Here is a 143,580-nt window from a genome sequence, read left to right on the forward strand (position 1 = left end):
GTATGCAGAGCTGGAAAGGGGTCCTCCTCTTTCACGCCGTTCTTTCTTTCGACACGAGGATGCGTCCACCGAAGCCGGCGCAGATGCTCGCTTCATTAGGCGGCCGCCGTAAATCAGAGCAGGGGAAGATGGAGAGAAGAAAGAATGAACGAACGGAGTGCACTGAGCGCGTCACAAAAGGCGAGCAGCCAGTAGAAAGCCTCGCTCGCCGCCCACGACATCCTTTGGGGCCGCCGTGAGCTGCCGGGCACTCGATTTCGCGCGCGATGCAAGATCCGTCAAACGGCCTGCGGGCGGCCGGACGGGGCCCTCTCTCACTCTCAGCGAGGTTGATGCAAGAGCACGAGAGAGCAAGAGAGAGAGAGAGAAGCCGGGGCCCGGGTACTCTTAAAGAAACAAAAGCAAAAATAAATCGCACCGCGTTTGCTCTTCTTCGTTATCTAGTCCCCTTCGCTTCGCGGAGCATCTGCGCGGGACTGAAGGATCACGAGAGGGGGAACAGCGCAGACGCCCAAGCGGAACTGGTCCCGTCGTTGTCGTCTTCTTCGCGAGGAGGAGGGGCAGACGGCGGCGCGCAACTTTCGGAATGCGCTTCGGAAGTACACACGCACACACTGAAGCGCGCGCCCGCCGTCTGAGCGGCGAGCAACGTCACGGTGACGTCACGCGCGCCTTTGGACCGGGATGACGATGTCGCTGGAGTGTTTGGCGCGCTGCACGCGCGTAGAGGGAGAGCGCGTGGCGATGCTCTCTTTCCACCGGCGTCGAAGAAAAACAGGAGCCGTCGCTTATAAACGCACTTGCGGAGCAAATGGATCACTAGGGCGTTGGTAAGGAAGCCCACGCGGCAGTGTGCGCGCAGGAGATTGCGGTGGACGACGGTCGTAGGTTGGGACGGGACAGCGTGCGGCAGCAGCGAGTTCTCCCCTACATCGGCGATAGCGGCGCGTTCGCGAGACGCTCGACGACGCCGCCTTCTCTTCGTCGGCCCTAGCGGCTGCTCCGAAGCATCCTCGCCGGACGCACCGCGCCGAAGTTGTTCAGTGGTGCCTCGCTCCTCGCCGGCATGGGAATCGTGCCGTGGCTAACGCTCGTCTGCGCGCTCCTAGGAGGTGAGTGGTCTCGGCGTTCCCTCCTTCCCTCTTCGCGTAGGACCAGTGTTCCAGCGGCAATTTAATAATAGTTGAACCGCTTGCTCTGACGTCCAAGCAACAGGTGTAGGTCACGCATTAATGTGTCCGCCCTACCTTCCTTTTGTTTTCGGAAAAGAGAGACGGGCTGTAGAGTCCGGTTAGTCGGGAGTCACCCACGGGTGATGTGGGCGTTTATCTCCGGGGTCAGAGTGTACGCACGGCGTTTTCGAGAAAACACTTCCTGCGAGAGCAATTCTCTCGCTCGCTTTCCGGAAGGCTTCTGAGAGCACTCGGCGCCCCCGCCGTGGTCGTTCGATGACACGGTGCGGATCTCTCGGGCGTTGTACCTTTAGCGCACTGATGGTGGCGCCGTGGTGCTTTTTCAGCAACTCTTCATCAGCTGTATGTTTCGTGTGGTTTCTAAGCATAGTTTAAGTGACTCCGACTTCGTCCAGTGCGAAGAGGTTACTGTAATGAGCCCGGTGGTGCATTTTATTTGACGCAGGTAGTTATGTTTCAAGAAAATGAAGCCGCAACATGAAGAGGGCGATCGTGTCAGGCTGTCTTTCCAGTTTTAAGTTGTTCTGCATGAAAAGCGAGTAAGAGGAAAGAAATTTTCGACACGGTGGTGTGTAAAAAGCTATGGTGCTTACTTTTTATGCCTTAAACCAATAAATCGTTGCTTCCATCTCCGTCAAAAAATAAAGCAACGAATAATAAGTGGGGTGTATCCTTGGGTGCGAAACGGTACCAGGTGTTCGCACCTCATGAAAAGGTCAGCTCGCAAAGCGAACTATGGTATGGTTTCCGTGGTTGTACACGCCACTTGAAGGCAATATTCCGGGAATGTATTTATCAAATGTGATCTGTTTGACGGTGTATCGCTGAGAACGGCCACTGCCGTGTATCCTCTACACTAGTGGTTTTTAGCGGTGTGCTGGGATGTGTAGTATGCCGTCGACGTGATCGTGTACCCACCCTTTCCGCGACGCTGTCATGGTTGGTCCGTAATTGGTCAATCAATCAATAAGTTAATTAATCAATTCTTGGGCAGTGTTTTAAAAAAAAAACAGTGGACGGGTTTTCTGCTCAACCATTTGAACAGTACAGAACCGCATTAAGGTAATCTCAAGAAAAGACACGGCGCAGATAGCAGGAGTCATGAGTCCAGGGGGGCTCGGGTAGTGGTTATTACTCAAAAACAAAAAGTAAACTTGTGATCTGTTCGTAAAACAACTCCGGGATGGTGGCTGTAGGAGAGGAAGGGCATTGTATTTGAAAACAAACTGATTGGAAATTTGCGTTGTATAGTTTCGGTATTACGAGCGCAAACTGTTTTATAGTATAGCAACGTGTCAGATTTCTGGGTATGTGTTTTTTAGACGTCAAAATGAGGTACACTGGTCATTACGTTAGTTATTAATGTGAAATGTTCCGCAAGTATTATGATAGTACAATAACTTGTTGCATTATCTAATGGGAGGCTAAAGCGGCGTAAATAGCTACACGTGCCCGTAAGGATGTCCAGTATCCATATACAGTATCCTCATACGTGAAGGTTGTGATGTTTGCAGTGTTTGCAAGTTTGCAGTGTCTTTTCGGATCTTGCCGGGATCCTTGTTCCAGACTTCACAAACAACCGCAGCGAGTCCCATTTTTTTTTTTTTTTGCGTTCTCGTTCCTAAGATACCACGACCAACGCTACAAAACGGACGCTAAAGGTCATGGGCCAGTTCGCCTGTTTATGTTGAGTGGCATGCCTGCAGTGTTCGCCAATATTGCACAAATCTCCCCTCGGGATGTTCTGGACTCTGACATGACTGCGAAACATCTGAGGAGTCATCATAAACTTTTATTCGAGGTCGTTCGTTGTGCCCAGTATCAGTTTAATGCGTTTGATACTGTTTTTCTAATCGCTGACCAAGAAATGAAGGTCTTCAAGAAAGAGCCGAAACGATTCCTGCAAAATAATTGCAGGAGCACAATTAACCCGTCTGGTGTATCTATCCCGAGCTATCGGGATCCCCTTGAACGCATTCGGCCGGTAAAACGTGTAGTAAGGGCGATCGTAGTTCATTACATTGACTTGTCACGTATTTTCTTCTTTTTTTTTTCGAGCATTTCTCAAAAACTGCATAGAAAACACGCTCGGAGTTGATTAACCAAAGAGATTAGATGACATGGCAGATGGATGTGACTGGATGTTTCTTCCTATCATCGTCTTCGATTCGGGTCTCAAGACCGTAGGGAATTAAAATGTCCTTAGCGTTTTTCGTCGATTTTTTTTTTACGCTATGACGAACTATACTTTAGCCTTCGTGATTACTTGTAGTTGCCCAACGCGCACTCTCGCATGCTCTGCGTCGTGTGATGTAGAGCAGTTAGTCCTTTCTTGTATCCACGCAAACAAAACTGCTCCCAGTCCCGATGTACCGATTTCGCAACAAAGCCATGGCACGAGTGCGGTTTTTCGCATAAGTGTGTTTAAAAATTGATTTCAACTCAGTCCTTCGTCCACGGCCTCTTCCGCCGCGATGCTACGCTGTTGTGTTGCCTAGCTGTGGCCGGGAGTGGCATTTGCAAGTGACCACTCCTACTTAATTGCTATGGCAGACTCTCGTGCTTGTGAGAACTGCCGGTGCGACGAAACAAAAGAGCACCTACTAATAATAATAATAATTGGTTTTTGGGGAAATGAAATGGCGCAGTATCTGTCTCATACATCGTTGGACACCTGAACCGCACCGTAAGGGAAGGGATAAAGGAGGGAGTGAAAGAAGAAAGGAACAAATAGGTGCCGTAGTGGAGGGCTCCGGAATAATAATAATATTTGGTTTTGGGGGAAAGGAAATGGCGCAGTATCTGTCTCATATATCGTTGGACACCTGAACCGCGCCGTAAGGGAAGGGTAAAGGAGGGAGTGAAAGAAGAAAGGAAGAAATAGGTGCCGTAGTGGAGGGCTCCGGAATAATAATAATATTTGGTTTTGGGGGGAAAGGAAATGGCGCAGTATCTGTCTCATATATCGTTGGACACCTGAACCGCACCGTAAGGGAATGGATAAAGGAGGGATTGAAAGAAGAAAGGAAGAAATAGGTGCCGTAGTGGAGGGCTCCGGAATAATAATAATATTTGGTTTTGGGGGGAAAGGAAATGGCGCAGTATCTGTCTCATATATCGTTGGACACCTGAACCGTGTCGTAAGGGAAGGGATAAAGGAGGGAGTGAAAGAAGAAAGGAAGAAAGAGGTGCCGTATTGGAGGACTCCGGAATAATTTCGACCACCTGGGGATCTTTAACGTGCACTGACATCGCACAGCACACGGGCGCCTTAGCGTTTTTCCTCCGTGAAAACGCAGCCTCCGCGGTCGGGTTCGAACCCGGGAACTCCGCATCAGTAGTCGAGCGCCCTAAAAGGAGTGCTCCGGAATAATTTCGACCACCTGGGGATCTTTAACGTGCGCTGACATCGCACAGCACACGGGCGCCTTGCTCTCTGTGACTGTCCTCGGTATGAGCGTGAGCATGTCCTCCTGGCTGCAACACACGACCGCTTAGATCCTCGTCCGCTTACAGAAGCCAAGATTCGGGATGCTTGGACTAAGCCTTCATCGCAGAAGAGAGCTGTGAAGGCGCTTCTCAAGTTCTTGAAGGACACAGGATTTTGTTCAAGGCTATAAACTTTCAGTGTGTGCCCTGTGTACCCAGTTAGTAATGACCTAAGGACACGTGAAAAACTGATCTCCCTTTCCTCTCACGCCCCGCCGCGGTGGCTCAGTGGTTAGGGCGCTCGACTACTGATCCGCAGTTCCCGGGTTCGAACCCGACCGCGGCGGCTGCGTTTTTATGGAGGAAAAACGCTAAGGCGCCCGTGTGCTGTGCGATGTCAGTGCACGTTAAAGATCCCCAGGTGGTCGAAATTATTCCGGAGCCCTCCACTACGGCACCTCTTCTTCCTTTCTTCTTTCACTTCCTCCCTTTTCCCTTTCCTTACGGCGCGGTTCAGGTGTCCAAAGTTATATGAGACAGATACTGCGCCATTTCCTTTCCCCAAAAAACCAATTATTATTAATTATTATTTCTTCTCTCCTTTTTCTATCTCTCCCTCCGTTCCCCTTCCCCCGTGTAAGGTAGCATACTGGGCGTCGCCTCCCTGCTTTTCCTTTCATCTTTCTCTCTCTCTCTCTCTGTCGCCGTGTTGCACTGAAAAAGAAAATAACTTAAATCATTGTTTTAATTGGTCGCAAAACAACCTATCAGAACTTGTAACGGTGGTGTAAACACAGAGTGAAAATAAACGCGCTTGTCTTCTCACGTCGCTTAATGGGAAAACAGGGCTCTCCCTTTCTCGCCGGCTCAGTGGCCCCCGGACCGAGTCCAAATCACAACATGAAAACGCGGCAACGTTTAAGCTAATCTTACCTCATTAGTCTGCCAAGCGACGCAAGAAAACCCGTAAGGAAAGGACAAGAGCAAAATAAACGTACAGCTCGAAAACGACTCTTAATTGCCTTCGCACGCGGCCAGGGCTTGCAGTGCGCTCCACCAATGACGGGTCCGTTCCGGCGCCTCGGAATATATATAGCGTCTTGCAACTCTCACTTCGCACACATTACCGCGTTCGCTCGTTCGCGTCTGGGATTACTTCGATTATTTGCTGTTTTTGTTGTTACTGCGTGGCTTGTCACGCAACAGGCTGAAGAAACACGGTTCGGCAGTGCATTTGTAACAGCTTGCGAGTGTTTTTTTTTTCTCTTTACGCTGTCCGCGACTCCGGTTCGTCTGCTTCGTCTGTCTGTACGATCTCGCCCCCTAGGGGGCAACAGCGCGTGCCATTAAGGCTAAGCCTAAGCGATATGGCGGCGGCCCGGGACAGTCGCTGAGGGTCACTGTAAACACCGGTTGGTTCCCAGATGGAACCGAGTATTGACGGTCGGCGTTGAAGTTTGCGGGGAAGAAAAAAAAATCTGAACAAGAAAGCGAAACAAAATGCACTGCTGCAGGAGGAAGGAAAGGAAGGGGAGTGGTGGTGACGGTGAAGGAATAGTTGGAAGGGGGGTTATGGAGAGAAGTAGAGGGCGCTAGTAATTATCAGCGACGTTCATCTGGCGCTCTTTCAACGGCACGTATCGAACGCACGCACACGAGACCGCGGAGGCAACATTCCATCTACTACACCGCGGTGAGCGAGTCGCAATTAGCCGCCGCCCCGTCTAGCGCGTGCTAGGCGTGGTGTGGAGGCCTCTGCGGTCGCCACGGCCGCCGGTCCGGCTTGAGCTGTGGCGGCCGAGGTCGCGCTCTACGACGAACAACCACGCGGGCTCTGCTGTTGCTGCTGCTGCTGCTTTCGCGCGCGCGCGCGCTATTTCGGGCGCCTCAACAATAACACTGGCTGTTTCTATAACCCGAGCATGCCGCCTAGCCGCTCACAGCAGCCATAGCTGCAGGCCGCTCACGAACGGAGACAGGAATCCCGCAGAGCTGTGCCCGTGTGTCTGTCTGTGTGTGTTTCGTGCGAGTGTTTGTGGGGGCACCGGCGTCACACGGCGGCGATGCTGCCGCACGGGGAGTCAGCGAGCTCTTTGGTATACGGCCCCCCGTCGTTGCATGCCGCGAAGAAACGTGATTCGGTAGGAAGGACCGGAAACAGGGGGCTCGCTTTGTTTTCCAGCTACTGTGGCGGCTCCCTTCTCCTCACCTAACATCCGGTGAAGAACGGGAAACAGCCGAACAGCGCTGCGCTGTTTTTCCGCCGATCGAGCCTTTTTTTTTTTTTGTAGCTTAATAATCTCGGTGCCGCACCTTCCTTTCGGCGCCGTCAAGGAATGAAAGGCTTGGTGATCCGTTCTCGCGCGGGACAGTACAAATATCGCACCTTTCTTCATTTCAGTTTATCTCCGCCGCCGAGTTAACGGTACGACCGAACGTGAAAAGTCGCTTCCGGACCGAGGTGCGGATTCCGTGTATCGCATACACCTGGCTACGTAAAAAGCAAGAAAGGCATCGTCAGGAGGCAATTATCGCCGTTAATCTGGAAGACAAGCGTACGACATTCAGTACTCAGTAGCTTTTTTTGCTACTGCCATGACTTACCGTACTTCTGTCCCAGCTTCCTTCCCTACTGACCGCCACAGACTGGCGTGAGGGGAGGCTGCGATACGCTTTCTTTAAGAAAACGGCAACAAAACATTTAGTTCGCAGGAAGCAGCAAACTTAAATGGCGTGCGCAGCCTATAAACACGATAGAGCCGCCAACCAGTAGCGTCACGTGACAGTCAGTTCTAGCGTCAGGCGCGCCCGCGTCCTGTGCGGCATCACGTAATGTGCGCAAATCTTGCAGCAGCCCGCATCGTGCCAGACTGGGAACCAAGGCTCCGAGACTGCGAGTTTCGACTTAATAACTCTCCTCGAGGACCAACGGCATCTTAGTTGTAACTAGTAAGCAAAAAGGCGGCGCAGCTTGTAGTGCGTGTGGGCAACACATTCAAGTTAGGTCAGCCCAGGCGCCAGCGTGGAACAAGCCAGTGCGAGGAGAGGAACGCTTAATGAGCCGACTCTCAATTAATGCACTTTCATTCCGCGCAGCCGCACGCTCGGATAGAACGGGGAGAGGGAGAGAAAGCAGAGAACCATTGTGCGCGCTTGTTGAGGGACACGAGCCTCGCATCCGCCCACCGCAATGTCCAACGCGCCTGCTCGTAATTAGCGGCCGCATTAAAACGACTCGGCGTGTGGTCGTCGTGTGTGTCTACACCGCGACCGACTGCAGAGATGCGGAACAGACAGACAATGGCGTCCCCCGACGCCGTTAGCAGACGACGACCTTCGTGCCGTTCGAAAGAGAATTCTTTCTCATTTTGATTTTTCTTCTCTTCGTTCGAGGTTCGGCATTATGCCGAGGCGCGGGTCGCTTGCGGTGCCCCGCAGATTTCTTCTCGAGACCGGCGAATAAGACGGCGTGTCGTGAGGCGCGCCGACTGTCGTCCCACTGGCCTGAAAGCAAAAACGCGACAGCGAAGCGGCCCCGTCACCCGTGACAAGCGCGCCGCGCACAAAAGACGGATCGCGGCGCGGACCTTGAAGTCTCGAAAGTTGAGGGCTCGACTATTGCTGAAATTTTGGCTCGCAGCGCTCGGCGCTGCACACGAGTCGTCACTGTCCGTATGGTGCACTGGCCTGTTCTAATGAGCTGCATGCACCGTCCTCCGGTGCTCGAACTGGCAGCCGGGTTGTGGTCTGGGATGTAAACCTGTTTTGTTTTCTGAGAGGGTGCGGGGCGAGGGGCGGGTCTTTAAGGACAAAAATTTTCGCCTTTTGCTTGTTCCTGAATGCCGCGAACTGAAGTCGTTCCAGTGCTGTTCTTGGCATACAGACGCCAGAGAATAGTGTCAAAGGTTTGGTTTATGGTTTATCGGGGTTTAACGTCCCAAAGCGACTCAGGCTATGAGGAAACGCCGTAGTGAAAGGCTCCGGAAATTTTGACCACCTGGGGTTCTTTAACGTGCACTGACATCGCACAGCACACGGCCCTCTAGAATTTCGCCTCCATCGAAATTCGACCGCCACGGCCCGGATCGAACCCGCATCTTTCAGGTCAGTAGCCGAGCACCATAACCACTGAGTCACCGCGGCGGGTTGATAGTGTCACAGGGGTTCAATGCTGTCACTATTACGACCGTTACTGAACTGTCTACTAGGGAAAATAAAACAAAAAACAAGCCGTCCTATACTGTGAGAGCGGACTCTCGAAAGATATGAAGGATTCAAGCACTCGTTTAAACATTGTTACTGCGTGAAAACGATGAATGTGGAGGCTTTTCATGGTATTAATCAGCCCTTAAGAAGAGCGGCATGATTACCCGATGTCGGTGCAATCCTTACTCGTAGAATATCGCCCTCTCTATTTGGGGAGAAACCGTCATTAAAAGGCGCTAGGTTTAAGCGTCCGTGCGGCATTGGGCCCTGAGTCCCGAAAAATATATTTACTACATGCTCACTTCATATCAGGATCTCATGGGCAAACTTTGTTTACTAAACGCTTTAAAAGCGAAAGTTACACTTTTGTGAGGCCAAAATAAAAAGCGTGTATTGGAGAGCGTCGGTCTCTGCAGTGAGATACGAACACAAGAAATTAAAAGAAAGTGGTGCATACAGTTGTCTTGCTTAAATTGAGACACACTGTGACGCAACGGATGAATCGATTGATGCAAAAGAGTTGTAGAATGTTGGGAGGCTACTTCCTACTACACTTGTATATGTGGTATGACTTCAGTTGAGGATGATGACTTTGAAGGCCTCGTAAATCGACCCACTGACCAGCATAGATTGCAGTGAAGCCTGAAAGAATACACAGTGGACTGTCTGCGGCTGCCTCCGCACTCACTAAGTACAACGTTCAAAACCAGGCAAAGATGGAACATGTCCCCGTTAATACTATTAGTTCGCATGTACCTTGTTTAGCATCAGCTCTTAGGTAACAAAGTTCAGGAGGCCGAAATCATTCCTGCGCTATCCACTGCGCCGCATGCCTCAGAGCTCACATGTTGCTCCGGCTTGTGAAAAACTATTACTGTAGCAGACAGGACATCAAGAAACTCGCATTGAACCCTCGCCTTCTCCCCTCTCCAAACTTATCTTGTTATACTTTTCGATAGATATTCCTACACGTTCGAGAAAGTCAATGGTGCGCCATATCAATATGAGTTGATGCAGCGTTTCCGGTCATTGTATTCAAACAAGTTTTGTTTTTAACTGGGTATTCAGACTGACCCGCAAAACTTCAAAACTAATATATTCAAAACTAATATATGGGATGATGGTGTGGGGAACCACAACAAAGGGCAATTACAATAAGCTCATAATACTGCAGAAAAAGATATTACGTTGTTATGAAAATTATTATGGACGTTACCAGCTACTACAAACTTCTCCTTTGTTCTTAAAATATAAAATGCTGAGGACTGACCAGCTATACTACTATAAACTACTTCAGTTCGTACAACTCCGGAAGCTGCACATTTGTGACAGGGAAGAAAACTCCACTTATCCTTTCCGACACAATAAAAGACGCATACCAAAAACTAGAACCAATTACGGTAAACAAACAGTTCCTTATCAAATGGCTTCGATTCTTAATAAACTTGAAGGTAACTTGAATTTCGCATCTAATATTAGCACATTCAAAAAGCACATTAAAGATGTCCTAATAATATCAGGTGTTTTGTACGGGGAGTGACGAGTACATATGACATGCATACTCAGGATGTATCCTTCTTTTGTACTATGGTTTTTCACTTTATTTTTGTAATAAGTGTCCTTCAATGTATTGTCTACTGAACAAAATTTCTGTATAATATCCTTGCATTTTTTTTGTACTTATCATATTGTGTTAATGTTGTGGTTATAATAGCATAATTTACCCACATTTGTTTTAATTATGTGACTTACCTTCTTGTTATGCTCAAATTTGTATTGCACTTCCGTCGACTGCAGAGGGACAGAGGCCTCGTCAGGCGCCACAGCCTTTAGCCTCTGCCCCTGCAGCAGATGCTGTAACTGCTCTGCTGAAATAAATCTTTCTTTCCTTCTTTAAAAAATAAAAACAAAAGACAACTAAGAACTATACTAAGGTGGCCTTCAGAAAGACTCGGTCCCTAATCCTGGACAGGTTTCCTCGGATCCTTCAAGCTTCTCAGACGTCCAATCAGAGCAAGCTGGCTTATAGTACACACCAGTGGCGCCTGTCGGTTTTCCGCCCGTTCGAACCAAAGGGCAACCGCGACGCAGCCTTTGGTGCTGGGCGCGAGGGGAACCCCGAAGGCGCCAGTGTTGGCGCGGGTGTGGTTGCCGAGGAGTACGATTATCGCTCAGCGGCAGGGGTGTTCGCACGTTGCGTGGGCGGCCGGGACGTCCGGTATCCTGCCCCTCTCTCGCCGGGATCAAAGAACGGCGCGGTCAAAACTTCCGCTCCGCCAATCTGTCTGCGGCTCCCGCAGGCTGCCTCAAGCAGCTCGCGCAATGCAGCTTCGGCGGATCTCCTCTCGCCCCGCCGCGGTGGCTCAGTGGTTAGGGCTCTCGACTACTGGTCCGGAGTTCCCGGGTTCGAACCCGACCGCGGCGGCTGCGTTTTTATGGAGGCAAAACGCTAAGGCGCCCGTGTGCTGTGCGATGTCAGTGCACGTTAAACATCCCCAGGTGGTCGAAATTATTCCGGAGCCCTCCACTACGGACCTATTTGTTCCTCTCTTCTTTCACTCTTTCCTTTATCCCTTCCCTTAAGGCGCGGTTCAGGTGTCCTACGATATATGAGACAGATACTGCGCCATTTCCTTTCCACCAAAAACCAATTATTATTATTATTATTATTATTATTATTATTATTATTATTATTATTATTGTTATTATTATTATTATTATTATTATTATTATTATTATTATTATTATTATTATTATTATTATTATTATTATTATTGTTATTATTATTATTATTATTATTATTATTATTATTATTATTATTATTATTATTATTATTATTATTATCTCCTCTCCGACGTCCATTGCGCTAACTCCCGTTTTAAGCAGTCGAGAAAAGAAGGGCGCGCAGTGCTGAGTCATTTTCCAGACAATCATGAGAATCGGCGCGGAGTTCGAAGAGTGAGGGGCGGGCTCGATGGGACCGGGACTCGTGATCTTTGTTCGATCAACTATTGCTCCGTGTTTAATCGGGTTCGGTTCTCTCGCGACAATACCTGTTCTCCAGACAAAATTTGACGCGATGTGGCTAATAATAATAATAATAATAATAATAATAATAATAATAATAATAATAATAATAATAATAATAATTGGTTTTTTGGGGAAAGGAAATGGCGCAGTATTTGTCTCATATATCGTTGGACACCTGAACCGCGCCGTAAGGGAAGGGATAAAGGAGGGAGTGAGAGAAGAAGGGAAGAAGGAGGTGCCGTAGTGGAGGGCTCCGGAATAATTTCGACCACCTGGGGATCTTTAACGTGCACTGACATCGCACAGCACACGGGCGCCTTAGCGTTTTTCCTCCATTAAAACGCAGGAAAAATTGAATTGCGTGGCATTTTCTCGGTACCGAGTCAGCGGGATTGGCGGATAAAGCACTCATGTTCCTTCATGCTTACAGTTTTTACACTGACCTGATTTGTCCCAAAGCGCCGACATATTTCTTTTTTCCCCTGCTAGGTAAAGACCACATTGCTCTACCTCTTTTTATTCTTTTACGCTCCCCCCCCCCCCTCATCCCTCTCCCCCAGTGCAGGTTAGCGAACCGGAACATTCTTCATGTTGACCTCCCTGCCTTTCCTCTACCGCTTTTCTCTCTCTCTCTCCCACGCTAACCAGTGCGCCATATAATTTTTGTAGGCTACCGAACATCTAAGCGAAATAATAATAATAATAATAATAATAATAATAATAATAATAATAATAATAATAATAATAATAATTGGTTTTTGGTGGAAAGGAAATGGCTCAGTATCTGTCTCATATATCATTGGACACCTGAACCGCGCCGTAAGGGAAGGGATAAAGGAGGGAGTGAAAGAAGAGAGGAACAAATAGGTCCGTAGTGGAGGGCTCCGGAATAATTTCGACCACCTGGGGATCTTTAACGTGCACTGACATCGCACAGCACACGGGCGCCTTAGCGTTTTTTCTAAGCGAAATCGGGGATGCTGTTTCCATCCACGAGGCCTGCCTATGTCGCGGCGTGTAGAGTTCTTCCATTTGTCACGCTGCGAATTGCACGCAGACTGAGCGGAGATGTGCAACACCGTTGATTGCCACCGCCGAGACGAGAAAATGAGCGACCGGAAATTACGTCACCGCAAATCAGCCGGGCCCATCGGACTGTCCGCGCCGTTTCTTGCGCATCGATCACAAAGTTGCCCTTCGCAGAAGCCGCTTCGCAATCCATCCCGGGTCGTTAGACTGCTCCCAGATGGGCCTCTGGAATGCGATTGCTGCAATATACGATGTGCCGAAAGAATCGCGCCGTAGCGAGAGGCTCCGTTGAATGCCTTTTAACTGCTATTTGCGCACCGTACACTTCCGGTTAGCATAGCCCCGAGGTATACAGTTGACGACAGCCGGGAATGATTGCGAGTAACCTGAGGGGAGGCGGCGCTCGGGTAGAGAGATTTAGGCGAAGCCTTTTCTGCACTTGTCATAAGTTATAACCGAGCCGCTGTTTGTCACACATCGGTCTGCCTGTCTCCTTTAAGCCGTGACGCCGCTGTAAACGCCGCAAGATGTCTAATGATATGACAACCGCCACGTTCATGCTGGGGGTAGGACGCCTTAACGAGGACACTTATAACGCTTGACGCAGTTGCACACCGGGTAATAAGTACAGCAGTCACGAGCTCTGAGGGTCTATAGTGAACCTTAACTGGTCTTCACTAGGCCTTCATTTAACTTTCTATCTCGCATTCCTTCCCCCTTTCTCAACTTATGCCTCATGGCACACTTCTTGAATAAAAAAAATCATGGAGTACGGCAAAAGAATCTCCGTTCCCCCCCCCCCCCCCCTTCTTCTCTTTGCGAAGATGATTATTGCTGCTTTGGTTAGCGGCAGTCTTCTCTGTGGCGTTTTCCTCCTCGTCAGCATCTCCGCCAAAAGAACGCGATGACTCTCGGCTTTGGAGCTGCATGCGTACACAGCTCTCCGCGTACGCGGCGATCCTGGCGAGGTGGCCAAGCGAGGCTTTTCCGCCGGCGCGTACAGAGCGAGGCCGATGCCAAATGGAGAAACGGGTAGTGCACCACCCACGGTTTGCCATTGAAGAGGAGGGAACGCCCTCGAACTGCGCGCGCTAGGCGCCAACAAAATAGAGAGAGAGAGAGAACGGAGTGCGCGTGCCAGCTTCCTCGTGTGTTATCGCCTCGCGCCATTAATCAGGCCCCCGATTGGACTCTTCTGAATGCGCTTGCGTGCCCTTAACCCCCACCGCCGGCCCGTGGGACCCCCCGTTCCAATGGCGCACTGATATAGCGTCGCTCACTGAACGGTCGACGCACATTCAAGGTCGACGCAAAGCGGACGAAGTTTGTCAGCGGACCTCGCTCTCGGGAGCCCGGTTTCCGGCTGCCAGATGGTGAGAGAAGACACGTCGTTTGTCAGGGACAGGGACACTGGCGCTGACTGGGACCATCACCCCACGCTCGTGTCTGACGCCGGAGACGTCCGCTCGCGTTTCAGTGAAGTGACATCTCACGTTGAGAAATGTGGCAGTATACATTCGTTATGTCCGAAGTCTGTGCGCTGCGCGCTTTAGAGAGTGAGGGGGGAAATACTTCTGGCTGTCTTAAAGCTCTCCACTGTTTTCAAGCGCAAGCGTCTGAACGGGAGCGCCATATCAAATGAATCGGTGGCTACTTCGGAGGAACTTGTCAAACTCATCCTATGATTAAATAATTAAGATTTTAGAAGAAAAAAAACGCAGCAGTATGGAAATGTGTACTGATCAAAGTTGCACGAAGCGCCGGAATATTTCGTTCAAAAAGGAGCAGCGTTTAATCGAGGCAGCCTTAGTTTGTACACGGCTGCCAGCAGGGAAATCGAAATTTATTCGTTAAACCGGAAAATTCTAAATACAGGCGTTCGTTAAACTCGGCTTTCCGTGCGCAACACGCGGTGAAAGTATCGCGATCGTCTCTTTTACTTATTCATGCCTATTGCGCGCCGTTGCTGCGTCCAAAATAATCGTGGCTGGTTCTGCCCAACATCTGTGCTAATAAAATCATGCCATCCGGCTCGAGGCCCCCAAATTCAGCCCCCCAATACACGCACCAGTAACGGTTATGTTTGTCCGGACGGATCGCCGGTCACGATAACGAACGCCTCACAAATCAAGCCTCTGACCAGCCAGCAGCGAATACAAGTTGGAGCCTGATTTAAGTAGTCGAGAATAGCTTAATTCTCTCATCATCATCATCATCATCATCAGCAGCAGCAGCAGCAGCCTGACTACACCCACTACAGGGCAAAATCCTCTGCCATGTATTTCCAATTAACCCTGTCATTTCCCAGCTGCGCCCACCCTATGCCAGCAAACTTCTTGATCTCATCCGCCCACCTAATTTTCTGCCGCCCCTGCTACGCTTACTGTCTCTTGGAATCCACTCCGACACCCTTAGGGACCAGCTGTGGTCTTGCCTTCGCATTACATGCCCGGCCCCAAGCCCATTTCCTCAATTCTCTACTACACTGCATATTTTTGGTGGGATGGTGGTGGAGCAGGCTTGGCACAGAAACCGGGCCCCGATTTGTGTACAGTGCGAAAGAATAAGAACCCGTTGCTTCCATAAGTGCTGCATTCCGCTGGGGCGTGAGCTCAAAAAATGGAACACAAAAGAAAATTAAAAGAAGGACGCTTCTGCCGATGGCCCCGATATCGGATCCGGTCCCTGAACTGCTTCTCGCCGCCGCTGGCACGCGTGGTCCCGAAAAGAGAGCGAACGCGGGCCCCTGACACTGAGATACCTAGTGGCTTTAGTTCCGTGCATAGGGGAACTTGCGCTGAAGTTTGCGGTGCCGATTGCAGCGCCATAACACACCCCCTAGCGAGAAGAGCAAGCAGTTTTGGGTAGTACTATTATTAGTTTTCCGCGCTACCTTCAGGCGCTTATTGGCGTGAGCCTCCGCGCTCTGTCGAAGGCGCACGTGCCGTGCGTCAGCTATCTGGGCTACGCCGAGAGAAGCTAGGCAATGAATGCTGTCAGCCAAACGCGGGTATCTAATCGCGGAGAATGTGTTCTCGCGTTTGCAGCGGCCCAAGCGGCTGACAAAAGCAGTTTTGAGTCACCGAATGGAACAATTGCAGCGCCACCTTGGCAGCGCAGTGTCCCCGCGCCTTCGTATACGGTGCACAAATTAGCTGTATACTTCGGTGACGCCCGTCGCCACGTAACTCAACACCGGACGTCGCTCAGCACCTCCTCCTGCTGACGTTTTAACGACCACGAGGGTCCTGCCATATCAGATGGCACACGTCGTATCGCATATCACCCTTGCATTAGCTGCTCACTAGCTGTGCACTAAGACTTAAGGCGCTGAGTGCCAACTGCGGCAGAGACGTATTCTTCACCGGTTGCCCGTAGAAGCTGACGTACTACATCGAGGGGACCTTTTTGTTCTGTCTACTGTTAATTATCCGTCCCCTTCATTTCCCGCGGTCCTTCCAAGCACCAAGCTTCCAAGCTCACCATAAGATTATTGATACTAGTTTATTTATAAAGCTACTTAAGTTTAATTTAATATACAACAGCAAATATGGAGGAGAATAAAAAATATGCGCGGCATCTCTCATGGGCCGGAAGATGGAACATTACAAGCAAGACAGTTATAAACGGCGTGCGACTAAGTAACGTACCTAACTAATTGCGCTGCCATCCTCGATCGGTTGCAGCTCTGTGATGCAAACCGGCGCGCTTCCTAGAAGTAATGACTTCGACGAAAAGATCGCCGCTCACCTTAAGTTCGCTACGCGGATCTAATTACGGCCGGTCGTGCGTTTTCACACACACACACACACACACACACACACACACACACACACACACACACACACACACACACACACACACACACACACACACACACACACACACACACACACACACACACACACACACACACACACACACACACACGCACGCACGCGCACACACACACACACACACACACACACACACACACACACACGCACGCACGCACGCACGCACACACGCACGCACACACACACACACACACACACACACACACACACACATATATATATATATATATATATATATATATATATATATATATATATATATATATATATATATATATGCGCACAAGGGCTGTACTCGTTCTGCCAGTATGTGTGGTGTACTGCGTCTCGTGTAGCCGGTGCCGCCTACGCGCCTTCTTCTCGATTAACAGGTTGGCTCGCTTATTAATTCGCTAACTGCATTGACCCCCATCGCTACGGATCATGGCCTGCCTGCAGGGTCCGTGAAGGAAGTGGAGACAGCCTGCGAACGGGTGCTGGGCCGGTTTAAGCACACAGACACTGACTCGGTGTCTTTCCGGGGCCTCTTGATTTCTTTGACCCGGGATTCTATTTCCATTATATTTGGTTTTCATCTTTTTATTCCTTTGTCGTTGCCTGTAGCGAAACCGTGCCCCCCCCCCCCCCTTCCTTATCGCTAGGATTGTCCACTCGGCAAAGCAGAGAGCAAGCACAGAATGGAGTCGAGATTAAAGAATTGTTGTATTATACCGCCCCATGCTATTTCCGTGCTGTACCAAAGCATGAAGCCAACCACGGCACTCACGAATGTTGCGGCGCTTTCTCGCTGAATAGGGAGATGACTCGCTTTCCCAGTGCTTTCGCGCAGTGCACGGTAGAGCGCCCTCTATCGGGGAGTGCAGTCTCGCGCGCGTGCGTCTGTATATATGCATGAGGCTAAACGCGAGAGCGTGATTCTGACTCTCGAGGTCGCGGCGCCCTATTTGCAAAGATGGAGGGAGCGATGCGTCGCAGCTTCGAGCATCCGAGAGCTCGCGCTGGAGACTTCTGGCGAGACGCTGTGCAAGAGGCACACAATCGCTTCTGTACGGTTGGGGACGCTTTGAGTATTGTTTTTTTTTCTTTTTAAATGCTGCACAGTACGATTACGAGAACTAAATGCGGCGGAGACGTTACGTCGAAGGTATACGCTGATGTGAATAAAAGACACGACTCGCTCCATTCGGCTGGAAGATCGAAAGAAGACGGCAAAAGTTTATCTTTGTGTAATGAAAGAAAACAGAGCAATGAATGTCCGCTGCCATGGACACGTAACGTATATCGGCTGCACACGGGCGCCTTAGCGTTTTGCCTCCATAAAAACGCTAAGGCGCCCGTGTGCTGTGCGATATCAGTGCAGGTGGTCGAAATTATTCCGGAGTCCTCCACTGCGGCACCTCTTTCTTCCTTTCTTCTTTCACTCCCTCCTTTATCCCTTCCCCTACGGCGCGGTTCAGGTGTCCAACGATATATGAGACAGATACCGCGCCATTTCGTTTCCCCAAAAAACCAACCAATTCACCGCATAGTGCTCGGTGTGGAGAATAAGTCCGCTCAGATTCATTCGTTTCTCGTGCCTAGCCTCCTTTAAAGGCGTAAGTAGAGCGGAAATGCGCTGCATATAAACTCTGTTTACCAATACAAAAATGTGTAAATGAAAAAAAAAAGGTTTTTCCTCCTCCTCCTCCTCCTATCTGAAATTATAAAGCGTTGCGGGAGGTAGAGCTGCCGTCATTGAATCAGGGGTTAGATTTACAGAGTTCATGATACGTAATGATGCCTTGTAATTGACCGGCGGTGTCTAACGCTTTAGGTGCTGTGGAATATAAGCTGTGACGTCAGGCTTAGTATACTCGTCGATGTGAAACGGAAGTTCATTCGGTGCTCTGACGAGAGTACGCGCTCAGCCCTGCTCCATCGCGAGGCGGAAATTGAGAAAGCGCCGATATATTTCGGGTGAATGCAGCCACCACGCTACGCACACGGCTGAAAGCATGCTGCAGATAAGATCGCCTGTAGCTGTCGACGATGCAGCAGAGACAAGGAGGGCGGTTACGCTCGACTGTCGCCCAGACGCGCAAGCCTGCCGCTCGGGATGACCTCGTTTATTAAGCAACGATTAGCCGACGAGAAGCCGCGTTCAGCGCATCGGGACAAATCGTGGCGCGGTCGACGACACGATTTGCCCACTTCCGCCTTCCGCTTGCGTGCTCTGGGACGCTAAACCAGTTGCAGGGCCAGGGACCCGCTTGAGTGACATTTGAACTCGAAGAAGAAAAGTCGGGGCCCGACTCGAGCGGCGGAGTCGTGAGTGAAGGGGAGCAAGGCGCGCCACCCTCTGCCCTTGCTTCCGCATGAAGAGTGACCTTCAATCCGTGTTCACTATTAAGGAGTGCCGCCGCGGTGGCTAAGTGGTTACGGCGTTCGGCTGTTGACCCGAAAGACGCGGGTTCGATCCCGGCCGGCCCCGGCGGTCGCATTTCGATGCAGGCGAAATGCTAAAGGTCCGTGTACTGTGCGTTGTCAGTGTACGGTAACGAACCACAGGTGGTCGAAATCATGTGGAGCCCTTCACTACGGCGTCCCTCATAGCCTGGGTCTCTTTGGGACATTAAACCCCCATAAGCCATGAACACATATAAACGAGTGTTGAGGAAATACTGCCGTTACGATTTGTTTTTTTTTTTTGTCATGTGAGAAGTTCTCTTCAATCAAAGAGTGTTGAAGGAGTGTTGTCGGAGTATCCTCACATTTTTTTTTTCCTAGTAGTGTCCCTCAGTAAGCTAATATTAAAAAAACTTTCAAGAAGTTGTGCCCCGAATTTTTAATCTTGCTTTGAAGAGTGGCCCCGCCGCGGTGGCTCAGTGGTTAGGGCGCTCGACTACTGATCCGGAGTTCCCGGGTTCGAACCCGACCGCGGCGGCTGCGTTTTTATGGAGGAAAAACGCCAAGGCGCCCGTGTGCTGTGCGATGTCAGTGCACGTTAAAGATCCCCATGTGGTCGAAATTATTCCGGAGCCCTCCACTACGGCACCCCTTTCTTCCTTTCTTCTTTCATCCTTTCCTTTATCTCTTCCCTTACGGCGCGGTTCAGGTGTCCAACGATATATGAGACAGATACTGCGCCATTTCCTTTCCCCCCAAAACCAATTATTATTATTATTATTTGAAGAGTGTCTCTATATAAGGGCGTATTAAAGGGTTTTTAGTCGCCATTTGCCAGTAAGCACTAACCTGGGGGCATCAAGGCGTTACAGCTATTCAAGAGTTTTTGTCTCTCTGGTTTGAGCCACATTGATGTCTTCATGTAGGATATAAACATCTGGAAAAGAATCTACACACCCCTACCCATTTTTCTAATGCAGAAACGTCGTTGACGCAACTAGTGGACAGTACTTCTCATTTTTTTTAAAGAGTGGTTTCAACAGAACTCGGCATCTTCTGCCGGAGCTGGCTACTCCTTCTCTCGTTGCATAATGAGTAGTAAAAGAAAAAATTAAGACTACATAGAAGAAAATGGCATCAAACTTCCGAAAGGAATAATGGGTCCGCATTTAGTCCTTAGGCATTTACGATGTCTCCGCGCACAATGCGCATGCCAACGACGTCGCAGACAGGGCGCATGCAGTCCTGTCTATAAATACGCGTAGATTATATCAAGTTCATAAGGTAGAATATGATACTCATACGAAAAGCCATTCAATGTCACACTCGGTTTTCGATAACTGTACACACACACACACACACACACACACACACACACACACACACACACACACACACACACACACACACACACACACACACACACACACACACACACACACACACACACACACACACACACACACACACACACACACACACACACACACACACACACACACACACACACACACACACACACACACACACACACACACACACACACACACACACACACACACACACACACACACACACACACACACACACACACACACACACACACACACACACACACACACACACACACACACACACACACACACACACACACACACACACACACACACACACACACACACACACACACACACACACACACACACACACACACACACACACACACACACACACACACACACACACACACACACACACACACACACACACACACACACACACACACACACACACACACACACACACACACACACACACACACACACACACACACACACACACACACACACACACACACACACACACACACACACACACACACACACACACACACACACACACACACACACACACACACACACACACACACACACACACACACACACACACACACACACACACACACACACACACACACACACACACACACACACACACACACACACACACACACACACACACACACACACACACACACACACACACACACACACACACACACACACACACACATGAAGATCAACCGTTGCCCAAACAAACTGTTGTATTGGGCGCCCAACGTCCCGAAGGGGCACGTAGGCTATAGGACTAACGCCGTAGTGGAAGGCTCTGAGTCAGTTTCAACCACCGGGGGTTGCTCACCATGCGCTGACATCGCACCCCACACGGCCGGTTTTTCTTTTTCTTTTCTTCGATGACGGTGGCGATGGCCGCATTTCGACCTAGGTGTTCGAAATTCACCCAGAGCCTTCAACTACTGAGTCCCTCTTAGCGCATGCCTCGCTTCGGGACGTTAAACCGCACATATAGGTATTCCATAAAACCAACTAAATTCATTGTGATTCAGCTCATGTTGTGTGCCCTACATCCATGAATCCATGAGCCAGGCATCCATGAGCCAGGCATCCATGAGCCAGGCATCCATGAGCCAGGCAACGTCCATGAGCCAGGCAACAGGGTGATGAAAAGCACGCACGAGCATGCGGCGCTTGCTTTCAGAGCTGACTCGACCCACGGAAGCCCAGAAAACGTGAGCTGTGACGTGAGTTAGGTGTCCGACCCAGACTTGCCCTTGCGCCCAGTGGTGTGACAGTGGCTGCAAATAGAGTGGGCGCGGCAGCCGTAGTACAGAAGGCGCCACGGAGTCAAAGCAGGGCGTCGAGAAATGGCTGTCACTGCGAAGCTGGCGGCACCGGCGCTTGTATTTAACCGTGACAGCCGCAGCTCAAGGTTCCTGGCAAAGCACTCTGCGCCCGAATTTTTTTTTCTGGTACTTGGTTCCGCATAATGCCTTGCCCGCCTTTTCCTGTGTTCCTTCTAAACTTAGACGGACAAGTTCTAAGTGCTACTTGTTATTGTTGGACTCACGTGGCACTGCATGCACTTCTCGGCCAGCTTTACCGGGATCGTTTGGAAAGAAGGGCGAAAACATAAACAAGAGTAGGTAAAGATATGTCAAGGCCTTAGAGCTACTTTCTATTTAAGACTGTAGGTAAGAAAACATGCTAAATTTCAGTGCTGCCTCAGAACACAGATTCAACTGAAAGAGATTTTCTTTTCTTTGTCTGCTTTGCGGCCGAACGACTGAGTTCATGTTATCCGTAAACGTTGCCATGTCTTTGAGCTTTCCGCATGAGAGCAGTTCAGAAGCGTCGGTTTGAAAAAGGTGGTAAATATGGAGTACTCGAGGCGTCTTCGGCCATGTACTGCAAGCGTCGTACCTCTTGCACTGTTTTGCTTGAGTTCATGCATTTTTTTCCTTGATTTCTCTCTTTTTTGCTGTTATTGCAGCCAATACCGTCCTCCCTCCCCTACGCTCTCCCTCTTTCCGCCTTTAAGACACAATACATCCAATACTTCCGTGAGCATTATCGCACACACAGTCATCACCGTATTTAGATAGACAGACAGAGGAAAGAAAAAGCAGGGAGAGGTCGACAGGCCTCACTAGTTTGTCTATTATACCCTGCACTTGTGGAGGGGGTAAGGGGGGGGGGGGGTGGCGAAGTAAATGAAAGAAGAAATGTGGAATGTGTTCGTGTCGTCCTTTGGTCTATAAAATTAAACGACAACCACGTTCTGTCTACAGACTGGCGCTGTCATTCCTGTGGCTCTTAGATATCCGAAGAGCCTTTTAATGGCGCTCCTAGCTGACCAAGAACCATTAAAGAACCGTTTAATTTGGCATGGTTTTGATCCCAAGGAAAGGGTCCCCCCCCCCCCCCCCCACACACACACACACACACACACCTTAAGACGCCAGCTGTCGCTATAGAGTTCGCGCGAATTTCGCGATTCGTCATCCGAGTCTAGCTCTCTCTTTGTGTCTGGCGGCTATAGTGTGGTATTACCCTTTCCCGAGCCTCTCTCAAAGAGCGCCGCGGTGCGGCAGCTGCTGCGCGAAGAAAGAGCCTTGCTCGTCTTCGTCATTCTCATTTTCGTCCCCCAGCACGACGGGCTCCTTCTTCCTAGACAGAGAAAGAGTGAGCGAGAGAACTATGGGAAGGAAGCCGGACTAGTGGATCGTTTCGTTCCAATCCAACGCCTCTGCGCTCCAGTCGCCGCCGACACCGCATGGGAACGCATACGGCGCTCACACGCACTCTGCGGCAGCCTCCTTTACAACGTAAACACGCCGCACCGGAAGTTGATCGCCCTCCTCGGCGGCGTCATTTTCGTTTCCCCCATTCTTTCGCGGAAGAGGCGCTCGCCTCGTTCCCTCTGTTCGCCCCTGGCGCCTCAAAACTGTGCAGCGCAGGAGACGCTACAGCCGACGACAGCTACGCACGTGATGGGAGGAGTTTCGCAAGTTTTACGCAGTCGAGAAAAGTCAGTGAATTGACCGTCGCCTTGTCTCGCGACAGCAGCTCACCAGGGTGCGAAAGAATCTGCAGATACGGCTGCGTAGCGAATTTGCCTTCCTATACTCAAATACTGGGTTTCTATGAATGCTTTTCGTCATCATCATCAATAAGTGCACTGCATGATTGGCTCCATGATGACTGGTTTAGTTCGCAAGGAAGGGCCAGTCATGGCGGCGGCATTCGGGTGCCTGCTGTTCGGTGGTGGGGGTGGGATCTGAATCAGCAGCATGCTTCCATAGTGCTGCGGGCATTTTCTCCCCCACACCCTCTCTTCCTCTGCCGTTTCATTTCTTCTCCTCTCTTTCAATCAGCGTCTGGCCCCCGTCGGGCGCCACAACTACTTTCCCCCCCACTCCCCTCAGTACCATACTCCCTCGCGCCGCCCCGAACATCAAGCAGCGGAGCCGACCGCAGGGGAGAGACCGCGAAATGCGTCGGTGTGGAGCGTCCCATCCCAGGAGGGGTCGTCGTTCGCGGCGAAAGGCGCAGCGCAGCTTCGCGAGCACGTGCGCCTGCCTCGGCGCTCTCTGTTGCTCTCCTGCCCCGCCGGCGGCCAGCACGCACGCACTGTTTGTTGACGGGCTCAGTGCGCGCGCCTCTTTGCCAAGGGCGTGGGTCGGCCGCTGCTGCCCGTGGTGCTGCCGTCGCGCAGACCCTGCGCAGGCAGCCTGCCCATCTAAATGCACGCTGGAAGAAGACATGCGAGGCGCCATTTTTGGTTCATGGCTCTGCAGGCGTGTAGGAGACCGATCGGTTAAGCGGAGAGTACACGATGCTATGTACTCGCCATGATCGATGTATTTCTTATGCCGCGGACGGTATAGTCTGAGAGGTGAGTGATTAGTCTTTAATAGACTGGGGCGGCAAGGAAGGTCTAGTTGAGATGGGTGAGGTTATTCGTATGACGGATACGACGTCGATCGCTTAGCGTTACCGGCACACTTGCGCGCCGCGGTGCAGTCTCGAGAACCTGATATCTCTGTATAGCAACACCCTTCAAGCGGAGTTTAAGCAGCAGGTTACTTTTGGATGATTAAGGCATAATGGTGGAGGGAAAGTGTCATTAGGCAGCCGAGAAAAAACTAAATGCGCTGACCGAAAAGCCAGACTCGGGAGCCGAGTGATACACAGTCTAAGGAAAACGGAGAAGACAGTGTGACCGACTGATTTCCCTCTAAATGTACGCATGCGCAACTGTGGGGACGCACGGCGCACCTGAACAATGGAAGCCTTCTGAAGCATGCCCAACAATTCTGGAGAAATGCATTTTTGAGCGGGAAACCGTTGACGAACGCTGTTTTTTTTTCATATAATGTAAAATTTCACTGTAACAATCAATATATGCGCAGATCACCTGACGGCAGTCTTGAACTTTTTTTTCTATTAACGTTTTTGCTATCGCCAAAAGCGTTCCCCATTGGTTGTCTATGGCAGTCTTAACTGTTCGATGCGATCGATGCGAACACTTGATTAGAAAGATTTTGCTACATATCAGAAGAGCGAACCATTACCTTCAATATTTCCGTAACAGTATCTTATAATTTTCCAATTTTGAAAATGTTTGTTCGAGAATCTTGCACGTGCTTACACGGAGGGGCTATAGTAAGCTTCGCATTACTTGTAGCGCAGAACGTGGACAGCCGTCGAAAGGAGAACACGCGAGAGACGTGAGCGCTATCAGAAGTATTAGATACTGGGTCGATTCCTTAGAATGAAACAAGTGAAGCGGGTACCCACCGGTGATACAATGGGCGCAAGCTTTCCCCTGCCTGGTGCTCTGCTTCTTTGGGGTGAAATGCTTGGTAAATGGGTCTCTGACCCCGCCTTGTGCAATGAAAACTACCTTGTGCCATGGCGCTCTTTGGCCGAAGCTGCCCTTGCGCCATAAAAATCCATCATCATCATCATCATCATCAGAACGAACCACCTATCCAGGCAGCAAGTACTTCTAACAGCGCTCGTGTGTGTATCGTTCTCCCCTTTGCTCTTCTTGATGTGCAAGTATTTCAAGAGAATCTTCAGGTTTACCGTCGGGAGGTTTTAATTTGGCTCGTCGTACGAACAATCTTTCTCTTTCTTTTGCCCTTCAGAATAAAATTAGGGCGCAGAACTCTCGTCAGCTGGCGTTGAAGGGGTGACGAGAAGTCCCTCCGTGTCGATGGCTTAACCTGCAGTGTCTTGGACGTACGCACGGCCGCGTTGCGGCGCGCGAGCGAGGCCCGCATACCCACATCGTTTCCCACGATCCGTGACGGCGTCCGCAGCGCCGCTCCCTCCGTGGCCGCCGCACGCCCGCACAATATCTCTCCGCACCTCGCAACCCCCTCCTCACCGTTCAACCCTTCCTTTCTGCGCTAGTGTTGGTGCCTTGTCGCGGCCGCTTTGGTCGAACCGCTCGCACCCGATGGGTGGGCTGGAAGGGGTTGGGGGGGGGGGGGGGGCAGTCTGGCGAACGCGCCAGAGAAAGTCCGGGCCCGGCCCAGCCATCTAGGTTGTAGTGGTGGTGCAGCAGTCGCTGTTGTACGCGCGGCCTCGTTGTGCACGAGGTGGGGCGGCAGGCCTTCGCAGAAAGCGCCCCGGGCGCTCCGGGCTTCGGATGCCTGCGGCGCGCCGAGTCAAGCGCCTCGGCCTGCCCTCTTGTTTTGCGCGAAAGTAGTCGTGTCGTTAACCTGATGTCACTAAAACTGTGTGACATTAGGTAGCTGGACAGCAACACTGCGAAAGGGGTCACGGTAGTTCCGTAAACGCACAGGTATTCGAGTCGCAAATGGAGCCGCCGGGTCACTCTCGCTATTTCGCGTTGCGGTTGAGAAAGAGCACAAAGGGAGCGAACAATTGCTGCTACATCCCCTACGGGACAGGTTGATTCGATAGAGGCCAACATGTGAGGCTTGGGGCAAGCGACAGTGTATGTACAGTCTTCGTCAAAAGTACACGGCCCAAGGGGTCCCCTTCTGAGCCCTACAGCGCGGCTCCTCATGCATACTGAGGGACCCCAATCACACGAAAGCGGCAGGAACTTAAGCCCTCAACGCTCCGGAGCTTAGGACTGTCAGATACGCGGCTTTGGAAGCAAACCCTTTGGCCTGTATATTTTTGACGAAGACTGTACACTGTACGAGCCCTAAGCCAACGTAGTCCTAGCCACATAGTATACACAGCTGTTAAAAAATATGCGTTTGTTGTGCTAACGGTAACGCGTTGCCTCCTCTCGTAAAACAAAACAGCAACTGCGTGTGCCGCATTGCGAAATGGACGGAAAGACGTACCTTTCTTGAAAAACCAATCAAGGCCCTTTTTTTTTCTTTAAGTGCAATTCCACTCAGCCGTAGGCTATAAAATTCTAAACAAACTTTCGTACAGGAAGCGACGGAAGGGTTTCATTCCAGGAACTTGTCTTCGGCGTCGCGAATCTTTCTGGTTCGCGTCCGGACATGAGTCATGGACTCAGATACTGCTCTGTTTCACTTGTGCATGAGCTTCAATTACTGCCTCTTGGAAGGCGTCGCGAGTTTACTTGTGTGTTTGACCATAACTGAGATTATGCAGAGTATACTTGTGCTAGGTGTAGCCGCACTGTGTTTTCTCGTTACTTCTTTTTTCTTTTATCCTTCGGACATCCCCTCCTCCTCCTCCTCCTCCTCCTCCTCCTCCTCCTCCTCGTCGGTTGACAAGTCCGGCATTCCAGCTCGAACGCTCTTGGCGAGTTCGATTCGACACGGGCCTTCGCTCACACGTACCGTGTTGGCAGAGCGTTGCCGACTCTTTCTCCGCGATGCGCGAGCGCCTCGGTAGGCATGCGTTTGGGCGTCGGCGCAATCTGATCGCCGGTGGACGGCGTAATTGGTATCATTATGCGCCCGCTGCGAAGCAGCGACAACTGCGCGGAAGGTGTTCGGAACGTCGTGCACAACAGCAGCAGGGATACTGGACAGCTGGACGACGACAACGACGAGGCAGAGTCGTCCTTTCTGGCATGTAGATGGCTTTCGTCCACGTCATCGACGTCTTCGTGTTTGTTAATAATAAGCCGCGCGGAAAGCTGCACGCCCGTTTAGGGCGCTTGTTACAAGGAAGTCAGCGAAGGTTCTGAGTTGTAAATCAATAGAGAGCGCATGACATCACTCTTGTTTTAGGGATACATTTACTGATACCAGTTGAGAAGCTGACCGCAGGGGTGGTCTAGTTGTTGAGCATCCGCTTCGCATGCGGGAGAAGCGGGGCTCGATCCCCAATGCCGCCGGGTAACCACCGGTGATAGAATGGGTACAAGCTTTTACCTGGGTGGTGGGTGGCTTACCTGCGGTGAAATGCTTCGAAAATGGGTCTTTGACCCCACCTTGAGTAAAAGGGGAAAAAAAAAACCCTTGTGCCATGGCGCTCGTCGGCCACAGATGGCCTTGCGCCATAAAAATCTATAATCATCATCAGTTAAGAAGCTCCAATTCAAGAGCCGTCTGTCAGGCGTGGTCGGCTTTCGAGAGCTGATCGATAGCTAGCAGGGGGCTGGGCTGCACGTGTCCTGTTAACTTTCAGCAGTTCTGAACAGTTCACCTAAATTTCACGGGCGGCGCAAGAATCTACTGGTCTTGAATTTTCGATGCATAAACGAGATCGGTTCTGAGTCACGAGTTCCACGGTAAATTTCGCTCCTGCTTTGGTGAGATAAGTGTGAGTTACCTTTGAAGGTGTTGGATGGCGAGACATGAGCTACAGAGTAAATTTCGTCACCAGTATATGGCTACAGAAGTGTGAGATATCCACTGATCAGATCGCGTCATCCCACAACTCGCGAACTTACATCAGCGCTGCCCGCCGGGCGAATCGCGAAGCCCACACACACTACGTAGTAAGAAGCTGCGCATACATCGTCGACCATGGTTGGGGGCGTGCGGGGAGGGACCCACAGTCACCCTCCTCGAGGCCGGCAGAACCCTCCGACGTGGCGCAACAGCGTCGTCTTCATATGGAGGCGACATCGGCGGCACTCGGACAGTCCTCGCTTCGAGGAGCAGCTCTCCGCGCTCGGAGAAGCCCAAATCTGCCGCGATTCGCCGGAGGAAGGAGCCGCCCGAGCAGACACAATGTCAGGGTCACACTCGGCGTGATGCTGCAACTTTGCGGGGGTAGCACACACTCGCAACTCCAGAGTGCGCGTGATGCACTCGAAGCCACGTATTAAGCTCCCGGTAAAGAAAGAGAAAAATTAGAAGCTGCGGGTTTCTTGCGCACGCGTTTGGACTCGCAGAGTCGGCTGACTCACAGCCATCAGCGCGTTCGGTGTCGTCTGTTTCCGTTCTTAAATAGCACGAAAAAAAAAACAGCCCATGGGACCACAGCCCTGCAGGACGTCAGGTTTGCTTGTCGGCGGGAGGCGTGGAAAGTTAGGCAACAAAGACAAATGCCCAGTAGTGGGCCGGTGTATATTGCAGCCGATGATCTCACCTCGATGTAGCCGGTGGTGTGTGGTAATTGTCTTCAAGGCTTCGCAAATAAAGGCAAGGACCACGATCCACACAACATGTCGAGAGGTTTCTAGGGTTATTAATTGCTCGGCACCGGATACACGTGCAAACTAGAAGCCACGCCCCCAAGATGATGGTTTGTTCTCGCCCGCAGTGCAAACAGTGCGGTAACGTCTCGTGTCAGGCGGTAACGTCTCGTGTCAGGCTTAGGACAACAATCACTGTGAGCCAGACTGGGCTAGCTGCGTTGACGAAGCGTATACGCTTCGCACTATTAGGCGTGTTGTGGACAAACCTTCAAGAAAAGACACACTGTATACTTAATTTTTCATCTCGTCATGTCTTGTATCGCTTACATCAATTTGTTATTTTCGTTGATAAGAATTTTAGGATTCGATGAGGTATGAGCTCTGGAGAGTGCAGGTCATGAAGTTGGGGCATAGCCGGCATCTTATCCACCAATGACACCGTTGCTTCGACTGGATTGATGGCTTTCTCTGAAATAATTATTTTCTTGTTATTCTTGTTACATTACAGTTACTTCCTTTTTGCAAATATGCTACTGTCAGAGCGCGCTCCTTCGTAGCAAAGTAAGCACATGCTACTACATGCATAACTAGCGAAAGTAACGTTTTAGGTGGAAACGGCAGCCGTGTAAGTTATCTGGAGTGTCAGTACTTGGGCGGGACACTTCATGTAGCAGAGAAGGCGGCAAGTCGCTCGAGTAGCAAGCGCTTTAAATGTCTGCGTCGGCTGGCCCAGCAGTTCTCGAGGTTAAATGGTACATACTGAGCCATTTATGGTCGCCTGAAGTTCGCTTCTTTACCAGCAACCTTTTCGCGTGACGTCTGTTCCTCGCTCTGGTCCAGGCACCCCACGTGCATTTCGAGTTGGGTGTAATGCGTGGGGCTTTGGAATCCCGCCAGCTGTGAACAAATGAAGCCGTCTGATGTACAGGCGTTGCGGCGCCCCTCTGCCCCGAAGAGCGACCTCCGCCTTTCAGCACATGCTCTCGAGGATAGCGTCGCAGGAGATTTACGGCGAGGGGGGCTGCCACCTTCAACTGTGCTACCAGGGTTGAAGGCTTAAATGCGAGCACCGCGCAGGCGGAGCCCGGTACTCGTGTATTCTAACGCTTCTACAAATAGGTGCTCCCCAATCTATAATAGAGTTTCTGCTGACACTCTAATAAGCTCTAAAGGATCTTCTACTTTTTTTTTTTACAACGGCAGCTTCGCGAACCCGACCGCGGCGGCTGCGTTTTTATGGAGGTTTAAAAACGCTAAGGCGCCCGTGTGTTGTGCGATGTCAGTGCACGTTAGAGATCCCCAGGTGGTCGAAATTATGCCGGAGCCCTCCACTACGGCACCTATTTCTCTTTATCTTTCACTCCCTCCTTCATCCCTTCCCTTACGGCGCGGTTCAGGTGTCCAACGATATATGAGACAGATACTGCGCCATTTCCTTTCCCCCCCAAAAAAAACCAATTATTAAACCAATTATTCGCGAAGCAGGCTTTCTGGAGCTGGAAGCATCTTAGTTGCTGGCGTCGAAAACCGAAATCTCTGTGTCCTTATAATAATGGTCTATAGACAGTCTATAGACTTCTTATAGCCTCTGTTGCCTTCCTGCAGATATTTCTTTTTGTCTATTCGTAGTCTATGGGTTGTCTATAGAGAAAAATCTCTAAAGGTGTATGGCCATAAATATATAGATTGTCTGTATACTGTCTATAGAATTTGTATTGCCTATACACTGTTCTCTAGGCTTTGTCCACGGAGAGTCTATAGACTTTAGACAGAAGCCTGTGCACAGTCTATAGACTGTGTAAAGAATTTGCTTAAGGGTGGCCTCTTCATAATCACGTGCCAACCCTTCCGATGAGTATACATGTGGGCGTGCACGCGGTGACACTGCGACAGCGACACCACGCGACCATCTGCGTGCCACTGCCGAAGGGATTTGCTGTAGCACGACAATAATCGTGCAGAGAGGGTGGATCTGCACAGAGCAAGAGACAGAGCTGCTGTTGTCGCCTTGTTTGTAGAGTGCCACGGAAGAATTATGGTCTTTGATGCTTCAGCGTGTCGGTTCGAATCAACCCCGCCCCTCTCTCTCCTTCTTCTCTGCAGCACTGCAGGCGAGCCCGTCTTCATCCTCCCGAAGCGAGGAGGTGTACTTGGGATGTCCTGCGCCCCGATCGCCCGAGAACGGCCTCAGCTTCATCTTCAACCGGGGCCGCCTGGTGCGCTACCGGTGCCACCCGGGCTTCACGCTGAGGGGTCACAGCCAAGCGGTCTGCCACCACAACAGCTGGAACAGGCCTGCGCCCCTCTGCCTCGCCAAGAACGGTATACGTTCGCTGACTGTTTATGATTGGGATCTGTTACTGAACATGCCAATCTCGCTGCTTAACTCACATGTCCGGTACTTGAGTACGATAATAATGTTGAGGGTGTTTGGCGTTCCGCGAACGAGGTAACGATGCTCGGAGATAGAGCTCGTCGTGGGTGGAAAGGAGGGGTGTCCAGGATGGTGGGCCATCATGGAAGTCATGCAGCGTACACGCCAAAGTGTCAACGTGCTGGAAAATTTAGAGCTAGAGAACTTTTCGCATCTCAACGTCGTGAACCAAAGCCGCTGCAAACAAAGAAAAGCAATTTTTATATCGGCTCGTTGTGTGGGTTTCTTAGAGAAACTCGCTTGCTCGCCTTCTAACGCTGTCCAACATCCCCAGCGACTTTTCCAAGCGTGCGTCTTACTGTTCATTTGTCGAATAAAAATTACAAAAAGCAAAGCGAAGCAGAGGGAAATGCAGATTCGGTGATACGAATTTCGAGCACACCATGAAGATTGAGAATTTCTTTAGGGTTTCACGAGTATAAATAAGGGGGAGGGGGCTACAGGTTTGCCGTATTTCTGACAAAGAGAAAAATAAGACTTTCAGGCCTCTGCTCGATTGTCCTAGAGGTGCACTGTCTTAATGCTTTTAAGCATGAAATGCTTTTAGCTCACACTTTCGGCAAACTAAGCCGCACATGGTCCGAACCGAAAGGAGAACATGACGCGAAATTCTAAAAAGGACGTGAACTCGAACATATCCGAAACACTCTGAACTTTTCCTAGATCCGTATGAGAGAGAGCAGGAAAGAACCGACCACGCCGTTATCCCAGAGCGAAATTCTAACTGCCGGCAGCGCAAACAGGTCAGTTTAATTTACCGCTGCTTTACATAACTTGGGCCATCGCCGCTTTTTTTTGTATTTGTTTCTTCTAAAGTCACGAAGGCAGTACGCAGAGAGGGAAAACACATCATTCAAACTATGACTGGCATGTAAAAATAAAATTTTTAAATATATACATTAATTAGTGAAGAATGGTGTTCCTCATGGGGGCTTCATTTCCCGCCAGATACACTTCTCTGGAAAACGAAGTACTTTCAATGAAATTCCCTTTGTCTGCGCACTCATTCACATCTGCATGGCAAATATACATTCTAGTTTTACACAAACTGTGGAGGCCTACGAGCATAAACATATCAAACGGTAAACATCTTTCACTTTCTACTGGCAGAAACCTGACACGTAAAGTCTTATGGGGAGTTCTTTCTTGAGGGCACGCTGGAAATTATCGTAGTGATAGATGGGATCTCAGCACTAAATGGAAACACGTCCTGCGGGTTCCGGTTTTCTTTTTTTGCACTGTAATCAGTTATAGTTGTGCACCGAACAGATATAGTTTTTGTTCAAGCCATTTTTTTAATGGGGGGGGGGGGGGGGGTGGGGGAGGGGTATTGTTATGTAGCTTAAAGAAGCCTATTTTCACGGAAGGTCTTACAGGCTTCCTTTTAACTCGCTATATAGTACGTTGGTTCCTGGACCACCGCAATTAACAGACCTATGCACTGGAGTAGGCACACATTGTCAACGAAATTCCGCATACAACTATTTTTTCGTCTCAGGTCACAACCAATGCAATGAGAAACTGGCACACTGCATTCGGAAAGAAAACCACTTCGCGAAAGTTGCTGGTCACACTGCGACTCATAACATCGCAAGCGATGACAATAAATTATGCCAACGCTGGTGGCAATCGTGCCTGAATGGCCGTACAGAAAAAATGGGCGGCGGTTTAGTTCTGGTTAAACCTGGAGTGACGCGATAGCTACAGCTGGCCGAGTGGAACTTGGTCACGTGACCAACCACGTGACGAACCACGTGATCAGCCACGGCGCCGCGCCGCCAGCAGCTGCTCCGCACCACGTGACCAACCACGTGACAGGGTGGCGGCGCAGCCACAGGGTGGTGCGCCGCCACGCTGAAGGCTCCAAATGCTACCGTAACGTATCTATGGCTACAAAAGTCATTGATCTCATCAGGTAAAAAATCATAATACGATTTAATGCCTGATAAGCAAGTGTGAAAGACCTACTCTCCAATGACGTACAGAACGGAACAAGTTGGTGCTACTCATCCGCTCATAACTTGGATTCCTTATCAAAATAGCGAGAACTTTATGCATATTTTGCACAGGACATAAGCAACACTTCAAGTGTATATGACTTCATGCTTGTCTTTAACGTCGCTTTAACAGCTGCACGTTCAACAAACTTTGCTGCCGAATGGTATCTAATAGGGACACTCTATTTTGTTTCCTTGCAATAGGGACAAGACGCGGTACGATGCTCTCGCACCACGGTGATGGCAAGCTAGAGCACAACCACGCCGGTCGGCAGCCCTTCGAATGGGACTCCATGTACAAGGAGGACAAGCTGCCGCTCATCAACGGCCAGTGGAGGAAGCCGCATCACAGGGCCAGCCACGTCTTCTCGGTGAGCGGATCCTCGAAGGAAGCGACCGAGAGGACGGCCACCGAGCAGCAGCTCATCGACGACGAGGTCAAGATCGCCGAGATGAGGCATCACCAGGAACAAGACGTGCGAAGGAACAGGCATGAAGACGACACCCGTCGAGGCTCCAGAGAACAGGACCCGCTGGAGTCGGCCGGAAGCGAGGACAACGAAGTGCCGACGCCGTCACCTGACTCCGTGGAAGCCGCGAAGCACGGCTCTTCGCACCACACCGTGGCGACGTCCCACTCAGCCGATGCCGAGAGCCTTCCACATTTGAAGAAGTATTACAAGTGGAGGGAGGACAGCCCCAAAGATCATAGCACGAAGTACTCCGCGTCGCGGCTGGCGCATGGTCGCCGCTCCTCGGGAGAAGGTGCCTCACCAACTGCGTCCAGGGACGACCGCGTCGATGATAACGAGGACGGCGTCAAGACGACCGTCGAATCTCCGGCGTCGGACACTGAGTCGGGAGTCACGGAGGCTGCTCCTAGGGAAGCTTGGAGGAAGCAGTCGGACATATCGGACTACTGGAGGAGTCTCTCTGGCGGCTACAGCTCGGAGAGGAGGGCGCGGGAACGTGGACACACGACCTCTCGCGGCTCCGACGGAGAGGAGACGACGACCCACAAGACAGTCAGCCGCGCTTTTAAGAGGAGTTACCTTCACTCCGAAGACGATTACGACGTCGATGATGAGGACAACGATGACGACGAAGACGACGAGCCCATTGCCGACGACCGACGCGACACCACTCAGTACAGGTCGACGCACAGGGGCGACCTGAGCCCTTACGACGGCGAGGACTCCGAGGAGGACCGACGCCGTGAGGAGGATAGACGCCGTGAGGAAGAGCGACGTCGTGAAGAACTGCGCCGCGAAGAAGAAAGACGCCGGGAGGAGGAACGTAATCGTAACAGATTTCCTCCTCGCACCGTGACTTTCGAACGGGGAGAGGAGCCCCTCGCACGGGGACCTAAGGGCGACCGGGAAACGTACGACCACGACGCTGGCTCCTCTGACGGTCAACGTCGTTCCCAGTCCTCAGCGGTTGATTACTTCGGCCGCCCTGTGCAGGTCCTCACTGGTGAAAAGGCCCACCAACAGGACGCTCTCCTGCGGCGGCAGTACGAGCAGGCCCAACAGCACAGACGTGCTCAGGTGTCCAGGCTGGAAGAATTCAGAGGCCGAGAGGAGTCGACGGTTCGATTCGACCCTCCTCCCTCCAACCCCCCGCCGGTGACTTCGCGACCGATCGACTACTTCGGCAGGCCTGTGCAGGTCCACACCGGTGAGAAGGCTGCTCAAGCAGAGGCCCTGCTTAAGAGGCAGTACGAGATGGTCCAGCAAAGAATGCGTGACAACCAGCGTGATTTCCAGGAGGCCCGCAAGCGTCCCGATGACGAGTACTTCCCGAGGCAAACCCTCAGCGAAGACGATCGTAGGGGTGACATTCGACCCCCCAGGGGAGATACATCACCGCTGTACCCTACTCCGCAGCCTCCAAGGCACCTGGCCACGTCGAGGCCCATTGACTACTTCGGACGCCCAGTCCAGGTTCTGACTGGAGACAAGGCCGCCCAGGCCGAAGCCATGCTGCGGAGACAGTACGAGGAGTACCAAGCGCGGCTGAACAGGAGGCCCGGTGAGGAATACGCCGAAGGGAGGCCGGTAGAGTTCGACCGCAGGCCCGTACAGCCCGGTCCGTCCACATCTCCACCGTTCGACCACTTCGGCCGGCCCGTGCAGGTCCTTTCGGGAGAGAAGGCGGGCCAGCAGACCGAACTTCTGAGACAGCAGTACGAGTTGGCCCAGCGGACCGGTTCCCTGCAGGCAGCGAGGCAAAGGCCCACGGAAGATGTGCGTCACCCTCAGGCTCACGAGCACAGACACAGGCATCACCACGGCCAGGAGCAGCACCACCACCAACATCATCGCCAACATCACTCTGAGTGGCGGGAGCATGGCACCGAGGGAACGAGCGGCGCGCTCAGGCTCAGCCGTGAGGACCTGGAGCTGATGAGCCGACTGTCGCCAGAGCTGCGCGCGAGTTTCCTGAGGGACCTGCGCCAAGCACGTGTCAAGGAGGAGACAGACCCCGAAAGGGCCAACCAGTTCCTCAGCCGGTACAGGGACCTCTACCGCAGGCCGGCCTCACACCACACCAAGTGTGAGTGTGCACTTGCCTGTCCCCCCACGTATACTGGCGTTACGTAATCTTATTGCCATTTCAGGACTAGCTTGCTCAGTTTTTGTGCGCCATGTCCAACATTCTTGGTGAGAAGTCTCGAACAGTGAAAAATTGTAAGATAGTGTTATGGAAATATTGAAGATAAGGGTAAGTTCTGATATGTAGCAAAATCTTTCTTTCAGTGTTAATTTTCACCGCTCGCATCGAACAGTTAAGACTGCCATAGAAAACCAATGAGGAACGATTTTGACGGTAGCAAAAACGTTCATAGAAACAAAAATGCAGAACTGCCGTCTGGTGATCTGCGGATATATTGATTGTTACAGTGAAATCTTACATTACGTGAAAAAATTGCGTTCATAAACGGTTTAATAATAATAATAATAATAATTGGTTTTTGGGGGAAAGGAAATGGCGCAGTATCTGTCTCATATATCGTTGGACACCTGAACCGCGCCTTAAGGGAAGGGATGAAGGAGGGAGTGAAAGAAGAAAGGAAGAAGTAGGGGCCGTAGGGGAGGGCTCCGGAATAATTTCGACCACTTGGGGATCTTTAACGTGCACTGACATCGCACAGCACACGGGCGCCTTAGCGTTTTTCCTCCATAAAAACGCAGCCGCCGCGGTCGCGTTCGTACCCGGGAACTCCGGATCAGTAGTCCCGCTCAAAAATGCTTTTTCCCAGAATTGGTGGGCATGTCGATCCCTGTAGGTGCGTTTTTATTTAGCAAGTGCAACAAAAAAATGTGAGTTTAATACAAGTAATAAACAAACATTCCACACCGTCACTACAAATGACAGACAAGAGTAGAGAAATGAGGAGCTGGTTATAAGCATACATACAAAGGGAGCCAAAATTCACAGAAACCAAGGAAAGAATAAGGGAATGCGTCTACTTATTGCTTAAATTTGTGGTGTTATTCATTTCGAATTAATAGTGTAATCATTTTATGGCTCGAAGCTAACTCATTAGAATTTAGAAGAAAAAACAAACACATGCCGCCGGTAGGATCCGAACTCACGGCATCCAACAGAGAGTGATGCGTTTCGAACGAAAATACACAGAGTGCAAGGCACGTACGCGTCGTTTGTATACTGTGCGATTCGATCGATTGGAAAATGGAAATGTTGATGTTTTTAAGGAAAATGAAGGAACTGTTGTTAAGCATTCTGGCCGGTCACCTGAACCGCACGGTTAAATTAGGGACGTAGGAGGGCATGAAGGATGACAGAGCGAATGGGGTGCCATAGCGGAGGACTCCGGATTAGTTTAGATCACTCGGGTTCTTTAATGCGCACTGACGTCGCACGGTACACTGACGGTTTTCCTTCTCTTTAGTCAGTTGAGGATTGGGGTTTAGTTTTTAAGCGAGAACTGAACAAGCTTTCGGTAAACACATCGGCTTGGTCGAAACTATCACCGCCAAATACAAAGACGTAAAGAAAGTGCTAGCTGCAGCGCCAAAAGCTTTACCGTTTCGATTTGACAGGAATAGCAGACGCGGTGAACGCACCGCCCAAAAGTGATCAGTCTTATTTGCGACCGCGCTAATGTCTTGAGGAGGAGGAGAAACATTTATTCAGAGCATAAAAACTGGGTGGGTTCAGTACGAGAACCCATTGGTCGCCATCATAATCCGGCCCCTCTCAACCTAATGTCTTGAAAAATTCTCAGAGTTTGTACACAAGTGCGTCACTCCTGATCATTGGATACACTAGAGTCACTAAATAAAGACTTAGAGTACCGTCACTGCAGCACGGCGGTAAGCAGGGGCGGCCATTTTGTTGTTTATCATTGTTGCCAGATTGCCGCTTCGGCGACCTCGCCGCTAACTTTGGCCCGGCCATTTTGTAAACAACGCTGTTAGCCACCCTGCGCTGCGGCGGGGATCGTAGCCGTACGGCATGGAGCCGCTCAGATGCAAACGGTACAGCTGTTGCCTTCAGTTTATGCTTTCGTCGTGCTGAGGTGAAATGCTGCGAGGCGCGGAATCCCTGGTCACTGAGTCGGTCACCGGCAGCACTCGCAGCGTCGCAGCACTAGGACTACCACAGCTGCCCGACTGAAAACGCATAAGCCACAAAATGGCAGCCCCCATGAACCGTCGCAGTGTAAACAAATATCACGTGATGCAAACTGACCAATGATCGTGGCGGCGGCACAGAGCAATAGAAGAAAATAGTGCCGATACTCTAAGTCTTTATTTAGTGACTCTAGGATACACGGAAGCGAAAACCACATTCGTGGTTATACGTGAGCCAGCGGCAGCTTCAGTTCCAAGGTCAATGACATTTCCCGCTCAGTGTAAAAAAAAAAAAAGATTAGTCATTCTTGCCATGAAAGACCGCGCAGACGCGTGCAGGACAAACAAGAGCATTATGAGATCGAGTTCCCGCAGAGAGTTTAGAATATGAGACGTTACCAAACGGGCTGATGAACGCGGCGTTCGCATAGAGATTCAGCTGTATACAGTAGCGTCTTATTATCCTCTTCTGCGACTGCGAAACTTGATGCTCACAGCAGGATCTTCTTGTTCGTCATCATCTCGCTTATCGACCCCGACTACGTATTCGCTTACCTTCGGTAGCCGAGGGGCAAACGAGAGAAAACATTTCGTGAGCGCTTGCTTGACAAGGCCCCCCCTTACTGGCAGCGAAAGCCTGCACCCTATCACAGCGGGCGCGGACGCGCTGAAAGACTCCGCCTTGTTCGAGCAGCGCGAGGCTTCGGAAACCGCGTTGCCATCTGTCGGCGCAGGCCTCGCGTAAAGTGACGCGCCGATATGCGTTTGAGTCTTAATTGCGTTGATACATGTTCTGGCGACACCAAAGGTTGAACACAATTCCTAGTTCTGCTGAGCTAAAGGGTCAAATGTTCTTTCAGTGCGGTTTGTTTTTAATGAGTGATAATAATATTAATAATAATAATAATTGTTTTTTTGGGGGGGGAAGGAAATGGCGCAGTATCTGTCTCATATATCGTTGGACACCTGAACCGCGCCGTAAGGGCAGGGATAAAGGAGGGAGTGAAAGAAAGGAAGAAGAGGTGCCGTAGTGGAGGGCTCCGGAATAATTTCTACCACCTGGGGATCTTTAACGTGCACTGACATCGCACAGCACACGGGCGCCTTAGTGTTTTGCCGCCATAAAAACGCAGCCGCCGCGGTCGGGTTCGAACCCGGGAACTCCGGACCAGTAGGCGAGCGCCATAACCACAACGAAATGGAATTTAGCGTAGATGATTTAGATGGGTGGGCTTTCGACAGACGTCACCAGCCAGAGTAATCACGTCCGCTTCGTGATTCGCCGAGCAGTCGGAAAATGAAAGCCTGGAAGACGCAACTAGTTGATCGTGAGTCAGGCTGCGAATACTGAAGCTGCATGTAGAGTCGCCGAATAATTCAGTAGAGCTGCGCAGTTACGAATCTGTTCGCTCGCTCTGCGGAGTCGCAAGAAATAAAAGATTGTTTTTTTTGTGTCATTCATCTGTTTTCCTCATGACAGGAACCCTCAGAGTTAAGATGTCTTGGCAGAGAATACCATTACTGCTGTTCGTCATCGGGCAGCAACCGGGGAGCTGGCATCGAGGCACCCGCTCAGTGTGCATCTGTTTTGTGTTTTGAGCTTAGCAGATGCCTATTCAGGTCGCACGCGGCGCAGGTGGCAACTGACCCTCCGTGTGGGGCTTTTTTGTACTCAGACTGAACGCAACTTCGCGATGCAAGTCTTGGACGGGGGAAGGACGTGGACTGTCGGTATTTTATCGACACTTATTCGATATTATATACCATTATATATCGATATTTTATCGGAATAATGACCTCAATGCATATGTTGTGTAAATGCAGTCCCTTCCTTTTTTTAGCAGGCAGGGAGGAGGGCGAGTCAGAGTGCGAAGTTACATGTTACGACTCATGCGTATACCAGGCATCGATTCCGCTGAGTGGAAAAGAATTTTCTTGAGCAGCGCTTGCCGTAAATAATGTACCATTTTGCTGTGTTTACATCCCGTGTGTGAGGTCAAGGCAGGTTTTTTTTTTTTAAATAATATACGAATCACGTTAGAGCGCTTTGGTAGACGCCCTTCTTCCGTGCACATCCTGTGCTGCGCGCTTCGGTTCACTGTGCATGGTTTCCAACTTGGCCAATTATCGACCGTTCTACTTTCGAGTTACGATGCGATGCTTCCGGAGGAGCGTTCATTCAAACGAGCATGATCAGAGAGTGTAGGAAATATCAGTAAGAAGGACCGGTCGTCCCTCCTGTAGAAGCGTGCCTCCTGTAGTCGGATTGAGCTAAAGAACGAGCCGACAGATGCCCGTCAGAGGAGATCCTCCAACCAATGACGTCATGTGTACTGTGGGATGCTGCTAACGGCCGTAAGGGGGGGGGGGGGGTGACAATGACGTCACGACAATAGGTCGACGCCATTGGTTGGAAGGTCTCCTTTGACGAGCACGTGCCGCATCGTATTTGAGTTGTATCCTGCTATTGTCTAGTGCACAATCGTTTTAGCTCAACGACGCGGTCTCTTTATCATGAGCTGTAGCACTTACATGCCTAAGGGCCGTTTTAGGGCACGTATAGCGCGAGGTGTCTCGCGCAAGTTAATGCATCGTCGTTACATAAGTTCTGATCGACGTGGTGCAGACAGTGTAAGTGCTCTCTTCAAGGGTAATTTATTTAATGTTAACGGCAAAGATATGCATGCAGTCTCCACAGAGAAAGGGGCGCCATGATGGTGCATTAGCCAAGTTGTTCAGCTGCTCAGCTGAACGTAGCGGGAACGAATCCCGGCCGCGGTATTCGATGGAGGCGAGATTGTATCTCTTATACTCCGAGAGTAGCATTTGCACTCTGGATCTCAAAAAGCAAGACATACAATACCATAGCGTACCATACCATACCTTAGGCTGCCATACCAGAACACCGTACACGACTGTACAGAGGTCGTGGGCTCGGATCCCATTGGCGGCATGTGCTTGTTTTTTCCTATGTCTTCTTATCAATTCTTTCAGTCATAAATTGATTACGCCATTAATTTTCCATCATTCATCGACACCGCAAATTATATAAAAATAAAACATTCCCCCATGCTTTGCTTGGTTTCGATGACTGTTGACTTCCTCAATATGCATGCCATAGAGAGAGAGAGAGAGAGAGAGAGAAACCCTTTAATAGAAAGGCAGAGAAAAATTTAGCCGACGTGTAAAAATCGCTGGCATGCTAATCTGCGTGGGAAGCTTAACATAACATTCAATACCGTACCATACCGTACACCATCGTATCGTCCCATTCCAAAGCAATACCTTACAATGTCTTACCGCACCATACCTCATCATTGCCGGAAGGGAAAAGGGTATTAAAGAGAGGTGTGCATTTTTTTGTTCTTATTTCCTACCCGCAGCCCTGTCGACGGAGGACGACGCCACTGCAGCCATCGACGACGACGAGGACGACTACGATGACGAAGAGGACATGCAGGGCGACCAGGCCCCCGAGGACAGCATCCCGCTGACCACAGTGAGCACCGAGGACACGTCTTCCGAGTCGTCCGAGGGCAAGAGGAACTCGACCAAGCACTCGTCGAACAAGGCCACCTACGACCAGAGCTGCTTGCAGGACCGCCGGCTGGGCCGCACCTTCCACGGCGCGCCCAAGGTGAAGCACGGCTACGTGTTCAAGTACGAGCGCAAGGTGCTGAGCAAGCCGCCGCACAGCCACTACGTGCTGGCGCGCTACAAGTGCCTGCTGGGCTACCGGCTCAAGTACGCAAAGTCGGACGCGCTCTACTGCCGCCAGCGCCAGTGGATAGGCGAACACCCCGTGTGCGTCAGGGACGAGAGCTAAGGCAAACGCCCCCCCCCCCCCCCCCCCCTGCCTCTGCACAGCTTGCTTTCCTCACCCGGACACGACACGAGTGCCGCGCGTCACGATGCGACGCGGTCGAATTCTAGGATGTCTTTCTTTATGGCAGGTGTGTCTTTAACTGCTGCCGTGACGCAGTTTTTTCTTCGCGGAATCCTCTGCACCGGATTGTTTGCCTATTACATTCGACAGGAACAGGAATTCGGGAATTGAACACGTCGTGTCGGATCGAACCGATTGAACTGAATCGAATTGAATGGAGTTCAACCGAGATTGACGAATTGAATCCGACTAAACAGAATCCAAAACCATGCCAGCTAAAATGTATCTTATGATAGTAATTGAACACTTCGTGTCGGATCGAATTGATTGAACTGAATCGAATTGAATTGAATGCAACCAAGATTGACGAATTGAGTCCTCCTGAACAGAATTCAAAATCACGCGAGGTAAAATATATCGTACGATACTCTCGTCGGAGCAGAGGAACACATCATGCCGCGAAAGACTTACCTGCTGCATATTTCGTTGTGCGCGGGAAAAGATACACAGACTATTTCTTTTTATTTTTCTGACGTTGTCGCGTCTGCGGGAAGCAAGAAATCTTGTCACAACGAAGCGAGAAAGCAAGCATCCTTTTCTTTTTAAATTATTTTGCTGCTGTCGTTGCAGCTGACATCATTCTTTTGTGCATGCCCTAAATGTTAGGTGTAAAACTCCTGTGAGAAGGATGCAATTTTTTTTCTTTTTATGTTTACGGTATCCACAATTTCATTGTAGGTTGCTTTATTGTGGCAAGGCTTCACTGCACCGTTCAATGCGGTGCTCATTCTATCGTAACTCTAGTGAGCGCCCGGGCGATTTTTTTTTTCATTTCCCGCTTACCGAACTCGGGCTTCTTTGTTGAGCGATTTGGAGCCGCTATGCGTGCCGGCCACGTTTCTGAGTTACCGCTGGCTCACACACAGAGAACTGACGATGACATAAAGCTATGCAAAGAAGGAGAAAAAATCCGATGAATAAGATTCCTGATTCCACTTGTCAGTCAAGACGCGTGAAAACGATAACGCACCTTTATTTTGCTAAATGTAGCTGGAGCATATTGAAGGTACGTACTATGTTCAAAACAGCGGAATTCAAGACTATGTCTGGTCAGTCTATGCCAGAAAGAGGCCTAGAGACAAGTCACGTGCCAAAGGACATTTAAGAGGTAGGAGCTAAGATAATAAGAAATGTGCTTTTTTTATGCTTGTCTTTCAGCGTTTCATAATCTTTTTACGAATTTACGTGGCCATATTTAGCGAGCGTGCGAGCACCACCTGTGCCAGAGAATGGCTTTAGAAACTTAGCTCCTTTTATACTTATCGAGATAAGCGAGTACAATTGTTGTTTTTAAACAGATAATTTGGCAACTGAGAGGCCTTAATATGAAGTCGTGCATGTCAGAAAACTTCTTTGAGACCTAATAACGACTGCAGATTCTGCGGAAAGCCAGCTGGTGCCTTGGTACAAAAAACAATCATGTGTACAAACTTTCGAGGCTGTTCTTTTATCCTGCTGCAGTTTAAAAGAAAAAAAGTGTTTAGAGCGTATACAAGAAGGAGAGTTGCTGTGACGACACGAGAACAATACTTTACAGAGCTATTGTGACGCTGGTGCTGTTAGTCTTGTTTTTTTACTATCTTTTTTTATGTGTTGACCATTAGCGATGCGCAAACTGCCACCGAGAGAGCATCTTACAACCCTACAAACTCTATGCTTGTGTGCGTGTGTGTGTGCTTTTTTACGCGGATTGCATACTAGGAGAGTCTATAGAAGAGAATGGAAGACGTGCCGTTGAACAAACGCCGAACACGAGATTGTGCATTACGTGTGACCTGCGCCATTCCTCATCTCTATGCAGTTACATTTGTTCTAGTGCCTTGTGTGATGGTCTCCTATCCAGTTGCTCTCATTCTCACGCATACTCGGCCATTGCATGCTTTATAGGATGTATGTTCGTTCTATATAGCCTGTGTTCATAGACTTCGCCATTGTTTCATTAGTGCAATAGTGTCCTTATTTATGCGGAGTCCTCGTCTTCCATGTATATAAACAAGTCGCTGAGTCACTTCTTGAACATGTGTTTCTTCATTTTTTGTTTGTTAATGTGCTGCCATTCTGACGAGCTTTACAGCCACCTGTTTCACTCTTTATTCTTCGAATTGAAAGTGCCTGTCGTGACATTGTATAAACGTGCCAACCGTCGCAAGAATTTGTATTTATTTACACGCAAGATATGTATAAAATGTCTCGCGAAGCCATGCGAGAAAATAAAAAAAAAGCTTGTAGTTCTTTAAGACAGCGAAGCCTCTTGGTCTGAGTCTCTTCCATCAGCGCAAATGTAAGCTGGGACTAACGTGGACGCAAGGGCCTAAAGATATTTGTACTGTCTTCGATGCTTCGAAGCTTTCCCGCCTCGTATCAAGTCGTTCTGCTTAGCAATTTAAACATTCCACTAATCGTGCTGTATGCGTAGCTCCGATCAGACTAAAAAAAAAAAAACACACAAGATGCTTAGAAAAAGTAGAAAACGTTTTCGACGCCGCCATTTGCGTCTGTGAAAATCCACAAACACGCGCGCGAATTTCAAATATATTAGGTAGTAGGTCGGTATTATGCAGACACTTACACCCCTCGTCAAAACTCTTCGGGCCACACGGTCTCCATTTGAGCAGCATAATGGAATGCTCACTGCCCCCTTAAAACACAAAGGGCCTTGCAAGGCTGAGATAAAGGTTGTCTTCGTCTTACAGCTTGACGAGTGCCTTGAATGAACAAGACATTTTCATAACGTCTGTACATGCGCCATTGAGTCTAGAGCTTGGACAGTACAGGCGAATATAATCTGTGCAGCAAGGAGCTCAACAAAAACATAGTGAGCCATCAATTGTCGACCTCTATCTACTGCTCCCTCTCACTGGCCCGCAGAAAAGTTGAAGCTCGCGCACAGAGTTGATGCAAAGTCGTTCCCTTCAGCCCGGAAAAGAACAAGCACTGAACAACAAGACGGCTAGAAGATGCCTCCTTATTGGGTGGCAGCACTTTTCAGTAGACAGCCGTATCATAAGAACTCAGCAGAGATGAGTTTCATCAAACGTTTCCTACTAGTTAAAAGGCCGCTCGCTAATCAACACATGCAGGAAGTCAGAGTGAATGACGAGCAAGATACAAATGATGCCGTGTTTTTCCGGTTTTGCGCGTTTATTATCGTCTTTCTGTCGCCTTTCAAATTAACAAGCATCTCCGAGGTAAGCACGGCAAATCACTCCCAGCGGTCGACTTGCCGCTGCCGAAAACAAGCCGTCGGGAAAAAAGCGAAGACACTCCTGGCGAGGCTAAACTTGGTGTTCCGTTCGCTGCGTTCGGCGCCGTTCATAGAAAGCATTGCTGCTCCAGGAATGGCGATAGTAGCGTGGGGTCCGGTGGGCTCGCTGGGCATGGCTCGCAAGATAATTGCCCGGGTTTGTCCTGGTAGAATCCCTGCTCGCAGAGGAAGCACTGTCCCACGTCCTGAGACCAGTACATCCCCGGAGGGCACTCCACTGTTGAAGGAAAAGTTAAAAAAAAAACGAAAAAGAAAAGACATGAGAGCAATATTCCTATGAAAAGGCCTGTGGTCAGGTTACGCAACTAAAGCTGCACTAGCAATAGCTGGTTATCGGTGTTTTATGTGAAAAAAACCAAAGAGGCCATCAGTATAGGCTAAATGAATGAATGAATGAAAAGACTGGGCACAGTGAGAACGTGACAACAAAAGGCCTTTCATTGACACCTTGTTTCGCCTTTTATCGCACCGTTTATTCTCATACAATAGGCCATACTGACCGAATAGAGGATACTGTTCTTAAATATCGCACTGAACCCCAACTCTCGAGTTCCTGTTTGCCCGAACACACGCTGAAGCCAGTTTGCATAGTATTCCGCCCTCTCTAGGAAAGAGGAGAACAGGCATACTTGCAAAGGAGCTGTTTGCAACAGGGTTTCTTTTTTATATGCCTACGTTTACGGGTTACTTTTTGACGCTTGCCTGTAGTCCCTCCTAACATGGCGACTGAGCCCAGGGCTGAAAACTCCCTTAACTAACGCTCTGCTGTGGCGATGGAGAGAGCTGGAAACAACACGGGCGCTGTGTTTGTACCCGTGCTTACCTGTGGCTGGAAAGATCCTTGGGTTTCCTCTGCGTCATCGGGTCGTTACATCCATCGCCTCGACGCGATGGCTCGCCGCGTGACACGGAATTTTGTGAGGCCACATGTGCCTTTAGCGTAAAAGCAAAATATTCCAAACTGCAGAGTTGCAGTTACATCAAGAACACAACTACGGGCGGGACACCTTTAACATATACGTATAAGGTCTCTCATAACGCCAGCTATCTTACAACGTTTTCTTCTTGCGGTGCTATAAAGCCCGGATGAAGTGTGAAATGCTAACATGGCTTTTAGGAAACAGAGGCGCAGATGGTATATATGTTGCAGGATATATGTGAGATGGCTTCAGCGACTTCCAAAAATGGGCTCACCGCATATGTCGGTCGCCCCGTTGAATTCGCTAAAGTACTCGGACCCCGGCAGGCAACTCTTCGTCGTGGTATGATTGTACGCTGCAGGAGAACGATGAGGGGAGGGTGGGGGGGGGGGGGGGGGGGTAGAAGGGCAACGTGAGCATATTAGTAGGAAGCGACTAGTTATCGATCTCATTTCAAACCATATAACAGCGCTTTCCAAGCTATGCAGAGCGGCCGTACATACGTTTCTCGCCGAGTCCAAGCAACAAGCTGCTTTAAGAAGGATGATTTAACTAAGCGCAGTTACGACGTAGCCAGCGGTGGCAGGTCGGCCTACTCGTCATCAGATTCTTGGCAGTAGACAAGTGCTCGTCATTCGCGTACAAAGGTTTCGCCAGTGTATCACTTTGATATGCCGGTGTCTTTATCCGCACCTCACGAAGTCATCACAGGCGAAATCGAGTCCGGCCTTCTGTGCATCAACACTGCGTTGTTACAGACCCACATGTGTCTAATCACATGGATGTTCAACAGCGTCTTAAGTTGTTTCTCGGCCCACAAACCATGCTTCAGAGAAGCAATTTGCGATGCACTCCGCCATCAGTCCCATGTACACGGTTTTAATTATTTACACCGTGGTGAACAAGGATATCCGTATCGCAACGTCGCCACCTGATGTGTCAGTTATTATCAGCATGCGCTGTATGTAGCCGCAGCTTGGAAATCTTGAGCGCGTGAACCAAGCACTTTTAATTCGATGACGAGAAAAGCGCTGCCACCCTATAGTCAGAGAAGGGACCGCCAGGTCCGTCGTGACTCCGTTTCTTTTTTTCGCTACGTCATTGGAGAGCTCAACAAGCCACTCGGCGAGAAAATCATGCATCGCCCTAATGAACCTTAAGCTTGATTGCACCCTTTCGTATAACAACAAAAAAGTGACGCATTATCCAGAGCTTAGCGTTCGGCCTGCGTACCTCCCGAAGTGTTACAGTTTGCTAGACTTGTCGATGACTAAGGACAACCGCCGGTCGCAGCGTCCATCCTCGTGCACGAAAGCACGTTAACGTGAAAGTTCGCGGTGCCTTCCACCAGTCCAGTAGTCGCCTTTGAAGGCATGCGCTTTTGACGGCGCCATTTGATAAAGCTGCGCCGTTTTGTCGATAGTGTCTCGCCTCTCCTATTTTTATTTTTAGGTGCTCGCATTCTTTCCGAGGGCGAGTGAAAGGGGCTTTTGGAAGCGCTCTTCAAACCGCGCGCTTACCTAATGCGCGGGTTTTTCGACTGCGGGGCCGAGGTAAACGAATTACACCGCCTCAGTTGTTAGTAACTGCGGCACGCACGCACGCACGCACGCACGCACGCACGCACGCACGCACGCACACACACACACACACACACACACACACACACACACACACACACACACACACACACACACACACACACACACACACACACACACACACACACACACACACACACACACACACACACACGTGCGCGCGCCCGTCTCGTTTAGGAGTATTGATATTAACGAGGGTTTTTGCGTTGTCACTGCATACACACACACGCAGAAGCAAATCATTCATAGGCCAAAAAGTAAAATGAAGGAGAGCGACAGAAAAGTAGCAAATGTATATAACCACCGTCCTAGAGACAGGAGGGACGACTGTCGCTTTCCGCCCCTAATAGCACTAATGAAAGATTGTTTTCTGGCAAGCTCACACTACCTCGGCCCTCCCTTCTTCACCCGTTTGCCACGCGACCTGCACAATTGGCAAGCGGTTGTCGGACGACTCGCCCAGCTTCGCCCCTTTAAGCATCTCTAAGTGGTTTATTGCCGTCTCGTTAACCGCGCGCGGATTTACTGCGTGCCCCAGCCTCCGGAGCAGCAGCGCGCTCGGGACGTGACTCGCTTCCGGCACCGAAACGGCAGCCGGCCGTCGTCCACCGGAGCGCGCCGGCCGCGCGGCAGGGTTCGGCCGTGACCGTGAGACATTAGGCACAGTGGCGGCGCAGCCTCTGCTGCTGCTGCTGCTTCTGCGGCTACGGCGGCGCGACTCGGGCCACCGCTGATCTACGGTGGGGCACGATCCGGCGGCTGGCTCCGGCGATAGATAATCTCCTAAATGAACTACCCGGATGACCGGTTCCGCTTCCGACGCCGTAGTAATTGCTTACCCCGTGTGGGGCCCGCAGTCGGGAGGACAGAACCTCTTTTTCTGTTGTCGTCGTTGTTTTTATTTGTTTGTTTTTGTTTTCGTGGTTTTTCAAGGAAGTAACGCTCGAGTGCGCAACCGGTTGCTTCCGGACGCCGGTGAGAGGAAGGTGGGAGAGAGATAGAAAACCAAGAGGGAGGAGCGCGGAAACAAACCAGCAAAGAAAAGAAGGGAACGCCGAGAGACAGCATGCTGAGGTGTCCCTCAAAGGGCACGCTTGTGAATTGGGTCGCACGAGCCGTTTTACCGACAGCCAGCATAAACAAAGTCGTCAAGAATTCACAAGCAAAAGCCCGGTGACGTCCCTTGTTACTTTATTTTTCCAAGCCAGAGACGGCGCGCTCAGTGCGATGGTACTCGGAAGGGGCAGCTCGCAGTGTAGTACGCGATGTTATCGCGAATGAGGAATCTGAAACATGCAGGAAAAGATTCCCGCTTACCCACTCCCCCTCTCCTTCGGCATTTCTCCTCAATGACAGTAGGTGTAAATGAGAGCCAGCTCTGCTGCCCTCCTCAGTTTTGCTGCTCTGATGGCCGACATTCCGCCTTGGCGTCTACTGCGGCTGAAGGGGGAGGCGGAGTAGGTCATTGCAAGATGGGGCCACGGTTGTCTGTGCAGTACGAATACCAGGGCAGCTGGCATAGTGGAAATTCTAATTTGTCCACTTTGCTATGAGCGGTTAAGTGATCTGTAAAAGGCGATCAGGCGCCAAACACATTGCCAGAAAAGGTGTTTCGTTCGCTTTAACTTATAAGGTCTGACACATCTTAATATTGCGACAGTTTGTTTGTATGTATGCATCTTTTGAAAACCTAAAGCAACTACCTCACTCTGCTCCGCCGCTGCAGCTGCCGCACAGCACTTTGGACTTGGCTCAGATGCCTGGTTAATTTGCGCACAATTAATTCTGCGTTGCTAACAGAAACCGTCGTTAAAATAACTTGCGCCCGTTGCTGGAGCGTTATTCGAGCGTCAATTTATTCCCAGCGGAAAGCAAACGCTGAATGCCCTAACAGCTTCGGTATCGATTTCGGCGGCCACTGCAGGAGTACACAGATCCTGCTGGACAAATGAATATTTCACAGGGCAAACAAGGAAGTACTCTGTAAAAGCTGACCTATGAATATGTGGAGACAAGAAAAGAGAGCTTTGTCGTGCAACATGTTCTTTTCAGAGCACAGTGCATCCTTCATAAAAATATCTGCAAACAGTCGACCGAGCTGTTAAAACATTTCAAAGCAATAGGTTGAATTTCGATGGAGGCGAAATTCTAGAGGCCCGTGTAGTGTGCGATGTCAGTGCACGTTAAAGAACCCCAGGTGGTCGAAATTTCTGGAGACCTTCACTACGGCGTCCCTCATAGCCTCAGTCGCTTTGGGTCGTTAAACCCCGTAAGCCAACCATATATGTGCACTCTACAGACTGTTAGACTAAATCATATTAAGACGTTTCAATAATCACTTTATGATTTACATCAGTATAAGAAGAAAGCGGTAGCTTTTTGTCTGCAGAAATCACGTACAGAATGACAGGAAAATCATGGGAGTGCAGTCGACTAGGCGTTTACCGACAATAAGACTGTCTTGGCCATTTTCCCTGTGTGATGGCGCCGCCAACAATCGCTCTGCATCGGCTCGAGGGGGGGAGGGGGGGGGGGGGGGGGGGCGTATCGCCTGCGGCTGTGGCTTCGAGACGGTATAATCAGATCCCACCGCCGTCTTTACCGAGATCCGTGACGAACTGGTTAAGAACACAGCCGCGGTAGCGCACGCAGAGTGCGTATAAATTACACTGGGTCGATTCAAGGAGCGGCCCGCCCAAAGCAGAGAAGCCGGGGTCGCCTTCGAGGCTCTAAGGTCGTCGAGCGAAGGCGTTCCGAACAGAGGTGCCAGTTGCCCTTGCCAAAGGTAGACACTATATTTAATGTCGGTGGTTCTGTTTCAGGCCTTGTGCAGCACAGCTCTTTGATCATACCAGTTTCAGAACTCCACAGGGGGCTATTGTATAAAAAAAATCCGGCGCTCTTACTAGAGACAAAACCAGATATTAACAGACTGTCGCGCCACCTGTGCCTTTCGGAATAACTGCTTAGAGCACGTCAAAACATGGTTTTAGTATTTAGTAGAGAGAGGACAGATGCAGGTCGCGACCAACAGCTGACCGCCCAGCTCAGAGGTGGCGCCTCAGTCTGCTAACTGTCGAGACACTGGCCGCCAGTCATGCCCGGGTTTTGATACGGAGCTCCGTAACTGGTAGGACTAAATAAATTCTGCGCAATTCGTCTATGTTGCACCAGTGATTTTCACCAAAAATGCGCCTGAACAGCGAGAGCAACAACCAGGCAGTGGTCTCCATGATACGGCGAACCATAAGGAACTGCTCGCCTGCGTTGCACAGTAGAGCTCTCTCATGCGCCGAGCGGTGTCACCACATTCAGATTTCTGGCACATCTTGTGTTTTTTATAGCTTGCAGGTACGAGTAAAGACCCGACTATGCGCTACTGAGCATATCTTTCCGGAAACAAGGCAGGGTACACAAAACAATGGGCTGGGTAGCTGGAGACTAATAGAGGCTAACTCAAGAATGCTCTGTCTACGCGTAAGCACGTGCTTTCTTCAGGATCCCGAATCTTGGAAGGCGAAAGTGCTCTTTGGAAGGCATACGGACTGTGGGCCGGAGCTTCTTTTTGGAGACGCTTAACCCTGAGCAGTAATGGCTCTGCACAATATTATAAGACGAATAGCTTGAGAAAAGCGCAGAAGTAGGACGTCCAGAAAGGGGTCGCTGCTGACTGCGAAACCAAGTAACTTCCGTCAGCGTCAGAGCTCGTCTTACATCAGTGCCGTTGAAAATAAGCACTGCCGTTGCAAGCAAAGAAAAAATTAATCAAGCTATTAAGCTGTGCGTCAGCGGCAACACTGCCACGCTTATATGTTACAACGTCCCGGTTTCCACAACGTTAAGTACTGCCTGTACCTATAAACGAGTCGAAGAAACGGGCTCAGCTGTTCGGCGCTTAATGGTTAGCCTAATGGCTCGCCACCGACTACGTCTCATACAAATCGCGCGGCTACTCCCAAGGTTGCCGCGGCGGCGAGAGGCGAGGGCAGGGCAGCTCGCTAGCTATGGTGACCGCCGCCACCCAAGCAACGAGGCCTTCGGGCTGGAAGAAAGTTCAGGAGATAAGGGCCGAACGAGGCTAATGGATCACGTAGGGGATCGTGCATAACGGCTTGTTTGGGATCTCGTATAGGCTATCCTGTACGGGCCAGGTGGAGGAAGGGACGCTGCCGGTCCAGCAACAAGGGCGCAAGACTACGAGCAATGTTTGTGAGCTGCGGATATTTTGTGCGCCCTTCTTTGTGCCGTTCATTGTTTCAAACTGCGCAAGGAGTCAAGGTGGATGGATGTCGCGGGCGATAAGCGCCAGGAAGACAGCTCTCCGAAACAAAGGCAGAGGGTGAAGGATGGGCTCTCGGGACAATGGAGCGCTGCGGACATAGTTGTTGGCTTGCTTCATGAACGGCCCTCAAGAGAGAGAGAGAGAGAGAGAGAGAGAGATTGAAACCCTCGTACTTTGCTACAGTGTAGGCTTCGAGTGGAGGAGAGATATAAAGGTAAAGAGGAGGAGGTAGAGGAGGGAGCAGGCACGCATCGATTCCAGCAGCATAAAACCAACCACCTGTAGCCACCCGATTCTTGGCCGATCCCCCCGTGTAGGTATGTGCCATCTTTTGATAGGCTAACAACAACAACAACAACAACAACAACAACAACAACAACAACAACAACAACAACGGGATGTGAGCGACTGTAGAGGCAAGGCGTTGATGAATGCCGTACATTAGCAGGTTCAGTTTAAGTGCGCCTTGCAATGCTGTAACAAAGAATCGAAGGGTAATGATTTTCCTGTACACGCCAGAAATGTAGAGATAAAGTAAAAAAAAAAGTATAAGAACTACAGATTGGGCTAGTTGGTGATGCATAGTGGTGGTTCGACAGCGCAACCACACACAGACCAAGTAGGAGACGAGACACACAAACCGTCTCGTCTCCTACTTGGTCTGTGTGTGCTGTTGCGCTGTCGAACCACCACTAAAAAAAAGTAGGGGCTTCGAAATTTTTGAATAGCCCGAGGTGTTGAAGCAGCGTGACTGGGGTCTACCGCTTCGTAGGTGGTCCGCAAAAATGTACGTGCCCTCCAATTCACGTAGGTCACTGCCCGCTTGCCACCGGACTACTAGTGCCTGCAGGTGCAGCAGGACCAACGAGCTCATCTCGCTGAACAGTTGCTGTAGAATGTGCTCACCCTGACAGTTGGGTATCCAGGGCCTTGGTTCCCAGACGCCGTCAAGGTCGCAGTTGTAGAAGAGAGACACGTTACTGGGGAGCGCGTAGCCGTCGTCGCAGTTCGGCTCACACGTGACACCCTTCAACCAGTCCGCGCAGCCCGTGCTGCCGTGCTCGATGTCGGCCGGGTAGCGGCATTCCTTGCCTGCAGCAGCCGCAGCGTGCGCCGTGCGAAGCCGTGCAAACGCGGGCGCTGTCACACTCTGCGGCATGCTCGCATGCGGCAACGTGCCGTTTCGATCGCATTAGGAGCATGCCTATCGGAAATGAGTGAAGCGCGACAAAGCGAACACGCCATTTGGTACGTGGCGAAGCAACAAACGTGTGAGAGGGATGAGTTCATTAGCGTGCGATGTACTCGAAAGTACAGGAGAGGTAAGTACACACACACACACACACACACACACACACACACACACACACACACACACACACATATATATATATATATATATATATATATATATATATATATATATATATATATATATATATATATATATATATATATATATATATATATATATATATATATATATATATATTTTCTGAGCAGTTGTCCTCCTCACGCACAATATAACTCTAATGCTTTTCTTCAAGTCCAATGCACAGGTAAAATCAAGTTTCAACAACAAATACGAAATAAATGTTTCCTGCGAGTATATCCTGCGCAGCAGCAGTAATGTGCAGAAAAAAAAAAACTCTGTACGAATGGCGATTTGTGTTAAAACGTGTGAGGATTAATGCGCGTTACTGGCGTGATTTTGTTCGTTAGGCATGTAACATTTAAACGTCTACATGTTCCGATGGCTACCTTATAGTGCTATTACATTTCATCGGTTGTCGATATCGAAAAGAGGGTAAAAACAATGCAAACCAAGAATGCAGCAGGTAGGGACAAAATGGAAATAAATTTTACTTAAATGCGCTGAAACCCCTGCAAAGCGCTCAGCGCTGAATAGATGTAGCATGTGTTGGATTTGAGTAGGTTATTTAGTCAGTCTTAATTCTCCTCAAAAGAACAACCTCACAACGAAACCAGCTTCGCTTTCATTTTGCTTAGTTTTAGAGGAGTCATATGTATACCTAGAAAAAATCACGATGCTCACTGAGAATCACTCACAAATTTTTGGCTAACCTATGGGCTCACTCAAATGCAGACTCACACATGCCCGGGCTGAATCATACTCATGAACTCACTAATTTATTCTCGCAAATCACTTGGACTCACTCCGACTCACTACTCAACTGGGACCAGCCACTCGTCACGACTCAATATCAATCAAGACCCATCTGGGCTCACTCGCTCATTTCGAATCACGATTAATTTGGGCTCATTCATTCATTTCGGTCGACTCGGTCAAAGCTTCCGACACATCCCCACGCACCACATTACCGCACTCGTGTAAAACAACAAAGATGAAGGGACAAAAACCACGCTTTCCCCGCCTCCGCGGAATCCTCGACTTCGGTCGTCCACAGACGTTGGCAAGCCACCTTGGCTTCAAGCGCGGCAACAAAAATTTCCTCCCTTCTGTTGTCAGCAAACATGGGGAAAACAAAAAACAAACTAAGCGCACAACGTCGACGCAAAAACAGAGCGTGATCTGAGCCTGAGCTTAGACTCACGACTCACATCATGGTCTGAGCGTGAGAGAACCCGAGAGAGTCGACTTTAGAGCGAGTCCGCCGACCTATGGTCGTAAGTGTGACGCCGTCGCAAAAGCTGCATAATGTAGTTCGCAGTTATTACCATCTCTACTGAAACATCAACCATAACCTTTTATTTTTAGTCAACAGTAACTCTTTGCCGCAATTTTATCACCACTTACCGAGCATTATTTACTAGTTGAACGTAACAAACTCCAGGTGATTGATGTGAGCCATTTTTTTTGACGATTTTTGCGCTTTGAAAACAGCGGTCAGTATGACGGCGGTGTCAGCCTAGTGCTACTGCACTTTAGACCTTGTCTTTTTAGAACCAGCAGCCGCAGAATTCGCACTTTGACCTTTCTATTTAAACTTACAACCTGCAGGTACTATATACTAATGCGCATTCTGGAATAGGCAAAGGTATCCTTGAAATCGCTTTCCAGAAGTGCTTAAACATACAATAAGCGTGATTAGTGAACCGCAAGGCAAGGTAGCTGAATTATTTGTTGTAGGGTGGGTAAATTAAGCTGGAAGAAAACGTGTCTGCCACATAATTCAGAAAAAGTCCTCCAACAAATATACAACGGTTCGCATCCCATTCCCCGGGAATTATCTCCTTTTTTTTTTCCCCACACTCCTCTTCTGCCTACAGCAATGTCTAGACATATAATGAAAGCAGGCGCAGTCGCTCCTGCCTAAAGCGACAAAACAGCTCGAAAATACAGCCCAACAGTCGAACTTGGACGCCGCAGCTGCGACCATGAAGAAAAAAAAAAACCCTGGTTGCGTGAAAACTGCACCGATGGGCCAGATGAACCGTGCGTTCATCTTTTCATTGCTTCAAGATGGACCTTAAGTCGGGGAGCAGTAAGAAAACCCTGTTCAATCGTGAGTGAGATCTTTAACGCGCTCAACGGGCCTCCATCACGGACACAGAGCAACACTATACAGGAGGTAAAACTCCTTTCTGCGCGAGCGAGCGCAGGCGACCTGATAAAAAAGTCACAACTGTTTGCGCCGACGGGGGGCGCATGCAGTGGCGGCGCCTTGCGGCGCCTCGTAGAAGCAGCAGGAAAAAAAAAAAATGCAGCGCCCGGGCAGGCGGCTCCGGCGCGCTCTCCGGCGGCGCGCGCTCAAAGCAGACGACAAGCAGACGAAACGGGTGTTTGCTGCAGCGGGCGCGCCGTGACGTATTTCAGTAGTTTCTTACCAGGCCGCCAGGCGCCTCCAGCAGGATAGTGGCGCCGCGGGCTTGTGACCGTTTCTGGTCGCCGCAGACGGCGGAGTTTCCACTCCTTATAGTCTTCCTCCGTGATCACGGATCACTGATATGATTAGTCTGCGCCGATATTGAATTTGTGTGCTTGCCGTCTTGAACACATTGCGGGCTTGAACTAACGTCTCCTTCCCCAAATTTCTCCCTTATATCTGAGCCAGACTACAGGTGGTGAGGGCACTAAGGTTAAGCTCGTTGGGGAAGTTACGGTAGAATGCTCATTCCCGAGTTGGTTACAGACATGCACGGCAAGAAAGTTGTAAATCAGGTTACTTTCTAACTCCCTTCTCAAGCAGCTCAAAATTTGTTATATCCCAGAAACAACAGTAGTTTGTTATCTTTTTTAAACGCCAGAAAGCTGTTAGCTGTTTCGTTTGAAAGCTGTGGTTTGAGAGTTGCGGTAAGTGCATTTCATCACCATGATATCAAGCGGAATGTACAGTTTGCAATGCAACTTTGCAGTTCTTGGACAAAAAAACAACTAACAAAAACTGTAGCGTCAACCGCATACGTACGTGTGACGTGAACGTAAAATTTGCAAACAGCCTCGTTTCCAGCGAGGTCTCTGGCAAAGTAGTGGACTGCGTGACGGCCGAAATTGAACTTGGATCCCGGCGTCTGGAAGGCGAGAGAGGCGGGAATCATCGGCGGCCAACGCCTCGCGTGTAGAATAAGCAGAACAGCACTGAAGGCAAACACACAGCGGTGGCTCAGCGTCCACAGCGTTCGGCTGCTGGCCACACTCTCAATCATGCTCAATCATCTGGACTAGTTGGTACGTTAGTAGCAAAGTTGTGCTGCACGGGAAACAATAAAAAACAAAGACACCGGATAAAAGAGACACGTGCAAGAAAACCTGTGTGCGCGAACTAGCAAGTGTCCATTTTCCGGGAACACTTACAGGCAGCTGCCTGCGGGCTGGAGCGAAGTTGTGTATGTGTGCGGGTTGCGTGTGCATAGGCCATCAAAATTGGGTAAACAAGTACAGAGTGCAGAACAGGACGACACGTAACATCAAAAGCAGAAATGAAAACGCAAAAAAATGATAAAGCTATCGAACTCCAGAGTACTTGTTATAGGCGCCTATTGCCTACGGCCCAACCTTGCTTAAATGGGCACAAGTTTGTCGGTAATCGCATACCGGCCGCAACATCGGTGGTAAAATCTCAGTGCGTGTTAAAAAGCAGCAGATAGTCCAAAACAATCCGACGCCTAAGCGGCGTCCCTCAGAGCGAATAGTGTTAGTTTGTCACTTGAGAATTCTGAACACATGCCATTGGCCCCTGCTTGGTTTCATTGTGGGAAACAGTTTGCTACTTGCTTTTTCGTTTTGAAAGAAAGTAGTTAACTTATCCCCTCCCTCTCTTCCATTTTTTTTTGTGTCGTGTCACAAGACACCGTTATCTGCGCATTTTCATCGAAATGATGTATTCAATTCAATTCAATTTATTTTCTTTCCATGGAAAGGGGGAGCTGAGGCAAAAGGCTGACTTGCCCAACGAAGGCCTCCGCCCATATACAGTTCACAATGCAGCGGCAAAAAAAAAACAGATAAAAAAATCTTATTTGTAGTACAAGTTCGGAAAAAAAAGAGGACGTATATGAAGGTTGTAGCACACTAATTCACAAAAAAAAACAATTTGCAACACACACTTTTCTACATGAAGTTCACAGAACACGTAACACAACCAAGATTTCCTCACCACAATACATAATCAATAAACAAAGTAGCATGGTTCATAGAATACACACTAACTGTAAGGAAATCTCGAGTTAAATGTTATGAAAACTGAATGTTACTACTTATTAAGTAATGCTTAAGGTTCTTATTGGACCACGATGTGGAAGAATTACTTTCACAGGTTGTGCTTTGAGTGATTAATCGGTTTCCAGTGTGGTTGATCAGATGCCAGTTCAGGCTCATTGCAGCAACAAACAGGCGTTACCACCTCGAGGAGTAGAGAAAAGAATTGTAATATAATCGTTATATTAACCCGGCCCAATTCACATTTCTTCCCTGCCTGTTGCAAGCGACACTGAGGGCTCAGATTCTCGTTTAAAATTCAGCAATTCAGCGCCAAGCCTCCTCGTAGCATCAAGATTGAATGAGTCGCATTCCACTGTAAGATCGCAGGGAATGAGTTAGCTCAGCCAGCTCCCCCGTATCTCTCCCGAGCCCTGCACGTCAGTGGACGGAGCCCTATTAGGCTTCAGGAACACACCACCCCGCGCGCTTATACCATCGCGAACGCCACCAGGAATTAAGCGCGACCCTTAACGGCTTTCCTCCTCCGCACCCACAGTTCACTAGCGCCGAAGGCTGCGTACGGCGTGCGGCCCTATCCCACTTCCTTTTCACTCCGCACATTTTCCATAATGAGAAACATCCTGGCCGCACTATATGTGCACGTACTGCGGTGGCTCTCCAGTCCACTCTACAGTCTAAAGACTACGGCACTCCACTCTAGTTTCTCTGCCCACACCGTACACCACGCTAGAGTAGAGAAGTGGCTGACGGACTCCTCGGCCTTCCCTCATGTCATGCGGGCGCTGGTGCGCATGGCTAACCAGCTGGGTCTCACCGACGCCACCTCGTCCGATTACAACCCTCCTTCTAGCCCCGGGCTAGAGGCTTTGACAATACATGTTTTTGATGAGGTTCACTGGTCACTGACCAAGGTCAACAAAAAAATGACGTTCCGGGAGCGCTACGGCTCCCTTGTTCACAATGTCGTTTTTTTTGTTGAGCGAAACGTCATTTTTTTGTTGACCTTGGTTAGTGACCAGTGAACCTCATCAAGCCATGATTCCTGACCAGACGGTATGCCGTCGAACCCTCGACTAAATAAATGTTTCTCACCACTCCCGCTGAATGTAAAAAAAAAATCGAAAAAATTGGTTTTGGGGGAAAGGAAATGGCGCAGTATCCGCCTCTGGAGATGGGCAAAAAAAAAAAAAGGCGCACCTTGGTCTCCCTGACGTAATCCACTTCGACGTTGTCCGAGAACTGGGGCTCCTCCCAGGTGACCTCAACGCCTTCCAGCGAAGTGGATATCGCCGACACGTCCCCGGGACAGCGAAGCACCTTCGGGGGCTCTTTGTCTGCGGTAGAGAGAAGCAATGCACGGACTCGAATGAGTGCTCAAAATGTTATCGGCTCTGATTCCATTTACTCCCTTTCCATTCCCGCTACTTGTCTTTTGTTGGCCATCGCTACCGCCACGGGCACACTGCAGATGATAAGGTGTTAGCTTCTTCATGAAAGGCGCGAATGTCCCCGAGAGTAAAAGGCTGACTGACTGACTGACTGACTGACTGACTGACTGACTGACTGACTGACTGACTGACTGACTGACTGGACTGACTGGACTGACTGGACTGACTGGACTGACTGACTGACTGACTGACTGACTGACTGACTGACTGACTGACTGACTGACTGACTGACTGACTGACTGACTGACTGACTGACTGACTGACTGATCGATCGATCGATCGACTCTGCGCAAACCTATGTGTACAAGTTACTTGAAACGGACACTGAGGAGAAACCAATCAATTTTTTTTTTGTCAGCAAAATCTGATAGTTTGGCATTTCATGGCTTTATTGCCGCTTGTCCGGGAGCGAAAGATGCATTTATTTAAAAAAAATTTGGTTTCGAAGTTGAAAAAGTTTTTCCCGCCGGTCCGATTCAAACTTGGGAACTCTTATGACGTCACAGGACAGAGTGACGTGAAACATGACGTAAACGGAGACTCCGTGATTTCTGGCGGCTAGCGGTGCGGTCTAGAAGCTCCCGAAATGAAAGCTACCGCCGCCGCACCTTGAAGGCATCTATCGGGGGTCGCTACCGTCGCTTCGTTTACGTTTGCACCGGCGTCTTGCCAGCGTTACGATGGATCCCGTCCCCGAAACCAACGACGTAGTTCTCGCAAAATCTCCGCCCTGCATTGCAGCCACCTCAGCCCCACAGAGCGTGCGATGCTTTTGAGGGACCACGGTTAGGTTAGGCGCCGGCCGGCCGTTTCACCCTTCCTCAGTGAGCAGCCGTTGCAAACTAAATATCATAACCCCAGTGCGGAGAGTCGCGAGGGGCCAGGACAAGGTCGGCGCCTTGCGCCCATCGGAGGCTGGCCAGGGCTTTGGGGCCAACGGATTGTGATTCCTTGAACGGCGCGGTTGCACGGTGCAGCAGGCGGCGTCGAGGTCTTCCACGTTTGCAAGGGCCAAGTTTTTTTTAATTTTTTTGCCACAAAAAAAAAAACGGATGGATGCTCAAGGGCGGTCGCGTTTAAAGTTGGCGCCTTGAAACTTAAGGCGGCGCACGATGCTTCAACGGCTCCCGCTAGATCCAACGGGTCAACTGGATCGGGCCCTCTCGCCCACTTGCATGTACCTTCAGATATGTACTGTGAATGGATTAAATTAGCCGAGAGCTCGAAAAGAACAGCTCCGCCCAACTGCCGCAGCTATTGAATATAACGCGCACCTCGCCGCGGAGCCAAATCAGTCTGGCCGGGCCGGCGGCGGCTGGCGCACTCGGCGCGAAATAAATACATGCTCCAATCTCTCCGCCAGTGCGGTCAGAGTGCGCCGAAGCCGCCGAACGCCTCGGCGGTCAAGCGCAGTTGGAGTATAGAGGGTCTCGCTTTGGCCGACGTGACGTCGCCGTGCAGCGCCCGCGCGCGCGCGTTACGCCGGAGCATAAACGCGCCTTCACAAAGCCTGCTCTTAACCGCTAACCAACGTATTCGGGGGCGGCATCTATGGGAGCCACTGAAAACCCCACTCACTGAATTAAAAGAAAACCTGTGCCGAGGTTCGGAATCTCAGCAGGACCTTTGGCGTTTGATCCGTAGATGCTACCACTCCGCCACGACGGCTCAATGTGCAACCATCAATAAACGCGCATCTAGTGAATGCACTCTTCTGATGCAGAAATCTCCGCGCTTTCGCTACGTATATCCTGGCCTAATAGAGCTAGGCCATCGGTAATTTTTCTGAACTGCCTTGTACCTTGTCTCCCGTCCCTAATAAACGATTTCCGTTAAGTAGTTTGAAGTTTACTGGCACAGCCGGGAATGTTTCGCCGTGCGAGCGTGCGAAGACATAAGTGCTGCCTTGATCACCGACCATGGTGCCATCATAGTTTTTCATCGACCGTGGCGATCATCTGACAAGCCTTAACAGGCTCCTTCAAAGGTTAACTAGCACTTGAAGCGGCACTTGGAGTTCATCTGCTGTTCGGCGCTTGTAAATCGAGGCGCTTCAAAAACAAAACCACGGGGCACGCAAAGCTCATAGACGCGAAGCGCCATAACAAATCGAAACTCTCCTGGCCACCTGTGGCGCCGCCAAGCATCGGCTTTCTTTGCTGCCAACATTCAGGTTGTCTTTTGTCTGCCTTCCTTATGTGATAAAAGTGCACTATTAAAACAAAACTTACTTCAACATTGAACCGCGCAATATTCCTTTGTCAGCCTAGGAGATTCGCGCCACCATGTAGGAAGGAAAATTCCTCCAAGGTGGCGTCTCTTGTCATGTGGCGTCACCATGCTTGTACTTGCGAGATTGGCCTGTGGCGGCGATACCTGTATTTTGGTTCTTGCTGTTTTCTGCCTTGCAAGAGCTTTGTTTTCAGTAAGAGCGGCGTTTTTGTGATCAGGAGCTGGTATTCTATCGATACATGCCAACTTCAATTTCTCCTCGGTGTCCCTTTAAGTCCTCAGCTGAGGCATGAATTGCGGCGAGGTTCATACGGGGCAGAAAAGTGAAGGCTAACGAAAAGGGTTCAGCTTAAGGTAAAGCGACACTGAGGACAAATTGAAATTGGCTTGCATTGATAGAATACGAGCTCGTAAATACAAAAACATCACTCTTTCTGAAAACAATGCTCTTGTAAGGTAGAGAAGAGCGAGAACTAAAATACAGGTATCGTCGCTGCAGGCCAATCTCGCAAGTACAAAAATAGGAAAAAAGTAACCACAGATCTCCGAGGCTGACAAGAGTGCATGAAGATTACACGTGTTTGATCGATACGGAAGATTATAAATTTTGTTTTGAAACCAGCAGCGCACTTTCGTAACACGAGGAAGACGGGAAAACGACAACCTGAATGTTGGAAGTCAAAGAAAACCTGCAATTGCCGGCGCAACAGGCGGCCAGCTTAGTTTCGGCATGTTTTCGGGCGCTTCGCGGCAGTGCGCTCTGCGTGCCCGCATGGTTTCGTTATGCGCCTCGATTTACAAAGACGGAACAGCAGAGGATCTCCAAGTGCCTCTCTGAGTGCTCCTCGGACGAAGTTCGTGCACGCACGTGCGACAAGGAAAAAGAGCTGTGTACAGCCAATGTTCAACGCGCCTCCACTTTAGCAAACACTCCGCTCGGCGTGTTCACCTTGTCAACATGCCATGACGCTGCGCTGCATAACCAGCCCTACGATGACTATTAATATAGAATTTAAATATGCCCGCCCATACCAGTCCTTATACATCAATCGTGACGGTGTGTCGGCGGTGAGAGCGACGCTGTCGACTCCTCGGCGCTAGGACTTTCTTGCCGACGACTGATAGAGGGATTCAACGTCCGACCGCCAGTAGTTTTCATTAGGTGGAAGCACAGGCGGGAGGACTCCGTGATGGCTGGCGGCGAGCGCTAGGCGGGAGCACAGCGCTCACCGCCAGCCATCACGGAGTCCTCGTTTCCGTTCCCGCCGCTTTACGTCACTCTTATCCTATTTCGTAATCAGAGAGTCCCGAGTTTGAATGGCAGCAACGGGAAAAAAAGGTTTTCAGCTTCGAATCCAAATATCTTAGCAATAAATGCCCCTTTCGCAGTCGGACAAGCGGAAACAAAGCCATAAAATGCCGAACTATCAGATTTTACTAATAAAAAGATTGATACCGTTGTCCTCAGTGTCCCTTTAAGGACAACACAGGAAGCTATGGAAAGAAAAGTGATAGTTATAACGTAGGAGACCGGAAGCGGGCAAAGGGGGTGAGGAAACAAAAGCAGGTTAATGGTACCGTAGTTCAAATCGAGAGGAACTAATGGGCTAGTGCAGGGAATATAATGCGAAGGCAAGTAAGGTAAACGTTGGTCCTTATGGGTAACGGAATGAATCCCAAGAGAAGGCAAGCGTAGCAAGGGCGGCAGAAAGTTCGGTGGCCGGTTGAGGTTGAGAAGTTTGAGGGGACACGGTGGTCGCAGCTGGCAAAAGACAGGGTTAATTAGACATGGCTCTGCTATGGGCGTACTAAGGCTGATAATGATGATGATGATGAAAAGCCCTGTTCCCAAAGCAAACCTTTTGCAAACTGGGCTCGCGGTTTGAAGCACCAGAATACTTTCCGCAGAATTTCTAGGTTTCTGGCTAAGAGGTAGGCGGCGCGACGGCACAGCTATACATGGGCGCGTAAGCTGCTGCAGCTGGCAGCACACAGCTAGCGCAGCGAGTAAAAAAAACGAGAAAAGCTTGCTTCGCTGTCCTGTTGATGTCTCAAAAATGTCCATTAGGTTTGGAGCGTTGCTTCGTGAGTGATCTTTATTGTCTCTTGATCGCTTATCCGGCTTTGTGAAGCTCGAAGCACAGCGCTCCCACCCCGCACTCAGCGATCCAATGATCTACCGGGCATCCCTTTAGGGGCCTGATATGCTAAGGAAGAAAACGAAGCTTACCTTCAATTGTGACTCGAAACGAGCACGTGGCGGTGGAATTGGTCTCGGGATTTGTGGCCTGGTACATCACCTGATAGTCTCCGTACTCTAGAGGTTCTGGAGAACTGGGAATTCCATCGATGAATACTTCGACGTTCTCGAGATCAACGTTGGTGACTGGCTGTGTCAGATTAGGTGTCATGGATCTTTGTCCTGGTGGGAGGATGAACGTCGCACTCGGGGGACACGCAATGCGGACTGGAGCCGCTTCTGGAGGAAGAAATGAAAGGGGGCAGAAGTTAATAAATAATAATAATTGGATTTTGCGGGAAAGGAAATGGCGCAGTATCTGTCTCATATATCGTTGGACACCTGAACCGCGACTTAAGGGAAGGGATAAGGGAGGGAGTGAAAGAAAAAAGGAAGAAAGAGGTGCCGTAGTGGAGGGCTCCGGAATAATTTCGACCACCTGGGGATCTTTAACGTGCACTGACATCGCACAGCACACGGGCGCCTTAGCGTTTTTCCTCCATAAAAACGCAGCCGCCGCATGGGCAGAAGTTGACTCACTCGAAAACTGAATCGTTCGAGATGAGCACTGTGCGATTAAAAACAGCGTGTCTCCCTTCTCCTCCCTCTAACTAAAAAGAAGCACACGCGGACACTATCCTTTAGTCGGATGCGCGTCATGAGCAGTGCAGGTATTGGGAAAGCCTGACAGCGCGTTCATCGTTTAACTGTCCCCGCCAACCAATCGAAGCAGGGCCAGCCCATCATCTGGAAACCTGTTGCTCAATCATTACGTAACTTGAGTGGCGATTTACCATTTCCTGCCGTTGGTGGTCTGCTCAGCCCACTGCATAGACCCAGAAATGGATAAAGTAAACAAGGATAAGAGATTTGTGCTCGTAATGCATTTTAACCCGCCGCGTTGGCTCAGTGGTTAGGTGCTCGGCTACTGATCCGGAGTACCCGGGTTCGAACCCGACCGCGGGAGCTGCGTTTGGATGGAGGCGAAACGCAAAGTCGCCCGTGTGCTTTGTGATGTCAGTGCACGTTAAAGATCCCCAGGTGGTCGCAATTATTCCGGAGCCCTCCACTACGGCACCTTTCTCTCTTGCTCCTCTCAGTCCCTCCTTACGGCGCGGTTCAGGTGTCCGCCGAGATGTGAGACAAATACTTCGCCATTTCCTTTCCCCAACAACCAACCAATGCAGGCTGGGCGGCTAGTTTGGGCGTGGTTTAGTAAAAAATGCTAAGAGCAAAAAAGATAGCACACAAGGAAGAGAGACGAGACATGCGCTTGCCTCGTCTCTCTTTCCAATGCTTACTGTCTTTTTGAGCTTCGTCTTTTTACGAAAGGATTTATACTCGCTAAAGCTGACGGAGCAGTTACAAGGCGTGGCGTTGCGGAGAGCTCCTGATTGCTTTCGGCCACCTGGAACTATTTAGCGTCCAATAAAATAACGTACCGGAGAATCTTTGCGTTTCGCCTTCAAAATACGCGGCCGCTGCAACTAAACGGCTTCGTGGTGGTGGTGGTGGAATACAATTATTCAAGGCTATTTACAGGAGAGAGTGGGGCCTGGCCTTGAGGGCCAGCACCTGACAAATTCTAGGAGGGGTCCCTCTTCCGGGACCCCTGTGGCTTCCGCCGCAGATCGGGCCCGGATGACGAAGGGTTTATTAGAAACTGAGCCACAGCAGCGAGTCATACCATAACAAGAGCGCAGTGGAAGCTTGGGAGATCTGTGTGCCGATCACTTTGTTCGCCGGTGCTTGAAACTCATCTGCTGTGTACATTTACGTGTCGCTGTGAGCTCAGCTCTGAACTGGGTGCGCGGTGAGGGTACAAGCGCATCAGCACCGCGTTAAACAATTTAGCGAAACTCTTGATGCTTTATTGCCAGTAAGCATTAATGGAGATGGTCATAAGTGGCCCTGGCATCGCTTTTGACGGTATGGTGCTCCTTTGAACTCGAGAGAAAAGTCTGGACCGCTAAAGTTTGAGCATGACAAAAGAAAGAAACCGCTGTCTGAAGCGGGTGTGGGCTAAACTTGCGATGCATTTTGGGTCGCAACCGGCTTAGTATATGATTGCTTTTATTATCCTGCTCTTGCGTAACCCATTATCCCAGCCAGCAATAGCTCGGTAAGCGAAACCGCGAATTGTTAAGCGAGGACTAAAGAGACTTACGACTTGAAAGCTGTACGAATGGCCCTCTGCTCTTCCAATGGTTAGGAGTACAGGTGCAGTTATTTAAATGCGAAATATTTTGGTAAGCGACTTAAAACTGCAAATAACATACCGGGTGTCTTAGCGAACACTTTGAAAATTTGTCAAAAATAGGCTTTTTGAAGTAAAAAATGACTTTTTCGGAATAATATTACCAGTGTTTGCGGTCACCAGAAAACCAGTGAACCGTCTTAAGTAGTAAGCTGATTAACTAATGTTTGATTAATTAACTTTTTTAACTATTACAATTCGGCGCCTAGTTGCAATTAGAGATTTGTAGCCAGCCGTCAGTATTAGCCGTATCAGTTTTGAGAATTTAGAAAACGACATTACCCCTGCCGCTGTGGCTGGACAAAATTTGGCTGCATCGTGCGAAAATACGTACGCTTTCGAAAGCATGTAGGAAAAGAAACCTCTCTAGTGCACGTAACTAGTCAAAAAAGCTAAATTTTATCGAGCCAGAGCGCCAGGGGTAATCGCGTTTTCGAAATTCTGAAACCTCACATGGCTATTAGTAACGACTGGCTACAAATCTCTAATTGCAACTAGGTGCCCAACTGTACTAGTTAAAAAAATAATTATTAAAGATCAGTGAACCAGCTTACTACTTAAGACGACTCACCTGCTGGTGTCCGCCAACACTGGTAATACTATTCCGCAGAAGCCATATTTTTACCCCAAAATGCCTGTTTTTGAAAATTTTTGAAAGTGTCCGCTGAAACACATGGTATGCCTGCACAACTGCATGCAGAGAGCTGTGCCGGGTTGGCTTAAGCTGGAACGCATGGGCCGAAAGCTGACGTACCTTTCTTACATGTGGCAGGGGGATGCTTCCACTCCATCGCCTTCGCAGGTCCTTCACCATTCATTACGCACGTGGTGACAGCCTTGCCATCAGTCACATAGCCCTGGTCACACTGGTAGTAGCACTTGGACTTGAAATAGTTCTCGAGGCCCTGGAGGCACCGCTCCGGCATCACCCGACCGTTCTCGGGGTGCTCCAGTCCAGGGCAGGACAAAGCTGGTGGTGAACGAATGCAGGAACAAACATGGCGCCTCGCGTGGCGTAACAACTTTCGCATGCTCAGTGGATATAAAAGAAAAGAGCCAATGAACAGACGCACAAGGTGCTCAGAGCACAGGCCGAAAAACATATCAATAGTTGTGTAATAGCGGTGGAATGGGCTAGTAGTAACATAATTTTCAAGTGAGAGCGCGAACACAACCGGAGTGAAATTGTTGGAGAGAGAATGTGCAAATGTGGAAATTAAAGCAAGCAAGAAGGGCGACTTAGATGAATCCAGTGAAATGAAAATTTGACGAGAAAACAGAAAAAAATAAAGCGCCCACCGAATGACAAGTTGGGAAATCTTGTCTTTTCTGCTGCCTTCTACTCCAACTGCCGTTCTTTTTTTTTTTCATATTCAGGAGGTTGATTCTGGTGAGTGAACTAAGACAGGCATTCTCAGGTGTTTTACGCTGTGCAATAAGGATTTCTACAGATCAGTTCTCGGACCGCCGCGGTTTGGCATTTAATGAGCGCAAAGGTCAAGGAAACAGCGAACCGCACTCTCGACACCATGTAATCGGTCGTCGGGACACTGTAAACATAAATTAGCTCGAATAAGAGTATAAATGACTACCGTCCGCTTTCAAACTCCTTATCAAAAATAGTGCGACCGGCTGTAATGGGTGAAGAGGAGGAAATCCCCCATTTTTACTGCCATCACGAAATCAAGGAGAACAATACGTCATTCGGATGATTTTACTACTTTTCTAAGCAGGAGTACTTCGGCTTGAATACACCTTCAGGCCCTTTAAAAAATGGATGGATGGATGGATGGATGGATGGATGGATGGATGGATGGATGGATGGATGGATGGATGGATGGATGGATGGATGGATGGATGGATGGATGGATGGATGGATGGATGGATGGATGGATGGATGGATGGATGGATGGATGGATGGATGGATGGAGCGTCCCCTTTGAAACGGGGCAGTGGTTGTTGCCACTATGCTCAGTTTTTTCCTTTATTTTTGTTTACTCTGCTGTAAGTTGTTAATACAATTCGCCATTTCCTTTAAAAAAAACGTCTTCCTACACTTTAGAACTTATGTCACCTCTCTGCTTTTGTGCCACCAATCCTCCAATCGGTTTTTGCTAATTTCCACCGCAGATTTATTTACATGACTATTGTTATCTCTAAACCCTAAGGCCTCAGGAAGAGTGACTGTGCCTGCATCGACATCGGGATGGATACCATCGCATTTTAGGATTAGGCGTTCTATTGTTTCTTCAAATTTACCACACACAGCACATGTGTCATCTTCTTCGTTAATTTTTTTCCTGTAGCTGCGCGTTCTAAGACACCCTGACCTAGCTTCAAAGAGGAGGGCACTGCCTCTTGAGTTATCATAAAACGTTTCCTTCCTGATCTGCCTTTTCCAGCGTCGATATAGTTCTACACTATGCTTCTTTTCCATTGAATCTATCCAATTTTTACCTTCGACGTTTTTAACCTGTCGTTTAATGCTCTTTCTTTCTCCTTCCTCGTCTCTGGAAAACTTACTGGCCAGCTTTCTAGTTCGTTTCCACCACTGTGTGTCAGAGCTCTTTCGGTACAGGTATTTAAATACCTTAGCTGCCCACCTGTTATCATCCAATTACCTCAGGCGTTCTTCGTACAGTACTTTACTCTGAGCTTCTCGTGCTTCGAACGTTGCCCAGCCCATATCCCCCTGTACTGCCTCGTTTGTGGTTTTCCCGTGGGCACCTAGTGCTAATCTTCCGACAGTTCTCTGATTTACTAGAATCGTTAGCGTCTGCCCGCCGCCTGGCGGCAGCTGCCGGTCCGCCTCACTTGCAGTGGACGATGCCGGCTCCCTCGTCGCTACTTGCTCGCTTCTCGCCTGTGCTCTTGCTGCTTCACGCACATTTGTCACGCTACTAGACACCGGATTGCCGCCGCCGACGTGCGCAGCAAAGTGCTGCACAGGCTATGCCTCTGAAGCCTCCAGCGTGCTCGCCGAAAGCTTGGTGCTGCTTCGTCTGCGACGCCAGTCCGCGAGAAGCATATAGTCGCGAACAGCTTTCTGTGGCTATGCAATGGAAGCTACGAGGGCGAGGCCTTCAAAAGCGCGCTCTTATCACGCGTTCACGGGGAGAGAGGGAGAGAGAAGCGTTTAAGCTGGCAGCGCGCGCGTAGCATCCGCTGCACAGCCGCAGAAAGGTGCTCCCGAGTTTAGCCAGCCTAGCTCAGTCGAGCCAACATGGCGGTGTGCGATGCGTCGGCGTCCCCGCAGCCGCTGCAGCTTACCGCCCTCTCCTTTGCGCTTGCTTGCCGTGTTACGAGAGACTGGATGATCATCGACCTTCGCAGCAACATGCTGCAGTGAACGTCTCACTCGAGCCGGCAATACGTGCAGAAGCAACGACTGGCCATACATTGTCTACGCAGCATACAAATGATGGCGCGTGCACTGTTTCGCCGCGTCGACATGGCAGTGTGTGTGTGACGCGTCAGTTTTCTCGACACCGACGGCCCCCCGTTCGTTCGCTATAAGTTCACTTGCAGGGATACGAAAAGACCGGATTATCATCGTCGTGTATAGGGGTAAGCAGCATTCAACTCTCCTTTGATGCCACAGACGCGCATGCACTTATCGCCACTCCCGCTTCAATGTGCGGCGGCCTGCATTGAACGCCCGGGTGCGCTGAGACGAAAGGCTTCATCGACGCCCCGAGAAATTTTATTGTTGCATGCGGCTGAAAAAATTGTGTGGCAGTCGTGGCTTTTTACGTTAGTAGATACTATCGGGGATAAAAGTCGTATATTCCACGCAGCCGGAGCCGGAACAACGGAAGACTGCATCGTAACGCCGTCTAAAGCACGAAACATTGAAACGAGTCAAGCGACATGCCTGCGGATAGCAAACGACTCCCATTCGCTGTCTTGATCCCAGATGCCGCCTGTAGATGGCGTTACGATGCAGTTTTCCGTTGCTCCGACTCCCGCTGCGTGGAGTATACCTATTTGTCCCCGATAGTACATAGTGGTGAGCAGCCCTGTCTAGAGCGCGCCGATGGTGCTCTGTTGAGCAAGTCAGCGCCATCTAATTAGTCTCTGGGTTTCAATTATGCGTCCAATGCGCATGCGCGGCAAAAACAAAGGGAAGCCTGCTCGTCGCTTCCTTCTCCAGCCACCGCCTTGCGATTTCATTTCGGGTCACCAGGGCCGCGCTGCCTGCTTTTGTGACGTTCGAAGTCCCTCCGTGAGCTTTTCTAAAAAAAAAAAAAGCAAAGCTGATCTAGGGGCTTTAGTGACGCCGTGACGGTGGCCAGGGCGTCGCCATGTCGCCGTGTTTCACGAGTGTAACGAGACGGTCGGGAAAGCAAGCGCTAGTGATATCAGGTGATCGCGCTTTTCTGCAAACGCACCACTCGCCGCGGCCGTAATGTCTTTCGGCGTGTATCTGCGATGCGTATTTCGGTACGAGGGACGGCGCATTTCGCGTCTGTTTCGACCGGCCACCTTGGCTGCCTCTGGGGCTTCTTATGCGGCTGGAAGTGCAGCAGAGTAATTGACTCCTCAGCGACAGTTTTATTGGCTTCTGTTTCTGTAACACTCTGAACTCAGCGCATCTTCTCTGAAATAAGGAAAAAAAATCCAGAAGGTGGTTTGAAGGAATAATGGCACATTTATTTAAATGGTACAAATCGCAGTGGGATACCAAGCGACAAAAATGAACACACAAATTTTGTAGGAATGCATGAACGATCATGAAGGAGTCATTTATTTTTCTACACTCGTAGTGACGTAAACTGCCACACCCCTGTGCACTCCGCGTAGAGGAAGCCAAGTTCCTAGATCTCTACGGATGTCAAATGCGGTGACCCTTGTAGCTGATAACACAGCGCAAAGACACGCCATGAAACAACACGCCTGCCCCGCATGTTGCGTCGTGGTAACGCGCGCATGTGTGTTTTTTTTTTCTGTTCTACTGGTCTTGATGCACTGCTCCTTTGTCATCCCTCCCTTTTGGTGTGATTATATTCACGTACTCGTCCCTTTATGCTGTACCCACTCCGCTGCTAAAATCCTTCGGCACAGGAGTGTGTACTGTAAATAAATAAATAAAACAAGACTAAAACAGACAACCGACTAGGCCCAATTCTCGCACCCTTAGCCTGGTGCGTGTTTGAAACGCGCAATCACCCGATATCACTCGCACTCACTTGCCTAGCCGCCTCGTGATTCGCGCGAAACGCTTTGGTTTTCCGTCCGCTGTTACGCATCATTCAACGCGCCATGAAGCGCAAGCACTGAGCGGAAGTGAGGCCGGGAGCCCACGAGCAGGCGCCGCTTTATTTTGGCCGCGCATGCGCATGGGACGCATAACTTGTTTCCTTAACCGTGACCCCCGCCCCCCAGAGCTCCAGTCGCTGTGAGTGGACCACACCTTAACCATGACCGCCCACTCCCTGTGCGGTCAACCTTCCTATCCTTCTCCCTACATCGCAGTGTCGTGGTGAACCATCTCTAGTATTCACTACCTCCAGTCCTCACCAGTGTAGTCCTACCTGCCATGCACCCAAGTGGATCGCCCGGTGTGGGCTGTGTGCTCCCGTTCTCCGGACCCCCTCCCTTCCACACTCACCCCCTCCCCTGGTTCTGAGCAGTGATCCCCGAAGAGGGAAGCAGAAGATAGAGCCATACACCATCAAAACGAAGCGACCTTGGACGCATAACTCAAACCCAGAGCTTAACGTTAGATGGCGCTGACTTGCTCCGCCCAGCACCATCGGCCCGCTCTAGACAGGGCTTCTCACCACTGTACAACTGGAAGTGTGGTCAATTTTTCTCCGGACAAAATGTTCTGCATGTATTTACGTCTCCATGAATATGGAAAAGCTCAGGCAATCAGCAAGGTGAAAATGCACGGCCGTTGCGTTCTGTGAATTTGTGTAACGTTATGACGAATAGCGATGAGAACAGAACCTCGCCGGCTATAATGGATTGCTTCCTTTCCTGTGTTTTAAGGGGGCCTTGTGATGCAAACAAACCAAGCGATTTTATTGTTTGTAATTATAGCACAGGACATGGCGACGCCTTAGCGCCCAAGGATTTTGCTCACATTTTTCATTCACATTTTCATGTTACATTTTCCCGGTTCGTGACGTCGAAATGTAGCAGCGATTTTTGGCAGAGGACATGAGGTCGCAACCATACTGAGCGCTGCCTTTCTGGGTCGTTGGCCGTCTCGTTCCAAAATGTGGTATGCTGCAAGCTCTTCGCAATCGATAAATGTGAAAAGAAGTAGTTTCCTCTTCGCTTCCAGTTTCCGAACACCTTCCATGCATCTATGTGAAACTCCTGAAGGCAAGCGTTTCGGCTCGAACTGCCAATCCCGGGAAGGCAGCGAAAGAAAAAGAATAAAGCCTACACAAGTATGCAAGACTCCCTGCTCCAAGTGGTGCGGTGGTGCAACCGTGAACTTGGCCGAAATAATGAAGCAACACAAATCTGGATGTAGAACAAATGAACAGGGAACAGAGCGCGGCGGTGGACACTGCGAGGCATCTGACCACAAAACTGACTTCGAGGGAACTATTGTGCTGGACACTGAGCCGCGCCGGTGCAGAAGGCTTTTACTTGAGTCACTGCATATTCAGAAGACGCGGGAATATGGTAACTACTGCCCCCGCCCCTCTTACATCTACAGCTACGTCGAGTGACCCGACAGATGACTAACCGAAGGCTTGAAAAAGGGAAGCTGCAATCCGCTCGCAATCACACCTGTTGGAGGAACCGAGTAGGTTCGAGACGTCGTGTTTTTTTTTTCTTTTTTGGCTGGCCTTCTTTCTAACTTGAATTACATTCCTTTCCCAACGAAACAGAACGGTGTCGGGGGAATGGCGAGACTGATCTCTATGACTAATAATGGCAGTTTGGGCGATCTGGTGTGTCCTCACATCGAAATTATAGCGAAATTACAGGCGCCAATGTGTCTCCTGTCTTTATCAAGACTCCGTCTTGGGTTGCGCTATAATGCTGAACTCATTACTTAATGCGCGCAATAATACTGAATTCACGACTCAATGGACAATCGTCACAAAAACAAAACAAATGCGATTGAAAGCGCCGGTGAGACTGAACTCTTGTGGCGTTCACAAAGAACAAATGCAGTTCTCACGCAAAAAACAGAGCTAGCTATAATCGACAGTCCACAATCCTTTCCAGTAAACCGGAGACGTATACCGGTTTACCGGAACGCACTCGCGCATGCGCAGAGGCATTGTTGGGGTGAGGGTACGGAGCAAGACTATACAGGAGGTGAAACTCCCGTCTGCGCGAGCGAGCGCAGGCGACCAGATGAAGGCGCATACAGCGGCGGCGCCTTGCGGCGCCTCGTAGAAGCAGCAGGAAAAAAAAAAAGCAGCGCCCGGGCAGGCTAATTCACTTTAGGGCAGGCGGCTTCGGCGCGCTCTCCGGCGGCGCGTGCTCAAAGCAGACGAAACGGGTGTTTGCTTCAGCGGGCACGCCGTGACGTTGTATTTCAGTAGTTTCTTTCCAGGCCGCCAGCAGGATACTGGCGCCGCGGGCTTGTGACCTTTTCTGGTCGCCGCAGACGTAGGAGTTTCCACTCCTTAAGTCTTCCTCCGTGGGTGAGGGGGAGCCACTGCGCATGCGTAGCCGGCGTCCGGTAAACCGGTATACGTCTCCGGTATGCTAAAAACGTCTATTAAGGCGCGCTCACACTAGCGGGAAGCTTCCCGCGCCGGCACAGCGTCAACGTCGACGCTGCCTCGCAGCTCCTCAGAATGACGCTCACACTGCGCGCGTTTTCTCGCTGCGGTTGTCTTGGAATGTGGAGAGAGGAGGCGCTGAGGGAGGACCCGAACGAGCAGAAAGAGAAGGGGATAGTCACGTGACACTAGAGAAGACTGGAAAGCGCACCCTGCTAGCTCCCCTCCCGTCGCCCTGGCAAAGCAGCCGCCGAGTGCGAGTGCCCGGCCGGCCGGCCGGCCGGACGCGCGCAGCCTCCGCCTCCGCCGACGGGGTCACTGAACTGGGACCGACGTCACGGTTCACGGTCGGCGCCCATTGGCTGTTCTGGTCACCGGCACGGGAAAAATAGGTACCGAACCCATCGCTCCGCGGGACGGCAGAGCAGGCTGTCCGCGGGAGAAAAACCGGCTTGCGCGGGAAGCGGCACGCGGAAAACGCCCAGCGTTGCGCGTTTTCCCGCTAATGTGAGCGCGCCTTTAGAGAAATTTAGCATAGCGTGGCCAGCTTCCGCGCGCCGCCAGTCCGCTCGCGCTGATTGCTCCCGAAGCGGCAGTCGTTCTCTCAGCTGGCCAGCACGTGGCGCCATCTCGCGCTCTGGAGGCGATACGCGCAAACGCCGTGGCTCCGCGCGAAACCGGATCATGATAGCGGCCGCGGATCGCGTTATGCTAAATGTCTCTATTACGCTCTACCGAAACGCACTGAGAGCAGGGCTGCGTGCTGGACAGACCTCTCTGGAATATCGCGCAAGCGTCGGCTCACATAGACCGTGCACACGGTGCAGAAGCTTACCTTTGCATGTGGGTAGCTCGTTGCTCCAAGTAGCGTTCTCGGTGCAATTGGTGGCACTGGCACCTTCCAGCTTAAAGCCTGACTTGCATTTTATGTGGCACCTCGTGCCTATCACCGCAGAGCTGTCCACAATATCCGGCTCACATTTTGTCACGCTGTTGGCCGCGTCGATGAACATCGGGCACGTGACCTCTGGCAACGGAGAACATTGCATTGCAAGATCATCACATGTCAAAAAGAATAAAGCTGGAAGTATAGGCTTAGCGGGCACGTTTACGAGTACCAATATGTGGCTAGCCCTGAATACCGGTACCAGTCTTTCTGTGCCAGGCAAAGGAGAAGAATCTAGAGGAATTACAGCCTGCGGCCGGAAAGCCCATTGACCATGGGAACAGACTCCCCAGCCTATGCAACTGAACGGAAAGTGTGAGCCGTATTTAAATATCCTGTTCTGTGCACCTCTCAAGCGCTGCTACTAAATCTGCAAACTCTTGCGTACTCCCAATTTTTGTAAAGACAGGTTCAGACAAATTTGCCGCCTCTGTCGCAGTTTTACTGCAGATCGTAATAATTACTTTCCCGAACAACCATTCCCGATTAATACAATGCAAGCGCTCTGCATTTGAAGTCGGTGCGCAGTTATATAGCGAGCTGTAAATGGCGACCAGCTGAACACTATCAAACCGTACTTTCGATCTCTTCTGAGCGGTGAATACTAACCGAAGCATGTTCTGAGGTCGGCAGTGATCCTGAAGCCCTTGGGACACTGGCAGTAGTAGCCGCCGTCATAGTTGACGCAGGTGTGACTGCAACCGTGGCTTCCAGTGGCGCATTCGTCGTCATCTGAGGACCACGAGAAAAAGACTATGAACTTCCGGTGAGCTGGAATTCCACTAAAACAGAACATGACCGGCTGACTGAAACCTTTATTAATCATATATCTGTGGAATCTTGCATTTACCCATCAGAGAGCACTGGGTAAGAAGATCACCACCTCAAAGGCCCGGGACAATTCACTCCCAATGAAATGGTCCCGCCCAAGATCATGAGTGCACAACTCTATGGCGTGTGTTAACCACACTAACAATGACACGAGTTTCTGAGTACACTGAGAGGGACGTTTGATTTCTCGGAGAATCACTTACTTTGCAATCGGTCTTGCGCATAGGGCGCAAAAAAGAGACCGGACGGGCTACTACTGGCCCATTATGAAAGAAGTGCTCTCAAGGACTTGGGGCTGAACGAAGCAGATGGACTTCCTTCGCCAAGTCCCACGTCCTTTAGCGACGTTCGTTTCGGCATGCCTGCAGACCGTTTGCTGAAGACCGATGGACCGTGGCCTGCCACAAACAATGCTCTTGGGAGCTCTCACGTTGACACGACGATTTTAGATAAGATTCTGTTCTTTGAGACTGATTTCTTCTTTTTATTCGGTGTCTCATTAATCCGCCGACCGCGTGCTCTTAAATGGTGTTGCTGGCGCAAGTTATGTTTGGATCTTGTTCCTTTCGCACCGCGGACTGATTCCTAGTGACATCGTGCATTAAAGGAGACTATCGTAGGGCGAAGGTGACAGATTTTTATGTGAAGAGGAGACATCGCTCTAAAACGCACGTCACCATTCCAACCCGCGCGTGTGTTTGCGTGGTAGACATAGACCTGGTCGTACCGATGCACTTGAAGCCGTCGCTGGGAGACAGCGTGTAGCCCTTCTTGCAGGAGCACGCGTAGCTTCCGAACGTGTTGGTGCACAGCTGGCTGCACACTCGCGGGTTCTCCACGCACTCGTTCACGTCTGCGCGCGAAAAACAAAGAAACAGTTTCTGGCAGAAAAATCGCCTCTGCCGGGGTCTCATGAGACAAGTGGATGACTTTTATCCGGCAGAAAGATAGGGACCTCAATTTTAGACCTGGTGTTTTCCCGCCGTCCCTTTTTTTGTTTGCATGGTTCCACATATATTCTGTTTTGGAAGAAAAGGCGGGAGGCAGCCTGTGTTGAACGAAGAGCAGACGAATGACCGCTCAATATTCTTAGTAGAAAGCGTTCATCTACTAAAACAAGGTGCTCTTTACTTTATAAAATATTCTCTCCCGTAATCTCACTTGTTCGTTGCTAAGAAAGTCCAAATTTTTAAATTTTTGTTGTCACAGCGTGTGGCATTGTTTATTTAGTATCTTGCTCTGCCAACGTCACTTTTGGACTGCTGGAATTGGCTTCCTTACGTAAACTTGAGCCAACAAACGTGTCACTGCTGCATTATCACATTTATAACGCGCCCACCGAGCACTTTTAACCCTTTAAGGCGCTTTCCACAAAACTTTGCACATTGCGCACTCGAAGAATTTTCCACCTAGCACTGATTTCTTTGTTTCAATCCAATTCAGCATCCTTCATACAGCAAATAACGCAGCCAGTAACGCAGCAAAGAATGTTCAAACGACAAAAAAATATGCTATTTAAATAGCATAAACGCAGCGAATAATCCTCAAAACTGTAAGCGAAGTTGCCGCCAATTTCTTGCACAGATTTTGCAACAGTTTCGAAAGACAACTCTTTTTCCCCCGAATTCCTAGCGTCATGCGCATTGTCGAAATCGAAAATGATTCAACGATCCTAGGTGTGCTAGTTTTACAAGTCCTGGTATTTTAATATATCTGTTTTCAAATATTTTGATATTTTGTGTAATATATTATGTGGAGGCGCGTGTAAAATTAACGATTGGTGTGTTCTTTTAGAAACCTAACGAACTGGTCTTCTTGAGGCCGGGATTCAAGAGGAAGTTATTTGTTTGTAACCGAAATGATAAATGGCGCCTGAAACAATTAAGGCACTTGCAGTTTCACTCTATGTCCCACTCTTCTTTACGCTGTCCGGCCATTTCTTCATGAAAGCAGAGCACCAAGAACGCCACGGTGAAACCGAGTCTCAAGACCCGCTTGGCGTAGCGTGCGTTTTGCTTCTGCTTATGTGCTCTTCGTACACTGATTATTCTGAGTGCATCTGAGTCTGACTCACCGTCGCAGGTGAGGTTGTCGGGCCGGAGCCTCATACCGAATGGACAGCTGCAAAAAGCGCTTCCTTCAAGATTGATGCAGCTGTGAGAACAGTTTAGCAGTTGCTCTTTGCACTCGTCGACATCTGAAACAAACACGCACAGTATATCCCAAAAAGGCAAAAGACAAGTTTTGTGAAAATTATATATAGCCATACTACCATTAATAAGTCCACGATTCAGCTTCTCCCTGGTCTAGTTTAGAGAAAAGCATTCATCAAAAATTAATAAATAATTGTTCGCGGCCTGAGAAAGTAGTCCCTCTCTCATTAACGGTTAGCCATATGCTCACATTCCCATTTTGTTGCGATCTCAGCCAATTTGCAAACAATCTTCTAAGCTAAGATCTAAACTGCAAGATCGTAAATGACTGAAAATGTGTTTTTCTTTTCTTTGCATGCATATGATAACTTAAGTTTTTTTTTTAATTTTAAATCCGGGTACTGGTACCGGAAGCAGCATTATGTCGTCAGAGTTACACTAAGAAATGAGCAGTGAGCCCTCTCTTACATTTACCTTTGCGTCAGACGGTTAACCTTCGAAATTTTATAGATAGCGCGGTAACAAGAAGATTTTGGAAGGCAGACGATAACGGCGAGCATAGCATCAAATGAAAAGACGCTTCAGGGCCATGTCGTCACATTCTGATGTTGTGCAGAGAAGGCTATCAATCATGAACGCATGTCATGTGACATCAAAGCCATCTGCAGCCACATGATGCTACGAAGTCACAGTATCACAGGCTACTGCGCAGACCTACAGTACCCTTGCCGCAGCACTATCATCTCGCGGCTGCTTGGAGCCGCATGAAGTTGTAGCGTCACAGAATCAGCAGAAGTAGGGGAGGTAACGTGTTAGTATAGCGTCACTTGTTCGTACACAGAGGACGAAGAAGTGCAGATATATAGTATATACAGTAAAGCCGGCCTGACTGATCGCTCAAAAATCGACCTGTAATCTGCGCATTTTGAGCACGCCAATAGCTTTCAGCTTTGGCCTATGAAAGGAGCCGTCTTGAAAGCACAGGCATCTGGACAGATAGGCTTCTGCTTTTGTTTGCCAGAGTTCAGCGCTGACGTGCACGCAAAATCTAACTTGAAGGTCTTTCTGCTGCAGCACCGAAGGTCTACAGAAATGTATATATGGTACAAAACTCTATGGACAACTCTAAATGGTACCCGCTGGAACTAGATTCAGCTCTGCGCTCACGCCCGTCCAGTGTCGTTATTATCCTCACCGCTGTAAACACGATGTAAAATGAAGCAGGCAAAAAAAAAAACAGGTAAGGAAATGACTGTCACCAGGTGGAGCACCGCACCCGCCTGCTCTCGAAGGAAATTTAACTGAGATACTAATTATGCAACAATTCATTTGTTTTGCGTTTCGTTTGCCTCTCTGCCACTGTTCGCTTCTCCTGGTGATGTAGGCCGTGGCGGGACCATGTCTGCGATGCCACTTATACTTACAGCGTGCCTTTTGCCTACGCCAGACTGGCAGAACGGCACCGACGCTAAGGAATGCGCTTTAACGACGCTAATCTCGTCTCGGGAGTGACAGTGGGCTTCCCCTATCCGGGCGACCAAGTGGCGGACCATGTGGCGGACCCTGTGCCTCGGCCAAACTGGCTGCGGTGAAAGCAGGGCAGCTAGCGACATCACCGTGGCGAAACGAGCCGTGCTTAATTATGATTCCTCCTTAACTTCCAAACTTCCTGCTGCAGCCGTCATAGTGACGTCACGGCCAAGTGAAATGGAAACGGAATGGATTGCTGCATAATACGGCCCTGAGTGTGCACACAATGCTGGGAAAGGGGTCCGTAAGCATCACCCTTCGAGCAATGTCATGCGCCCTCAGACGGGCACCTTTGTACCTTCACAGCGGACACCGTCTCCCGGACTACCGCGGTATCCCTGGTCGCAGATGCAGTCTCTCTTCGACGCCTTGCCGGTGCCATTCGTGTGGCTCCTGGCGGGGCACTTTTCGCACTGGCCGAACTCGTCATCCTTGTACGTGTTCACGGGACAGTCTGTAGAACAGTCAATGGCGGCATAAATCAGAGGACGAAGTCAATCGCTTGATCTAAACGGACATTTGATAATACCACTTGCTCTCAGAGTAGGCGCACAGATGGGAAATGAATGCAGGGACATTGTACTTCAAATTTTGAAGTAAATCTTGTCACTCGTAAAACAAAGCGACTAACAGATAATAAGAAAAGTCCTTGAGAAGGAACTCTTCCGTTGTGCTCAAATATTCTTTTTATTTGATGGGGATTGATAACGAAGGTTGCGAAACTCGTGCGATGCATAAATCGAAAGTCATAAACTCATTCGAGGGTTTTAGGTAACTACCCTTTTTGCTGCTCTTTGCGGCACTGCAGGCTCTCTGATATTAATGGCCAAGTTATTTTCACAGGTGTTTATCGTATAGTGTGTGATATGCATGTTATCAAAAAGTTGTACTCATGTCGCCACCTTCCCTGACGGCTGATGTTCAGGTGCAGACATTGCATTAGTCGCTAGAGATGCCACTGGCATACTTCTCGATGACAGTCCTGTAAGTGATTAACATGTGTTCATTAATCCACCTTACTTTTGCGCTAACTATAATTTTCAGTGGGCGGAGGTGTAGTCCGAAGCTGCCGTCAAATGTAGGTGCGTGACGCTCAATATATTAAACGGTGGTAGATGAAGTTCTTGTATGAAAAGAAATTAGAAACAATTAATAGCAGAAAATTAGGAGAGGATTAAGAAAGTGGTGGATTAGAGCGAGATATTAGTTGAACCAAGGGGAGGAGGAGGAGGAAAAACTTTATTAGTTCTGAAAAACGAAAGAGGAGCTGCCGGAAAAGCGAAATTGGCATACTGAATTCGAAGAAGGCACGTTAGGAGTTACTAGAGATGTCAAAGTGGTCGCTACCCTGGTATAAAAGGAATACTTCTAATGACCTACATTCTAAACTGCTATCTTGACATTTTTAGGCTGATCGGAGATGCCTGCACACAGCCTGAAGCAAGGCAGTCTAACGGCATTATCTTCCACCGCACTTTTAGCAGAAAGAAATAAAACGGGGCTAAGCTGTCCACAAGCGTACTCTTTTTTATTAAAGAGAACGCACCAGAGGGCAGCTTACTCTTTTTTACTCCCGCATAGGCGTATTCGTGTTTAGAGCTCAGAGCCCATTGTCTATTCGATGAGAAGAGAGCGCTCTAGCAAGGTTTACACAAAAGATTTAAATTTCTGTCATGGACTCTTCTTTCTGGAAATAGTAATTTAGGTGCAAATTTTCACCCTGTACCCAGCTTTAATGAATGATGAAACTGAGACTGCTTATATATGCTCAGACTTGAACTTACAGACAATGGAAGTATGAGTAGGACCGCCAGGACAATATGGGGACAGGTGCTCGATCATTACAGTAGTACGCGCAAGAAAAGCTGTAATACGGATGCATGAGCCTACACGTGAATGCCAACCAGCCTATCGATGCACATATTAAAACATTCAACCAGTTTCAAAGCCATGCGTGCGCAGCGCCTTTTCAGCTCTGCTGAGATGGCTTCCATATTTACCTTGGCAGTGTACGTTGCGTCTATAGCCGGAATTGCCGCTATTTTGGCCGTATCCGCCATGTCTTCCGTAACCACCGTATAAGGGAGCAGGAACCCTGCCCGGTCCGCATTCGCACTTGTAGCTTCCTTCGATGTTGACGCACACCTCGCTGCACCTTGCTTCGCCCGTTGCACATTCGTCGATGTCTGCAAGTGAACGCAACACATGCACTGACATACGAACTTGGAATATTTATTCCTGAGGGGTATTTAGTCGTGCAGCTGCACTCTTTGCAACGAGAACGGAAGGGGAGGAGAGCTTCATTATCTGGGCTTGAACTGTGGTATTTACTTGCTATCCCCCCCCTACCCCCTCTTCACCGTGTCACCCCCCTTTATTCGATTTCGTTCTACCGCACGTTTATTAATCTTACCTGAGCATTATTATCTGCCAAGAAGAAGAATGTTGACAGCTTGTTGACAGCCATTCGGTTGTCAACAAGCTGTCAACAAAACTCTGAAAATACTTTAAGCTTCGACTAAAATAAGTACAAGGCACCACCGCGTGCGGTGCAACTGATAGCTTGCTTCTGGTGATTCAGAACGACAGCGGTGCTGACAAATAGTAAACGTTCTGAGCCGCGTCTTATAAAACTGGTTAAGCTACTTGTAATTCCGCGTCACATTTCGAAGCTGAATTTCCTTCAATACCAAATGGAGTTACATGGGAAATGAATTATGCAGGCGCTGATCGCCAGCTGCACCTGCAGCCCATCCTATAAAACGCAATGGGCATACTGTGAATGTTTCAGCCTGCCGATGTAGAGCGAATTATGGTCGGTGAAGTCATCGCCCGATATGTACTAGCAGTTGTCGCGATTACCATCGAGTGTCCGCGTATCCGCGTATCGGAGTGTGACCTTTGCGAAAGGTGGCACTACGCACCGACACCCCCGACGGGATGACTCTCGCCCCCTTGCCCATATATATATAACGTCACCACGACGTGCACACAGTCCTTATCTCCCAAAATCATGCAAATGACTAAGCCTCCCACAACAGAAACACAAATTATCACACATTCATGCTTGTCACAAGAAACAATTGCAAAGGCTTATGCATGGAGGAACAGCTAGGTCTATATTCGCAATAACATGGGTGTAATCGCCATTATTCTTTTTAATGCACTCGCAAGAACCGACTAAACACAGTCGTGCACAACGTAGCACTATATAACATTCATGTTCAAATGCAAGCACTGCGTCAAATAAAGAAGCAAACCAGGCAGAACTCAGGACAACCATTTACGTGTTTCAAGCATTAACATTGCCGTAATCCGCACATCCTTGAGCAGCTCATTGACGCGCCGTTGGACCTTTTTGTGTTTGGTGTGGCACTGATTTTCTTCGCAACAAAATGTTCCTCACCTCTGAAGAAAATAACATGGGCCTGCTTCTGTTCTGTCTTCTGATGCACAGAAGCCAGAAATGTCGTCCGTCAGGTAAGTGCAGGAATTTGCACGAACACGTTACTGCGATTATCATACGTTGTTGAGCTCATTAGCTGACCTTGATCTTCTAAATTTCGGGAATGCCAGCGAAAACTACTTAATGGCTCATGATTTCTCGCCCTCCTAGCGATTACGGAGCTGGACATTGTCGAAAATATTCACATCTAATAGTTAATTGTATACTAATACTAAGCGTAGAGAGCTGGACTAGTTGGTTCAGGGTATAATTATGACTATCCGGCGTCCGTGATGTCTACTCTTTTTGCCCGTGTGTTTCTGTACGCTGCAATGATGTCTCATAATTATACTAATCCTTCTGAGGATCTAAGCTCGCCAGCCGTGTACTACGATGCACCATTTCAGCAAATTTTTGCACAAGACTCGATTCGTATAGCTGTGCCTTTCCAAGATTTCTGTTTGACCAAATAAGGCTCTCGGTACGAAAGCCAGTACTGTGGACCAGAACTTACCAAGACAGGATATACCATCTTTATCAAGTTGGAAGCCGTGACGGCAGCCGCAGCGGTAGTTTCCCAGCCCGTTGAAGCACATTTGTTGGCACTTGTGCTGCCCCATTTCACATTCGTCTATGTCTGGGAATGAATTCAATAAAGGACGAAGCGGAGAATAATATCACTCTCTGGGCCCTAGAAATGAGCAAGCTGGGAAAATTACAATCCGCACAAAGTTCCCGACGAAACAACTGGAGGTCACTAATACTTTCACATTTTCGAACGCGCTTGGTTAAGTCTGTTCGCGTATTCTTTTCTCACTCACGGAAACCCTAGTGCAGAACTGGATTATTAAAGAAAGAGTGCCTAACATTGCAGTATGCAGCGAGAAACGACATATACACCGCATATATGAAATAGTTAGGGAAAGAAAAGTGCCTAGATAAGTACTCCGCAGAAAGCGGGACAGAATATTTCAGACAGAGGCAGAATACTGCAGAGCCCTGAATAAGATTACTGCATGCTTCTGACAGAGTTTTAGACTTCACTTAGATCTTTTAAACACATTTCTATCTGCGGAGTCTGGATTTTAAAGCTTGTACAACATAAATTGTGAGAGAGGGCATAATCCAATGGCATGGTACAGCACTTGTCAGCGTCTATTGCATTCAGATAAGCGATCATAACACTTCTGTATTTCAAAAGGCAACAATTTCGTTAGGTGAAATTTAACGGAGGCGATTACTTCCCACATAAACATTCCTTAATATTTGAAGAAAAGAAAACACTCATTGAAGATTTTTCATCGTGATTCCTCCCCATCTACTCGTTCCACGCATGCGGAAATATTTTTGCGGTCTCGCTTCGAACTTGCCCAATAATCAATCATACGTCGCAAAACAGTCACCTGCTAGAACATACGTTAGACGCAAGTAAAGATAGTATCACCTTCGCAGTGACTCTGGTCTCTCTGTAGCATGTAGCCCGCCGGACACGAGCACTTGTAGCTTCCCAGAGTATTTTGGCAACCATAAGAGCAAGGACGAGGCTGTTGTTTGCACTCGTCGATATCTGCGGAGAAGTAGAAACAACTTCTGTGAGGGAAAGTTCTCGTACTTAAGCGCTACAAAATACCGCCGCAAACGTGGCGATATCGCGGTCGAGTCTTCGGGACCATCACACTTTAGTATTAACTTTCAGCAAGGATTCAGTAATTTAGGCGGAAGGGGATTGCGGGATACTTGACTCAGGTAGTGGTGCAACAGACACAGGGCACTCTATTTACAGACTCGTAAAAATCGTGTGCCGACACACGGTACTTTATGCACTCTTATATAGATACAGGCGCCCTGTCCATCCAACTCCATTGCGACGCGAGCGCTTCTAGCGGCGGTGCGAGCGTCCAGAGGGGGGGGGGGGAGGCAACGGTGATGGAGCAGCATCTTGCGGTTTGTCGGACTGATTTTTGCAGGCACCTATGATGCCTAAAAAGAGTAACGCTAACTGCTCTACGAATATATGTTGAAAGAGTTCTCCACATTGATTCACCCATGAAGCAAAGCCTTGGATTGATTCGCTCCCTCTAAACTTTCATGCTGTGCACCCTTCCTGAAAGGTGCTGATCTCTGCACCCTTCTTTAGCACCCAACAAGTGGCAATGAAGGTTCTTCTGGGGACAGCTGATTTGCACCCTCATGCGTGAGAAATTGTTTAGCGTGTGCTGTGTTGTAGGCTGCAACAGAACTTGTCGGAATTCACCGGGGGACCACGTTTTTCCACTATCCGACGGCACATTGGGAGCATGAACGGGGAAGGCTTTGCATGGGTTCAAATCGTTTGTTTTCAGAAGTTGCAATCTTTCTGAGTGATTATTTTCATCACACATGAATTTGCTGTCATTAATGATCTGTAAAAGGCTGCTTTCTTGTTGCATATGTGCCTTTTTAAGTGAAACAATACTGTAACAACGCCCTCGTTGTTTCATTTGCCGCGGGTTCTTTGTCGACGACTTGTGGCAGATATGAGCGCTACTTCACTCCCATTTTCAGTCATAAGCTTCCTTAGGTCGTGAACATTGCCGGATTCATAAAGATTTACGCCTTTATTCAAGTTTCCACTTGGAAGGAAACCTGCGAAGCTGTTGAGGAAACATGCGAGGAAATCTGTGACGCACAACCGGCCACTGGTGGCGCTGGACGCAGCGCCGATGGCGGAGGCGCCTGGCGGGCTTACGGTGCCTATAACCTTGCACTGCACTGAGTTTTTCGTGATGGCTATCGTTTTTTTCTCTTTCTGCAGCAAACATTTCAAAGGTATGTTTTTCTGGAGTTCAGTGAGCGTTCCTGTTTTTATTTTCTTGGCATGGCGCCAAGGACAAACAGTGCCAAAAGCGAGACTAAAGTAGAAAACAGACCGAAAGCGAGTGGCACTTCTTCCGTCTGCGCAACACCGCGCCTTTCGTGCTCCTTTTCCGTGAATAATAAGGTGCGCAGCCGCAACTAAGTTAAATCTCCCGGCACTTTTCCTCGGCCTTTCGGTGCGTCCTGAAAATAGAATGTCCCTATTCAGCAGCTCATACCATATGGTACTACCGAAGAGGGTACAAAATGCGTTCATGGACACATCTCGGAAGACATAAGTAGAAGGAATGAAGAAAAATGACGATTTATGCTTATCCGATAATCGGGAGTAATGTTCCTAATAAACTCATTAATCTGTGTAGCTTTCCTCACATGAGCGATGTAAACAGACGGGAGGGCCTGCCTTGGAGACTAAATGGCGGCCGCTTCGGCGAAGGATGAGACTTCTGAAGGAGGCTTTAGAGGACGGACAGCGTTAGCTGGTTGTCCAGAGTACGACGGTGAGGACGAGCTTGTGTTTGCAAGATGGCTACAAGAAGCGAAAAAAAATAGTGCTGCACAACTAAGAAACTCAGTAACTCGAAAGCACCTCACCAATGCACTCTGTAACGTTGTAGTCATGTGCTTTGTAGCCTGGAGGGCAAGTGCACCTGTAGCTCCCTGGAGTGTTTTCGCACTGGTAGGAACAGGTTGCAAGTCCCTCGGAGCACTCATCGATGTCTGGAAAACGAACCATGCAGCGCAAATATGAAAGGGTTGAAAAGACAAATGCTTACGAAGGAAAGGCAAGCTTTAGTAATTGTTCCACACTTATCGGACCTCTGAATCACGGTGTGAGGTAAAGGATTAAAAAGGGAGTCAAACGAAGCAGGTAAAATCAACATATTAGAGTGTTTCGACCACAGGAGTTTTTTTTCAACCACGTGGGCTTTTTCGAACACCTATGGCTCTTTTCGACCAAATGGGACTCTTTACGGAAACCCATGGTTTTTTTCCGACAACCCTGGATTTTTTTTTTGGTCTCCCTGGGATTCTTTAACATGCACTGGCATCGCACATACTATACACAAGCGTTCTTGCATTGCATCTCATTTCCACAGAAATGCTACCGCTGCCTCTGGAGTTTGATCCCGGTTTCTCGTGCTTAGCAGTCAAACTCCAGCCATGATTACTCAGTCCCTGAGGCGCATGCAATGATAAATGGGGCTTTATTTGCAACTTAAAACCTTAATCTTCAGGCGAGCAGCACTATCAGTGGGCTATATTTATTGCTAGAGACACTGAAAACGCATTTCTGCAATAAATTCGCTCCTGGAGTGTTCTAGGTAGTAGCTTTGTTTCTACGCTCCTTGGAAACTCTCGCCATCTACACTGGCTTGCATCGCTAGCTGGAAATACGATGGCGCCTTTGGTAGTTTCCCAAAGAGAGCAGGACACAACCCCAGTAAAGTGTTCCAAGAAGGAGACAAAAATAATAAGACGCGGCGCCACAACGCATCATCGGCCGAAGATTGTGGTACTGCGTATGATTATAAGGTAGCACGTCTTGCCTCTGCAGATGGAAAGCAAAAAAAAAGGGGGGGGGGGGGGGGATTCCGCAAGTGTAAATATTTCTTCAAGAACGCAGACCTTGAACATGCTTTTAGGGACGGCTGGTCCAGAAATACCTTGTTGTTAGCCTCGCATTAGTTCCATACAAGAAGGATAGGACGGTGTATGGCGCGAGCAAGATACTTTACCGGGTAAAAATGGAAAAAAAGAAATGCAACATGTTGCGTATAATGCGCCATAACTTTTGGTGAGTACGCAAATAATGTGGATTTGGAGCACATAAAATAATATGATTGCCATGAATAATAGTAAAGCGCATATTGATAAAGACCGTTAATACTGGCTAATTATTCAAATGGCTCACTTCGAAGCTCGTTACTGTGAGTCTGCAACGAAGAATTGGACAAGCACAGTCTAGCGCTGTGGACTGCATCCTCTCAACCTATTTCATTCTTCTTTCCTGTTTGCTGTGTCCAATGGCTGCATTCTACAGAGGGCCGCCATCTGCGTAAAGCTCTTCATGCACACCATCCCCTACTGTACTGTACTCGCTGTTTCAAGGTCTCGATTTTTTCTTAGACAGGTATAAATGATGACGATAATCACATCAATAATTACGCATAGGGGTGTCTCTTGCATTGTTCAGCCCGCATCTCTAGCAGCCAGTGCTGTTTTCTTTTTATGCAATGCATTAGAGATCCGCCTTCGACCTTTTCTTTAATATTTTTGAGCAATGTTATGGTGGCCATTACTGGAATACAACCGTATAAAAATCCCCAAAAGTGCAGTAAACTAATAAGGACAGTGGGCAGGCTCAGCTCCAATGGTTGCTATTGATTATTATTTTTTTTATGAATGGAAAGCGCGCAGCAGAAATGCAGTGTGGGAAAATTTTGCACGATAATGTTCCATGTTTTGCGAAACGGTGAATATTATTCAAATTTGCGGTCCTTTGGTTCACTGTGTCTAACACAATGAGACATTATGCATTATACTGCGTCATTTAATCCTTTCCTCGTAAACCAATTTTCAATTTATAAGACTCACAGATATCGACGCTCGTTCAGCGAGGGAGTATTTTATCGAAAGTGTGGCTTTTCAAAAAGTTGAGAATAATGCTCAGAGCTAGCAACCTTAATGGATGCCAGTGTTGAAAGATATTGGAAACATGAAGCGTTTTTAAGTCGCAGCGCAGCCTCAACTCCTGCTGCCGCTTCAAATATTATTGTAATGGTATTGTTGTTTTGCTCTGCTACTATAGTCCTTTGTTGGGCTAGTTGGTAATCCATTGAAGCGGGCACTAGTAGCGCACACGGACAAGGACAGACAGGGAAGTGACGAACACAGCGCTTCTACTGCTGTAACCTTTTTTGAACGTGAAGAGGAAATAAGGAAAACAAGCGGCCCTCGTGCAGTGGCCAGCGAAGCGGTTGTGTTCGCGCCTCCATGGGTTAGATATCCTGTCGCGGCAATATTTATTTTATTTCTGCGGGTATCTCAGAGGCTTCACGTCCACCTTTCGATTTTGCACGGTAGGAGCCTAATAATGCTTTCGCACCAAAAAAAAAAGACGCGCTCGTCAGCTTGCACTCAAGCTACTGGTCTTAATCCATTATCACACGGAGCGCGCCTCCAAGACATTCATGTTAACGCAGCAAAAATGATGGAGTGTAACAACAACAACAACAAAAAATAGGTGATGCCCTTCACCGATGCAGTGTTTCTGGTCGACGTGCAGCATGTAGCCAGCTGGACATGAACACCTGTAGCTGCCTGGTGTGTTTTCGCAATCATACATGCAAGGCGTCGGCCATTTGGCGCACTCGTCAATGTCTGAAAAATAGTAATGAAAAAAAATTACGAGAAATGTCCCCGATGAACAGTGACAGATCCCTATTACATTCCATGTGTATCAATATTATGCCCGTTTAACACTGCAAAGAGGTATGATCGTGAGACCTGTCCAGAATCTAGGCAAGCTAAATGATGGTGCAATAAGCTAGATGACTGCGAAAAAGAACTGATCGTGAACCTTCCATCACATAGTTCAGAGGACAGCAGTGCTCAGAGGATAAAATCGGGTTAATCGAGCTTAAGAGCATCAGAGCTTAATCGGGAGTTAAAAGCAACATAAGAAGTGTGCTTGAGCAGAACCTCTGGTACGTGCAAGTATGTCGCGCCATTGTGGCTCTTTTAAAAATTTGAGGCATGACTTTTCAAGCTTGCATGCCGTCCGTGTGCGCTACAAGAAGCGGGATGGCAGTGCAGACTGATATACTCGTTCGTGCACCTACAGTTTCTAATATTCGAAGCTCTGCTCCTGAAATTCCTGCTGTTGTTAAAACAGCAAAAATGGGCCATAGTGAGCGCAGTGGTGCGTATCTCCACTAGAACGCTTTAGCTTATCTTAGCCTCCATGTGCCGCCACTATACATCGCTACCGCCAGCCACCAACAGCGCATACTTTGCTTCTGTCTATAGTGGTATATAGCGGCGATAAATGGTAATACTCCACCGGAACCCTCTGTTTTTTCACGGCTACTCCGCCAGCCCGCATCGCCACACGCTCATGTGTTCTCTCCTCTTTCACTCCAACGTTCTTCCCTTCCCTCACGCCGCGGTTGAGGAATCCACCGAGATGTGAGACCGTACAGCGCCTTTCATTCCCTGAGTACCAATCATCCTTTTCATTGAGGTGAAGCAACTAGCCCGCAAGAACGTTCTACTACGGGCCATTTCTTCTACCCTGGGCTCTGTTTTTTGTTCATGCAAAGTAAGCAAGATGCTGCAGTTTTGTGTAACTTAGCCCATGGCGTCGTTTTCGTTTCTATGTCTCTTTTCCTGTCTTATTCGCGCAGTCGTATCTTTTATTGAAATGAACCAACTAGCCTTACCCTTGCATCCATCTTCTGTGAATTGGAAGCCTGTTTGGCACGTTGTGTGTTGAACATCGTAGACTTCTCCGTCGTAGTGGAAGGTGGTCGTGTCCTCGTATCCGGATCCTTCCTCACCACCATCCTCCGTCTCGGGGTAATAGCCGTCCTCGTGCGTCTTAATCTTGACGCACTCGTAGCTGCCTTCTGTGTTCACACAACCGCCGGGGCACTCCTTGAGCACCTCCGCTTTGGCGCATTCGTCGATGTCTGCAAGGCGCGGATAGCAGTGTTAGTGACAAGGCACTCGTTTCTGGGGCACGCGTCACAGCGAAGATTTTTTCACGGCAACAAATGTTCCACGATCTCCAAGTACAGTGTGCGAGGAGGGCCCTCTGCAACTGCAATCGCAGCATCTGCCGAAATGTCCCCGACAGCGACACGTTTTGCAACAGGCCATGACAATTTACTCGTTTTATTCAGCATCACGATAACAGGATTTTCAGTGAAGATGGCCACCTACAAAACCTGGAAAGCGGAACTGGCATGACGTGCTGCTTTTTTTATCACTTTTCTTTGTTTCGCGTGTTGAACGTAAAGTCTGAATTTACCTGCAGCTGAGGGAACCTAACTATATTTAAGAGCAGATATAAAAAATTCAATATACACAGTGCAATCTTTCCTTTCTGGAATGGTTAGCGTACCGAATGGAAATCCTTTTACGAACCTTAGGCCACCTTAGGAATAACATTATAAAAATGCCGGCAACCAAGTTTTAACGCTTCGTGACGTTGACGAAGCGTTGACCCGGCGTTATGCCCTTCTCTGTACTACCCCAGTTCGGCCCGCTTGTGGTGGATCGTGAGGCTTGTACTTTTCGAACGCACCCCGGTCCTGCTGGACGTCCCAACGAACCTTAAATACATAGTTTTGGGCACCTGCCTGTGTCAGAAGCCTTTCCTGGCGGACCTCGTGAAACTCAGTTAAGACTTAGCTTCAGGAACGCTAACGATGTGTTATTATGAGAGGGTGAACATTCTTCGATGTCATTCCATAAAACGCGGACATCTCTCATGCCATAGAAATGTTTGACGCTCATACGTCAACTTTCTTTGCAACATGCGCAGCGTGCTTGCATGACCAGTCATTGTTGAAGTAAGTCGAGCTTTCATTGTAAATAAGGGCTGGTCGTCAAACACTGATGTAAAGGTACGGCACTGCGGAGACCCATACCGCGTTTGTTCGCCGACCATTGTATTCTACACGTGAGAAGCCATTCTGCTTGACGGAGGCAGAAAATGGTAGCCGCCAACCTCTTCACGTGTTGCCAAGTGGTGTCACTCATGCAGGTGGAGGTAGAAGTGCATGAAGCAAGCTTCGTTCTTCAAATGCCATTTGGCAGTAGTTCGGAGGTTTTGTTATGTTGAAAAGCTGGGCGAGGTTTTGAGGCTTGTTTGCGCATCCCTAGCATAAAGCCTCATACGAGCGTGAGGGTTGTTAGAGCAGACCGGAGCGTCTTCGATCACTTCTCGGGCTGTAAAGCTCGAGGATGGCGTGGTATCGAATAATGTGCGATATCATGCGCAGCGCCGGGTGTTGTGTCGCAGGCTATATCGGCGCGTTTCTCCGTCTTCAAGGACAAGGCTGCCCTTCAAAAATCATGCAGTATTAGCAGAACCGCTCCCTTGGGCTACCTTATCGCTAGAAATACATTTCGTGACCACCTTCGTTGCAATACAGGAGTCATTCACAGAGAAGCATGCGCATACGCTGATAGAAGGTACCGGTAAACAACAAGCAGTGGAAATTAAACAAGATCAAACTAATTCAAAGACCTAGTGCTTCAGATGTTATCATAGCCAGTCTAACGCTGTTAATCATCATCATCACCAGCCTGACTATACATCCAGTGCAAGAGAAAGGCCTCTTCCATGTTTCCAATTAACCCTGTCCTGTGCCAGCCCCGGTCATCCTATCCACGCAAACTTCTTAACTTCGTCCGCCCACCTAACCTTCTGCCGCCCCCTGCTACGCTTCCCCACCTTTGGGATGCAGTCTGTTACCTTTAACTACCATCGGTTGCATAAGTTGCATAAGGTGTTACATGAGTTTTTTTCCTTTTTTATTTTTTTTACAGCACCCATGACTACGCAGGCTACATCCCACCACCAGCTCGCATATCTCATTCCACTCCTTCCCATATTCTTCAACTTGTAGGTTTAACTCACGTGGCAACTATCGTACTTAATTTTCTGTAGTTTTTCCACCCCTTATGTAATATATATGAGGGGATCCTTGAGGTGTTCAACTGAACTGGTTTTTACTGATTTCTAAAAGCAAGTATAGTGATATGTGTTCGCATTCACCTGTGCAGCTTTTTCCGTCACTTCCACGAATGTATCCCTTCAGGCATTCGCAGTACGCCGATCCAGGTGTGTTCACGCACTTGTGTGCGCAGCCAAAATTGTCGCGCTGGCACTCGTCGACATCTGCTTGAGAAAAGAATGAAAGAAACAGCTATGAGCGCGTCTTTGAGCCATTCCGTCGGCGGTTAAAAGAGCTATAAAACATCGCCTGGAAGAACACAGAAATCTTTAGCCGCGCGTCTCTAAGGATATAAGATGACGATTCTAATGATTGCACTATTTGTTTAAACATCCATGTACTGTCACGAAAGTGCGAGTCAGCCTTGTGTGCGGCTATACTCTCTTGGTGGTTTTGTACCCTGACCTCGGAAGACATGGCGCCCTTTTGAGTTCTTGGGGCCGTCCAGTGATTTTGTACCTGTTCTTCTGCTCTTTCCGTACTGCTGTTTTCTGATTCTGTAGATTATTTGAATTTGCTGTCTTTTTGCTGATGAAGGGGGCAGATTATGATGTTAGGAAAGGCGCTGTAGCCTTCGCGCGAAGTGCAAACCCCCAGTGACGTTCCATGGCGTAACCGAAAGTCCACGCGATTAGACCAAACAGAAAAAAAACGCACTTTCAAACTCTTTTTCCCTTCAACAGCTTGAAAACTTCCTCAATTTGCAAAAAAAGTAGAACCATTTCAGTTGATAAAATTTCCTGAAACTCCGCGAAAATTCCCCGTTCGCCAAATTTTGCTCTTTGAATTTCGGAAGAAGGGAAAATTTTCATTTCATAAAATTTCCTGGAACTCTGCAAAAATTCTCCTTCGCTAAAATCTGTTCCTTGAATTCCCGGAAAAAGGGAAAATTCTCCGAATTCAACATCAGTGGAAACTGCACACTGTGGCATTAGAGCTCGATTGTTGTTAAGGGGAGGCTACGAGCAGATGAGAGTTGCATGCATTTCAGCAGCAGTGGGGTGCAGCATTGGTGGATATCTGAGTAGGCGCGTTCTCATGCCTTCCCGCTCATCGCCACAGTCGCCTTTGCCGCTCAGAGGCCAACTCGGCTGTGGAACATCCTAAGACCACATCTAGAAGACCGCATCTCAAAGGCGTATTTTAACGAACGCCAAGAAACCTTAGGTTAGGGCACAGCAGCCGCCATCATTCTCTCAACGATTCGGGCGATCGCCTGCCATTTTCTTTTTATAAGATTTAATGCGACCGGTCAGCTTGCCGAGGCAAAGAACAGGGCAAGGAAACAACAAAACTATAGACTCCCGCGTGGCCGGTGAAGGCCACGCATGGAAATAAATGAGGTGGTCGCAAGCAAGCGCCGCAGAAAAATGTTTGAGATTCGCTCGGCCTACATTGAGCCACTTCTGCTTCCTCTGAAATAGCGTTCGAAGACCAAAGAATAAATGGGGCCTTTATCACTCTGCGGGCGACGGTGCTCTCAAACACATTCGAAAATCGCGCAATTTATATCCAACTAATGTTACTTGTAACTAATAATTAACGCTATAACAAAAATTGATCAGCACCTTTGCAGAACTGGCCTTTGTCGTCGTAAGGGAGGTATCCTGCATTACACTCGCACCTGTAGGATCCCGGGTAGTTGACGCAGCGGTGACTGCACTTCTTGTGCCCCAGCGAGCACTCGTCGATGTCTGGGCATGGACAAAGGCTCTTAGAAATCTTCGTCATTAGGAGAAAAGAAAACCGCGCTCCGAAATTATCAAAGTGACATCAAGCACAGGCTTAACGCATGTTGCAAGAGTAAAGGGATGAACGGGCACACTCAAAAAAATCAGATTTTTTTCCCGAAAACTTGTAAACCATCAAAGACGACCACATTGTTTTCGCAAACATTTTGTCCGATGATTTTAGGAAAATCCTCTATGGTGGAGTAAATTTGGTTGCTCTTGTGTGGATGTCAATGAGCAGTTAGTTCCTTATAAATGTCTGGTTACCAAAACTAACATTTTTAGTCGAACTCGTTGACCGCGCGCTTGGAACGCTTAATATCGGAAAACAGCGCATGCGATTTCACTCACAGTTCCTTGCACCTTTGGCACTCAGTGAAATGATTCAGCGATAGTAACAATTGATGCGTGGGTCAGTGCTTCAGTTCACTGCCTGTTTTGCGATTTTCAGTCAGTGCTCCAACTCTCAAGCACGGAAAACCAAGCGGCGTAACGAAAAGTGGTCATACAAGAACTCATCGAGTCCTTTAGAATCTCGTGAGTTTCGTTCAATTTCGTAAGGTTTCCGCATTCCCGATTAGGCTCGCCTATACTCAGCCGCCACTGGTCATCAGGAAATGAACCAAGAATTACGTTTATCCCATTTCATTCGGTTTCTTGGTATGCGCATAGAAGCTGGGGCTAACGAGTCGCAGAGTGTCTGGAAAAAATTCCAGCCCCGTATGTGCGTACATGATGTACGAGTTACTTAAGAACTAAAGAAACAGAAGAGAAAAAAAAACTGAAAAAATGTGAGCTGTTACATCCTTACACCCTTGCCTCGTTCCCTCGAGGATCTCTATAAGTGGGACAACTGAATTCGAGGCAACGATAATGAATTTATCAAAAATAGAAACCGGTCTAGCGAAAGAAACTCCGGTAATTGGTATTTTTCACGCTTAACATCATATGAACGAAATTAAATTGGCGGAATAAATGGGTTCTGGGGCATGTCCATGCCTCCCGATCTGCCATCCAACGAATTTGGACTGAGCATAAGAGTGGAATTGTGGGCAGTAGAATCGTGATGCGAGTTTGTTTTTGCGGGCAGCAGCAAGGCTGATTTCGTTTATAAGACAAAATTCCTTCCATTTTTGTCTGCCGTACATTACAGAAGGTTATTTTGCTTTCAGAGTAATAGGTATTAAAGGAGTTGCACAGAGGGGTGACATTTTTTATAGCCATTATTAGTTACAGCATATTAGAGCGGTTACGCCATTGCTGGTGGCATTGAAGGCAATTATGTGATTCCAGTTTTTGTCTTTGAAACGAAAGAATGTAGAGTTTCTGATTGTCAGGAGTGAAGCGATATTTGCGGCGTAGGGCAGCTCGAAGCAACTTTTGAGAAATGTTTTGATGCAAATAGTAAAAGAGACTGCTGGGGTAAGATCTGAAGCAGGGCAATAGAACTTCTCCGTTCAGCTGCGCGAACACAATGGTGTACTTATCGACAGGCAGCCGATAACAACGTATATACCTCGACAGGTTTTCCTATTTGCAGATAGTCGAAATCCGCTGGGACAAGAGCAGATAGCAGCGCCGTTGCCTGACCGGCAGGTGTGCGAGCATCCGCCGTTGTTCACCTCGCAGTAATCACGACGGCCTCGCCAGTAAGCTGGAAAGAAGTAAGGAACTTGGTGCACACAGGTGTCTTGCACTAAAATTTACACTTTTCAGATTATTGTCGGTGGCTTCCTAAAAAAATATGCCACCATCGTCTGGAAGACGTTGAAGTAACGAGAGTCAGCTGTTTGGCAGCGCCATCTATCGTCCATGCGATGTATTAACACTTGAGTAAGCTACTTTTCCATATTTTACGGAGAGCGCGGGCGCATACCGCCTTGAGGCCGGGTATTTTTGACCAGTTTTGGCCGAAAAAGTTTTGCGACATCTTTGGAGGGCCATTTTTCCTTAACCCAAGGCGGTAGGTGCCCGGTCGCCTTGAGGTATGAAAGTGGGATCTGCCGAGTGCTGACGTCACGGCCGCCATGTTAATCTTAACCATAACTAACTGTAAACCTAAAAAATCGATATTGGTTATTAGTCAGATAATGACGTTATCGGTTAATTATAAGCCTAACTACAAGTCACTATTAACTTCATTAGTTAATTTTGGTGTCCAACGTGTTCTATCATCTAGTTGGATCCCAATATCTAATTCGTTTTATGATGGCCTCGCTAATCCCTGAGTTATAAACGATTGAACATGGTCACGCGAGGTTATTTATGACGTCACAAAATTAGTGACGTCACCAATCACCAATTCAATATACTAATGACGTGACCAATCAATCACAATTGGGTTGGTATATCAATTTTCTATGGGCGCCACCATCTTGAAGGGAGGTGGTAGCAGACCCCAATGAATCGAGAACGGGACGAGTACGAGCTAACGCTCTTAAAATTTACCCAATGAGGCAACGCTACGAAGCGGGAAGGACGCCGCACTCTCTGTATGAAGCATGCTATTTATTCCTGTGGCAACAGTTGTGCATGCGTCAGGCTATGGCCACTACTGAGTTTTCGAACAATTAGCTTCACTTCAGTTTGTTTTCGAACGAGTGCACTCTTTAGCATTCCTTGCTTTGCACAAAAATGTCTTCTAAGATCCCCAGGTGGTCGAAATTGTTCCGGAGCCCTCCACTACGGCATCTCTTTTTCCCTTTTTCTCGCTTTTTCCTTTTCTCTTCTTTCACTCCCTCCTTTATCCCTTCCCTTACGGCGCGGTTCAGGTGTCCAACGATATATGAGACAGATACTGCGCCATTTCCTTTCCACCAAAAACCAATTATTATTATTATTCCTCCTTTAACCCTTCCCTTACGGCACGCTCAAGGTGTCTAGCGATATGTGAGACAGATACTGCGCAATTTCCTTTCCTGAAAAACAAATTTTCCAATTTTTTTTCTTGACTGTGCACTTCGAATTATCGCGCATAATTTCGTCATATGACATCTTGGTCTGCGAAATTTTAGCATCACAATGGGTTCAAAGATCATAAAAATGATTTTCCATGCAAGGTTACGTGCTCACTTTACCTTTATTTGCACTCTACTTACGTATACAGGTTTTCCCGTCTGAAGCGAGGTCGTGGCCGAAGGTTTCGCACTTGCAAATGAAGGAGCCGACCGTGTTCTCGCATTTCTCCATGCAGCCCCCGTTATTTGTCACGCATTCGTCTATATCTGTTCAGAAGAAATTCGCGCGAACGCGCGAAACACCATAAAAGTTGTGTTCTCAGGCCAGAAAAAATATACAACGGGAGAAAAATGTGCCTAACCATCGTAGGGTCGGCACTCATGAAGACGCCGGCGCATGTCCCCCTGAAGATGCCCCGGCTATTTTTCTGAATCCGTTTTTTTTATTTTTTCCACAAGGCCGGTCTGCGCTTGCGCACCTCTTCCCCTCCAGCTCCACTGGTTGAAAACGAAAAACCTCCAGCTTCTACTGCGCATGCGCGGTTCACGTTAGTGACAGGCGCATGCGACAGATGGCGCCAGCTGTCAAGCTTACACTTGCCACTTCGCAGGCGCAGCTGCCTCCTCGTGGAACCAGATCGCCCCTGCGTCTCCCATGCGTTTGTTTTCAACCAGTAGCAGATGGATTTTCGCCAGTCCGCAGAGGGCGACACATCGTGCGAAAAAGGCGGATTACGCTAAGGCATTCGACAAAGTGCAACATCAACGATTAATACTAAAGCTACATCGATTAAATCTACAACATCACGTACTGGGTCCTCTTTCTACATATTCATTGATGTACGGTTCATATCGCTAAATAAAAAAATTCTTAAAAGCTTTCTTAGCAAATCGCTCTAGTTTTGAGGGCTTTCACAAGCGCCACAATCGACCACAGTGGCGGAGGTGGTGCTCAGTGTGACACCGCGAGTACCACGAAGAATGTGGTCGAACGGAAAGAACGGCAGCTAGGCAAGGGTCTCCTTACGCTGCCTGGGGCAATCGCTATTGCCAGGATCGAGGCCATTTTTAAGAACATTTTTCGGTTCTTATTTCAGAACCAAGGTTTCTGTTTCTTTTGTTTCTTCGGCGCATATTTTCTACGAATGAAATGTTGCCTTTCTTCTGTTATTTAATGCAGGCATCGTAAGTTGTTAAAAGTCAGTTGAAGTCTGTCTCGCCGTTTTTTTCATCACGAACAACTTCTTTAGCTGTAATTATCGTGCAAGTGACAGTTCTTAATTGGAGCTCTACTTGTAGAAGAAATTGCTATCGCCATTAAAAAAGTAAGGCAAGTCAAATGAGATAGCCAGCAGAAAAAAACGCGAGTCGAAGTTTACTTCTACGCACTAGTTTGACATGTTATTGTTAGGTTGCCGCGCTGGGTTGAGCGCGAGGGCAGGGCATCACGTGGTCTGCGTGTTGATGGCAGCGATGGAACTGGCGTCCAATTGTCGCGGTAGAAAGAACATACTTTTTCGTGACGCCCGTGCACGGTTTCGTGTCGGTGTCCTGCGTGAAGTTGATAAATGTACTTAACCGACAAGCTGCTCTAAGCAGGTCATGATGGTGAAAAAACAGCGCTTAGAGCCAGCAGGCGGCGAGGATGTGGTGCTTCCCTGTCGTCAGAGGAGTGTAAGCTAGCGGAGAAAATAATAATAATAATAATTGGTTTTTGGGGGAAAGGAAATGGCGCAGTATCTGTCTCATATATCGTTGGACAGCTGAACCGCGCCGTAAGGGAAGGGATAAAGGAGGGAGTGAAAGAAGAAAGGAAGAAGAGGTGCCGTAGTGGAGGGCTCCGGAATAATTTCGACCACCTGGGGATCTTAACGTGCACTGACATCGCACAGCACACGGTCGCCTTAGCGTTTTTCCTCCGTAAAAACGCAGCCGCCGCGGTCGGGTTCGAACCCGGGAACTCCGGATCAGTAGTCGAGCGCCCTAACCACTGAGCCACCGCGGCGGGGTAAGTTTCGATGGAGGCGAAACGCAAAAGGCGCCCGTGTGCTGTGTGATGTCAGTGCACCTTAAAGATCCCGCAGGAGGTCGAAATTATTCCGGAGCCCTCCACTACGCTACTTCTTTCTTTCTTTCACTCCCTCCTTTATCTCTTCCCTCATGGCGCGGTTTCAGTATACACCTAGATATGGGAGACAGTTACGGCGCCATTTCCTTTCCCCAAAAAGCAATTTTCTTTTTTCTGCTTATCCAGCACCATCGTCTCATCATACCCCTGGCTTTCTGATTACTTAATTTCAGGTTTAAGCGAGTGTAACCTGCATTCAACAGCGAGCTATCTATGCCTTGCATGCCAGTAATACTGGCATTTTTCGGTTAAAACCGAATTTCTAAAAACTGAATTCGACGGACTTTTATTGTTTTATTTTTGTTTAAAACCGAAATGTCCAACCCCCATTTATAACGTAGAAAAGAGGGGATGCTTAAGAAATTGGAGCTCCGCCTTAAGAGTATGACGCTATAGCAGTAATGAGTTAATGCCGATATATGCGAAATTGGTCATTCCCTGGTTTATATTCATAGATCCCTGTAAGTCCTCAAACCACTCCCGGTGCAGTGGTGCAGCGATTAAGCGATGGGCCACTGCTCTGCGATGGCAGGTGCTGCCATCGGGGGTGCTTGTGAGACTCGGGTTGCTTTTCCTGTCTGTTTATCTGGTGTATTCTGTTTAACAACTGGTCCAGTTGCTTCCAGGCATGTCTGCCCCAAAAAAGACAACAACGGGACTTACAAACCTGAACTAGAGGTTCACGTAAATGCCGAGGTTATTGGAGCTGCGGACCACACGAATGGATTATTGCACTGAATCATTGTAGGGACAAAGTAATGAAAATTTCACCATGCGCAATAAGCTCCCGCGCAAGATATAAAGTAACAGGGGTTTACTTGCACACATAGCGATAGGCATCAGCTGCAAGGAATTAGAATAAGCTCCCGGAATTGGCGCATTTCATGGAGCTGTAACGGTTTTTACTGCACAACTTCACGCGGTAATAATAATAATAATAATTGGTTTTGAGGGAAAGGAAATGGCGCAGTATCTGTCTCATATATCGTTGGATACCTGAACCGCGCCGTAAGGGAAGGGTAAAGGAGGGAGTGAAAGAAGAAAGGAAGAGAGAGGTGCCGTAGTGGAGGGCTCCGGAATAATTTCGACCACCTGGGGATCTTTAACGTGTACTGACATCGCACAGCACACGGGCGCCTTAGCGTTTTTCCTCCAAAACCCAACCGCGTAGTTTGTGTGAAGCTTGACTCTGAGAGTGACCTTGGCCAGCCTGCAGAAATAAAATAAATATTGGTGCTAACAGACCAGCTTCGCTGGCCACTGCACGAGGGCACTAAGCTGCCGCCGCAGCCGATCACGCCGCGTGTTAAACTGCACCGCACTCTCGCGCTGTTCATTGCGCATCGTCGTCTTTATTGACTTCCATTTGCGACGCGAACAGATCAGATCGGGTTAACCCCGATCAGAGCTTAACCTGAGTCTAATATCATCGCCAGACGTCTCGACGACCCAGCAAAGAAAAGCGATGAGCCAACCAGGCTAAACATGTGCTTTCCATGTCTGCTCAGTTTATATACGTTAGAACTCTACCCATTTTTTTTTTAAGTAACGCTCACAGCTGTCTAACGTTTCTTTCGCGAATCCAAATGCCATGACTGTGTCATTGCTTTGCAAGTGCTTGGTTGAAATCAATGTCTAACAGTTAAGTACGACTTAATAAATACATTATAGAGAAATAATAAACGAAGTAATTACCTACGCACGTTGTTCCGTCTGCATCAAGTTTGAACCCATCAGGACAGCCGCAGCGGTAGCTTCCCGCTGTGTTGAAGCAGATATTTTGGCATCTGTTCTTCTCTGTTTTACATTCGTCGATATCTGCGAGTGAAGAGGAACAAGAAATTTGAAAGAAGAAATAATAGACAGCATGAAGTATGCATGAAGCATGTTTTTTTTTTTTTGCCCAGTGTCATAATCCACACACCGAGCATACGACGTGCAGCATTTTGATTCCCTAGCATTGTGCTGGTGTCCTTTAATGAGATTTTCGAGGGTTTGAATATGGCTCACGATAGCGTTTTTTCCTTTCGTTTTGTTTTTTTTGGGTGGGAGGGGGGCAGAAATGTGGATAATATGCTCTTCTTTCCTTCAATTTTTATGGGTATGCAATGTTGTGTGCTTGTCTTACACTATTTCGTTTGGTGTCCTCATGGTACTGTACATTACACTCTAAAGTCAGTGAAGTGTTCTATCTTACCTATGCACTCTGTTCCATTGGGCTTGTAGCCCGCCGTGCAGCCACAGAACTTGCGTTGACCGTTGAAGTAGCAAAGCTGGTCACACCCGCCAAAATCAGCTTCGCACGGGTTCATCGCCTCTGCCCTTTCGGAAGTGACGACAGCTGGATTCCCTGGGAACAACATTGCGCTCTACAGGCTGGTCATTCGCTGAACAACATAAAACGTAAGGGCGCTTGTTCACGGCAAAATTTTTTTTTCTTGCTGTAAAGTTTTCGAGCTCGACGCCCTCGATTAGACTGCATTTATGCGAGAGAGAGAAATGCACAGGCGATCATACAATGTGATGCGACAAATCGGCACTAGCAGTATTGGTGGCACATTTCGCTTCTATAATGATCGCGTTCCCACTGCTGCGCGGGCTGCTCGGGCTGCTCGTGGGTGGAGGCATTTAGAGGGCGGCGTTGGTTTGGTTGGTGGTGGGGGGTGGCTTCTTGGCGGTGAAGGCAGTTGAGTTTGCGGGCCGTGGGGCAGTGGGCGATCTATATTTCAACCCGGGTGCCGCTGACTTGGTCCTTGCATTCAGATTTTCTAAGCGGCTCGTCGCGTGGCCCCCACCCCGACGACGGTAGCCCGGCCGTTCTAAAGCAAACAGAGCAAATGCTGCTGGCAGGGGGTTGCCGACCCAGAAAGTAATAGTAACGGTGCCGGAATGGGTCCCGCGCCGTAGACAGTGCCCGCGCGTATCGCACCCGGGTGCATTGTTTGGGATCAGTTTTATGGCTTTTCGAGCGCGGTGTCGAAGAAAGCTCTGAGGACGCTTGAAGAATGAAGCTCACTTGGAAGGCTACTGGCGGGCCATCCGCTGGGTGCGCGTGCGGACGGTCGTGCAGCTGGATGGCGGTTAATGAGCTGCGTTTGCTCTGCTTCTGGCCAGCGTGGCTCAGATGCCACCCTGTATCTGTGTGTCGAGCCACGGCTGGTGGAAGTTGTGCTTGTGTGTATTTTGTTGCCATGTTGAAGTTCCTTTCGGAGTTTGTGGGAAAGCGCGATCGACTTCTTGGAATGCACGCTGTCGACGCGAGCAAACAAGCTCGTGGGCGCATACGTGTCATTGGTGCTTTCAATTCAATATAAAATGCTCCGATTGGCTCTAAGGAGCTCATTCCTGCTTGGTTGCTAAAAAGGTCCCCAGAATGCTGGGCACACGGATTTAAGGAGGCGTTATGGCGCCAAAAGGGGAGACTCGGGCAGGGGCTCTTGGTGGAGAGTCGGAGTCGCGAGAGTACGGACAGGGCCAAGCTTTGCGCTGGCCACGTTCCGAAGAACGAGGAGCCGCTACGAGCAGCGCGGTTTAAGTCGGTCAGGCAGGACAGAGTTTCGTAGGAGTGAGCATTGGCGTGACGCTCCTGATTGTGCTTGATGCTAGCGACCACCCTGGTCGACGCGTAAAAAGTATAAATAGTTTGTTAATAAACCCACCTGTGCGTTTCTGCCGATAAGTTCGTCTACGCCTCATCTTCCTCCTGCAACGTGTCGCGCCCAAACGGACCCCCATATCCACCACCGAAGAGGACTCCCGAGTCTAACTGAGGCCTTCGGAGGGTAAAGTGGATGGTTGGTGGTGGGTGAAGGATTCTATCACTTCAGGTCTGCGGTGGCTACCTGCCCTAAGCGGTCACTATTTACGTAATGCAGGCAATGACCGCAGATCCGGATCACGGATGAAATGACTAGAACAATAAGAATGCGGTGGAGCGCATTTGGCAGGTACTCTCAGTTCATGAATGGCAGTGTATCAATGTCCTTCAAGAAAAACATACAGCTGCTGTATCTTATCGGTGCTCACCTATGGAGCAGAAACATGGATGCTAACGAAAAATAGTTCAACTGAAATTTAGCACAACGCGTCGAGGTATGGAAAGGAAAATTATAGGTGTAACGTTAAGGGACACGAAGAGAGCAGCGTGGGTGACAGAACAAGCGCGAGCTAAGGGGGTATGCGCGTAGTAAGATCGCAAAAAACTGCGAAAAAGTCTCTTTTTGAAAGAACAGTTTTTTACTGAATGCACTTCAAACTACATCTCACCAAAATATCGACTCTCAAAATGATTCCAAAGTTCAAAAGAGAAATTGAAATGAACACTTCGAGACTCGTGCAGCTGGAAACGAAGCGCGCGGTTCGATACGACGTTCCACTTCACGCGATCGCAATTCGGAAACAAATTTTAGATGGCCGTAATTTTGCTACCTTTTGAAAGCTCGTTTCCTGCCTTTCCGTTTGACACCTCTCAGGATGGCATCAAAGCGGTGCAGCCAGCATTACAGCCGTTTTCCCACGATTCGATTCCCCGCGACTCAGTGAGTGCACTCAGAATTCAAGCCCACTTATCTCCGCTGGTGATTTCTTATGAATGCAAACTCTGTGCCTTACAGGGTTTTTCTCTGGTTCGCCTTGGACAACTGAAATGAACTTCGTATCAGTTTATTCGAGAGGAGTACATCTGTGCGGTGATGCTATTATTACCGACTTTTACATAATGCATTAAATTTAATTAGTTGCTTTCCTAAATTACAAGCGAAGTCATTTTGAATGTTCTACTCATATTTTTTTAGCACTGTATTTTCCCTGAGGCAAGTGTAAAAACAGCATCGCCGCAAAAAGGATGACGGAGAAGGCACCATTGTGGGCAAAAGTAAGAGAACAAAAGTGAAAAAGCCCCCCCCCCCCCCCTCTTTTTAATGCTCCTAACCTTGCCGTTCTGCAAGGGGGCGCCACCTGCAGAGCGGCAAGGTTCGGAACACGAGTTGAGACGGGGTCTCTTACTTTTGCTCACGATAGTCCGGTGTCACAAAAAAAAAAATGGACTAGTTGCGTGTGGACCCTCTCTACAACTTAACGCACTTGTCCCTAAAGCGAATATAAAAAAATTTGCACAATTAGTCGTAGCTGAGAAACTAATTAAGTAGAATATAAAACGCCCTCTGAGGAGCCTACCCCGACCTGAAGCATCGGCTTGCACCCTGCCTAACACGACGTGACGCAAGTGTGCGGTGTCTCCTGTGGCTTGGTGTCGCATTCTCTACTCATTTGTTATCGGCATGGCTGATGACTGCGCGTGCGATACGTGCGAGTGCGACGATACCGCATAACACGTTCTTTGTGCTTGTCCCGCATAGAGTGCTGAAAGCCTACGGGTGGCTCTGTTTTGGAACAATCGCCTGCCAAGTGCATCAGTCGACCACTACATCAGTGCGATATGAGGTCACTGTACCTTTTCTACCTCAAAATATCCCCAACACTAAACGCCTACATAACTATCGCTGAATCTCGCGTCACATAGTCGTAACCGTCCTTCGAGTTTTGTAGCGATAGCTACACCACGACTCCTCGACCCTTCAGCGTGGCACCACTTGAGCTCCGTGGCGGCGCCGTTGGTCACGTGGGTTGGTCACGTGGTGCGGAGCAGCTGCTACTACCGGCGGTGCAGCGCGTAACAGCTGCAACCGCTGTGCGCACGCGCCGTGTCAAGTGGTACGAAGATGAAGGAACGCCCACACGAAGGAACGCCAAGATGAAGACTGACTTTGCAATTCAACTGAGCGAGTTCCATTCGGCCAGCTGTAGTCGTCGCGTCACTCCAGGTTTAACCAGAGCTAAACAACCGCCAATATTTTTTTTTCCTGCAATTTTCACTTTTCTCTAAATCGTTTAGCCCCGCCGCGGTGGCTCAGTGGTTAGGGCGCTCGACTACTGATCCGGAGTTCCCGGGTTCGAACCCGACCGCGGCGGCTGCGTTTTTATGGAGGAAAAACGCTAAGGCACCCGTGTGCTGTGCGATGTCAGTGCACGTCAAAGATCCCCAGGTGGTCGAAATTATTCCGGAGCCCTCCACTACGGCACCTCCTTCTCCCTTTCTTCTTTCACACCCTCCTTGATTCCTCCCCTTACGGCGCGGTTCAGGTGTCCAACGATATATGAGGCAGATACTGCGCCATTTCCTTTCCCCAAAAAACCAATTATTATTATTATTATTATTATTGTTATTATTAAATCGTTTTTCTCCTTCACCCTACACCGTCGAATCTCGATCATTAAAAGCAAAGGGCAGAGAAAATTCGTTCAAGACTATAAATAAGAACCACGATGTAACGTGATAAGAACTGTGGGTGGCTAGTATGGTCAATGGGCCTGCAACTCTGTTAAAAAACGAATAGCTTAGGAGGTGGTTAAGATAGGTGTGCGCAAAAGACTCATGTTCATTACAAGCGGTGTCCACTGCAAAGCAAGTTCAAGCAGGAAGAAATATATTTTTGCGTCGTTTCGTGAGGTTACTGCGCTTAAATTGCAGAAGATGAAAATATGCGCTGGCAGGGACATGATGCAAGTGACAGTGGAGGTCTGGTTCGGGACATCATGCCTCGCAGTGACCACTTCACGTTGCCCTCCGTCAACCTCACATCATCACTTCTGATTTCCCTCGCCCATAGTGGCTTCTCAACGGCGAGTTCATTCACGCTCAATTCTACGTGTGAGGCTGAGGTCAGAAGAGAGTGAGGATGCACTCATGAAGGCGAGTCCTCGTGAGGATACTCATGCACGTCTGTGGGGGTGAGTCGGTTCTGCCGCCTGTTCGAATTAACAGTCGCATACGCTCATGGATTAGAGTTTGCGGGTGTTTCTTTTCTGAGATAGGTCCGATTTTTACGGGAGCGATGCGTCGGTTGAAATAAAATCGGAATTTCAAATTAAGCTACCTTGAATCGAAGAGATTCCTTTGCACGACGAAGAAACTAGCGTTTGAGAACATAGCGATACAGCGATTGTTCACAACTGGTCACAGATACCGGAAGCAGGTAAGTAGCAAGTTTGTCTCTGCTGAGTCTAGCCTCTGTATATCTGAACTATGAGCAAGTAATTAGCAAGGGAATTAGAATGTGTTGGAATGCAGTCTGCCGATACTCTCAATTTATAAACAGCATCTCTGCAATGTTCCTCAAACAGGAAGCCTATAATGATATTTCATGCCCGCTACATCTATGTAGCCGATGCATGAAGGCTAGCTAAGAAGATTTAAATAAGCCTAAATGCAGTGCAGCGAGCGATGGAAAGAGAAAGCATGTGTAACACTTAGCGACAGAAAGAGATACATATATGGATTCTATTGTAGAAGAAACGGTAGTTGGCTGCAATCAAGTTGAAATTCCTACTAGGAAATGACACAGGCTCGGCACGTCATGCGTAGAACAGGTAGCAAACAGGTGTTCCATTAGAGTGACAGAGTCCACACCAAAGGCGGAGAAACATTACTGAAGTCCGCAAAGAGCCGAGGCGAAGGATCATGGAGATAGACTTCCTGCCGTGTGGGGCAAGGCAGCGGTAATCTGATCACTGATAGGGGCCTTGCCGTGGGTTCCACTCTGCAGATGACGATAATAATGATGCATGTGGAGAGTTCAGCTCGCGTATAAGATATGCAGCCAGCAGAAATTCATGGACAAGTAAGACGACTCACCGTCGGCGTCCACGCAATGAGGGTGCTGCTTGTCCCACCTTCCGCTTCCGCACTGCATTGTGGCGTGTTTGGAGGAGCCCCGGCCATACTCGCACGCGTAAGAAAGGAAGTCCGGTCGTTGCCTCCATACGACCATGACACCTTCGCCTGTCAACGGTGGAAGTCGACAGCTTCGGTCGGGGTGGAGTCCTCGAGCCTGGTCCTGTGGCAGTGATCTCCTTTTGACTTCGACGCTGCCACTGGCTTTGTTGCGGAAGGGACAAGGTGTCGTAGCCACCAGGTCAGGTAGTTCGGTTGGAGGCGGCGCAAGCTGGGTGGACACTTCGAGCTCGTTGGCTTCAGGAAACCGAAGGAGAGACGGAAAGAGAACAACGTGAGGTTGGTTGTATCTCGAGAACAAAGTAAGGAAGGTTCCCATTACAACTTTGCACATACTGAATTTGGAGTATTACTTAAAATCATTTTGACGCACGTGAAAGTGTATTCTGTTTGGATTGAACAGAAAATTGAAGGCGCATTCGTGCCCTAATATCGGATAAGAAAACAGAATCCACTGGAAACTTGTTACAGGTAAAACTACATAACAGGTCGTCCCAGCAATAACTAAAGAAAGGAAACGCTAATGTGTTAACATTTCTGTTGGTACGATAATTCCTCTTAAGGTACAGGCGTGATAAGATAATCCGACGATATATTGTCTGCTACCGCCGGCCAGTCTTTCCGAGCGTCAGCTGTGAAAACCGGTAGCACTTGACTGTGAGCATACAATCAGAAAAATATCGTGCATTCTGTAATTTGAAAGTAGGGCCCTTAATTCATTTTTTGACAACCACCGGTTTTACCCTATTCTTGTACCCGGGAAGATATTTTAAAAATACAGTTAGACGCCCTTTCTGCACGAAAATACTCCTTGAAGAAAATGCAGCCTGCCTGTGAACAAAGCCGAAAGAACCGCCATCGCAGACAGGTCTAGCACAGACACCGGAGTGCTCAGCGTGGGGAGGCTAATGTACGCGATAAAATAATTGTAACAAATAAAGAAAAGAAATACTCCATGGGCAGAAAAGCGTTTGCTGCAACCAACCACCTTTAGCATGCTTAATAAAATCAGGAGCAAAACAAAAGGGCAGCACTTTCGTTTGCAACCAAAAACGAGTGCTAGTATTTTAGGTGGACGCGATTTATGAAACTTGTTGCTAAATAACCTGATTTTTAACCGAATTTCACGTCAGAAATTACGTCTGATTTTTACTCCCTTCGATTTCTTGAAAAAGAAACTGAAACGAAGGCTCTTATTCACACGTATGCAATTTTTAACTTAATTTTTTAATCATTCTTTTCCGGAAACTATAGAAGACTAGGCATATGTTAGCGCCGCCGACAAGCTGAGCACTTAGCTATAGATGACTCGCTGAAAGTTTTCTTTTCCGTTTTTTAAGCTATCCTGAGTAGTTAATCACACGGGCGAATTCAGAGGCTACTGTGGAAGGGGGTGGCTGGCGGTGCCGGTTCTATTTGAACCAAATATTTCTCGGACTTTTTCCAGTGAAAAAAAAAATGCGGCTCAGCATGGTTTTCTTGCGTAAAATCTATCACCCCCACGCCTTTTCTTCCATACGGCGCGAGTGGTCTGACGGCCAACAGACTTCTGAATTTCGGACCGATCAGAGTGCCATATTTCATTGCAAGGATCCTCTAAGAGCCTTTCCACTGATGTCGTCAACAGACTCAGCACCTGGCATCGTACGCCACAGCTGCTATACAATCGCTGCTGGAGAGCCACGTGTTCGCGTGTTGTCGCACTTTCAAACAAACCTCTGACGTCATTGTCGTCGTACGACTTGACGGGAACACACTCGGGGGGCTCGGGGTCCCACCGGCCCAGCATGCAAAGCGAGGAGCGGTAGCCCCGCATCTTGTACCCCGGAGCGCACTTGTACATCACGTAGCTGGACTCGCTGTTGTGGTACACCACGTGGCCATTCTTGGGTGGCCTCGGTGGAGGGCACTTGCTCATCCGGCATCGGCAGCCTGCGAATAACATATGGCGCCTCATGTGCGATAATACATCTCTCAATTAAATGGGCTTCTTAATTGACCTGCACGCACCTTTTTGTACTGAGTGGTGGAGCTGTCTCTACCAGACGTCTTAAATCGGTGGTTATGCGAGAGAGGCATCACCAGAAAATTTTTACCTAATTTCTTTCAATCTAACTTTAACCCTTTGTGGGAGCATGATTTTAGCAATATTGATGAAAAAATGTCCATTCCACGAGCAGATGACGCCCACAGAAACGCTTCTCAACAAATCTGGGAATTTTAGTGCAAATAGTTAAGCGGAAAAAAATGGAACGTATTTGTCCCGTTGGCCCTAAACGAGCATAAAGAAAATGGGATGTATTTGTCTGATTGACCTAACATCACTCGAGACGCCAACTATTTTTGGCCATTCTTTTACCTTCCATGTTAATTCGAAAGGGCTCCTTGCTGCTGGCAGTTCTGAATGTTTGTTTGGCCATTGATGATTTGACGCCCAAGAACAAGCTCAGCCTATGATGCTCCCTAACTTTGCAGTTTTGCCATGTTTGGGCGAAGAATTATCACAAAGAATTATCAAGAAAATTGCCACTGAATTTTCAGCCGTTAAATGTTCAACTATTTTCAGCATGTTAAGAAAGAAGTGCTTTCCACTTAACACTTGTCATCTCAAATCTTCGCAACAAAGGCCTACGCCTACGCCTACGAAGCCTACGAAGGCTACGCCTACAGGCGCAGGCGTAGCCTTCGGCGCTCATTAGTGGGGCGAAGTCAGGAGCCTGATACGAGAGCCCTTTAAAGTGCGACACGGGCGAGTAGCAGGCATCTGCTATATTTGTTAGCCATGCCTCGCCTTGTCACCATAAAGTGAAGTGTCCACATTATGCAACATAAACCCCTCAGCACAAACTAACATCACTTCGACTGTGCAGTTGAACACCGATATATCGAAATTGAAGTATATGTATATATATATGAAGGGAGCGAACATTCACCGAAACCAAGGTGCATAGGGGAATGTTTTTAATTTTTTTTAATGTCTAGTGCTGATCAGTGGGATAATAATACTTAGATTAAGCTATTGCTTAAAGAAAATTACTTTATTACTTATAAAGCAGCAGAATAAACAACCATGCCGCCGGTGGGAACCGAACCCACGACCTCCGAATATCGCGTCCGGTGCTCTACCAACTGAGCTACGGCGACGGCTGTCCAATCTGTTGCTCTCGTGGGTATTTATGTTTATTGGGTGCAAGCGAACCTTGAGAGTGTTCACCAGATATACCCCTTCAATTAGTCATCCAGCTTACTACTTAAATCTATTGTCCAGTTTTCTGGCGTCCGCCAACACTGGTAATACTATGTGGCAAAAGCCAATTTTTATGCCTGTTTTTTAAAGCCTGTTTTTGAAAATTTGTGAGTGTTTGCTGAAACACCCCGTAAATATATATATATATATATATATATATATATATATATATATATATATATATATATATATATATATATATATATATATATATATATATATATATATATATATATATATATATATATATATATATACACTAGAGAGAGAGAAAGTTACAAAAGTAGAAGTAAGTTCCTTGGTCTTCCGCAGGGGGAAGGTTTTAATAAAGTAGGCACTTCTCAAAGACACATTTATGGCCCAGGTTTCGACCCGGGTCTGGTCTTCAAGACATGAAGTGGGTTGAAGACCGGACCCCGGTCGAAACGTCGACGATAAATGAGTCGCAGCGGAAGTTGCCTTGGAACGTGCGATTATCTATCATAAGGTGTCTAATTCTGTTACTAATACAGTATAAACAGAATAACCACTCCTTCAAATCAGGATATAGTAGTTAGTTTTCACAACGCCTTCGGCAGAGAAGCACTAGACGCAAGGGCAGCCGCTAGGCTTTCGTTATGCTTGCCTTCACCGAATGAGAGTGATATGGCGCGGAAAATGAGGACAAGGAACCAAACTCCATCCGCAAGAACACTTTCCATTCACCTCATAAGGTGACTGGCTGCACGGCGCTGGCGCTGTCAGCAGATGCCCAAACCTGCGCAGTCGGCTTGTCTCCTCCCGCAAAACATTCTCGAATAACGCTTTTAGGAGAAGCGCCACTTGCAGGGGAGTGTTGCGCAGTTTGATATATCGAATGACTGGCGAAATTAGAGTTCGATACACAGCACGGCTTTTCTGTACTTTTAAGCAGGATTTTCCCAGGGGATAATCTGAGTTTTCTATATACATCCAATGATTCGATATGTCTTAGTTCGATATGCCCGGGTTTAATTGCATTGCTCATCGATGTCGCTCACTAATCGCCTGTACTGTACATTTTAAAGAAAATAATCGTGTGACTATTGTCACGTCCACTTTCTTTGCTATTCAAACATGGCGCATTCTTTACCGAAGCTCGCACAAATGGCCCCTGTGGCGCCACCTGTCATCGGCTTGTGAACTCGCGCAATGAGCTTTGGCCGCACCGGCGCGAAAAATTCAAAATCGTGTCATCACGGCAAAGATTCAGTGCCATAGGAGCAGAAGAACATAACAAATAAGCGAGCTTCTGGCACACATTTATGCTGCTAAATGTAGGTGTAGCGGACCAGTAAAAAGAATAAGAAAATTGACAGGGGGAGAGGGGGTGGGGGAGGGAACGGTTTCTTGTCCACGCCGACACAGTCGCTGTTCCCTCTTTCACAACCACAATCATTTGTGAAAGACTACACGACATCTTTAATCAACCCCTACGAACGTGCTTGCATGACCTAGCGGTAGCGTGTCTTACTGGCAGCCCAACGGTCAGGGGAGAGAGTGATGGGTCTGCCGCGTAGCAGCTTGAGAAGACGTGAGCTGCTGCTGCGTGCTCGTCTGCTGCATGTTTATTAGAGGGTGAGGACGAATACGGCTCGTGCGCTTTGCGTGTGGCTCGCGGTTGCTCACATCGCTCAAGATCCGATGCATCGCTTGTGCGGCGGGCGCCATCTATGGGAGCCTATTGTAACAGCCATGTTTTCAACCAATAAGGGTTCTTCGGCAACGTGGACGTCAACGCCAACGATGGCTTTTCTGCATAATTGCACCTTCCGCGCAGACTGGCACTACGGCGGCACGCGTTCGTTTTCGTGTGCTTTATGGGTGTAGCATAAAACCGAGAATTAAGTTACGAATATGTCCCAGCCCCATTGTATCCTGTCCGTCTGCCCAAATGCTTCATCAACCATAAAGAGTAAGTAGGGTGTATTTGCGGAGAAACAGCTCGGCAGGCGGATTACAATCATTGCTTAGTTATTACTCGCTTCGTACAGATCACATGATTCCACGAATGTTGGATTGAGGTTGGCGTAGTGAGCACAGGTGCGATTTTTTTTTCGGTCATTCAATGGCGACCTAATAGCTGTGATCCCCTTAAATTTTTTTTCTAAGGCATACGTACCTCACGAGAAACCTGGACATGATATTATAACAAGTTTAGCATTCATGGATTAGGGCACCTTCTCCCAGTTCCCTCGTGCTGAAGTTGCCGACGTTTGTTCGATTTTTATAATAATATATTTTGCCTTTCTATGCAACGAAGGGTGTGTAATTATAGGGAAGAGCTGGCTAGAAATCGAGGGACAAATGTGCATGGCGTTACTTTCAAAGTCCAATGCTTACAAATTTATTTTCAAGCTCACGGGTCATTACGTTATAAATCACGTCAAAAGCAGACGATACACTTAGTGGGAGAAAAGTGCAAGATGCTAACGGCAGAAAATCCCGCTTCAGGAGCTATCTAGAAATCAGACTCGAGCAGACACTACTCAAGCCATCACTTTTTTTTTCACGCTGACTAATTGCTTGTAGTCGATCAGGAATCACTTTTCAGCTTCAGATGGAAACAGTAGGTTTGTACCGGCCGGAATTATCACATTTTCCCCTGCCCAGTGCGAAACTGATATGAGTCGAGCTTTTCCTGAACCTCATGCCTAGATAGTAGAAATGATTAGGAAACCCACCAACGAAGCGACTGCACGACAGATGGATAACCTAACTGTTTAAATGCATGTGGAAAGGTTGCAGCGATCGATGTAAAGTGTGAATGCAGCAGTCATGAACTATTTGCTTGCTGGCATTTGAATTAATGCTGACAGTAAATATTTACTAACATATCTATAGATGAACATGATGCAGAATAAATCAACGGAACTAGAACTGAAAAAGCTAGCCCAGCTTTCCAGGTTCGCTGGCAACAGGCTGACTTCCCTTAGCATGCACGTTCATTCGCCTACCTTACTACCGCCCCCGTGCAAACGTTCTGAGCAAATTGAGCCACATGATTTCTTTTGCTAATCAAGAAATCGCGGTCTCGGCCTAGTCATATAAGACTGATTTATTTTAGCCTGCGATTTCGCTACGAAAATGTAAAATGCGCATATCTGCGACCAGCTTCGCGGCATTCTAGAGTGTGCGAGGAATTATGCGGAATGCGATATGACTGGTTTAACGTCCCGGATGAGGGACACCGTAGGGGAGGCCTCTGGATTAATTTCAAACACCGGGAGATGTTTAAAGGGTTCTGACATTGCGCAGCACGCAGGCAGTTTTTTTGCATTTCGCCTCTGAGACCTAAATACCTAAATTATACGCCGCCGCCGTCGTGAAGGTTCGGTGCAGAGACTAAAGGCTCAACAGTCGAACCCTATAGCCACTTCAGCTTTCCCATCAGAGAGAACATCCACGAAGAGAGGCCGTTGGGAAGGAAGTGAGCTATGCGCAAGCCTGCTCAAAAATTTGCGAAAACGTTGCCGCGCCCTTTGCGAAAGCGCCACAGCACAAGTCCCTGCACACCTCTCTCCACCAGCCCTCTCGTGATATGCTTCGATTACCATCGTCTACTCCGAAAGGCGAGCATATTTTTTTTTCTGGTCAGCTCCTGGACCTACTTTGAACATATAAATGCGGCAAGAAGTAAAAAAAATGCAGTGCGCACCTTGTACGAAGTCAGCGGCACAGTCTGAGTTTTAATTAAGTTTGACACTCCGGTAATGCGGGGCATAGCACGTGCCGCTTAACTCCTCTGGCCGGTAAATGCGCAGAATGAAGCAGTGAGTAAAGCATTTTATGAAGAGCCTTTACTACAGATCATCCTGTGAACAGCAAGATTCGCAGAATCAAGCTCCATAGCGTGACGACATCACGAGTGCCTTGCAAATTGTTTCGGATCGTAAACAACCGTACCCACGCAACGAGCTTTATGATAAGGTCAAAGATAGGCTAAAAGCACTAACCTTGGAGCAGCAAAACCAGCATCAATGCTGATCTTGTGAAGAGAGTTGCAAACGCCGTGGCCTGCATCACTTGGCTGTCGTTTCTTCTGTGCTACTGCAGCGATCTAGTCTCGGTTACTAGAGTTCCCTTCGTTAAGCGCACTATAAAGAAAAATCAATTCGCTGTCTACAAATTAGTTCTGGTGCACCACAAGTGCGTTGCTCAGTGCGACCGTTTTTTATCTGGCTGCTTGCGGCGCGGGCCGCGCCTCGGGTGGAGTCGGCGAAGCAAGTGGACGCGGGCAACGGCTCTGCGCGTGGGGAAACTAAACCGCATCTGAAACTCATTATCAGGCCTGCTGAAGGCTGCAATCTCGGCGCCTGCTGCTCTTTACTTGCTTCAAGTTCCGCCTTGCGGACTCGGGAATTTCGCGCCCAACTCGAGGCGTCAGGGGCTGCTTGCTGTGCGCCAATTATAGGACTGTTCCAAAACTGCCCTGCTTTAACGTTTCGTTCGCAAAGGCAACACTGGTCGGCGGGGCACATGGCGTAAAAGGTCTATTGTGGGAGTTGAATTTGGTCACGTAAAGCGGCGTCTTGCACTCATATATGCTTAGCGCGATGCGATGCTATTCAGGTCGAAACTAGCAATGAAACTGCAACAAGCGGACGCTTAAAACCACGAATACAAACGCGGCCGATGTTTAAGATTTAATTTTTCATAATAGGCTCCTTGCCACGAACTTCGTTGGTCAAATGTTTCATAGAAAGATGTGAACGCCTGCGTAGTTTAAAACGTTATTCCCAATTTTCTCGTGCCAGCATATGATGCCGAATAAAGTGTTCTGATCTCCGCAATCTGGAAGACCAGCGCGTGTTGAGGAGCTGTGTACTGTACCATTTCTGTTTTTCCAAAGCTGTTCCTTCTTCGCCCCGCCAGCTCATACCCTTATCTTTTCGTTGCTCAGACGAGGTTATTTGTCTGATGTGCGCTAGACCGACGTTAGGGGTTTTTTTTTTGCCAAGGATCGCGGTTGGAGATGCCTGGATCTTTAGTGGCCAGGATTTTCTAAGAATGCACACACGGATCATCCGGAAAGTTCTTCGTAACATTCGAACAGAAAGCGGCGCAGAACCGCCTGCATCCTTCTTCCGACGACTGTCAAGCGCCAATGTCGGCGACACTGCCAGCCGAGTTGCCTTCTTTTTATGGGTACCCCCCCCCCCCCCCCCCCCCATCAAAAATAAATAAATTTTCTTCGTATAGTCTGCAAGAGTGGACGAAGGTGGGAGCAACTGTGCGGTAGCCTCGCACAGGGGTTGTGGGCGCTTGCTTGCTGCCACTTTCAGCCCCCTTCAGCACTACAGCTTCGGTCTGAGGGGATCACTACTTCCGCCGCTATGGTGGGAAACAGCGCTGCCGCCGTTTCTAACCATAGCGGCGCTAGCCAGTGTTGCACTTGCATGCGAATTAAGGCACGTGCAGCACAGTAGAATGTAGAGCGTACGCAACCACTGTAGCAGAGGGCGCATCACGCGCGACATGAATAGGCTCTGCGATCGGTATTCGCTCGTTACAAACTTATGGAGCGAAATTCAAAAGTGTCCTTGTGCTGAGCGATGTTAGCGCGCGTGAAAAGACCCCAGGATTGTTGAAATGACACGGCAGCCCTCCACTACAGCGTGTCTCATAGCCACTGACGTGGAGCTTGTGGACGTTAAGCCTCCAACGTGCTACTCCCCGCAAAGCATTAATAAAAATAAATTCACTGCAAATTAAAACAGAGCCGCCGCGGTGGCTCAGTGGTTATGGTGCTCAGCAGCTGACCCGAAACACGCGGGTTCGATCCCAGCCACGGCGCCGCATTTCGATGGAGGTGAAATGATAGAGGTCTGTGTACTGTGCGATGTCAATGCACGTTAAAGAACCCCAGGTGGTCGAAATTATCCGGAACTCTCCACTTATAGCTTATAAAATACGGCCCCAGAGGGCGGCTGCAGCAGTAACCGTCCGAAAGGCGGTTACCGTAGAGGGAGGAGGGTATGACGAGAGCGTGAGAAGGTGCACCTAATACGTGGTTACCATGGGAAGCAACCGCAGGGTAGTTACCCTAGGAGGACAGCGAGGGTTGCAGTGGACGGGACGAGAGGGGGAGGCTACAGTGAGATCGCCGGAAGGCGTACTATTCCCGGTAACCATCTGGAACGTGGTTACCGTGGAAGGAGGGGTATGATGAGAGCGGATGGGCGTAGCCCGGTATATCTGCGACAGCTGCTGCGAAAACGTGCCTCTCGAGCAGAGGATCATCGGCGACGCTACGCTTCTAGAGCGGCGGACTGGAGAGCCGGCCTGGAGGAAAAACGACAATGAGTGGAAAACTAAAAATAGCGCCGTAGGACTACACAGATGTGAGGTCGCTCTCTTAATCTCTACCACAACATACCATAAACCAAAATACCTCAGCAGCTGTTGCTGCATCTCTCGTTAACCAGGGGTAGCCGGCTTGTAAACTTTTCTTCAGCGTTTCAAGTAAAATTTTATTGTCCTGCTAATTTTCCATCGATAAACGAAAGAAAATAAAAAAACATTCCCTGTGCTTTCCTTGGCTTCGCTGAGTTCTGGCTTCGTTCCTGTCTGTCGTAATGAGCCTCACATTTCTCTGCCCTTACCAGCTGAATAGCTTAAGAAGAGCCTCGGTTCTGGCAGTCTTGATGCCATACGTAGCATAAGGACTTCTCGCACAGCTTCAATCACGAAGATTAATTGCCCTAATCTGCTTATTTCACAAGATAGTCTATAGCACTAATCTTTCGACTCTCCCTCTTGCCCAACCTCACCGCACCTCGCGCCGTTTAAACAACCATCTCAGCTTCAAACGCCTTTCAGGTAAAACCGTTGCATTCAATTCATCCGCTTTGCCGCAGGCTATTGTTCACTGGAATGGTCTTCCGGAACACATCGTCAATATTCGTGATCCAGCTTCTTTTAGGACCGAAATAACAGCCATTTTTTCTAATTACTGACGCGTCAATAACTATTGTATAATGATGTTCTTACTGTTTCATGAGTACTAACAGTCAATCAGCATTATATAATCGTGTCATTCATGCTCCTGTTATTACCCCTATTTATGTAATCCCCCCCTCACACAATACTCCATGCTTGGAGCCTGTGAGGCAACGTGAATAAATAAATAAAATAAATAAATAATCTGACCTGTTGGCGCCGCAGATGGAAGTTCAAGAAGACGACGATGTGCAATGCAAAGCGCGAGTGTATGTTGCAGTTTAAAACCAGGCGTGATCGGCTGAGGTGATAGTACAGTGCTCTTGTGCAGTGGACAGCGAATCTGATCTGTTCACAGCTCTCCGGGTCATGAACCCAGTCGCGGCAATATTTATTTAATTTCTGCACGGGCTGTTGCTATGCTAGGTTTAAAAGACAGGGCCACCCTCGAGGCTACAGCTGGCGCGACACTCCTCCGGACTTACCCGAGCTTCCTCCCGTTGGCTGCAGCTTGCATGACGCTCCTCCGATAGCCCGAGCTTACCCGAGTTACTCCGAGGCTTCGCAGAAGATTCTTGGTTGTGTTTGACCCCGTCGAGCAGTGCTTTCGCGCTAAAAACAAGAGCATGTTTTTGGCAGGCAAACTGCAAATCCAAGTGATTTTCCTGGCCCCATAGACAGCTTCCTTTTGTGGTCGGATCACTGCATGCGGTTCCATACTGCGTACTGCTCATTGTCACAAGGCAGGTTGTCACAAGGTACAAGTGACCTAGGTGGCCCACCTGCCACCCAGTTCATCAAGGCCAGACCGGGGACCAAAAATAGGGTGGGGCAGCCAAAAAAGAATACAAGCCAATAAGCTCCTGCCTGTGCCACTAAGTATAACAGGCTTAACCCAATCGTAATATAGATTAAAAGGCCCGAAGGCAATGTTGTGCTTTTGCCACCCGTAGGTGGGAAAATAAGAAAAATGAGGGGGGGGGGGGGGAATGCTACTTAGCGACCCACAGCCGGGGGAGCGGGCCCGGGGAGACTCCTCTGATCTCCCCTGGGACGTAGCGGAGGGGGTGGGAAATAGGTTGTGGGAATGGGAATGAGGGAAGGGTTGTGGGTAATGGGATGGGAACTGGGGACAGCGAGACATTGACCCTCATTTTATCATTGCTCGACTCCTGTCTGGCCAGGACAGGGAGGGCGTCGATGTAGACCCGGAACCGCAGAAACTGACTGACAACGGCTTTTCGGCTGAGTGGATGCTTCAGTGCTAGCGCGCTAAAAAATGCCGGCCTCCGCTGGTCTGCAGGATTGGGGTGTCGCTTACCGGCTGAAATCGAGCACGGCTTTACCGACTGCTCTTCCATGCCTCACGAGGTTACCTGCCAGCCCAGCTGCGAGGATGGTTACGCGCTACCGAGTAACGTGCCTGACATTTACGTTTGCGACCGAACCGGCGTCTGGGACGCAAGGCCCTGGCTGCCGCACTGTCGAGGTAATAATAATAATAATTGGTTTTTAGGGAAAGGAAATGGCGCAGTATCTGTCTCATATATCGTTGGACACCTCAACCGCGCTGTAAGGTAAGGGATAGAGGGAGTGAAAGAAGAAAGGAAGAATGAGGTGCCGTAGTGGAGGGCTACGGAATAATTTCGACCACCTGGGGATCTTTAACGTGCACTGACATCGCACAGCACACGGGCGCCTTAGCGTTTTTCCTCCATAAAAACGCAGCCGCCGCGGTCGGGTTCGAACCCGGGAACTCCGGATCAGTAGTCGAGCGCCCTAACCACTGAGCCACCGCGGCGGGTGCACTGTCGAGGTAAGAATGTGCATTCCGGATGCTTGCAACGGGTCGCTATACGAACGACCAGTGGTTGGATTCAGAAGGTCGGCGAGAGTTAATTTGCAGAAGACATTTTTAACCTGTTTTCTGATGTTGGTCAATGCAGATACTATTGTGCAGCAGAAGAATTCGTACCTAACAAATCCTATTTTTAAAATTTTCCCGCAAATGCACACACACACACACACACACACACACACACACACACACACACACACACACACACACACACACACACACACACACACACACACACACACACACACATATATATATATATATATATATATATATATATATATATATATATATATATATATATATATATCAGGAAAAATAACCATGCCTTTGGTGGCATGGTTGTTTTTTCTACTGCTTTATAAGTAATTTTCTTTAAACCAATTGATTGGCACTACAAATTAAAAACAAAGAATTAGAAGCATTCCCCTATGCACCTTGGTTTCGGCGGTGACTGTTGGCTTCCTTAATATGTTTGTCAAACGAGCGCCTCACTTCATTTGGCTTGTCTTATATATATATATATATATATATATATATATATATATATATATATATATATATATTGATTGGCACTGCAAATTAAAAAAAATAAAAACATTCCCCTATGCACCTTGGTTTCGGTTAGTGTTGGCTTCCTTAATATATATATATAATTAAAAAAATTTTTTTTTAATTTGCAGTGCCAATCAATCGGTTTAAAGAAAATTACTTATAAAGCAGCAGAAAAAACAACCATGCCACCGGTGGGATCCGAACCCACGACCTCCGAATATCGCATCCGGTGCTCTTACCAACTGAGCTATATATATATATATATATATATATACACGCACACACACACCTGGCTGGTTGTGATCATGTCACATGGTCGTGACTTAGGTGGCAGGTCGACGATAAGCAATGTAAAACGTTGGCGCACCTAATTCTTATTCAGATTCGGTATAACTGCGCAAACCAAACGTCATTTTTTTTCCTCCGGGCTTACTTTTGCTTTCGTCTTTCTTCCTTACAGCACGCATTCTTTCCACGGCGACAGTTTGCCCACGGGGACACGACCGCGTCCGGGACGACGGTGAAGAGAACAAAGACTGCGGTGAGCAAGGCATCTGGCTATCCTGGACGTTCCTGTTTCCTATGTGCCGTGGCTTCTGCCACCAGCGGAATCTAAAATCGTCTTTCTTTATCGCGGCACACTTAAGGCATGAAGATAAGGCTTTTCTAACTTGTTTCTATTTTTTACTTTCTCTTTTTTTTTGCATGGAGCAGTGGAATGCCCTCCTGGTATGTTCTGGTCTCAGGACACGAACGAGTGCCTCTTCTGCAAGCCAGGCTTCTACCAGGACCAACCTGGCCAGTCCTCTTGCAAGCCATGTCCCGCGAACTCATCGGAGCCACCAGTCCTGTCTCCGCATATTGAGCAGCAGTGCCAACCGTGAGAGCTGCACCCGAGGCAACGGAGCAACATCATTGTTCCTACAAAGGGGACACTTCCTCTTGCTTATTGGCTAGCTCTCGCGCTTTGGCAAGCCATCCGCCTCAAATCGCAGGTGCTCGAGTTGGGATCTTCTGAGAGAGAGAAATCAATTTAATGAAAGGAGAGGTTGCGAGGTCGGCCGGCGGTAAAGTGACCCTGGCCTGTTCGGAATACCATGAAGAGACAACGAACATTACGCGAATCACAAAGAAAGCTATACTATATTCTTTGGCTTGCCAGTTCTGCACTGTGCTTTTTCAAAGTCGCTGTTTATCGATCTATTCGTAGCTACGTGATCGACTCACCTGTAAAAGAATTTGATCTGCTACTGTTGCTATTGTGCACTTTAACTCCATCATGTGGTTCGTGTGTCTCGTCTCTTTCTTCGTCTGTGTGTGTTTGCGCTGTTGAACCACCACTATCAAGTCGCCTGAGGGTTGCAATCTCGGCGCCTGCTGCTCTTTACTTGCTTCGAGTTCCGCCTCTCGGACTGGCGAATCTCACGCGCTACTCGAGTTGTCCGGGGTTGCGTGATCTGCGTCGACTGATGCGAATTTCCTCGTGTTATCAGTTTTTTCTTTCATTACGTACACAATAGTAAAGTTTCAGGACGCAATCTCATATTCACAGCAAAGAATATAGATTGACGCTGCCTATAAGCATTTGTTTTCCCCAGAACAATGAAATGCATTGGTAGACAATTTATATATATATATATATATATATATATATATATATATATATATATATATATATATATATATATATATATATATATATATATATATATATATATATATATATATATATATCGCCAAAAGTGATTTCTGGCAGCTGATTTGGTCAATATAATATAAAATCACCAAAAATTGAAGAAACATAACAAGATTTAATTCACGACGTTTCGGCTGGAGGACCAGCCGAAACGTCGTGAATTAAATCCTGTTATGTTTCTTGAATTTTTGGTGATTTTATATATATATATATATATATATAAATATAATATGTGTGTGTGTGTGTGTGTGTGTGTGCTTTTTACTTCAATTCTTTGGTCATATACTTCGTCACTGACGTCCTGAACGGTTCTCTAGGCGTATTCGTACCTCCCTCGTTCACAACTGCGTATTTGTGTGAGCTGAAAAGGACGAATTCGACAGCTTAATCTTGGCTGCATGCAGAAGGAGGAGGAGGAGGAAAACCTAGTATGCTATCGCTAGAGTGAACTAGAAGGTCTTCTAGTTCACTCTACTATCGTTCTGTTGAGGCCTTCTAGAGCATAAATGCAATGTGGAGACACAATTCAAGCAAGATTTCAAGAAAAAATGAAAAATCGAGTATGATTACCTTGTATTGCGTAAGTCGCGAATCTTAGCGTGAGCAAACGCAAACGTCATCTGTCGTTTTGGTATCTCTATCCCTTTCATTCCTCCTTCAATCGCTTCCTTCAAGGGTACCGTGCTGGGGACCACCCATTATAAGAAGTATATTGACATCGCGCGCGGCACAGCCAAAATTTGACCTTGGCCGATTTGAACCAAAATCAATATGCATCCTTAACTGACCCTGCCGGACAGGATGGCGAGCTCCTAAATTTGGCCCGGGCCATTGCCAAAATGCTATATCGCTCGACCTTTGGGTATAACCGTGGTTAAACACTGCCTAACTTGTTTATTTTTTGTCTAAAAGAAAAGAACAGAACAGAAGGGAGACACGATCTCGCCAGTGCTATTCACCGCCTGTTTACAGGAGGTATTTGCTGTGTCGGCATGGCCGCCACGAGCGCCACACCGGAGCACGCTGGGGCACGCTGGGACGGTGGCCTGAAGAGAGAGATACGCAGACGTGACGTTGAGAGCCCCTTTATTCAGAACGCGGCGCCTTAAATAGATTCAGCGCCGCTAATACAGCGCCCCCTAAGGCGAGTAATTTTTTGGTCTCGAAATAGAAACCACGACACATCAGTATTCAGAGGCCTCGACTGGGAACAGTTGGGGATAAGAGTTAATGGAGAATTCCTTAGTAAACTGCGGTTCGCTGTTCACATTGCCTTGTTAAATCATTCAGGAGATGAACTGCAAAGCATGATCGATGAGTTAGGCAGAGCAGAACGGTGTGTCTAAAATTCAATATGCAAAAAATCAAAGTAATGTTCAACAGTCTCGGAAGGGAACAGCAGCTTACAATTGGTAGCGAGCTGCTGGAAGTGGTAAAGGAATTCGTCTATTTAGGGGAGGTAGTGACCGCCGAACCGAATCATGAGAGCGAAATAACTGGGGAGAATAAGAATGGAGTGGATCTCATCGGGCAGGTTCGCTCACATCATGAACGGCAGTTTACCAGTATCCCTCAAGAAAAAAGTATGCAACAGCTATATATCTTACCGGTGCTCACCTACGGGGCAGAAATGTAGAGGAAAACGAAAAGGGTTCAACTTAAATTGAGGACCACGCAGCTAGCTATGGAAAGGAAAATTATAGGTGTGACGTTAAGAGACCGGAAGAGGACAGAATGGATCAGGGAACAAACGCGGGTTAAGGAAATCTTAGTCGAAATCAAGAGGAATAAATGGGTGTGAGTAGGGCATGTAATGCGAAGGCAACATAACCGATGGTCCCTAAGGATAACGGAGTGGATTCCAAGAGAAGGCAAGCGTAGCAGGGGGGCGGCAGAAGGTTAGGTGGGCGGACGAAATTAAGAAGCTTGCGTGGATAGGATGGCCCGATGATGATGATGCCGACGAACCCGAAGACGCGGGCTCAAGGTTACGGGTTCTCATAAAATGTTGCCGTTGCTACACCGACTCAAACAGCTGCATTTCACCCCAGTCACCGTTTACACGCAGCGCCAATCCCTATTAAGCGGCCTCCCTGTTTGTCCGTCCCCAATCTATAGAGAGCCGTAACCGCTTGTCTACCGCTGCTGCCACGCCCTTCTTTGCCTGAGGCTCCTTAGACACCTATATATATATATATATATATGCACCTATGCACCTTGGTCCCCTATGCACCTTGGTCTCGGTGCTGTTGGCTCCCTTCATAAGTTTGTCAAGACGAGCCCCTCATTTCCTTTACCTTGCCTGCTATATATATATATATATATATATATATATATATATATATATATATATGCACCTATGCACCTTGGTCTCGGTGCTGTTGGCTCCCTTCATAAGTTTGTCAAGACGAGCCCCTCATTTCCTTTACCTTGCCGCAACCAATTGGCGCTGTTTTGGGCTCGGCAGATAGCTTATTACCTCTGCTTCAAATCTGGCGATCCAACTCGACTCCACATCAAATGCATTGATACAAGAAGCAAAAGTTTCTAAGTCTTGCCATGTGACTAGCTGTCACATGTCATCATTGGTCTCCTCCGCGGTTGCCCGTAGCAAGCGGCGGGGTACCCGAGGGAGCCTATGGAGGGGTGCCTGGTCATGCTATCAATCAGCTCACTCGATCTTCTAAGATAATATTGTTCTGGAAGCACTGTAAAACAAAGGAGGTGTTAGTTTTGGGTTCGGACTTCGTGATCGTGGAAAGATATGCTCGTTCAAAAAGTACAAATTTAAACGGCGCACTGTTACAGCAGCCGTAAGCAAAAGCCGCCATTGGCCAAGAATGGCAAGAACACTTCTATGTGAATTTATCATGGAGGGCGCCATGGACACGCAGCCAGCCGAGCTCTTCAGTGCCTCCGCTGCAGCGCATGTGTACAAAGTGCAAAGTGGTTTAATCGGTGGATGCCATAGACGTGTAGCCGAGTTCTTAGTGTGAGCCGTTGCTAGCACCGACAGCCATTACAACCAGCTCAAAAGGACGCCATGGGCTGAAAGAGGCAGCCAAGGAAATCTGTATTGAAAGGACTCCAACTATGACCTTGGTGTATTCAGAAGCGAATGTGATGGTCATCTTTGAATGCCTTTTTTTTCAATATTGTTTTTCTCACTTGTTGCTCATTTAGTGTATCGATTTCTTTGCAATTTTTTTATTTCGACCACGCTTATTTTGTGGCACTCTTAAAAGTATAAGGCAGGTATGCTTTCCTTTCTTTATTTTCAATTTTGTAAATTTTATATTTTTTTTATCAATTTTCTTTTCCATCTATACTAGTCTACGGACACTGTATAGCAAAAATTCAAAACTGAAGATGTATGTTTCGCGAAAAAGAAATTTCTAAGCATGTCTTGATAAAGCAGCCTTCTGCCACATTTTGTTAACTCTCCAGGCTTTTCACATGATCCAGGGAAAAACAAATATAAAAAACAATGTTCTTGAGATATGAGAGAAATTTTGTTAGTACTAGAAGTCACAACGTTATTTCTAATAAGCTAGAAAATTTTCATGCGAATCCATCAAGATATAATTTCCTTTCCTGAAAGCCATGTCCCCCTTTAGATCATTAGAACGAACTTTTGCTCACTAGTGCAAAACTAGAACCCCGCTAAACTGTTTTGCACTAATTTAAAGTGTGCTCAATACCGATGTGACAATGATGGTAACTTTATGATACATACCTGTTTCTAATCAAAAATTTGTTGGTGTTTCACGTTACATAAATGAGCAAGTAAGCTTTGTATTAAATAGAAGAACTTGTACAGGTCTCTTTGAACTTTTTCTAAGTGATATTTACATATATTTTTGCAATATTGACAGTACTAATAAGAAAGGCAAGTATGCTTTATTTTGGCTTTTCAGCATGTCCACTTTGGGCTCTGTATTGCTACACAGTAGTGAAAAGAAGCTCTAGACAAAAATACATGCAAAAAGTCTCACTCTTTGTCCATACTAAGTAAATAAACACTGAACAATCTACCAGAGCGAGCTGGCATAACAGAACACGTTTCGAGTAAATGCTAGAAAATTAAGCGATTCGATATGCACTCAGAAAAATACTAGCAAGAGGCTTCATAAATGGCATTTCTGAAAAAAAAAACTTCAAACATAGCTGTGAAGATCTAGATCCAGATTATGAAGGAAGTTTTATGCAGCTCACATGACACCATGAAATATTAATACTGGAGTCATAACAAATAGTAGTTCTTCAATATAAAATAAGCATGAACAGGTGGTTCCTACTCTCAGACATGTTCACACAGTAGATTTACACAAATAAGGAAAAATTCCAAAAATGCACTAGTACAAGACTCAGATTCACTACTGCTTCATAACATTCAAACTGCAGCATACAAGTTTAAAAAGTTAAAACAGCATTCCCAAATTGTATCTTTCATTCACACTGATGAAACAAGAAAACAATGAACCAACACAATGATGATGATTTGTAACACCGCTTTATTTCAGGTAAAGGCCGTGAGGTCCATTTTCAGCAAAAAGTTGTGCATGACAATCCGCTCATCACAATGCGGCATAACGTACCGTAGTTACACGATTCTAAAGTGCACCTGATTTTCAAATTCGTGAAAATTGGTTGGCTTATGGGAGTTAAGGTCCCAAAGCGACCAAGAATATGAGGGACTCCATTGTGGAGGGCTCTGGATAATTTCGACCACCTGGGGTTCTTTAACGCGCACTGACATCACACAGTACGTAGCCCTCTAGCATTTAGACTCCATCAAAATTCAACTGCCACGGCCCAGGATTGAATCTGCGTCTTTCGGGTCAGCAGCCGAGCGCCATAACCACTGAGCCACCGCGGCAGCTCAGAAAAAGCTCGCCTCAAAGTAAATGACGCATAACAACGCAGTTTCAAGGCCAACTGTAGGAAACAAATGGAGATCTACAGACCTTCCATGCCTTCTGCACTCGCATGCAGCCCGAACTGCCAATGGTACTGCATTTTCAAATTCCGGTGCGCCGCTTCCATCAAAGGTTACATGTTACAGGGTTGCAGCAGCCCTAGAACAGGAACAAAACACTAACCGGAAGTAGAGTCACTGTCTCCAATGGCTCTAATCTGGTTTCCTCTCGCGCTGCATACTGCTCGTCTGGGCGGTCTGGGAAAGCGACCACCACCGAAAGCGAGCCGGGTAAACAAGTTGGAATCATGATGATGTTGGCAGTACCCCTTCCAATAGGTTTATGGCTTAAAATGGGCGCGGCTTGCTTTCGCTCTTTGCCTTCCCTCCTTTCTCGCATTCACTGGATCCGCCTCCACTACTTTGTAATTTTAATCCCATTCACATGCGCAGCGCCACTGCGATGATGATCTCTTCAAAGAGGACAGTTACAGCGCTGTGCATTCCTCTCTTCATCAGCATTCAATTACTCCCATTATCCACAATAATCACAGTACACACACAAACTCGAACCAGAGAAAAAATATGGAGGAAGGAAAGCTGCACTTTAAAATATGCGCCTGAGGTCACGCGCTTTTGCAAGGACTACTGGGAGTCTTTGGCCGAAGGCGCAGCCAATAATAACGCTTGGCTAGGGTGGCTGGGTGCAGCAGCATCTGCTGCAATGCCTGCTGCACATGCGCAAGCGCGCTGAGACAGCGACAAAGTAGGGGGTGGGAAACATGCTTCAAAAAAAATGTGACGCATGATGCGACGTAACCGCCTCTCCTGACTTCTTTCCTTTCTCCATGAAAAAAAAAATAAGAAGTGCCACGGTGTAATGGCAACGACGCTGGGGCTGTTTGAAGCGTGGTTTCAGTTTTGTATCCGATTGTAATGCCAATACCGCTTTGAGGCTCAATTTTTATGAAAAAGAAGTGCGCGTCAGAATCGAGTAAATACGGTATCTGTGGTCCCATATCTCAAAGCATTTATATAACGCAGAATTAGCAGTGAATTGCAAGTCTTGGCATCATTTCCTCCAAGTATGACACAGGAGTAGATTTGTGGGTCACTCTTGGAGTGGGCAGTAGGTGGGGGCGGTCCCATTTTAACCATGCATTTCTTGGACATTTTAGTCGCAAAAGTTCGGTGCAAAATGGTTTCCCCAATTAATTTTTTTCTGGTTTGGGGGGCTTGCAATATAAATCTAAGCCATCATTACAGACAGAAAATTATGCATTTTACACCCACCCAAATGCAACTCTTCGGACAGAGCAAGGACGGTATGATAGAATGATTCCTTCCCATATCAATGTCATTTTTTTTAGTTTCCCGCACTGCACTACTGACGGAAGCGACGCCACGCTTTAGGATTCAGTCAATGACCAAGAGCGAACGTGGAGCGTGGTGCCACTTCAGCCAATGAGAAGGGTGGGAAATTCAAACATGGTATGGAATAGGTTTCTGAATTCTTATGTTATACCACCCCATATTTCCTACTCCTATACCTGCACCTTTACACTTTGGCCATCTTTATATTACAGCAAGCAGCACAGTACCACCAACTCCCCTACCAAACCCCATTACCTACAAAATGGAGGGGTTGATATCGAATGGCATCTCACCTACGACCCTACTACATAAACTGGACCCTGACACAATGACACAACTACTCTGACACACAAAAGCGCACAACAAATCTTTCAGATTCTCAACTGCTTGACGGCGTAACAGGCACAAGATAAAAAATGCAACACGGCAGGCAGAGCCCCGGCAATATGTCTAAGACATGCCTAAGGTACACTCCTGATTGCTTTGGAGACATGTGCCAATAACAAGCACAGAAAAACCATACTGAACCAAGCACACATCAGCAAATGCTGCCGTTGTGCTCCACATCAAGCTGCTTTCAGTTCTAGACACTAAGTATACTATGGGCTGAGGCCAACATTACTCATCAGATCTTACCTTCACACCGTTGGTCTCAACCAAATTGTTGAGGACTGAGCAAAAACATTTGAAGCAACATCACTCTTCTCTTTGAGGTTTTCAGCACAGTTTGGTCAACAGAGCAGAGCAAGCTACTACATAATCATTTTTACGCAGCACAATAGCTTACTCCTCAAAGAATATTGCAAAGAAAAAATTCTCAGGCTCCTGGTCCTCCCTTTGGGAAGAAAAAGTGACTAATGGTAAGCATATGGACTTCAAAACCAGAAACTGCAGGTGGGCTGTAAAAGATGCCATAATGGAAAGCTCTAGACTATTTTTGACCACCTGGGGTTCTTCCAACATGAACTAACAGTGCACAGCACATGCATTTTGCTTCCATTGAAATGTGGCCGCTGTAGCAGGGATTCAACACCACAACTTTGGGTAAAGCAGCTGGACACCAAAGCCACTAAGCAAGCGTGTCAATGATCACTGTGCTGCAAGATAATTTGGTCCACTCTCGAAGTGACATGGCTTAGACCCAGTTGTATCGCATTACAGCAAAAGCTCATTCATTTGGACTTTAGGCGACCAGCATAAACGCCCAAATTACTCAAAGGTAGAATTACCGAACGGCCTCCCCAAAACCTTCCAAGGAAACTGCCACATCAGTGTTATGCAGCAGCATTTTTAGTGCAGCAGTTTGTTCCCATAGCTACTAGTGGAGATGAACTAGCTTCAGGAGAACTAGCATCTACAACTGTAGCATCTTTCAGAGGTGTTCCTACTTAGCTTAAATTCAGTACTCCAGAAAACCACTTGCTTATGAACTTACAATTATGCTCAGAAATTTTCCTGAGCACGTTGTCAATCAGTTTGGTCCATAAACACTAAAATATCTGTGAATCACCGAAGTCTACTATGCCAAGTGCATGAACGTTTAATTTCAGATGCACTTCTAATTACTGGTAGGCATGATGTATGTGACCGGTAGAGGAAAAGACCCCAAAGCAACAAGCAGGAAGATGGCAGAATTGTTGCTATCTTCCTTGAACACAATTAAAAATATGGTTACAAGCTGTCTTAGCCAGGTGACCGTGGTTAAAATACAGTGGTAACTTTCAAGAGTGTGTCGCATGAGCTACCAGCAACCTGGCCTGCTATCCTTCAAGTGGCCCACATCAATCTTGAGCCATGAAAACATGACTCATTTCTTTTTGGTGATTCTTATGAGGGACTTGTCCCTCACTACCTTGTACCGCAGTAGTTTCGCATAGCTTTTAAGGAGTCTTTCCCAATAGCATTGGACATCTTCCATCCTCAGGTGTTTCAAGATGAAATCGTATCCTCGCTCTGCAATTTCACGGACCACCTTGTCGTTTTCCCTGGCAAATTCCAGCAGGTCTTCAACCTCATCGAGGTCCACACTGACAGGAACATAGTGGACCCAAGGCTTGAGCTGCGGATAGAAGAACTCAAGCCACTCATCACCCACATGAAGGACAAGTGACTTGCAGAGGAAGAGGTGTTTGAGCCGAAAACTAGCGGCGACACCACGGAAATTGAAGAGATACTTGTACTTGCAGTGGTCTTCAAAGCGCACCTCCTGGGCAGCTGGACGTCCTAACGTGTCCTGGTCTGACTTCCAGGCCTGGTTCTTAGTGTACTGTGCGTCGACAACATTCGGCTTGCTCCGGGACAGGAGGATCAAAGGGTCTCGCTCTGCACTCGTACGTGAGCCACGGAAAAAGCCTATAGGCTCCTTTCTGCGCAGAAAGGAAGGTTTTAATGCATCAAATTTAAGAAATAGGAGACATGTGGTCAAAAGACAATGACTTACATATGCCATAACTGAGCTAGTTGAAATGCTTTCTCCACAGCAGAGAGAAGCACAAAATAAACACAGACAAGCATGGAAGTCAAGGAGCAGCACTTTTTCATCAGAGTTAATTTACAAAACAAGGACATGTGGTCAAAAGACAATGACCTACATGCCATACCTGAGCTAGCTGAAATGCTCTCTCCACAGCAGAGAGAAGTGCAAAATGAACACAGGCAAGCTCGAAAGGCGAGGAACAGCACTTTTTCTTCAGAGTTAATTTACAAAACCAGCACATGTGTAAACTTTTAGAAAGTATTATCATCATCATCAGCCTGACTCCACCCACTGCAGGACAAAGGCCTTGTCTTGTGTCAGCCCCAGCCACTTTATCCCCCCAAACTTGTTAATCTTATCTGCCCACCTAAGTTTCTTGGAATCCAGTCTGTTACCCTTAACAACTATTGGTTATCTAGCCTTCGCATTACATGCCCTGCCCAGGCCCATTTCTTCTTGATCTCTACTAGGATGGCATTAACCCGCGTTTGTTCCCTGACCCACTCTGCTCTTTACCTGTCTCAACATTACACAAATCATTTTCCATTGAAAAAGCAATGTCACGTCGCAAAAAAAAAAAAAGCAGGAATTACAGGACGCGGCAACATACTGGATGGATGGATGGATGGATACGGCTGAACCCTTTACATCGGGCGGTGGCTCAAGCCACCTAGCCATGTCTTGTGAAATTTTACTCCTGTCTTGCTTTTAGCCACCAATCAGATAACCTTCGCTTGGTTACTTCTAACCTCTTAAAATCCACTTTCCCCTCACTATCCCTAAACCCCAATGCCTTGGGTAAGTCAGCCCCGCTGCCTTCCACTGTAGGGTGAAGCCCTTTACAGAAAAGTATCAAGTGTTCAGCCGTTTCCTCCTCCTCTCCGCACGCAATGCACAAAGTGTCTATCTCCTGGTACCTGACTCTATACGTCTTAGTCCGCAAAACTCCAGTCCTGGCCTCAAACAGCAAAGAACTTCCTCTACAATTATCATAGATATTTTCTTTGACAATTTCCTGTTTAAAGGTCCGGTATGTTTCCAGTGCCGATTTCGTCAGCATCCCTGTTTTCCACAACGCTCTCTCTGTTCCTTTAACCTTTTTCTTAACCGATAATTGCTGATTTGCCCCCTTACTGCTGTCCAGATATTTGCTTGTCAATTTTCTAGTTCGCTTTCTCCATTTCGTGTCAACATTCTTTATATACAGGTATCTGAAAACTTTCCTAGCCCACCGCTTTTCCTCCATCCTTCTCAATCGTTCCTCAAATGCTATCTTACTGCTAGCCTCTCTGCTCTCGAAAGACGCCCATCCCATATCCCCCTGTACCCCCTGATTTGGTGTATTGCCATGTGCTCCCAAAGCTAACCTCCCTACTCCCCGTTGCCTAATTTCCAGCCTTGCTTGAACATCTGGCCTCATACACAGGACCGCATTCCCGAAGGTCAGGCTAGGGACCATCACCCCTTTCCAGATCCCTCTTACCACCTCATACCTATTGTAATTCCACAGTGCCCTATTTTTCATGACAGCTGCATTCCTACTAGCTTTATTCATTACATATTTTTCATGCTCTGTCAGATACTCAGCACTGTTATTTATCCACACCCCAAGATACTTGTACTCATTCACTACTTTTAGCACGAACTCCTGTATTCTATGCTCGCCGCCCTCTTCATTAAATATCATGACTGCAGATTTTTCCTTACTATACTTGAAGCCTAATCTATCTCCCTCTGTACTGCATATGTCTAACAACTTCTGCAGGTCTTCCTTGTTGTCAGCCATTATCACTATATCGTCCGCGTATATTAGTCCCGGTAATGTCTGTTTAATCAATTCCCCTTGCTTGAAAAAAGATAGGTTGAAGCCTAGTCCACTCCCCTCTAGCTTGGCTTCCAAACCTTGCAGGTACAACATGAACAACAAAGGGGACAGAGGACATCCTTGTCTAAGCCCCCGCTGTATCTCTACAGGCCCTGATACATTTTTTTCCCATTTTATGAGCACTCTGTTACCTCTATATATATCTTTTAAAAGATTAATTACTCCATTTTCCACATCCAATGTGCCCAATATGTCCCACAAATGCTCCTGAGTAACGTTGTCATAGGCTCCCCTAATATCCAGAAATGCTAGCAATAAGGGCCTATGTTCCTTTTCCGCAATTTCTATACACTGTGTCAATGAAAATAGATTGTCCTCCAACCTCCTTTGTTTCCGGAACCCATTCTGTAGTTCCCCTAACACCCCCTCGTTCTCCACCCAAGCCTGCAGTCTATCCTTTATAATTTGCATCACCACCCTGTAAACCACAGATGTCACTGTTATGGGGCGATAGTTACTTATGTCTGCTTTGTCCCCCTTTCCCTTATATATCATGTTCATTCTACTTAATCGCCATTCATCGGGGACTTTCTCATCCACTATCATTTTGTTCACTACCTGTATTAATGTTTGCTTGGATTTTGGTCCTAACTTCTTTATCAACATAATCGGGATCCCATCTGGTCCTGTTGATGTGCCACTAGGAACCTTCTTCTCTGCCCTTTCCCACTCTCCTTGCTCAAGTGAAGCTATTGCTGTAACCGGTCTATCCTCCTTCGATAAACTATGTACCACGTGCTTTGCTGAAAATTTTTCCGTCATCCTTGTTCCTATGTGTTTTATTGCTTCATCCCCTTCTAGTCGAATACCCTCATCTGTAACAATAAACCTTTGTTCTAGCCTAGTTTTATTACTCATTGCATTTAGATGTTTCCAGAATCGAAGAAACATCTAAGAAACAACCCCCCTACCGCCCACCCCTTCCCAGGAATGTAAAGCTTGTCACACACACACACACACACACACACACACACACCAAAAATCAGTTCTCTCTTTTACCCTTATCTACAACCTGGTTTCACGAAAATGAAAACTGATTTTTGAGGAAAGGAAACGGTGCAGTAATTGTCTCACATCTCGGTGGACACACGAACCGCGCCGTAAGGAAAGGGAGGAAGGTGCGAGTGAAAGAAGAAAGAGGTGCCGTAGTGGAGGGCTCTGGAATAATTTTGGATCTTTAAAACGCGCGCTGACATCGCACAGCACACGGGCGCATTTGCGTTTCGCCTCCATCGAAATGCGGCTGGGTTTGAACTTGGCAACTCCATCCAGCTCAGTAGCCGAGCGCGGGTTCTATGCAGTGACATGAGTTTATGCACATCTGCCAGTGTACAACGATGAGAAGGGCCCTACTTTTCCCATGTCCACGTCCGTTCTGCTGTTTTGGTGATGATGTCACGCTGCAAATCCCATCGACCGATGCCCGTCGGGTAAAGGCTAATAGCCGGACCACCCGCCCAAAATGTCCACGCCGGGTACATGATGTCCGAGTAGTCACGCGTCTTGCTGAACGAGAAGACCGGCAGCGGATCGAGGCGCTTGTGCGCCTGTGGCCAGTCCCGTGTGTTGAGCACAAACTCAACGTCGGGCAGCTCGTCCACGATGTCGAGGATAAAGTGCTCGACGCCAAGGCAGCGAAATGGAAACATGCACTCCTTGCTTCTGTACAACTTGTGATTCACAACCTGGTAGAGGACCCCTCTGGACTTTGAGCGATCGATGAGTTCCGAAGTGATGCCGACCTGAGACCACGGCTCGAGGTCCTCGTCGATCACAGATGTATGACAAGAACACTTCACGTCGTCCTCGTCCGCGCAGGGGACGTAGCTCTCGAGGCTTTTGTTGATGGCCAGCAGGTACTCTGACCAGCGGCCGCTAAATGCTTCGTGGTACTTGTACTTCTCGTGATAGCTGTCGGTGGCTGGACAGATCCCGTCACTATCGGCACTCTGCCTTGGGCAGTCACATGCCACGAAAAAGTTACTTGCGAATGCCAGAAGAATAAACACAAACGGAAAAATGAATGATGACCTCATTGTTCCGACGCGTGAAACATAAAAGACACCCATCACAATGACAACTGCCAAAATTCATAACAATGCACCACCTGCCATCTCTGTCGTCTGTTTTTGTCGTCTGTATTTTAACCTAACGGCCTTCGTGTACCCGACGTAGTTTCGCACATCAAAACGTCGAGTGTTTTTCTATTTCAGCATTTTATTTTAGTATTACTACTGGGGGCGGTAACTTCACAATTTTATGGTACTTGTGGTTAATTTAACGCAAACTAATAACTTAAAAGGCGGGTAACGCATGTGGCTCCGTTCAGTGTCGTAAACGGGAACAAATCTTGCCGACTCCTCTTTTGCAGCACGTTGCCTTCTTGTGTGTGTCGGCAGCCGGTGGGTTGAATTTTTGTCTTCTATAATGTGACAATAAGCGCCAGATACCAAGAAAGTTCTGCGTTACACACTGTGGGGCAGCTGTGCCGCTATTGTGAAAGAGTCGTGATTCTTGCATTTCCTCTCGGTGCCTGTGATGTACCGGGACGAGCAACTGATTTGGCAGTCCGTGACAAAGATGTCGTCACTCGATACCGTCAGTGCTTATTTTTGGCGTTTTTGCTATTTATTACTCGGCCTACCACGTGTTGATTGCGCCGCCTGAACTGCACGTGCGATTTGCGACGTCCTTCAAAACCGTAGTGGCCCCTGCGAACGTGTTTAACCTTGTGGGCCGCATCTCGTATTGCAGAGTTCAACGACATGGCACATCCACTCACCCTCGATTCGGTCTGGCTTGACAAGGCAAAGTATGACGATGCTGAGAAGCAGTACCTCTGCTACTTGAACCGGGATCAACTCGCCAAGGTAACGCTGCGGACTGCTTCTCACCCTCGGGAGTATTCACTGCTCACCTTGCGGCAGCGCATTCGCTGATTACTCAACGCGCCGAGAGGAGGGGCATGCGGGCACTTTTGCTGCCTACTGAGCTTTTGCTGTGTAACGTCCAAAGCAAGAAAGAACTTGGTTTCGAGGTGACCGCTTAATTACTAGCTTTGCTGTGTTGTCCAAAGTTTGCTGACAGCGCTGTAAATTTTCGCTTGAAGCTGCACATGTGCTACTGAAGATGAGTAAAAGGGAAAAACGTTAGGGTGCTGCTGGGAGACTGAGCTTGTCGCGTCACCGTGTTAATCGAGACGTGCCTTGTTCTTGTCTCTCTTTCTCTCTCCCTCCAGGCTAAGGCGTCATCCCAAAGCTCCCAAAGTTCCTCTCTAGTCGATAAGATAGCCCAGGCTCGGCAGCAAATTAAAAACTCTCTTCAGTCAGTGAGTAGCACCCTCCTTGCCTCCTAGCCCGCCCATGTGCCTCGTCTGGGCGGCGAGGTATTGACGTGTGGAGGTTATATGTAGTTAGTCTGTTTTTCACAAGCCTGAGGCATGAGACCATCCCCCATTTTTATGCTTTGTTCCTTCTGCGCAACCTTTGCCCTTTCTGTAGGTCAGTGTGCTGTACAAGCTTCGATTCCATTAAGTTCCCCTATGTGCTCACCTACTCGTGTACAGTTTTTCTTAACATTGGTACCAGACACTGGAAGTGTCATGTGTCACTTGGGACACACTAAATCCTCAGAGCACTAGGAGCTCTGATTGGTAATAAATGACCAAAGCACGTGTCCAAAACTTAGCTTTCATCTTTTTCACAAGCGACTGAAAACCTTTGGAGTTGGTGGAAACAAACACAGCTCCATCTTTTTCGTGCTTGTAGTAACTGAGGAGTTTAGTGCCTGTCTGCTTATGTGTTTCTGTAACTAAGCAGTTATATTGCTTCTCTCCCCTCTGCTACGTGCTTCCTGCTCCAGCACTAATGTATCTCTGCCCCTGCATGTCACCTTTGCATTGTTTTTTGCTGCTTCACTTGTTTTGTTTCGCTGCAGTAAAGCTTTTCTGAAGTATTAATGGTACAGTCTTTGTCGCAAAATTGTGGACAACTGTGTAGGCAACAGCTAGCAGGTAGTGATGCAGCATTCACTTTTGCCTCATAGACTGTATAGACTGTTTCTCCCAAGATTAGAAGTTAGGTAAGGGTTGCATATTTGTTATGTGAGGGTATCATATACCAGTGCGTTGTTAATGACTAGCAGTGGCAGTTCGCTAAATGCAAAAACATGATTTGTTGATGTGGTCCTATGTACTCCCTAGATTGTAAATTATTCAAGGCTAGGCCATAGTTGCCGTCTCCAATAGCAATCAGTTTTGGTAGGTCGTAACGTTGTCACCTTGCAGTGCTGGCAGTTGCTGTGTGTGTTAGCTTTCGCTCAGCATGTTTACTACAACTTGCTCACATTTTTTTTTTTGCCCTTTAGAAACTTTTCTCTGCACTGCTACTTTTTTTTCCATGCCCAAGTTTCTTCAGAGGTGGCACAATCACTTAGGGTGCGGCTGTGTTTACTAAGACGCCCCTAAAAACTGCTGTGGTCGGCTGTGCTGGTTCTTTTAGAGTGCACTTTAGGAAAGTTGCATAGATTTGAGCCTGGAAGACGAACGTTACATGAAATTTTAATTGAGAAGAAAGGCCAGGGGCAAAGCGCTACTTCATAAGTCTGATCTTTTACAAATACTTGGTGCTGTCGTGCTGCAACACTAGACAACTAGTTGCTTCTTTGCAAAGACTGTACCTCTGTGTTACGCTAGGCATGCTTCTAGGAAGCAAATGGGAGCTGTTCCTTTCTATAGCTGATTGCCAAAAGATTGCATTCTTCGGCTGTCTGCTATGCTATTTCTGTTTCCATTTCCTTCATTTTCCTCAGCCTGTTTGTTGTTTTTGTATTGTCCATGTCCTGAGCCCTCCACAGGTCAAAATGTGTCTGCGAACTGTCTGCTACCTAGGGCATCAATGTAGAACCAAGGCTTAATGCTCAAAGACTGGGCCTGCTTTTTGAAGAAATTCATAAACGGCAGATGGTTCGCGTTGCACAAGAAGTTTGAAACGCTGCTGTTTTCTTTTGGTAGTCTGTATAAAGGCACTGTGCTTCAGTGAGCCTGTTTTCAACTGTTTTTATTGACCACGTTTTTAAAAAAATATGTTGCAGATTGCTCTAAATACTATAGAGTCATCTCTACAGATGCTATAAGTCACTGATAGACGAGTCTGCTTACTGAAAAGTTGTGAAATAGACGTATCGGCTTGAGGTTTAATTTGTTATGCTACAGTTTTCTGGTGCATATTAGTTTTATAGGTGGCGCGACCTAATTCACGTGCAGTTTCTTGGCGAAATGTCCATGGGTTCTCTTGCTCGTGGTTTAATTTCATTTGTTGACCCAGAGTGTGGTAATTCCACTTTTATCTAGTTGCCTTGTTTCTGCATTTGATGGCCATCTGCTATGACTTGTGTTCTGTGTGTTGTGTCCTGATAATTAAATATTGCAAAGAAGTTTAGAGAAAATTGAGCGCACCTCATGCAGTTTTGGTCATCGTGCTTATGCACGTCAAATTGATGTGCGACCTCTTGGATTTATGTGTCTCGAAGGTGTCGAAAACGCTGTGTTTTTGAGGAAGTGGCACCTGCAATGACGATCATGTGTATGTCCAGTGAACAGAACGTAGACAGAAAATTTATAAATGCCTGACGAATACTGATTGATGAACCAAAGATTTGGGGGCGCCTGTGGCTTTTTTGACACAAATAAACGACAGAGTGAAGCTGAAGTGTTTGCTTTTTCTCATTGAAAAAGGACGGCACAGCCAAAGAGAGGAGGTGCATGAGACTCACTCAATGTGCACTGTCCGCTGATCAGGATGACTGGTGAAATGACATGGTGAAAGGGGGTGTGAATGGGGATATTACTTGTGTTCAAGTGAGTGCATGTAGGCTTTGGTCAGTTTTTGGTCTTTCACCGCGTGCGTGGTGCTAATAATTTGCAAAGATGATCAAAATCACCGATTACGCACTCTGCGTGTATGTTTAGAGGGAGGCAGGGTGTCAGTGTCGAACGCTATAGCCTGGGCTCTCCAACATGTGCAACTACATACAACGGGCACTCATATAAAGCCCCACCCCCATGGGGTGTTATTGATAAAACCTGGTGGCTAGGCTTTATTTTGTGTAGGCTGGTGGCATCTGAGCTTGATGTGTTGTGAAAGGGGAGCCTCAGTCCAAATGGACGGCAGTGAGGTTCGAACACTTCTCAAGCTTTTTGACTACCACTATTACTGCTTACCAGTTTGATTGCAAGTGCTTGTTACAAATGGGTTTTCCGACCACCTTGGCAGTGGAACTCTATTCATGCTGATGCCAACACTTATGCAACCTCTCGCACAAGCTAGCAAGGTGGTGGGTAGTAGTATTCACAAATAGTGAAGCCCCAATATATTAATATGAAAATAGTACTATTGCTTTCTTCTTCTTTTTTTTGATAGTACATTAACCCAAATGAGTAAACTAGCTAGGATCACATTACCTTTGGTGATGCTTTTGTATCGTATCCCTGCCACGGGGGCACCAAGCAAGCCTTCGCAATTTTACGCCACAAACTTGCTTTCTGAGAGTCTTGGGAGCTCTGACATATATTGGCATGGTTGCATTGCACTTTTTTTTGCGGGTTTCAACTTCACAAGTGCATGGATTTGTTTCCATGGCACTTGCTAATGCCTTATGATTTGGGTAGTGATGGGAGGCTTGCTTGTAGCCAAGTTTTCGCTCACACGAATTGTGCTTGGTGCTGCACTTGTGGTGCTGTCATGCTCGTGTGTTGTTTATATCTTCCCCTTTAGAGATTGCTTCTGGTACAGTGGAGCTAGGCAGGTGGAGATGACAGTTGTGTGTGTATCGTGCTGTCATGCAGGGTGATGCTGTTGTCAAGTCTGGCAGTTCCTCTCATGATGATGCCTTCCAGAAAAAGATTCTGCAGGAGCACAATGAAATGAAGAACAGTGAGTAATCAGCATTGTTATGCTCTGGACTGTTAGTGTGCTGTCCTGTGGCCAGTAGTATTGCAGTCACTGACCCGGCTGGTTTTATGTGCAGTGTTGTTTGCATTTTTAATTCATGTTAAGTGCTTGGGAAGTGGTCACATATTCACACATCATTTGCCTTCAGAGCATGGCTTTGAAAGAATGTGTACGCCATTGAATTGTGAATGAGTGTGTGTAGCTGACTGTTGAACATGTTTCACTAGTAGGCTGATTGGCACCATTTTATTAGTAAAATTCCTTCATATAGGACTTCAGAGGTAGTGCCATCCAAGGCCCGTCTTCTGGAATAAATCCACTTAGGAAGTCAGCCACACTTTGATAAACTCAAATTATAATAAGTGAACAAAAGCGAATTTTGTCGTTAAGTGAAGAGGAGTTGCTTAAAAGGGCTCTGAAACACCTCCAGAGGAGAGTACATAAACTCGCTTAACCACTACATTCTGTCATCATGAACACCAGAGCCAAATAATACATGCAGCAGAGAACCCACAATCGCACAAGAAATTTGGCGGGCCGTTTCCTCCAACAACTTTTTTGTGCTTGTGCCCTCCTTCATCGCATGCTCCTGCGTAATTGTGTTCAGATATGGCTATTTGTTAAGTTCACTCAGGCTTCGCACAGCTACTGTGGCTGCGGCCAATAAACACCGTCACTCTGGTGAGTCATGAAGCTCCCTTCTAGTGGGGAATTCACAAGTGCGTCAGTGGTGGGGTCGGCATATGAGCGCCAGTCTTTGAGCATGCAAGAAATGATGAGGAGAGGAAAATGTGTGAACTCTCTGAAATTCAAATTTTGACTACAGATGACTCAGTTCCACAAAACACATTTAAACAATTCTTCCTTAAGGATATTCATGATGTGGCGTCCTTGACATTCCAGGAATATGCACTTTTATTGAAAACCCCTTTTTCATCTCTTTTCAAAATCTCCATGCTTTCTGCCATGCAGATAGATGCCAGCATGGAGACAGCTAGGAAAAAAATCAGGCTTTTTCTATTATTTCACTTGGTATGCAAGTTACCTTTTCTGTAAAATAGTTTGTGCAAATAAGCTTAGGTCTGCACAAGATTGTCAAGATTCAGCCATGAAGAGACAAGTTGCAGCTAAATGTTTTGAACTGGTATACCTTAAAAAGCACAGTAAGTTTTGAATGCCCTTCTTTCTTTTCACTCCTTGAATCAAAGTGGGTCTTTTGAACCTGTAGATGGGTACCCTGGTGCAGAGTGCACTTTATAGTGGGCTAGCTCTAGAACCTTCAATTTCAGATTTCGTCGGTTTTTCTGTCCAAAGCCTTTGGCACCCTGGCAACTTGCCTTCCAGGTTGTGGCCCACCTTCTGGTAGGCTTTATGGCCTCCTATGTGGCTGTAATTGGGTTTCTAACCCGTGGTGGCACGAACAGATCAGTTTTGCTGGCCACAGCATTAGACTCCTACGTCATCACCGTAACCAGAAATCCCACGTGTTTAACTGCCAGTCTCTCGTGCTGTGCTTTGGATTTCGTCGTCTTCATCAATTTCCATCCATGAGCAATGGGTCCAGAACACATCGCTGTCACATTACCCTCATAAACTTAGCATCAAGCCAAAACTGAAACCGAAGTGAAAACTGACGCGTGAGCACACCTAGTTCTTGTAACCTAAACATGCTAAATAGTCTGTCATTTCTTTTTTTTTCAGTAATGACCTCCATAACAGCTTATCCTTGCTATCCTGATATGTTCATCTATTTAAAGGGTGTGAGAGCCAAATGTTGCTATGTATTCTTTCTGTTCCACTAGTGCACAGTAAGGCCATGTTGGATATCAGGCTTGCCAGTGGGGTTGGAAAGTGGGGATTGTGTGCTGCCAATTGATTGAACAGGATATTGAATGCACCCAGTCCAAGGTCATGGGATCATGGTAGTGTATGCCATCCATTTGTGAAGCTTCCACAAATGAAACTGTCTGCTTAGCCTGTTAGCTTGCTCTGCAGTGTTGCTCATTGGCATGAGAAGTGTACAGCGGAATAAATTGCTGCACTTATCGTTTACTTATTGGCTGGGTTATTTCTGTTGTTTTTGTGACTAATGACATAAAGCAGCCATCTGCACTGTGCGCTGTTTTATTCTTTCATTTCTTTAGCCTAAACTCAACAGGGGTTTGCTGTGATTTCAGATGCCAAGCAGCTGACCTTTGTCTCATTTTGATACGTCAACACAGACTGTGTCGACGTATCAAATATCTAGGGTGCATCAATTACCCTGCAGCTGACATGGCCCGACGTGGCATCAGCTGTACTGACCTTATTGAGCACTGGGAGTTGCTGTCCATGTGGAGATAAAAGCTACGCCAGTTACACCCACACACTTATAATATAGGTACATTTGAGGCTTGTTGTACAACTGCCTGGCTGTTCCACCTGCAAGGGAATTTGGTGCCTTAGAAAGCTACCTGTGCGTGGTGCTTGAGAATAGTAACGGCTTCCCCCCACGTGTGCAGCACTGCAGGAGGTCCTGTCTGCAGTGCGCAAGTTGGAGGCACGCCTTAGTGAACTGGAGAAGCGCTGTGTAGCTGCAGACAAGGCCCCAGTCAAGGCAGCAGCACCACCACCACCTCAGGTGAGCATGTTGTTCTGGCTGCTGTGTCAGCGCACCCACGAGGCGTTGCGATGCAGTTAGTTTCAAGGTTCCGAATTTCTCACCTCATTAGAGTATTTCGGTGTTCCTATTACTTACTTGCGAGTTTCAGTGCTGCTCACATCTCTCAAAATTGAAGCATCTTCAGGCTGTGGTTGGATCTTCATCTGTGAAAACTTCCTAAGCAACTGGCAGGCTTCTGTAATTTGTGAGCGTAATCAGCTGAGTAATAAAAAACGAGAGCAGTGTGCCATGGATGTATTTAATGTGACTATGGAGAAAAGTTGATTGTGTAATCAACTTTTCAAGGCTACTTTATGCTTACTACAGTGGACGGCTGGAAATTCGGACCCCCGATTTTTTTAACATGCTTGATTATTTGGTTTTTTTCCCGGCACTGCAATATGGCCCATAGAGCCAATATATAAGAACGCCTGAAATTTCACTCGTTGCAACTGACTGCTCGATTTTTCTCACCTTGTTCGCACACTCTGCCGATAACCAAACCACTATACAGTAAAAGCTCATTAATTCGACACTGACGGGACCGCGAAAAATTGTCGAATTAACCGAATGTCGAAATATCGAATGAACCGCAAAAAACATGAAATTTGCCCCAGCATGACATACCTTTATTTGGCAAAGAAGTTTGTTATCGTCGTCTGCTTTTTCGGGCGAATTTGACTGGCTACAATAGCTCTAACAGCTGCCAGATGCTCCGCGGCACGCGAACCGTCCGGAATTTGTTCACAGAAGTCTTCCAGCACGGACAAGGCTTCTGCGGCTTCTTTCACCGTGCGCTTCGGCGTTTGGGGCAGGTGCTCACAAGCGTCATCTTCCGACGAATCGTCGTTGTCGGCGCCTGTCACTTCTTGGATGATTTCGTCCTCGGTCAGCTGACCGGCAATGGCGACACCATCGTCGATGGACACGTAATCCGCGAGCCGCACGGCAGGAGGCAAAACGCTGTCGAAACAGCTGTCGTCTTCTGTGGTTGCGTCAGCTGCTTCTGTCGGCAGTTCCCCCACACCGCAGTTCGGTTGCAAAAAACCGCTGTGCCGAAAGCAGTTCGCAATAACTGCTGTAGGCGTGTTGGCCCATTCGTGCGCCAGAATGTTCAAAGCGCTGAGGAGCGTAAGGTCGTACTTCTTCCCAGCTTCCATACAGAGAAGCATGCGCTGCAATACATGCTTTCTGTACTTGCATTTTATATGCTGGATTATGCCCTGGTCCATGGGCTGAAGGGCTGCGGTTGTATTCGGCGGGAGGAACGCAAGCTTAATCCATTCCAGGCCCGACACCTTGCAGTGAGCACTGCAATTGTCCACAACCATGAGGACCTTCCGTTTCTCAGCTCGAAAACGCCGATCCATTTGATGAAGCCAGGACTGAAATATGCTGGACGTCATCCAAGCCTTCTTGTTGGCTTGGTATTCAACCGGAAGGCGCCACGCGTTCTTGAAGCACCTCGGCTTCTGAGCCTTTCCGATCACTAGGAAAGGCAGACGCTCTGTTCCCGTCATGTTGGCGGCAAGTAGCACAGTGACCCTTTCTTTGCTTCTTTTCCCTGCTGTGCAGGGGTCACCTTTAAAGGTGATCGTCTTATCCGGGTGTGCTTTGAAGAAAAGCGCTGTTTCGTCGGCGTTAAATATATTCGGAGCGTCGTACGCAGCTAGGTGTTCACAAATCCTGGTGATCCGCCACTCCTCGATCCTGTCTTCGTCCATGGATGCTCTTTCGCCACACACACTCTTAAAAGTCAGATTGTGACGGCTTCTGAAGCGAGCAAGCCAACCTTCAGAAGCTTTGAACTCTTCAAGATTCATTTTTGTGGCCTGGGCACAAATTAATGGCCCACTCACAGGGAGGTAGGCCTCACGTGCGTTTCTAATCCATCGCATTACGGCTTCTTCGAGTTCCGGGTGGGCCGCAGTCCGCAGTCGTTTCCTTTTGTCACCGCAGGCTTCACTGTCAAACGCCTCCATAATGCTGTTTTCATTCTTCACGTAAGTGGCCAAGGTGGTTCTTTTAACATCATACTTGACCATCACGTCAGAGCGTGAAACGCCATCCTTCAGCACCTTCAATATTTCCACTTTCGTGGCTAGGTCCTTCGCCTGGTTGTACTTCGGCCGCTTTGCCGGTGTCGCCAACGGAGCAGGACGCGATGGCGAGGCGCGCAGGCACGGCGCGCTACGCACTCGAAAACAGCACAGTAAACACGCTGGCAAAGCACGCAATATCCAGAAAAGGCGTGTTAGGGTTCAATAACCGCGATCGTAGCAGCAAGAAACACGGGGCAACGACGACA

At 48.2% G+C, this 143,580-nt stretch overlaps 5 protein-coding genes across 13 annotated transcripts in view; 3 read left to right on the forward strand and 2 right to left on the reverse strand.

The window, feature by feature from the left end:
- The first annotated feature begins 715 nt into the window (after window positions 1-715).
- On the forward strand, window positions 716-44,248 carry LOC144129132 (uncharacterized). Its single transcript, XM_077663059.1, has 4 exons — window positions 716-1,112; window positions 31,130-31,348; window positions 33,662-36,016; window positions 41,445-44,248. Exons 1-4 carry the CDS (start codon window positions 1,067-1,069, stop codon window positions 41,885-41,887), a joined length of 3,063 nt encoding a protein of 1,020 aa, XP_077519185.1. The 5' UTR covers window positions 716-1,066; the 3' UTR covers window positions 41,888-44,248.
- Window positions 44,249-45,129: 881 nt separating this feature from the next.
- On the reverse strand, window positions 45,130-114,245 carry LOC144129129 (uncharacterized). 7 transcript variants are annotated; one of them, XM_077663052.1, is made up of 27 exons: window positions 113,934-114,245; window positions 108,429-108,644; window positions 106,614-106,949; window positions 101,118-101,270; window positions 100,616-100,738; window positions 96,934-97,059; window positions 95,352-95,489; window positions 93,674-93,799; window positions 92,147-92,269; window positions 89,802-90,050; window positions 88,618-88,740; window positions 85,951-86,076; window positions 83,945-84,067; window positions 83,015-83,137; window positions 81,056-81,241; window positions 79,354-79,509; window positions 77,447-77,569; window positions 76,100-76,225; window positions 75,151-75,273; window positions 74,431-74,622; window positions 66,650-66,865; window positions 63,630-63,878; window positions 58,917-59,053; window positions 56,467-56,569; window positions 52,982-53,167; window positions 46,467-46,547; window positions 45,130-45,489 (listed from the first exon to the last, which is right to left on the reverse strand). In XM_077663052.1, the coding sequence occupies exons 1-27, from the start codon at window positions 113,998-114,000 to the stop codon at window positions 45,320-45,322; spliced, it is 4,200 nt and encodes a 1,399-aa protein (XP_077519178.1). In that variant the 5' UTR covers window positions 114,001-114,245; the 3' UTR covers window positions 45,130-45,319. The 7 variants fall into 7 exon arrangements, with proteins under 7 accessions (XP_077519178.1, XP_077519177.1, XP_077519182.1 ...); XM_077663051.1 differs by having other exon boundaries at window positions 92,147-92,272; window positions 113,934-114,224; XM_077663056.1 differs by lacking the exon at window positions 92,147-92,269 and having other exon boundaries at window positions 113,934-114,224.
- On the forward strand, window positions 69,332-120,362 carry LOC144129139 (uncharacterized). Of its 2 annotated transcripts, none has more exons than XM_077663072.1 (4): window positions 69,332-69,462; window positions 118,223-118,408; window positions 119,793-119,873; window positions 120,047-120,362. In XM_077663072.1, exons 2-4 carry the CDS (start codon window positions 118,279-118,281, stop codon window positions 120,214-120,216), a joined length of 381 nt encoding a protein of 126 aa, XP_077519198.1. In that variant the 5' UTR covers window positions 69,332-69,462; window positions 118,223-118,278; the 3' UTR covers window positions 120,217-120,362. The 2 variants fall into 2 exon arrangements, with proteins under 2 accessions (XP_077519198.1, XP_077519199.1); XM_077663073.1 differs by having other exon boundaries at window positions 119,817-119,873.
- A 4,551-nt stretch (window positions 120,363-124,913) lies between these two features.
- LOC144129141 (protein O-glucosyltransferase 1-like) lies at window positions 124,914-133,819 on the reverse strand. The gene is made up of 2 exons (XM_077663077.1): window positions 133,035-133,819; window positions 124,914-129,686 (listed from the first exon to the last, which is right to left on the reverse strand). Exons 1-2 carry the CDS (start codon window positions 133,748-133,750, stop codon window positions 129,128-129,130), a joined length of 1,275 nt encoding a protein of 424 aa, XP_077519203.1. The 5' UTR covers window positions 133,751-133,819; the 3' UTR covers window positions 124,914-129,127.
- Window positions 133,820-133,946: 127 nt separating this feature from the next.
- Window positions 133,947-143,580, forward strand: part of LOC144129142 (elongation factor 1-delta-like) — a 21,002-nt gene continuing 11,368 nt past the window's right edge. The window contains exons 1-5 of one of the 2 annotated variants that reach the window (XM_077663078.1): window positions 133,947-134,083; window positions 134,436-134,551; window positions 134,920-135,009; window positions 138,526-138,613; window positions 141,133-141,251. In XM_077663078.1, coding sequence (XP_077519204.1) covers window positions 134,447-134,551; window positions 134,920-135,009; window positions 138,526-138,613; window positions 141,133-141,251 — 402 coding nt within the window. In that variant the 5' untranslated portion in view covers window positions 133,947-134,083; window positions 134,436-134,446. The remainder of the gene's footprint in view (window positions 134,084-134,435; window positions 134,552-134,919; window positions 135,010-138,525; window positions 138,614-141,132; window positions 141,252-143,580) is intronic. The other variant, XM_077663079.1, reaches the window with a different exon arrangement.

The sequence above is a fragment of the Amblyomma americanum genome, chromosome 4 (genome assembly GCF_052857255.1).
Source record: "Amblyomma americanum isolate KBUSLIRL-KWMA chromosome 4, ASM5285725v1, whole genome shotgun sequence".
NCBI lineage: Eukaryota > Metazoa > Arthropoda > Arachnida > Ixodida > Ixodidae > Amblyomma > Amblyomma americanum.

Excerpts from the sequence above, each read along its gene's own strand:
- LOC144129141 (XM_077663077.1), bottom strand. The coding sequence starts at position 133,750 with ATGGGTGTCTTTTATGTTTCACGCGTCGGAACAATGAGGTCATCATTC. Across the intron at positions 129,687-133,034 it reads CGGACGTGGACATGGGAAAA|AAAGGAGCCTATAGGCTTTT; the intron begins GTAGGGCCCTTC and ends CTTTCTGCGCAG.
- LOC144129129 (XM_077663051.1), bottom strand. The coding sequence starts at position 114,000 with ATGCAGGCCACGGCGTTTGCAACTCTCTTCACAAGATCAGCATTGATG. Across the intron at positions 83,138-83,944 it reads AGACCAGAGTCACTGCGAAG|ACATAGACGAATGTGAAATG; the intron begins GTGATACTATCT and ends ATTCATTCCCAG. Across the intron at positions 53,168-56,466 it reads ATTTTACGTTCACGTCACAC|GCAAGGAATGCCGCTACCCG; the intron begins GTACGTATGCGG and ends CGGCTGCTGCAG.
- LOC144129132 (XM_077663059.1), top strand. The coding sequence starts at position 1,067 with ATGGGAATCGTGCCGTGGCTAACGCTCGTCTGCGCGCTCCTAGGAG. Across the intron at positions 1,113-31,129 it reads CGTCTGCGCGCTCCTAGGAG|CACTGCAGGCGAGCCCGTCT; the intron begins GTGAGTGGTCTC and ends TCTTCTCTGCAG. Across the intron at positions 36,017-41,444 it reads GGCCTCACACCACACCAAGT|CCCTGTCGACGGAGGACGAC; the intron begins GTGAGTGTGCAC and ends TCCTACCCGCAG.
- LOC144129139 (XM_077663072.1), top strand. The coding sequence starts at position 118,279 with ATGCCTCACGAGGTTACCTGCCAGCCCAGCTGCGAGGATGGTTACGCG. Across the intron at positions 118,409-119,792 it reads CTGGCTGCCGCACTGTCGAG|CACGCATTCTTTCCACGGCG; the intron begins GTAATAATAATA and ends TCTTCCTTACAG. Across the intron at positions 119,874-120,046 it reads TGAAGAGAACAAAGACTGCG|TGGAATGCCCTCCTGGTATG; the intron begins GTGAGCAAGGCA and ends TGCATGGAGCAG.